This window comes from Haliotis rubra, unplaced genomic scaffold (assembly GCF_003918875.1).
Source record: "Haliotis rubra isolate DU_JTF1 unplaced genomic scaffold, ASM391887v1 Scf30, whole genome shotgun sequence".
Classification (NCBI taxonomy): Eukaryota; Metazoa; Mollusca; class Gastropoda; order Lepetellida; family Haliotidae; genus Haliotis; species Haliotis rubra.
Genome location: NW_025766969.1, coordinates 2,295,322 through 2,408,671, shown reverse-complemented (window position 1 = coordinate 2,408,671; position 113,350 = coordinate 2,295,322). Strand labels below are relative to the sequence as shown.

Here is a 113,350-nt window from a genome sequence, read left to right as displayed (position 1 = left end):
GTGGTTACAATGTGTGACCATGGGTGGTTACAATGTGTGACCATGGGTGGTTACAATGTGTGACCATGGGTGGTTTACAATGTGTGACCATGGGTTGTTACAATGTGTGACCATGGGTGGTTTACAATGTGTGACCATGGGTGGTTACAATGTGTGACCATGGGTGGTTACAATGTGTGACCATGGGTGGTTACAATGTGTGACCATGGATTACAATGTGTGACCATGGGTGGTTACAATGTGTGACCATGGGTGGTTTACAATGTGTGACCATGACCATGTGGTTACAATGTGACCATGGGTGGGTTTTACAATGTGTGACCATGGGTGGCTTACAATGTGTGACCATGGATCGTTATATGTGGTAACAATGTGTGACCATGGGTGGTTTACAATGTGTGACCATGGGTGGTTACAATGTGTGACCATGGGTGGTTTACAATGTGTGACCATGGATGGTTACAATGTGTGACCATGTGTGGTTACAATGTGTGACCATGGATGTTTACAATGTGTGACCATGTGTGGTTTACAATGTGTGACCATGGGTGGTTTACAATGTGTGACCATGGGTGGTTGTGTACAATGTGTGACCATGTGTGGTTACAATATGTGACCATAGTTTGTTACAATGTGTGACCATGTGTGGTTACAATGTGTGTGACCATATGGTACAATGTGTGTTACAATGTGTGACCATATGTGGTTACAATGTGTGACCATGGGTGGTTACAATGTGTGACCATGGGTGGTTACAATGTGTGACCATGTTACAATGTGTGTGGTTTTACAATGTGTGACCATGGGTGGTTACAATGTGTGACCATGTGTGGTTACAATGTGTGACCATGTGACCATGTGTGTGTTTACAATGTGTGACCATGGGTGGTTTACAATGTGTGACCATGGTTACAATGTGTGGTTTACAATGTGTGACCATGGGAAACGGTTTTACAATGATCATGACCATCGACGGGTTGGATGGACATTTTTACAATGTGTGACCATGTGTGGTTTCAAAATGATGTGACTTCACTAGCTGTGACAGTTGTCACGAAGATGTTGTGACCAGAATGTGGTTACAATGTGTGATATTACCTGATATTCCAACAGCTCCAGCCTTTGGTGTTTTGAGGTACAATTGAGCATGCAAGATTTCAAAGAGGTCATATGAGTCTTGCTCAGAAGTTGTCCGATCAAGGTTACAACAGTCAAGGCCTCAGTAAAGCTTTCAAATATTTTATGGTAGAGGAGGACACTTCCAAATTTGACGCATCAGTGATTAAAAATGATGTTCGATGCAATTCCCTGTTTTGACTTGTACCGTATGTTCCCAGGTGTGTTTTCAGGTGTACAAGTGATCAGCTTTTGCATTTGTTTATAACAGGTGCCACCACCAGGATATGCTCGCCTTCAGCTGATACCATCACTGTTCGATAGCGATTCATGAACGTATGTTAATTACATAGTCCAAATTGTACAATCGACTCAGCTTTTAGCAGAGATTTCCTACCGATGTGGAAGCGGTTTTGTCGCTTCGATTTCTCAACGACTTTAAGTAATTGTTGTGTTAAAGATGACATTGTCGACGAAGTTGGTTAGGTAATTGTTGAGGTAGAGATGACTGTCGACGCCGTTAACACCGGAATCAAAGCGCACAGGACTTCAGCCATCAAATCAGACAGTAAACCAAGCATCTCTGACCATATTAGCAACTGCCCCAATAACAACACCAATTGGGAGAACATCCAGATCCACCAACAACTCCCACTGCATAACTGAAAGCAGTACACAGGCCATCAAAGGATATCGTGGCCATGTAGTCCATCCATCTATTACATCAACAAGCAATAGCTGCGGTTTTCCAAACACACACACGCGCGCGCGCACACCGAGTGATTGAATCATTTTTAAATGATATAACAGTATAGTGAGTGAGTGGGTTTAGTTTGGGGCCGCACTCGGCAATATTCCAGCTATATGGTGGCAGTATGCAAATAAACGAGTCTGGACCAGACGACCCAGTGATCAACAGCATGAGCATCGATCTACGCAATTGGGATACGATGAAATGTGTCAACCAAATCAGCGAGCCTGACCACCCGATCCCGTTTGTCGCCTCTTACGACAAGCATGGGTTACTGAAGATCAATTCTAACCCGGATCTTCACGGGTCGGTATAACGGTATAGGTAGACAAGGGTATAAAGACCTATGCCAAAACGTCACTGGAACATAATGAAGTAAAACGAAAGAGTTGTTATCCATAATTATTTTGTTCATTATTTTTTATATTTTATCTTTTCACATATTACAGATACAAAAGCATACACACCGATAATCCTATTGTATTAGTAAGAAGCTCCATACGAATATATTGCATTAACATTGGGGATAGGGCAAAGCCATGTGTTTGTTCGTGTGCAGTACATTCAGAGCAATATAGAGATCCTTCATAAAGAGTCCGTTGTACGTATAGACAACACGTCCATCATTCTTCTAGAAGTATGTGACAATGGATTTACCTTTGCTTCAAGTCATATCACGAGACAACATATCATAAAATCGCTTCTCATTTTCTATCCATGCGGGAATCGAACCCGGCTGTTCAGCGTGACGAGCCAACGTCTTAACCACTAAGCTATACACCTCCCAAAATGTTGCTAGAGTGGAAGTGTGCGTTTATTAAATAAACGTACTGCATGTGATCAAAGGGGAGTTTAGTTTTACGCCGCTTTTAGCGATATTCTAGCAATATCACGGCGGGGGACACTAGAAATGAGCTTCACACATTGTACCCATGAGGGGAATCGAACCCGAGTTTTCGGCGTGACGAGCCAACGCTTTAACCGCTAGGCTACCCAACCGCCCCCTTAATGTGATCAAATGGATGCCTCTTATTGGACAAGAATCTTTATGGTTGTTTAACTGTTATACCTACAGGGGCGTTTGTCGAATGAGACATCTTTATTTGATCACATGGAGTAACGCGTTATCAAGATGTTTTGCTACACGCGTGTTACGGAACATCTAACATCTGCTCGTGAAAGAACACATGGCTGGAAAACACATGACAGTACTTATCGAGACGTAACGGTACTGTAGCTCGAACCAAATGCTCGATTTGCCTCCATAGTGTGTCGGTTGTGCAGTCAGTTTTCTATCTGATACTTTTTCCATGGATTTTGAGAACAGACGTCAACTGTCAGTCAAAGCCCTCAAATGGTTACATCAATACTTAGATCCAACTGGTGAAAATTTACGCTTCAGGGCTGTGCGTATTATGTGAGCCTGTTGACTTGTGAACTGTAGACCTCATTGAAATGGTGAATGAGGTGTTAGCTGTCACATGGCCAACACACTCTTCTATCGTGAAAACACAGTCAGTCGGCAGATAACGGTCATTACGTAGATAACAGCGATAACTGGTGGCCATCTTTAAACATAATTTTAGATGAACATTATTTGTGTATGACATGTAACAGTATAGAACTAGTCATTGTTGAGCATAGATCTTAATAAATATGAATTCCATAATTAGAGTCAATCCACTTAGCCACATTGTTAGGTGGAACAATTTAAATTCTTATTCATAATTGAGTCTCCAGCAGTAACACGTACATGGTACGCACATGCACAAGTACTGATGAACCATAACCGGTCCGACAGACGGTGCAAGGGAGATAACTGTCTTAAAACGTGCGCCGAACTATGCCATGTCAATATCAGTAATCTCATTGGTTTGTATACAAACCAATGAGAGGCCCGGGAACCAGGATGGATCCCAAACCAAACACACACACCTTGCTGCGCACCTTGCTGCAGTAACAGACATCCTGTTACTGCAGCAAGAGTTAACTCCCTTCTCGAAGCGTCAACCACGTTTAAAGTGAGTTTAGTTTTACGCCACACTCAGCAATATTCCAGCTAAATGGCGGCGGTCTGTAAATAATCGAGTCTGGACCAGACAATACAGTGATCAACAACATAAGCATCGATCTGCGCAATTGGGAACCGATGACATGTGTCAACCAATCGCTATTACTGGTTTGTATTACAAAGGGGTAAGCGCAGTAGTTGGAACAGTGAAACAAATGCACGTGCGGTACGTGATGAGCGTTAACTCGTTGTTTCTCGGTGTTTCATATAATGTGCATGCCCCCGTGTAATACAAACCAATAATAGCGATTTGAAACTATGATCGTTTGTTAAACAACTTTTATCCTAAGTTGAATGAAATTCTCAAATTAAAACGTTCAAATGGCAAGGTAAAATTATGAGGATTCGCAATCTTAATTTCACTTTATTTGATTTACATTTTTGTTTGAATTGAAATTCATCGGTACGTTTTCACTGCAAACAGACTATAGAGAGTCTTCCCCAAACACAATCTCCCAGCTCACATATTATTAATAGGTTGTCAAACTGTAGCCGGAGCTAGAGTACAGAAAGAACGAAATGGGTCGTCTGTTGTATCATATTTAATAATCAACATTTTACTTGTGTATTCTATACACAAAAAAATACAGAACAATCAACTGGAAAAGGAAATGACTTAACTTTTGCGTTTCAAAAGACATAACAATAATATAATTGTTATTGTTCTCTGATAAGTATGATAATCATCATCTCGGCCCATGGCAGGGAAATGATCGACTTTTTAAATGAAAAAAACGTAACATGTGGATGATGACGTGAATGCGTATACATTAGAGCATATGAATACATTCATTCAAGAAAAAGTTCTATTCTTCTCAACATTTATAAATTGCTACATGAAGATATTGCAAAGAATTTACACTTGCAACGCAAACAATCCGTTACATTATAAACACATTTTGTTAGTCGTGGACCACAATTCACAGCACCATCTTTCAATCATAATACTGTAGAAAACACTAGGTTTTTTACCCGCCAATCAGAAATTACTTTATCTTGAAAATTTAAACCATTCAGTAGAATTTTCCAAGTGAGTTGAATTCTGAAGATATCTTACATGCAGCGAATTCTCACAACATTTGGAAAGTTCAACGTATCTGACAAATTAGAATTAGAGACTGGTCGTAAGAAGAGATCAAATGGATCTGGTAGTGAGTCTCGCATAGTCAATGGCAGGTCAACATATACACTGAGGACACATGAATCACTGGATCGTCTGATCGGACTTGATTATTTACAGACTACGTCATATAGCTGGAATGTTGCTGAGTGCGGCAACTTAGGGTTTGGCAAGATCAACATCATTTCGGAACTATTTTCACAGACCTCATGCAAACTGTCAACCTACCACAACGGTGTCATGACAACACGAGCTCCCCACTGAGTGAATGAGTGTGGTATTACGCATGCTCTTGTCAATATTCCAGTAATATCACTACAGGCGGTATTACAGGCGCACCACCCACGTGGGAATCGAATCCGGGCCTTCAGTGGGTGGGGGGGGGGGGGGTGTTAGCCCCCCACTTTTTACAAGATGAAACCATATCTACCTTACCATAACTACAACTTCATATTGATTTTCAATACTTTTTATTAATTAGCCTCCCCACACACACTGAAAACCGTTCATACGCTCCTGGCCTTTGACGCAACGAGTAATTATTAAAGCTTTACAATTAGACTAGAGAGCGAGTATAGACTTATGCCGCTTTTAGCAATATTCCAGCAATATCACAGCGGGGAATACCAGAAATGGGCTTCACACATTGTACCCATGTGGGGAATCGAACCCGGGTCTTTTTCGGCGAGACGAGCGAACGCTTTAATCACTAGGCTACCCCACCACCCCCAAGTAGACTAAATGAGGTGAGGTGAGGTGGAATTGGGTTTAACGTTGCGCTGGAGAATATTTCGCTCATATGACGACGTGCATGCGTGTATATGTGTAGGTGCGGCTGCCTGTACTAGCCCAGACTGAAGCTGGTTTTATAGTGCTAGCCCACTGAGATACCAAGCCGCAGTGAAGCATGAATACCCTACTCAGACACATTATACTGACTACGAGCCGACCAGTCCTTGTTGTACCCATTAATGCCGAGCGACAGGCAGGGACCAACAAGTACCATATTTTAACGTCTTTTGGTATGACGTGGTCGGGGAATCGAACCCGCGACCTTCCGCTCTCCAGGCGGACGCTCTAACCACTACACCACGGAGGCGGTCCCCAAGTAGACTAAGAATGCGAATTGAATATACAGTGATCTGCAGACATGTAAGACAACATCAAGAATGTAATGCGGGTGATGACTATATGTCTTCAAGTTCAACATATCTGGAGTATTCACCAGTCCTGCGTATACTGAGTCCACCTTAAAGATGGACTCCAATGGATATCCCTTTGCACATCCAGTAATACATTAAGTTAGTGTCCGGAAGGAAGATACTCTTAGGACGCGATTTCTAGCCGGTCTTCTTTTCATTTTGAGCTAGATTAACGGAATACTGATGTCTTCCAGGGACAACATGTAGTGTCTTTGTGTACGATGTCTGACACTGTTCAAAACAGTCCTACATAAGGTTCATGGCTTCCAAATCGGTCTAGGATTTCCAAGCCCATTTCCGCTCCGTGTGCCCTGAGCTGTTTTTGGTCGAACCCTCACTCTGTAGCGCGTCTTTTTTACAGCTTCCGTGTTTTCGAGGTCATCGTACAGAGAAGGATCCGGGACCCAAAAGTATGGCCGAACCTTCGCCTTCTTTTCTCCCCAAGGAGCTTCAAAACTGGGCTCCTCTAGACGAGGACCAAACAGCGATTCGTCAACGAAAGTAGGCGTGTGTTTCCACAGCTTGTGCTTGCTCTGCGTTGAGATGGAATTTATATTTTTGGTTTTAATACCGCAGTGGTTTGATACTATGTTACCGTCTAGGCTCACTGACGGCTGCGGTGCCCACAAGAGTGGTCTCCCTTTAGGTTTCATCAGTTGTTCCTCCGGGGTCTTCTTTTTATATGACCAGGGAGGCTGGAAGTTGATTTCTTCTGACAGCCGACCAGGGTTATGTGATTTGAACAAAGTTTCATCCACATTGGATTTGATTCCTATTGTATGGTACCCATATTGACCACGGACGCTTGGAGCCGTGCGCGGCCGGAAGTCCTTCACGGATGGTGGCCTTGTACCAGTCAGAACGAGACCTTTGTTTGACATCATGCGGGCGATGACGTCACGTGGGTACAAAGATGGAAGTAAGATCCTGAAATCAAACCATTCATGAAAAAGTTAAATAAAATCAATTCAATAAACTTGACATACTGTAGCACTGACATTCACCTCACTGTCACTAATTAACTGAATAAACAACAAACACCATTTTTTCACATTATTTACTTTAATATGTTGTCTAAACATATCAGAAGAAATAACTGAAAAAGATTCAATAGTTTTTCTGTAGTATACGAATAAAGAAAATATTCCAGGGTAATTAGCCAAATCTAGTCAATTAGGGGGGGGGCTGTGGTATAGCTACTGTAACACACACACACACACACACACACACACACACACACACACACACACACACACACACATACATCAAGAACAGGTGGAGTAACCTTGAGATTATCGAGGATGGGGCAAATGATGTATTGTATGAATAACGTTTGTTTAATAAATTAAAGGCATATACATATACTATTTATGGTCATTCTGAAGTAATTTTCAAATATTTTGTTTATGACAAAAAGTTGTAAAATACGTTATTGCTGTGTGTCCCCTGACGGATTAGCAGTTATACAAAGCAAAATGTAGTGAAAACATGCCCTAATATTCTTCATCTAAACACAAAACACAACATCATTTCTTACTCATTCGAGTGGCATCTGGTGCGGACAAGGCAAGATCTTATGGGCAAACAAAAGCTCTCTAGTAGCCGTGAATGACAATTTATCGTTGTTTGGTATCATTTCCAGGAACGGTCATTTGTCATACTTTTCGTCTATGGAGCAAAATATGGAGTAATACATAGTGGGTGCTAATATTCTATATTTCATGGGTATTTGACTGTGGTGTAAAACGCTCGTTTTCAACACCGTATACTGAGTAATCTGAGTAAGTATGAAAATATGTTATCGGCATGTATGGTTGATGTTCGTCAGTTCAAACCTGGTCAGATTACTCCTTGTAAAGACGTAAATGTATAAACGAGTTTGCTCATTAAATTGCATGTATTCACAGTGGTTATCGTTTACATTTAGTGTGTCAAATGACAGCTGTAACTGATATACAATGTACCTTCATACTGACTCATAGACAACTGCTATCAAACAAGCAGAGACTCGATTCCCCTGCAAACGAAATTGCTTTTTGAGCTCCACGGAGATTACAAGCTGTTCAATAACCAATTAAGACATTGTTATACCTGAAATATACAGCAACAGAAGTCGGTATCGGTTATAATGTAAAGTGAAAAGAATCTTACCTGTAATTTATCAAAACATGGCTACGTCCAGGTATGTGTAAAACTGGGTCATGCCGACACGGCTGCGGTTTGTTTACAGATGTCGTGTCATTAGCAACGCGCATGTGTTGGGCGCTCAGTAGTATTTATAAGGTGTCTGTGCGTAGGAGAGAAGCAACGTTCGGATATGAAGAGTTTAATTTAAATACCCAATTATCCTCTTTTGTTTTGTTTTTCTAATTGTGGTATGTTTCAGACTGACGCACAGTTGTGATTGGCGGATTTGTGTGAACTGGGCGCTGTCTAGGTGTTCCTCCTATATCCAGGAAGCTGAGAGCATGCGCATAATTTTTAAAAAGTGCAGTCATCGAAGATGAATCATGCCCTAATTCCATTTTTATATATTGCATACATTTATTTTGATATTTATAAGAGCATGCTTTAATTTCTAATAAAATGTAGAAACTTAAACAAGAATAAAAAAGTACACAAAACAATTTACCCATAATGCATAATCAGGTGCGTGCTATTCAAGATGGCGTCGGCTTTTCTAATTGTTATTTCGAAGACGAAATAAATGCTAAAATCTCATGATGAGAAGTGACGTTATAGGGTATGAAAAATGTTCTTTTGATTATTATGAATCATGCACACACATTTCACAACAGACCAGTCGTATAAACATTAATTATTTGACTCAATTGTACGTTTCCGGGCACATGGTCTGCTTTGTTGTCCCCATTCTCGCGAGAAATCAGATTAAACGATCAGTTAACGCACCCAAAACGTATTTGTAACGAAACACTCCCACAACATTATGACAAGTATGTCCCAAGCATCAGCATGTGCGGCAAGATGGGCTATTGTAAACGATGCGGCGTGGTTTTATTCGTATGTATTTGAATGTGTTTTAGATCTGTAGATCAACATGCCTAAGAATTTGATATTTCCGCAGGGCAAGGATTGTCATTGGAACACGTTACATTTTTGTTTAAGTATACAGATTGACATATGTACAATGTATTCTATAACATGTATTTATATTTGTCTCATTTAACCACTGGTTAAGTGAGAATATATCAACATAATCTTCTCACCCAGTTGATTTATTGGAATTGTGGAGATTCAGAAGTGTTCGGGCATGTTGCCAAACCACAGTTTTTTAATTTTGACAGTAGTCTGAAGCCTGTGTCTCGTAATTCAAATTTTTGTGGTGTGTGCTACCGAATACCCGGTATCTATACATTTGCAAAGAGCTCCATTGAAATGAAACACATGTAATAAGATTAGGCTGATTCAAAAGTGTTTGGCATAGACTGTAAACATCATTGTGAAGTTATCTGTTTCAAAGTTATAAAATGATAGTCAGCCAATCTTGAAAAGGATGAAAAGGTATAATTACTGCTGATGTTATTAACACATGTCGCCTGTTAGAAATGCAGTAATTACTCTCTTATTCAAATGTATGAATGAGTGAAAGTAACATGCAGTTGCTACAAGACTATTATGAAAGAGAAAATTGTTATGTTTAATCAAACAGGAAATCTTTCCAGATGTTTTATCTACACTGACAATCTCTGAATATGTTAAATGTCTCATAACATTCATGACTGCTATTAATCTTTTGTGGGATTTGCACCCTACCCACAAAAGGTCCACAATAATCTTGACTATTTTGCAGGCGATATCAACTTTACAATGGACTTGGGTGAAAATGGTGAGCAGATAAAGAAAATAAATAATAATTTATTGGAGGTCCGTCCATTCGTCCATCCGTCTGTTTGTCCTGCTATTCCATTCCACACTGGCATCTGAGGGTAAGGGCTTTCAAGCCTTGTGTCCGTCTGGCTTGTCATAGCCTTACGAAGAAGAGAGCTTTTTTCATGGCATTGCCAAAGGCTACAAGCTGTGTAACTTCAGTGTTGTCACTTTCATGCACATGATAATCATGTGACTTCAGCTTGTGAAGGTTGATGTTCAATGACATATTCTTGATTGGGCTATTGAATTATGTCTTTTGTTTATCAGCAAATGTTTGGGATTCGATCATGGGATTCATTCATTACTATATACGCAATCAGCATGTGAAGTGTCAATACCAAATTTCAACCTGCCAGGATGAATGATGTGGACAACATTTCAAATTGGCCCCTTTGCGTGAAAGGAATGTAGCCACTGCTACATAAAAATAACAATTCTCTAATCAAAGTGATTTGAACATATTCTGTTGATACTTGTGGACTGAAAGATGAAGACGGGTTTATTTGGTCACTACTGGGAACATTGATAAATTACATATATATTCTTTTTATATATAATCCCCAATGAGCACGCAGGTTGAGCAGTAGCGATGATTCTGTGTGAGCTAGTTACCTTCTGTAAGTATTCCACTAACAGTGAGATGGTCATGGCATTTGTCTTCATATAGTATGGCCTCAGTTCTCAGAACTTTGGCCACAATCTTCAAAGCTTGGGCGCTATGATGATCTTACATTGTCATTCATGGGTCCAAAAGCTTTATTTATTTAGCCTTTTAGGCTAAAGACACATTAGTATTTACTATTAGGTTCTAGTCAAATATCCACATGACCATGAAAATAGTTCTGTTCCATCAATGATTTTTGTAGTGATATTACAATAGGCACTATCCCAACTTTCACATTATCATCAAAATTAGCATGACAGTAGAGATATCTTTACAGAAATCCATAGAGAATTTATCTGCAGGTGATACTGATCCTGTATTCTGTATTCACATATACATTTTATTTGTTGTACCATAATTCTTTTGGCATTTCATCATTTTTAATGAAAGTACTACTCTTTGGGGGAAAATGTCCATTAATGTCATAAATAGGTGTAGCAACATACTTGTTCAACAATATGTACAAGAGAAACACATTATGTCATTGAACATTTGCCTATATGCCTTACACTTAGTTAGTTTGTTTTCTAATTTTCCTATACATAAAAACTCTATAAAATTTAGATTACAGTTCAAATAATTCCTTATTAATGTAATTCTATGTGCATGTAAGTCGTGTGTTTTTTACACGAAAAATCATTCCCAAAATGTCTGAAAGGACTTAAATCTCATCCAAAGCATCACTAGCCAGCAACCAATGCTGGTCAGAAGAGGCATTGAATTGGATATGGTAGTCTGACTCAGTGACCAGGCCGATTGAATGGCATTGTACATGGATCTTTGCTTATAATATCAATCACTGCAATGTCTGGCTCAGATATGACTAATTCCAAACTGCCATGATACGACTGGAATATAGCTGAGTGTGGCATTAAACTACAACTAAAACACAAAAATATTGTTAACACCACCAATTTATGGCAACCTATGATTTGTCATATATGTCTGCATCAAATGGGATTCATGGATAAAACTAGATCCCAGTTGTGTCCGATGGCTAAGTTGTTATCATGGTTATGGAAAATGTGTAAAATGGGGATCTTGTGACCACAACTAGCTGCCCAAGGCCTGCCAAGAATAGGTTATGTGAAATATCTATCTGTAAAACAAATTTGCCTTGCAGATGCAGTATGTCATAGAATTTTAATGACAATATATGCTGTGGCTGAAATATTGCTACCATGCATTATCATTGAAGCTAAGAAACACAACACAATAATTAATGGTTTGTATGAGTAGATGTGATTATGTTTCATTTTTTCGAATGTGCCTTAGGTTTGTATCTAGTCATAGCTGAACTCAACATTTCTGTAAAAATATGTGTGCTATGTACTTATTAATTCTTTTGATTTTTTCAGATGCCTTTGGGCACCAAAAGGTTTTGCAAAATTTGTCACAGTCGGCTTAAGTTCTACCAGATCAACTTCAACGAAGCTATCCAGTTGTGTGAGAACAAGGCTGTAAGTATAACAACAAGTTGCATGTGGATAAAAAAAATATGTAACATCAGATTTGCTTATTCTGTTTAACATGTTTATTTGCCCATGTCCCTGTTGTGACTGGGTAGGATAGGTACCGACTAACCTATGCTTGTCAGTAAATGGTTACTAAATGGATCTGGTGATCAGTTTCTTTTACTATTTTGATTGCATGTCTTAAGTTTCCAATCGGGGGAAATTGGTCCCTAATATCCTAGGTTTGTTGTAATCCCACATTGATTGGTTTCTTACAATTTGTAACCTGTCTGATTGTGTACATTACTGATAATCCTGTTAGTGATGGTTTTGTGGCCTAGAATCACTTAAATATGTGCTGCTGTGATGTATAATCTTGGAACAACATTCACTTGTAAGAAGAATTTAAATCTTGCCAAGTAATTCCAGCTCCATTGATAATGTTATGATACAATACAACCTAAAACAACAGAAAATGTAGGTACAAATGTCCTTTTACTGTACCATAGACTTCAATTTGTTTAATTTTTTTTTTTTAAATATTTGTTTTTTTTATTCCCTTCAGTTGGATACAAGCATCAATTTTCTGAAACTTTAAGTGAGAGACAACATACATAGAAAGGCACACATACATATTCATTTACATCATGTGCTGGGAAAAGTACACTTAGTGCAAGATCACGGAATCACAATTATATATGTTTAATTGTTGTTATTTCTGTTGCAGTGTTGCTTTCCCCTGGAGTCCTCTACAGGAAGTATCAGTATACAGCCCCGAGACTTTTCCCATGTGCCAGTCCTGAAGAGGAAGTCCTCTTCAACCAGGAGTGTCAAGTCATCCTTCTCTACGCCCTTTGGGACTCCAACTGTTCTCTCTCCTACTTTCTCCCTGCCCACCTGTGGACCGTGGACATTGCCAGAATTGGGACCGGGGAGTGTTGAGTTTCCCTACGTTGATGCAACACGTGGAAGCAGTGCCACCCCTGTGAAAGCAGCAGCTTCCTGTTTAGATGGGAACAAAGAAGAACTTGACCTTGAAGGGTTGCTGAATAGTGGTGCTTTTGATGAACCTGTGAAATTTGATAACAGTTCGTGCATTGTGAAAGACTTCAAAGAACCTCTCCCATTAAAAACACAAAATCCTCCTACTGTAGCTGTGAACAATGGACTTAACTCAAACTGTAGTGATTTCACTGAAAAATATGTCTCCAGATCTTCAAAGTGTGTATCCAGGAATCCATTTGATGAACTCATAGTCGATTTTGATGAAAATACCAGTGTGTTTCCTCTTGACACTGAATTGACAGTTGGTTGGGCTACAGATGTCTCAAATGGATTTGGTTTGCAGGAGTTAACAAATGGTTTGAGCTTCCATCAGGAAAATGCTAATATATCAGATAAGCAGCTGAATTGTGCCAGTGACAACAAATTTAATAGTTTTCATGAATCCGAGAATTCACTGGATGCTGAAGTGAGAAGCATATTTGAATCTAGTAAATTGATATTTGAGAAAAACAATCTGTGGAGTTGTTTCTCAAAAGACAAAATGATGGCTCCCATTAAGGATGATGATACAGGTGTAAATGAGGCAAAGCAAGAGTCAGTTGGTGAAGACACTACAAATGAGGGTACAGTCCAAGAAGGTTCCTGTAATATTCCAGGTGAAAATGTGACCTGTGAACCTGGAATCCTGACTGGCAGTGCTGGTGCGTTAGAGAGCACATGTGAGTCGGGGAAGGAGGAACTCACTCCAGGCTGCGTTAGTAATGGTGAGAACAATCTACAAAGTAACATTGAGAGCCAGAATCCTGTTGAGGATGTAGATGAGATTATGGAACCTGCTCCAGCTCAGAGTGTGGACAGTCAGAGTGAAGTTCTAACAATGAACACTGTAGGGGAGGACACTCAGCCAGTGTCTGTGTCAGGGGTCCAGGTAACAGACCAACCACCAGCAGAGCTTATGGAATATCAGGACCAAGAAGACATTCCTGAGAATATACGCAATGACAATCTAGAACAGGGGTTTGTTCTGACAGAGAGCCAAGGTGAACAGCATTCTCCTGTAGCCCAGGAACTGACAAGCCAAGAGGCTTTGATGCATGTGGATAATTCAGAAGAAAACCCAGATATAGATGAGTTTGGCACATCAAGTGTTCAACAATTGGAGACTGTCCAAATCGTGCCTGAAGCATTTTCTGTACAAATGGACACAGTTATCCAAGATCATGAAGGTGGTCACTCTGTAACAGATTTTCATGGAGAGACAGAAATAGTTGCTGCTGCTTTGGATGATGCTAACAGTGCAGATGCCACAGGAGAAGGTATTCAGGTTGCTGGTGAACCATTCAGTGACAACTCGCAAGGTGCTTCTGAAGTCAAGGAGGACTCAAGAGATGACCAAATACAGGGTGAATCAACGGAGTCCCAAACAGTTGTTGCAGAAGCAGTGGACACAATTGTTAAGGAGACAACTGTGGATCAGTTTGAAATGCAAGTTGTTCCTGAAACAGAAGAGGGCATAGTTTTAGAGGAACCATGTCATGCAGCCGATAATTCTGATGTACTGTGTGAGCAGGTGGAGCTTTCATCTACAGTGATCAGTGAACAGGGTGGTGTAGATACAGCTGAGGAGGAAGTTACTGAAGCTGCTCTAGGGGATCATGATACAGCTGTGGCTACTGTTAACGCCACCAATGTGGAGTTTGAAACAGCAATAACAGATGTACCAAATCATTATGAAGAGGTAGAACCTGGACAAGATGATTGTGTCAGTGCACCTGTTGACGATGTTCAGAGAAGTGTTGAAACTGTACAACTCACCACCGCTATAGTCTCTGCAGCTGATACTGTTGAATGTGAGGGTGAAGTGACATCAGCCACACATACAGTTGTCAGTAATGTTGAGTTGTCTCAATCTGATGTTTGTGATGGAAGTCAGATTGTGGATGCTGGACAATTGGTGGGCATGATTCAGAATGAGACTGATTTGGTTGCAGGTGAAACTGTTGTTGGTACTGAGGAAAACATGTTGATACAAACATGTGAGACATTCATACCAGCTGGTGAAAATTTGGAATCTGAAAGAGACATTGAAGGCACAACAAATTCCGATATACCAACTGTGGGTGTTCAGACTGTAGAGATACCATGTGAACAAACCATAGTAGCTTGTGAAGAAGAAGTAGCTATTAATCACACAGTCATTGAGTCAGGCAGCACAGAAGCTATCCAGGATCACCATGCAGATATTCGGGATGGGGCTGGTGCTGTTTCACCCTCATCAGTTTCAGTGGCTCAAGGTATGAGTGTCATTACTGGGAACATGGAAGAGTCTGGTGTGACTGGGATAGCTCCTCAGACATTTGAATATTCAACAATTGGTCAGATTTCAGAAACTATTGTTGATGCTCAGCCCTTTCAAACGATAGAAAATGTGCCTATTTTAGAACATGAGGTGTCTGAGGCATCCAGATCACTTATAGCAACAGAAATGTTGGCTGCAGGTGAGATGCAGCAGCCTATTGAAAGCTTTATGGAAGAGACTGTGGAGAGTGTTCCAGGTCAGGAACCTGCCGAGGTGATGTCTGAAACGGCTCCTCTCTTGGAACATGATCAGATGACACAGGTTGTTGTGAACAATGCTGGCATGGAAGTTGCTCACCATCAAGATTTACAGCTTGAAGAATTTGTAGTTCCTGTGTCAGAACTTACAGGATCTGCAGGTGGAGTAGTTGAGAATCAGGTGGTGAGTGTTCCACTTGAGCTTGTATCATCAGAGATACAAGGTGCTGAGTCAGAGGTTCCTATTTCTTATACCGAGACATTGATGGGTGTCCACCATGTTGTTGTCGCTCAAAGTGAAGCATTATACTCTCAGGAGGGCTCTGAGGAGACCATGGATGTTCATCAAGTCGGCCTCCCTAGTCAAAGTCAAGGCATGTCTGAAGACATGATACTGATGAACAAACAACATTTAGTTGAAACAAGTGTCCACACTGTTCAGCCAAACACTATTATAAATATGCCAGTTTCCAACCAAAGTGGTATTTTTACACTAGCATCTCAGACAATGCCAAATGTTATTTCATGTCCAGTAATATCGACATCTGTTCAAGAACAGCCATCTTCCCATCAGAGCAGTGTATCTCAAGTGACGTCAACAGAAGCTCAGACATCACAGAAGATACCAATCTTAGTCAGTGAATCCTCCTTAACAACTTTGCCTGGCTCAATAGCTATGACTTCTCCATGTTCTGAAGGACAAGACTCTGTCTCAACTACAGCTGCCACTGTTACACAGCAGGACAACACTACCCAGGGAGTTGTCAGTCACTCCATTATTCCAACGTTAAATGTGCTGAAATATTTATCGAATGTTACATCAGCTGCACCAAAGCTACCAGGTGGACCTGGTGAAATTGCCGAGGAAGATACTGGACCAGTAACTCTCCTAGATAAGAAGTGTCTGAACTTATTCATTCAGTGGCAGAACAAGGACGCCATGTGTTGGCTTGATGTGGTAATGATAGTACTTTGTAACAGTGTGACTATCCAGAAACTTTTCACAGATGAGAAGTCGGCAGAGTCAGTAAAGGACAGTGTATTGACAACTCTGCTTAAGGCTTACTACCAAGCTCAAACTCTCATGCAAAAACTCACGGCAAAAGAACAGGAAGATCACAAGGAAGCAGTTGCAGAATGTTTGGCCAAAGAAGCACAAGCAGAATCGGCCAAGGCTGAAACTGTTCGAGTTGATGAAAGTGCCAGCTCCACATTTGTTCAGAATGGAGAGAGCCTCAAACTTGACAATACAGTGGAACCTAACACTGAAGCACCTACTGTCAAAAGTACACCCCCTGATGCTCAATTAACTGGTGAAGGTCAACAAACTCAATCTGAAACAACCACCCGAGTAAGCAGAATCTCAGTAAAGACTTTAACTGAATATTCCAAAGCCATGGATATATTGGACAACATAAGGGAGAAAATCTGGGACGTTCTGCAGCCCAGATTGCAGTGTGAAAGAGGCAAGAATGACAGTCCGCTTTTTGCCTTGCCTTTGCTTGTGAGAGAGCCAGCAGTGCTGAAGGAGAAGTTCAAGATCAAATTCAAGTACACCTTCACCTGTGATCAGTGCTCCTATCACCAAGATGATGACCATTCCAAGATACTGCCCTCCTTCCCACAGGTGCCTGCAGATTTCAACATGAAGGAACCATGCTTTGTGAGAAACTGCTTCCAGTGCAATGCCCCTGGGAAAAGGATGAAAATGACCTTCAAGAGGTAAGTTCTGTTTTAGTCATGTTGGCTTGCCAAGGATATTTGTACTTTTATCAACGAGTGTTGATATATTTGATGTCAGAAGACATGAGGGTGAGATTCTATATATCATCAAAAATAACTCTTCTTTAGTTTCAATGAAAAATGTACATCTCTGTACACGGTCTGCTATTAGACTTGCAGTGCAGCAATGTCATAGCATTGTGACGTGATCAAGTTCATGACGTCATAGCATTGTCAGGGCATTGTACAAAATATACTGTCAAAACGATATCTCATTGGAGATATCGTTTGATCTCACACAAGCAATATCTCCCGTGGAACACAGTTTTGGATGAGAAATGATAATCTTAATAATGGTATTGACTTTACAGGTAATGTTGTACAATATATTTTGTCTTTTTTAGCAAACCAAAGTAGTTCTGTAACCTATTAATAGTAATTTTTCCTTATCCTGACTCATGCTAATTATGCTTGTCTCCTTCCTCTTGCGAATGATAGTGGAACACTTGAAATCCCTTGAAGTTCTCTTCTAAAAAAGCGGACGTAAATTCACTCACCCACAAGTAGTGTCCCTTTCCTCCCTTTTGGCGCCCAAATGGTCACACGATCTGCCATATTTGTCACTCTCTCCTTTTTTTCGCCCTTGAGGACGGTTGTGAGAGCACCTGGATCCCTATACGGCACATATCCTTTTATATTTTTGGACCTTACATCAAAATTATTGCTGTATACGGTTTTTGGGGATTATATTCTACTTTACGGTTTGGAATTTAATCTAAATTTTCCGTTGTATGACATGTGTTTTCTTCATGTTTACATTTGATGAAAACTTGTATTCGTTGTAGGTACCGAGTGTCTGCGGCTGACCCTCATTTATTATGTCCTAACTGCACTGTTTCATGTTCTTTCAGCTCTTGCTGTAAGTTTTGTGTAAATTTAACTTCGGTTGAATTTAATAATTACCTTTTTTCCATCCATAGACGTGCTAAGGACTGGGTACGAAGGTATTCACAAGTCATGTCTAAATCAAGTGATTGCGCTGATAACCGTGTGTTAACCACTACAGCAGATATTCATAATTCCAGTGAATTGCTGAACGTTTCTCGGGAGCAGGTCGATGTACCAGTGGTGAACGCCGGAGGCCATAAGAGATCATCGTCTACTGAGCTGACCCCATCGCAGATGAAGAAGATAAATCATCATATTCGCAGAAGAAGAAGGCTACTACCATGAAGACTTCAGCGAAGTCTAAGATCAGCTCTACACAGAAGACGAGGTCTTTTTCAGCCGAGATTGTTCCTCCGGAAGAAGCAGATGTTTATGATGATCCACCCATCCTCATACCTGAAGTCACCATCGTCAGTAAGAAGACAAAGCCTGCTTCTACAGCTACATCGGCATTGTTATCAGCGCAGACATTGACAGAAGACCCTATCAACGCAGACATCGGGTACCAGAGATAGCAGCAGCGTCAACTCTTCACAAGTGCAGCGAGCCTTAGGTGACGTCTCTTCAGTATCAGATGCATCATCCCTGCAGCAGTCTCTTCAGACAACGCAGAACTTCAACTCGGGACTGTTCATGCAACAGTTTACAGACCAGATGATGTCGATGATGGAGCGTCGCTTCGCTCAGGAGAAGGCTGCTATGAAGACCGCTACAACGACTGCTAGCCTGCGTGAAGGCTCTACAGTCTCCCCACCACATCCATATGAAGAGGGAAGCCTCCGCGAAGGCTCACTGACACGACAATCTTCCCCATCTGAAGTGAGGAGTCTGGACTCTGCTACCAACATAGACGCTCCAGAGATTGCTGCTAAGAAGTCTCCACGCATGAAGGAATCGAGGCGTTCTCCCGAACCCTACAGACGTCGCAGATATGAGTCTTCATCTCCATTGGACTCTTGACGCCCATCGAGAGCCTGAGCGAAGGCACTCCTACAGAGGGGAAGCTACGTCCAGGAACCCACCTTCACGAAGACCTAGAGATTCATCTCTAGACGCCAGGAAGGATACACTATCGCATCGGGATAGCACGCCTGCACGAAGCTCTTCATACAGATCATCCTATAGAGAGAGGGGAGATTATGTCAATCAGCCTTCGTGAAGGCTTAGAGAGATATCTCAAGACTCCAGGAGGAATACACGGTCCCACCGGGACCGTTCACCTGCATGCAGCTCTGCATACAGATCTACATAAAGAAACTCACGGCATTATGGATCTTCAGATAGGGAAATGTCTAACTTCACTGTCTGAAGTTAGAAGTCTGGAGAACTCTACTAACGTCAGCTCAGCATAGCAGACCCCTCCGATGACAGTCGACCTGCGTGAAGGAATATTAGCTATATAAGCTCTCTCAGATGAAGGCCTGCACGAACGTTTACATTTGCGAAAATCTTTACTGTCAGAAGTATCAGCATTTAAAAGCCTGGAGGATTCAACGAACGTCAGCTTAGCGTTAGCAGTCCACGATGGAGCCTCCACGCAGTTTCAGTGTCTCAGCAGGAAGGATTCTAACAAAGAAGTAGATCCAGTCGTTCTCCAGGATTCTACAGTCTGCACAGATACGGATCTTCAAACTTGGACCTTCATCAACCTGCGCGCAGGCACTCACGGGGAAGATTATAATTAGAGTCAGCATGTCCCGCCGTTCAACGATAGCAGATTTTCCCTTCATCATACGGAGCCCTTCATGATACATCAGGGTTTGAGATTACAAGATCATCAGTGAATCCCGTAATAGATATTTATGATGGAAGATAAGAAGATAACACAACTGGACACTACAACTAGATGTTGGCTATGTTGGATCAACGTGTGGCTGAAGGAAGAGACGCACACCTGAAGTAATGATGTCAGTTAACATCCGATGAAATTTCATCACATGGGCTTACAAGATATCAGAGGGACAGTTAACAGCATTGTCGCAGTTCCTCAGCGAGGCATCGGTTACGGTCAACTTTACAGAACATATGTATAAGATGACGACTGCAGTAAAGATTATAAAGTTGAAGAATACAGGCACAACAGATAGGCGAACAGTTTGCTTACATAGGTACTACACAGTGAAGTTTTCGCGCGCTTCCACTCAGCCATCAAGACACGTGTTCACTCGTGTAACTCCGGCACAAGCTGAACAGAGAGGTTACGGACAAAGCCGAGTGTTGACGAAGAAATCAACGACTGCACAAGATTCTACGAGGATCATTTTCCTGCAACACCAGTGACGTCACAGTCACGTGCCAGGAAGTCGTCTACAGTTGTAAACAACTCTTTCAACGTGGGAAAATCTCCATTTACAGTCCAGTTAGCAGGGTACAGCGTGGTTCGACTATCTTCACGGGTCATAGAGGACTTCCCCTGTCAGCAGATTTAATATTGGTTGTCTGGGGACTTGCAGCGACAAGTGTGTGACGGTTTCTGCTCGCGGCAGCCGGTCAACTATAAATAGACTTCACATCGATGGCAGTCCCAGTACATGATAGATTTTTTTCTGACCTAGAGACGACGTATTATGCATCATCTCTGCACAATGTTCGGATTCTGGTGACAACATCTTCATTACATATTACCGGAAAATTGATGAGACAAGCTTCAAGCCATTATTCCAGAATCGATCATCTCTCCGCATCCATGTCGGACATGGCAAGGGCCCATAGATCCACGTACCTACAACGTAGGACATGATTGCAATAGATGGCTAGTAATCTCCTAATCAGAGTTGGAACCAAAACAGGATCTTCAATTGCTGGGAATATGGCTCATCACACCACAGAATCACACGGTCGTCCCAGAGGATCGTTGGGTCAAGATACAACGTATGATATCACAAGCAATGCTCTCTCCGTTGACACTACGTGCTTGGCAAAGCATGCTTGGTCTACTCACCTCAGCTGCAGAAATGACTCGCAGAGGGAGATTACAGCTGCGCCCACTACAATATTTGTGAACGCCCATCTCGACAGTTTGGATCCACTGATACTACCGGACAGTCTGAAACCATAACTTTATGGTGGACTCAGAAGTCGAATGTTTGCGGAGGAACCTTTTTGTCAGAGCCGGCTTGCAACACTCATCTCGACATGGATACATCACTACAAGGATGGGGTGCTCACCTTGACAATGAAGTGGCAGCAGGAAAGTGGTCGAGTCAAGATCAATTCTGCACATCAACCTGTTGGAGATGAAAGCAGTGATCAATGCTTTACAACACTGTTCCAGCGTACTAATGAACGCAAGGCTGACGGTCCACACGGACAACTCCACAGTAGCGTTCTACATCAACAAACAAGGATGAACAAAGTCAACAAGTCTGCTAAAACTCAGCTTTCTCCTGTTCAGCATCTTCGATGACCTGAACATCTACAGGAAGGCATGTCACATTCCAGGAGCAAAGAATGTCATAGCAGACGCCCTATCTGTCCACTACAACCATCCCTGACGGAATGGATGTTACATCCAGAAGTGTTCCGGTTCGTCGTACAGACAGTAGGATCTTCGCTGAAAGACCTGTTTGCAACAAAGTTCAACAAACAACTACCAACATTCGTCTCACCGATTCCTGACCCTCAGGCATGGGCAACAGATGCTTTAAGCATCTCATGAGAAGGACTAAACGAATACGCGTTTCCACCTCCAGCACTATTACCACAAATAATACAGAAAATCAAGCAGACGACAACATTGCAACTGATTTGGGTCACGCTCTATTGGCCAGCGAGGGTATGGCTTCCCGTCCTCATACAAAAACCGGAAGTCTAACCCTGAAACTACCAGAGTGGTCGAACCTGCTCATCCATCCACACACCAAGCAAGCTCACGGGAATCCGTCATTGTTCCAGCTACACGTGTGGAGCGTGTCTAAGCTTGCCTGAAGACTAGAGGGTACTCTGCCAGAGCAGCGAAAGCAGTGACACTAGCTCTACGCAGATCAACTCGCAACTTGTACGATGACAAGTGGCAGAGATTTGAATAGTATGCAACGAGGAAAGGCTTTACAGTGGTAAAAGCAACCCATCCTCAAGTAGCGGAATACCTGTGTCATTGGCGACAGACGAGACACGTCAACACTCTCAACGTACCTGGCTGCTTTTAGCACAGTTATCATCATGAAGACGGGTGTCAAGCTGACCAAAGTACCAGAGATACTGGCACTACTACGCTCATTCAAGTTGGAAGACAAACAAAAGAAATTCAAGGCTCCTACCTGGGATCTGAACGTAGTTTTACAACATCTCACCAGTGATGCTTACGAGCCTCTAGAATGGACATCCTTTGAACTACTGACACAGAAAACGCTGTTCCTGATTGCTCTAGCAACAGCAGCACGGATATCAGAAATACATGCTCTGGACTTTGAACGAACACGATTTGAAGCAAGACATCATGACATCATACATCTTGGACTGAGATGGGACTTTATTGCCAAGAACCAACTGCCCGGCCAGCCTGACAGACAGTTCCACATCCCAGCACTTTCTACAGTCCTTGGGCCACAGGATACACAGGATCTATCCTTATGCCTTGTCAGAGCATTGAAGTCTACCTACAAAGGACGACGAAAATTCAAGAGCCTATTCATCCCCTTATCCACTGAGACGCCCACGGAAGTCTCACGGACAACGATATCGATCTGGATGAGAGCCGTTATACTAAGGGCCTATAAAGCAGCGGGACTTGAGCCTCCACGAGCCTCCAATCCACATGAAGTCAGAGCCCTGGCGTCAACACTTGCTCTGCATGGAAACTGCTCGTTTACAACTATATGGAGGGCTGCTTTTGGAGATCGAACACGGTGTTTGCCAACCACTACCTCAGAGACATTGCCACCGAAGACGTCTCAGGCATTCACCAGTTTGGGCCACTTGTTGTAGCACAACTAACGGTTCCACAAAGGCGCTGAGTTATCTCACCCCTTTTTATCACGTGACTTGTGAAAACCAATGCTCTGGAGATGTAAGGTCCAAAAATATAAAAGGATATGTGCCGTATAGGGATCCAGGTGCTCTCACAACCGTCCTCGAGGGCGAAGAAGGAGAGAGTGACAAATATGGCAGGTCATGTGACCATATGGGTGCCAAAAGGGAGGAAAGGGACGTGGGTGAGTGATTTTACGTCCGCTTTTTTTTAGAAGGAATTTCAAGGGATTTCAAGTGTTCCACTATCATCCGCAAGAGGAAGGAGACAAGCATAATTAGCATGAGTCAGGATAAGTATAAAATATCAATTTTAGTCTGAAAATTTCATTTATCATGTATGTTTATTGTGTTAGTAACCTATTTATTTTGCTCACATATACAGATCTCAAGTCATATATAATTTCAAAGTCATAGCATGTTGAACCCAGCTTAAACCCATTTTGTATACATCCACTTCATACTAATAAGTATGTTAATGATTGTGTGTTTAAGCGTCCCAGATGTACTGCTGCTGCACTTCAAAGAAGGGCTGCCTCACAGTGGCTTTGACCAGCTGGGCTTTGTGTTTGGAACCGATGTTTACACAGTGACTGCTGTCATACAGTACAAGAACAACCCTGATCACTTTGTGGCCTGGATCCGGAATGGAACAGGTAAGACGGCATAAGCAGTAACATACAGATATCGTACAATAAAATGAATAACATACAATAGAATGAATTAGCTCACTAGGACCAGATGTCGATGTCAACTTAGTTTTGTCCATGGTCCATCTGAATTTGAAGTTTTTCCCCTAAATGGGATGAATCTGAAATATTTAGAAGCAGGTTAAGCACCCTAATTGGCATGTGTGTCAACATTGTAAATGGGTTTTAAAATAGAAATAAACTGTTATGTTGTTATAAATCCTCATGGATACATAGTTATGAAATAATTCTCAGCTCAGTGAGACATGTTGTAGCACTTATTATGAATAATATATGATTAATTAATGCAAGTGTCATTTTAAAGTCTCGAAAAAGTTAGAGATTACATGTTGTTGCTATGAACAATGATGACATTAGTCTTACCTTTCCCTACATGTTGCAGGCAATCAGTGGATGGAGTGCGATGACCTAAAGTCCACACTGTGCCAGTATACCACAGAGTTGCCAGCTATTCCACCCAATCAAGTCCACATCATTATGTGGGAGAAGAATGTTCCTTCTCACAATGCTGCCAGAGATCTGGTAGAGACCCCTATGGCCAATGTTCTGCAGTCATGTCTTCGTATCATACAGCCAGACTTTCTGTCATCAAGTAACGTGGTGCTGTCAGCAAAAGAACTATTAGCTCGTGGTTTGAAACGTAAGGCAGAGGTTGCAGGCCAAAATACTGTGAAGTATATCCTGTCCCAAAGCACAGGACGTAGTCTGCCAGGAATTCTGACTCTTCCCGCTGGTTCCAGTTCAGGTGGTGTGCAGACAATGAAGATAGTGTCCCTCCCACCTACTAGTTTAGCGCCAGGAGTTAATCCTAGTGTGGCTGGACTTAAGGCTGTTGCTACAACACCTTCACAGCTTCTGACTAGTGGCCAGATTTTACAAGCAGCTGCAACTTCAGTAAAACCAATAATCTTGCAAAGTAAAACCAGACCAACCATTCTGTCCAGCACATCCTCTGCGGTGTCTAATGCACCTGGGGTATACCAAATTCTGCAGAAGAGTCAACTGACATCCTCCCCTACTTCCAGTCAGACCTCACTGCCGACAATGATGAAGGTGGTACAGAGTGGAAATAAGCTTGTGTGCCTTCCAGCTGAGAAACATTCTGATATTCAAGGCACGACAGTTGTGAATGAAAAACAGTTGGCCCCAGGTTCAATCATTGTAGGGAACCAGCGATTAATTCTGCCTCAAACTCAGAATGTAACAGGAAAACAACCATCTCCACTGACTGCCAGTACCAGTACTCAACCCAACTTGCAATATATTCAGCTAGATAAGTCCCATTCACTTGTGCCAAGTTCAGCCAGTGGTGGCAGCATACATGGAACTTCTGCCCAGACTGGCAAGCTGCCAGTCATCTCGGCATTGAAAGATGGACAAGGTACTACTACCCTTCTTGCTCAACAGGTAGGTGGTATGGCCAAGACCTATACTGTAGGAGCAGATGGTATCCTTCAAGAGGTAGACAAGGATGCTGTTGGTAATGAATCCTCTCCGGTCAAGAAACAAAGAGTAACTGTACTTAAAGGATCTCTAGCATCAACTCCAAGCACTTCTGGGCCCAAAATCATAGTTAAAAAGAAGACTGAGAGTGGGGAAATAGTGGAAAGTATTGTGACTGATCTGGACCAGCAACAGAGTAGTGACTTCATGAAAGCAATAGAAGCATTGAAGAGTGGTGACACACAAGCTGGGACTCTCATCCAGCAGCTTATAAAGAGGAAGATGACCAACCAACCACAATCTTTTAGCCCAGTGGTATCTGATGAAAGCCAATCTTCAACAGACACTGGAACAATGAAGATAATCAATGTTAAACCAGCAACACAAGCCATAGGGCCACAGACTGTGCAGATTCCCGGAGGTAATATCATCAAGAAGTATGTTAAGGTTGGTGATAATACCATTCAGGTGAAGAGTCCAGACATGTTGCCTGTCATAGAGAGAGGAAGAGGACGTGGAAGAGGGAGAGGAGCCAGAAAACAGAAAGATCCTCCCCGACCTGGACCAACCATAAATAATCAGACTTCTGCTGAGTCACCAATAGACCTCACATCTTTACAAAGTAGTCCAGAGGCAATGAGAGCTGTATCATCAGAACCGCAACATATTGTCATTGCATCACCAGGACAGACTGTTCATTCAGGAATAAAATTAATAGGCAGCCCAACCTCCCAAGGAAATATAACTGCTTCTAAAGTGATCAAACTCTTGTCAGGGTCTTCAAAAGATAGTCAGCTTATTGGACAGTTGGCAGTGAACCCAGCTACAGTTAGCGCTGCTTCTTTGGTATCGGGAAGACCGATTCTGCCTCAAGGACAAACAGTAACCACTTATGCTGGCACGTCTTTGATGTCTGGACAAAAGTTAATACCTCAGTCAGTTGTCACATCCATGGGCTCAGTGGCTTCTTTGATATCTGGTCAGAAACTAATTCCCCAAGTGTCAACATTGGGTACAGCCTCTGGGTCAGTTTTAGTGTCTGGACAACAGGTTATACCTCAGGTACAGACAGTGACATCACCTGCTCCTGTTGCTTCTCTTGTGTCTGGCCAGAAACTATTATCCAAGTTACAGACAGTGACAGGTACTGCTGGAAAGAAGGTGACAACACTCTTGGCAAGTCATGTAAATCCTGAACACAAAGCTACCCCAGTGAAGAAGGGAGTGCAAGACAAAAGGAAACCTGTGCTGTCTCCAGAAAAGTCAAGTCCAGTGAAATTTTACTTTCCTTCTGGTAAACCTATACCTTCAAGCCAGTCACCTGTAGGTACCATATCACAAGCATCTCAGCCTATGGCCTCCAGTTCAGCCCCTCAGTGTATATCTCTAAGTACAACAGGGGCAATGCTTACACCACACAAAACTATATCAGTTGTTCCAAATACCCCGTCTTTGCAGCCAGTTACATCATTAATAAATCAGCGTCCACAACAGCGAACTGAATCTCAGATCTCCAAAGGCAGCCTGTCCTCTCCAACATCTCCTTCAGCAGGAGGAGCATCAAGCTTGTCCCCAAGATCAAGTGTTGATGCAGGTCAGTCCCCTGGAGGGTTTTCACCTGTTGCAGATGTTGAGCTGCTCTCAGACTCTGATGGGTCCCCATCTCCAACTAAAACTCCTACTCGTGGTCCTGTTATCTCAGTGCGGGGAGCACAAGGTGATGCTGCATTACTTGCCAAAGCTATTCAAGATTTAATGAAACAAGGCGTAACTATTCAACAAATACAAACACCAGGGTTTCTTTCAAAGCTGCTAACCACAATGAAATCTTCAGTTCATACTGCATCTGCTCCAGAGGGAACTACTGCAAAGAGTCTTATTCAAACATCACACGTAACAAAGAAACCAGTTCCAGCTGTTGCTAAGTCTCAGAAACCAAAGGCAGTTGTAAAATCCCCATCACATACAGTAACAAACAAGGCTGCAGATTCTCAGGAAGTGTTGCCAAAACTTGCCATGGGTAATATGCCTGCCACAGAGTTAAGAAGTCCAGGTTCATCATCAGTTGAAGCACTGTCACCACCTAAACCATTATCCTTTTCGGAAGAATCATCGAGTGATTCTGATTTAACTACTGCCAAGTCAGCAGTCATTGTGAAACCCGGACAATCATACCTAGCTGCAGTGAAACCATTCTTGAAACTGAAACCTACTGAACCCGTTAACCAGTCTGTATTTGATGGATACAAATTAAAGTCAGGGACAGTAATTAGTACACAATCAAAACCTGTGAGCGGGTTTACCACCATAGACATGCAGAGAGATCAAGTGCAAGGCAAGGATGGCAGTGCAGACACAAAGTCCACCCCTGTAATTACTCCTGTCCCAGTAGTTGCCTCTTCAGCTGCCAGTCAAATTATTTCAACATCTGCCACTAGTCAGGACTCTTTGAAGGCAGCAGAACCTTCACAGCCAAGTCAAACAGTCACATCTCCTGAATTTGACACAGGAAAAGCAGTGAAAACAGCAGCCAAATCCAGCAAAGTCATCAAGACTATTACCCCAATAAAAATGCAACCCATGCCATCTCCTGAAATAAAGGCAGCTGTAAAAAGGTCTATAGTCAAAACTGATGCTTTGCCTGCAAAGGTTACAAAAGGACCTTCAGAGTTGATGGTAGTTGAAATTCCTACACCTGGTAAGAGCAAGAAGTCTAATCCACTGGATCTGATTGCTGATGCTGCAATATCCAGACTAACTGTTCAGAAGGACTCTGATGTTGAACCACTCCCTGAGATTTCCATGCCACCAAAAGGACGAGGCAGAGGTCGTGGAAGACCACCCAAAAATGTTGCACGTAATGAGAGCATGGAGACAAGCTTGGATCTTGCTGCAAAAAATCCGGAACCAGAAACTAGCAAGAAGGTTCAAGAGCTTTCAGGACCAATAAAAAAGGCAGCAGGGCATAAAAGGAGCTTCATGGATGCTTTTGACCTTCCTGTTGTGACAGATGTTTTGGCTGATGCAATTCCGGTTTCTTCTGTATCCACAGCTGTCCAAGGAGCCATACTGGACGCTGTTGTGGGTGATGTACAATCTACTGCAGAAACACCTCCTCTAAACAATGGGAAACCCATAGGAAAACACAATCCAGGTTCAATTGATATTGTTGCACTTCCTGAAACACCCAGAAGTAGAGGTCGGCCACGCAAGCAAGCAACAGTGCCATACGACACAGTAACACCGAAGCCACCTGCAGGAAGAGGTAGATCTCCACAGCTGTCACCTTCTGCAGTAAAAGCTCCAAGACTGTCAACTGATACCTCAACTGCAACAGATGTTCCTAATCGGATGTCACGAAGACAGTCATCAGAGGAAGCAGTAAAATTGGACTCTCCAGAAACTAAACCTAGAAGACGTCCACGGAAACAGTCTGCAGAAACTCGTGATAAAACTCCTGCTGAGTCTCCGACAGAATCCAAAACTGTTGGCAAAATTAGAAGACAGTCATCTGAAGCAAGCAAAGAAGTGGTTCAAACACTCAAAGAGAGTCGAGGGAGAGGGAGGCGCACTAATACACCCCAAGCTAAAGGTAGTGCTAGGAAACAGTCTCTATCGCCATCTGCCAGAGCTGACAAAACAGCAGTAAAACCAGCAGCTGAAGATGGACACACAAACTTACCTGAAAATAACTCAAAATTGAAACCCACTGATGCCAAGCCCACCTCAGAGATACTTGTAGTTTCAGAGGTTAAGTACATTGGCAAGTACAAGATCCTTCCAATTGAGAGACCCAATACAAGGCGGTTTAGAAACCCTGTTAAGACAGAAGAACCAAACCAGACAGAGAAAGAGGATAACATTACACCTGCAAAGAAAGATTCTGAAAAGCCTATTAAACGACGAGGACGACCACCAAGCAATCCAGCAAAGAGAGCTAAGAAAGAATAGAAACAAGATCCGTCTGTCCCTGGTGAAATAATAGTTAATTCCACTAAAGAGATAGGACCAGATTGAAAGTCTGAAATGATTGGGGATGTCTTTTCAAGTGCTACAGACAATTTTGCACCGAAACAGATGTTTTCAAAATCTTGTGGATAGGAATCCTTTAGCATGTTCAGTGTCAAGCAATAGAGAGTGGTAGTGGAACTGGTGCAGCTGTACATGCTGCAAATAGTGTCGGTGGTGACATCCTATTATCTGTATCGTCTGATACTGTACATATGTATGTGAAACATGGAAGGTGTATCTTGTATTATATGTCATTCATCATGTAGTATGTCATCTGTACCACTGTGCATGTCGTTACAACTGGAGCATCTGGCATTGGTATTTTACAAAATGTCAATAATGACTCAAATTGAAATCACACAAGACAGTAATGTGAACATATTAACTGTGACAATAAGGTGATTGTTCATACTTTCATTCAGGATTATGGAATGGGAAAATCCTCAGACAATCCTGAAGATGTGAAGAATGTTTGTGTGATTGCATGAACAATTCAGTGCATACTGATCATTATGTAAAACTTTGCAGTTCATTGTTGCATGTTAGCATCTAATCATTCCAGGAAATGTATCAGTTGGCTTTAAATACATCTTGTAGTATGACATGGGTGTTGATATTGTCCAGAACCAGGAGAATGTTTAAAATGATGTGTTCTTGATGCACAAAATATAGCACGTCCTGAACATTAATAATTTTATTGATATGCAGTTTTATTTGTCGTTTTGTTTAGTATTTTCCTTTAGTACATGTTAATGTGTATAATCAGTTACAAGCTGACTCACTCTATTGTGCTGCATATGGTGCTTCAAGTGATTTTCAAGCAATTCTTAAGACACTGTAAAGATAGAGCTCGTGAATGTTTTACATACTGGAACATTGTACATCAAGAGTAAATACACACCTTCAGTCACAGCTCTTTATGTGCCGGAAAATACACGACATGCATGAGTAAGCTGTGTATAGTAGTTAAGTTGGAATGCTCCGTGGGAAGAGATTTTGTAAATACAACTTAACAGTGGCATTATGAATTTATATTTTTGTTCTGTTAAATGTTCAAAATGTTTATAAATATGATTTAAGAAAGAAACTTTGTGTTTGTTGTAATTTTGTGATCGTGTACGAACATGACATGCATATGATAGTGTTGTTTGAGAAGAGAACCCAGTGTGACTCTTTTCCTTGTGGCATTACTGGGGGCACATGTCCTTTGGTACCACAACTGGCAGTGAAGAACTGCATTGCCTAGATTCTCCAAATCCTAAATACCAAAATAGCTGTTATTTTTAAGTTAGTCACTTTGGCACAATTGTGCTGGCAGCTTTGCAAAAGTGGTAAATGTCCTCGACCTACATCGCTTTAAACTTATAGAGTGATTATAATAATAAAAATAAGGGTACTTATATTGCGCAATACTCCATACCACAAAGGGGCATGCTCAAAGTGCACACAAATGTTTAAATACAAACACATCAAAAAGTCATATGAATCAGTATTGTAGAAGATAGTCGTAAATATGAGCTTGGAGAGATTTACTGTTTGTATCGACTGAAAAGGTGTGTTTTGAGGTTACACTTGAACACTTGAAGGGATGGAGCTGTACGTAATTTAAGTGGAAGTGAGTTCCATAGTGCGTTTGCAACTGAACCAAAATAACGGGCACCAAATGTCTTGAGGTTGAATGATGGAGGGTGCAGCAGGATGTTAATACAACTTTGTGAGTTGGGTCTTACATTATTCCAGTCTTATCAAGGTAGTGGACACATTTGGGTGACTATCTTTTTGCAATATTGAACAAACTTTATGGATAACAACCTCTTTTTATTTCCTGAGTGCAACGTTTCAATACAGATCTTGTACCATTGTACAGGAAGGAATGCTTGACAAGAATCTGTATCGAAATGTCGCACACACGAAGTAAAGAGTTGTTGTCCATAAATTTTGATCACCACTGGCACAACTCATAGTTGTATCAGTTTAACCACAAAGATGGATTACTTTTTGTCAGTGTGTGAGAAACTGCTGTGAAACCTGCCTTGTTGAACGAGGAACCACCTGGACACTTGTCAACACAAACACAACTTTGGAATAGGTCCCAGGTGAAACAAGAGGATCAAGTGATTATGGCTTTGTGCCAAGATGCTATCAACTACTTGTTTGCCTTGACCTGGCCTAATTCAGGACTGACGTTCATGCTGGACAGTTGATGACAACATATGTTAATTACTCAATACCATGATAACACACAAATAAAAAGCATTTCATAGCAATAAAAAAAATCATTTATTTTCATAGCAAACAGGCACATATTGCTGTTTTCAGATGTCGGTACAGTGATGAGTTTTCTGGAAAATTTAAGACAAAACAAGCAGTCAAATGCCTGCCTGCCCGACTGCCTGAGATGGGTTATTTTTCAACACGAACTGCCAGATTCTCAAATTCACATGAAATTTAGACATGTATATGAAGATATTTTGTGGGCAGATAAGTTTTGGTCAGGGCTGGCAAGTTTTACATCTAACCAGCCCTGTGGTCAGGCTGAAATTTTTGGGAAGTTTCATACCCTGTCTTGAGTCTATCTTGGGATATGGGACTTCCAACCATTCCTGGGCAAAGGCAAGTTTGCTGCAGAAGGCCCTTCTCAGTAGCTAGATGGGGACCACGCCCAGGACTTGTGTCCATGTAACTGGTTAATATTTAATATCAAACTGGATGCAATATTTATAACATCAATGCCTCTAAATAAACATTCTTATGGAATTTGTACTGCACATAAACATGTTAACAAACCACAGCCACATTCTCTTATAAATATTTCCATTGTTAATTGAAGGAAAGACTTCTGCCAATAAACTCATCTTCAAATTTAGCCTCTAACCCTAACCCTGTTCTTTCATAAATAATGTTTGGAAACCTCAGGCAAGGATTGTTGTAAAGTTCCAGGCAGGGCTTACAGGTGGAAGTTTTAAAAACTGTGCTGTTACAAATTAATTTTAAATAAACATTACATTTTCTTAATCAGAAATTTTTATTTCAGAGACCCATCACTTGCCTGAAAACGACATTAGAATCTTTGTCTAAACGTCGCCTTGCACCGTCGCCTTTCACCAGGTCTCTGCTTTCACGGAATAGTGCTTTTCCTTTCAATCATCTTTTGGCTACACTTTGCATTTGATGTTCACTGTGCTCATGTTTCTAAATGAATTCTTGTAAATACATACATCTTACACAAACCTACAGACTGGCAGTTCTTGCAAGTTGGCAGTGACAATACTGCTACTTTAGCTCTTAAGAACACATTTGGCCCGACTATTACTAAAGCACAAGGTATAAGTGTAAATCCCTCAAATATGCTAACCAAATAAGAGGATAAAGCACAGTTAAATGGAACATTTAATTTGTAATTATTTTTGTTTAGCTATGAAATATATTCTGGTAACAATTGACCAGAAAATGGAGGTACTAACACACACAAAAAGTTATAAGTCCCATTTTGGACATGGCTTATACACCAACATTCATCATGGTAGTGTCTAATGTCCTCACTGGAATGCTGTGTGAATTGCCCCAATAGTTGACACACAAAGATTCTTTTTTCAACTGGAAAGACTAAACTTACATTGATCTTAAAATATCTTTCATTGATAAAGTTAGATATGATGAATACAGACCAGCTGACATCTAAAGAATGTGAAAACTATTGATAACTCTTTTTTCCATCTCCAGGATCTCGTTTAACATCATTTTTTCTTATTTGATACTTCTGTCAATATCCACCAGACCTTTCTTTTGTAATTAATCAGAAGACTGAAACGAGCTAAAATATCCAAAACAAAGTATGGCCATTTTAATCTCAATTCTGAACTGCCCATTTATGTTGATTGTCTAGCTATAGAAACAAAACACACACGGTTGAGAATTTAGAATTCAACACACTGATTGGCTGATCAGAAAATCCCCAGAAACAGAATAAAGGATCTCACGAGATTGCCATCTCGCAAATATGAAATGCATCCAGTTATTCTTCTATGCCAGAACTCCTGTTGGCTACAAGAACAAATGACACAATGAATGCTCTTCACAGGTAGCTGGGTGCCTGTAAGCAATAGATTGACTAAAATTGTTATCCATATGGAGAGATAATGATTATTTACATTCAGATGACATATAAAGCAACTTAAGACTTGTTCATGACCAGGAGCTGAGCTATGAACAGAATCTCATTCGTGTTGACAATCTTTGAGCTGCCTGTTGAATCCAACCCAGGGATTTGCCTTCAACAAAATCAGTTGTAACCCTGGTAGTATTTGATTTTGTCTTGCCGAATCTACTCCAACTGATCCATCTGCAATCAGATAAAACATGATTATAGTTGGTGTTGAACAATTTAGTCTGAAACTAGATGCATTTCAAATATCATCCCCTCTAACAGGATGACGCCACCTCATAACTGAAATATTCCTGAGTGTGGAGTGAAACTAAACTCACTCACTCACTCACTCTAACAGGATGTTCCACAGGGAGCTGAGAATGAAGGTGCCCACTGATCAAATGACCAGGGTATTAGTGGGGGAGTGACTGGTTTTACACCGCTTTTAGCAATATTCCAGCAATTATGGTGGGGGACACCAGCAATGGGCACTGCACAGAAGCCACATGAGAAATCAAACCTGCCTTGGTGTGATGAGCCAATGCTTAAACCACTAAGGCTACCCCACAATGCCAATCAGGCTAATGAAAATAATGTATTTTTATGATAAAATTAATATTTTATACTTATCCTGACTCATGCTTATTTGCTTTCTCATCCTCTCTTCCGAACGGTCAAGTGGAAACTTGAATCCCTTCAATTCCTTTGAAGCGAACGTACAATCACTCACCCTGAATTACCTCCCTTATTTCCCGCCAAAACAGGGCACGTGACCTCAGCATACCTCTGTCCTCACTGTCTCCGATATAAGCCCCACACAGATTTACAGGGAAACCTGTGCGGTGAGAGGGGACGGTTGGGAGGGCTTCATCTCGTGAGTCAGGATAAGTATAAAATATTAATTTTATCATAAAAATTACATATTGTTCCTTAGCCTGACTCATGCTTATTTGCTTACTGAAGCCGATGGAATCGGTGGTGGGTCAACCACCTAACGGGATTCCCTGCATGATTGTATTCATCAGCGTTTGCTTGATATATATACCCCCTGGGAATTTTCTTCTTCTGCATCTAACTTCAATAATTCTTGATGCTTGTCGGGGGACCACCTTCATATACATTCGTATTAGAAGTAAACTTTTCAAATTTTGTGGATTTAGTATACTAGACGCCTGGTTGTCTAGATATCTGCAACGACCCAATATGTTACGGTAAGATCTTTACCGAAACTGGAATCGCGACCCATCTGTTAAGGCAAGAACATTACCATAACTGAGTCTATGTATCACTCATGCGCTGACTTATCTCGTAAGTCAGGGGAACATGGACTCTCAGCCGGTGGCAATGGACAGTTGCCTGGCGTCAACGAATCTGCGTGACAAGGGTGAGATTAATTCAACGTCTGGCCGGTACAGTGAGTTGTTGCGCTACGACTAGAGGGCCGAACTGATGTATCCCTGATACGTCTTCTGTGGAGATGTCTCTCTGGTAGTGATTAGCGAAGACAGTGTCTGACTTCCAAAGCAGCCTTCCATTATAGATGATATAGAGCAGTTTCCATGTAGGGCGAGTGTCAAGGCCAATGCTCTAGCTTCATGTGGGTTTGATGCTCTCTGAGGCTCTAACCCTGCTGCTTTATAGACTCTTAGGATCACAGCTCTGATCCAGAAGGAGATCTTTGTACAGGATACTTCTACAGTCGTAGCGGTTGATAGCGGGATGAATAGATGCTTGAACTTCCTTCTTCTCGTAGCAGATTTCTGCAAGTAGATTCTCAGCGCTCTGACCGGGCATAAAGATAAATCTTGAGTGTCTTCTGGACCCAGGATTGTTGATAATGCCGGAACGTAGAACTGACGATCCGGTTGGCCCGGTAGCTGGTTCTTGGCTATAAAGTCCCATCTAAGGCCTAGATTGACTGCATCCCTTCTTCCCGTGTTGAATCTCGTACGGCTGAAGTCAAGGGCATGGATCTCTGACATCCGAGCAGCAGTAGCCCAGGCGAGGAGGAATATCTTCCTTTTGAGTTAATAACCCAAATGTTGTCTGCGTCAGCGGCTCATAAAGATCACTAATGAGATGCTGCAATACTGTTGATGTCCCATGCTGGTGCTCTGAACTTCTGTTGTTGATCTTCTAACTTGAAAGATCTCAGCAGGGCCACTAGTTCAGGCACCTTGGTCAACTTCACCCCGTCTTCATGGTGATGACCAAGCTGATTGCCACAGGGTATGTAGACAATGTAGAGCCCTTCAGATGTCTAGTGGACCTCAGATGACACAACTAGTCTGCTACTTGTGGGTGTGTTGCTTTTCTGGCCATGAACCCCTGTCAAACAGCATACTGGTCAAAGCTTCTTCACTTGTCATCATACAAGTACGTGTAGATCTATGTAGAGCCAAGGTCACTGCCTTGGCTGTTCTGGTGGAGAATCCTCGATTCTTGAAGCAGTACGTGACATGTTCGTACGTGTAACTGGAACGCTTCTGGGTTGTCGTGACACTGCTTGGTGTGAGGATGGACGAGTAGGTTCGGCCTTTCTGGAAGTCGTAGTACTGGTTTGCCGTGATGATCTATGAGGTGTGGGAACCATAGTCTCTCTGGCCAATAAGAAGCTACCAAAGTCAGTTGTAGGACCCTCGTCTGGCTGATCTTGCGTAGTATTTGTGGTAGCAGGATCGGTTGGGGGTCGGCCCAGTTGTGTTGTTACCCACTGGAACGCCTTCTGGATGTAACTTCAACTCTGTGGGAGATGGCCTGGTGACGTAGTAGTGTGATGCCCGCCGGCGTAGAGGCCAAGTGATCGGAGATAAACTCCTGATCCTTGCGCTGTGTAACTAGTGTAGACCGGATCATCTTCTCCGTCTTAGGATTCTTGAAAGCACACATCAGGGCTTCGTTGATGGCTCTGGACCTCACTAACCTGTAGAATGCCCTACAGTTTGTCGTATCAAGCTGCGCCAACTTCTTATCTTCCACCTTGTAGCTGCGAGTCTTCGAGTCTGAGACCAGGTAGAAATCTTCATCAATATCAGGATCCTTGTTGAAGAGGTCCATGTTGTGATGCTGGAAACATCATGTGTTGAACTGCAGAGTATGCTGCCCTTGTGTCTTCGAAGCCTTCTCAAAGGCTGCTTCACGGTTGTCTACTACCTGGGCAATGGGCTTCATCGGCAGTATGGTGATCGCTCGAAGTCATCTTCCTTCATGCAGTACGTCTCGGCCGGATTGGAGTCTCTGGACGGAGACGATAACAGGAGACCATCAGCCACCCATGCCAGCACCTCTGCATCAGTGAAGACGAAGTCATCATCTTCTGTAGGTTGACCCCGCTTAACTGCTAGACTCTGATGAGAGATGTCTACGTTGACTGCTGACGACGTAGTAAAAGGACCGGATTGCGATGTCTGGCGTCATCTCGCCCGCTATTAATAAGCACATTCACGACAGAATTTGTGCTATATATCCAAAACTTTGAAGTTATAGCCGTGAAGGGACCCTGAATGACCGCCCAACTGTCTGCTTGGGCGATAGAGGAGAGAGTGAGGACAGAGGTATGCTGAGGTCACGTGTCCGGTTTTGGCTGGAAATAAGGGAGGTAATTCAGGGTGAGTGATTGTACATTCACTTCAAGAGAATTGAAGGGATTCAAGTTTCCACTTGACTGTTCAGAATAGAGGATGAGAAAGCAAATGAGCATGAGTCAGGATAAGGAAAAATTACATTCTTTATGTAATAGTGTAATATAACAATACACATAATAATATACTTGTAAGTGGACTTATTTTGATTAATATCCACAGTGATGTTCCAACGGATGATCCTATTCAATGATTGATCAGTTACACTACAATATAAATGAGAACTGACCAGGTCGTCTGTTGTTTCTGCATCGGCGGCTGACGCCGGCTCCTCCTTCACCTCCTCCTCAACAAACTTGTGTGCTGCCTCCTTGGACACTCCACCATCTTCACACTCCAGCTTGGTGATCAGTGCCTGCTTATCTACACCCAAATACAAACAGACATTCAACACTGGTGCCAATACATTACACCTTGTCAACGCATCTTAAGGGCATACTGTCTTCTTCAGCTGATGAAAAGCAAATTCAATCTTTATAGTGACAGATACAAATATATAAATCATAAAACAATCCACTTAAAAACATAAGCATTTCAAGTAAACTGTCTATATGGAGAGCTGCTTTTGTAGCAACATCATCTGTACAAAAGCTACTATTTGGAGTTATGTCCCTTGGTCTTACAAACATCATAAAATGACTTATGGATGAGTAGATTTCATTTGGAATGGAGGCAGCACCCAGTGAAGTTGGAATTTGAATGAAATTCAGATCCGGTTAATGCTGAGAATGGATTGATATGAATGGTCCTGATACACTACAGTGATTTCCTTCAGCATGTAGAGATTTCTGTTGTAGCATTGAATGGATATTTCTCTTCAGTGACCTTTCATATACACATATCTCTCTGAAAGGATTTGTCATATGATGATGCTATCCCTATTTGACATTATTTTTAGAGACTGAGATTTCCCACAAATAGAGATGTGTAACTCTCAACACCCTTGACATTATAGAGATGTGTAACTCTCAACACCCTTGACATTATAGAGATGTGTAACTCTCAACACCCTTGACATTATAGAGATGTGTAACTCTCCACACCCTTGACATTATAGAGATTTGTAACTCTCAACACCCTTCTCAACACCCTTGACATTATAGAGATGTGTAACTCTCAACACCCTTGACATTATAGAGATGTGTAACTCTCAACACCCTTGACATTATAGAGATGTGTAACTGTCAACACCCTTGACATTATACAGATGACAAAACTTTATGGATGACAAACTTCTTTATTTTCACAGCAGAGACGTTTCGGTGTAGATTCTTGTACCGTTTTCAAGCATATGAATCTATACCGAAACAGCGTTATTGTGAAAATAAAGAAGTTAATCACCCATACGGTTTTGTCATCTCTATACCACCAACTTCTAGAATGCCAAAACCTTGACATTGTAATCACACAGCATAAAGTTCATTGGGAAATTGAGTTCATTGGGAAATTTATACAAACCTGTAGAGGTTATGAATTCTTTGAAGAAAGTCCTCCTTGGGGTACATATAAGCATTAAAATGTCCATTTTAAATCCTACGACAGTTGTAACTATATTTTTAATAAAATATTTACAAAACAAAAAACTCGTTTTGTCTTGTGAGACCACCCCTACAGGGCCCCACCGGACCAACACAGCCAAGAGCAGGTAACTCTCGCCGTCTACCTCGTACCTCACTTTTCATGCTGAACGTGTCAGACAGAATGAGGGAGGCGTGGTGGTTTACCCAAGGAGGACTTTCTTCAAAGAATTCATAACCTCTACAGGTTTGTATAATTCTTTTTCAGAAGAAGTCCTCCTTGGGGTACATATAAGCATATGACAGACTCCCAAAGATATTTGAGACGGGAGTGGCATTCTGTCTGGCAACAACTAAACCCGTGGTGGAGTGAAATCTACAACCGATACGGAAATAGAAAACACCGAGCCACCTGACCGCTGATGTCAATCAGACGGGCGGAACTAGAGAGCCCAAGCTTATATGTCAATTGGCTCAATATCAATGACATAAAACCCCGCCCCAACCATTACAATGGAAGGAATGTATGGGGACATGCCGAAACAACTCCCAACCCTAATATAGCCCCAGCCAGACAATCGTGGCGAGAGGTATAAGGGTAGGGAAAGCGTAAAAAATTTAAACGCTACAAAGCCAATAACCCAGGAGTCGAGCTAATAAGTACTGCAAACTAATGCTCGAATGCAGCCCCTGTTTGGAAGAGGGCTTGCCGGGACCTCGATAAAACCCAGAGAAATTATTAGCCTCGCTAAAACTTTCTGAGGAAATCGAACGAGTACAAACGCCATGCATTGTATGAAAGTGAAAACACCCCCACCAAACACTCTCGGCGTGAGGAGGGTAAGTGTAGGCCACCATCCCACAAAGCTGATCAACACAGACTCCCAAATACCGAAGGCTCGGGAAGAGGGAAAAACTGTAAGCGTACAAAAATCCCCTGAATAGCGAAAAGCGTAGCCGAACATATGTTGGCTCACCATTACACTAACCTGGTCACGCGTGACATGCGGCTCAAGAGAGGCATACCAAACAGTGCCCCCGTGGGGGTTCGCGACCCAATTCGCCGCAAGACGGGTTAATAGCATATGACTGGTTAAAGCGCTCTCAAACGGACCCGCCCTCTTGAAGGGACGAAGGGACGATGTACACCCAAACCCGACCCAACCCGAAAGGATGGTAAGGCTAATAATGATGTAGTGATATGAAATATATCGACATTGAACACAGAACCGATACCAATGACCAGTTACTAACTTGGTCAGGGTGGCAGGTCACTCTCCACTGGAGAGAACCGAAAGACCAACAGAGCACTCCATCCTTAGAATGCGTGTCAAGTTGGTAATGGCGAATGAAGGCGTTCTGCTGGCTCCAAAGAGCGACAGAACCGATCTCTTCATTGAGCAGTGCCGCTGTGTATTGTCAACAAAGCGGCATCTGCCCTACCCAGTCTGCCTTCAACCCTCGGGAGGTAAACCGTATCATTGTAACCATACAATTACGGAAACACGCTTAACGAGATAAAGTGCGCTTGTTAGCAGACTCCCCAGTCTTCCCGCCACCAAACAGCACACATGGGTACCCGTGACGGATCCCTTTTGTTCGCTCGTTCAGTGACAGGCACGGGTGAGCAATCGAAAAGATTGGTCCCCGCGCGGAAGGCTGGGTAAGGGTGGAAGTGCGATATGAGCAGTCACGTGGAAAGCAATATCGCACTGAGAGTGGTAGGTATCCGGAGTCGAATACGGACATGATCAGTATAAAATACTGTCAGTGTCGGGTCAGTGGGAATCGCGATGGATGTACCCGACCCTTCTACCAGAGTTCACCACAACAGTAAAGTCGCCTTCCACGCCAACAAGTGAAGTGAGAGAGACGATATACTTGAAAAATTAGGCCAGACAGCCAATTGTGAATAAGTGGCAATTTTAAGGTGGGCTGGGTCGCCGACGAAGGCGGTCGAACCCTGTTCATGCCAGCTACGACGCCGATGTATGAGAGGATGCTGCCTAGGCAGAGCACCATCGAACGAGGTGTGAAACGTGGAAATAGCCATGGAGTACCCGGCAATGGTGGAGGTCATAAGGCTCTCAACCAAAACGAGGTTATAGTAACTCCAATATCCGAACTAAGTCCGCAGAATAGGGATTATGAAATCCCCCTATCTGCACACCCTTGGCCCCACCTATCAACACACTGAACGGGTGTCGAATCCCAGGCAGAATTGTGTCTGCAACGGTTGCAGGAATTCGTGTGTTATACCCGACAGAGGCCAAGCCACCCAGTGAATCCGGAGGATTCGGTGTGGCGCCTCGCAGAGTGAGAATGTCTGGTCGAAGAGGTAATTCAATCCCGGCGCGCGGGATCGAAACACCAACCTGACTGCTGTCAATTCCAGCACATTGATGTGCAGGTTGTGACTTCGCCTCCAGAGGCTGCAGGTCACCCAGAACATCGCCTCTAACCGGTAGGGATGTATCTGGCTGGACCGAGCGACGGTGTCTCCAGGGTGGGGACCTCGAGAGACGCTTCGACGCCTGTCCATCTGACTCGCGTGAGGTTGACAATTCCGAACTGATCGCGGAGGTCCCCAGACTCAACAGTTATCTGAAACCACGATGAGTCAGTCGCCTATGTAACGGGTGACAACACCGCACTGCGATCTGGCTATCTGAGCTGTAATAAACCTCAATTTGGTGAACACCCTTGGCACCGTGAATGTAGCCTAAGGAGAGCACACGAAACTGGTAGCACGCCCCGCCAAACAAGAAACCGAAGGTAAATCTTGAAATCAGGGTGCAATGGAACAAGGAGGTATCGCCGACCTGAGGTCGCATTGACGCGGCGCCAATCCCCTGTCTCGGCAGATGAGATCACCGAGCGGTGTCTCCATCTTGAAGGACAGTACCTCTATAAACTTGTTCACTCTCAGATGAGAATGGGTCTGAACATTCCGTTCGTAATGACAACTATGAAATGTGGAGTCAAACCCCACATATTCCCCCCACATATTCCTGACCATTGGAAACCACCCCACTGGTTGCCTAGCCCAGCAAAGACTGGATCTGGGCACGGAGTATTGTCGCCGTCTCCCGGGAAGCCGACACAGGAGGTGTCGCCCGCCGGTGTTTGCGGCAGAATATAGTAACTCCCAGCAGTCGGCAACTTAATGTTTGCCGATGCCTGGGCACCTGAGGAAGTAACGAAGCTCAACAGACTTCCAGATTCCTCGAAACTGTCCCGGGCGTATATGCCCATAACCGCCCTCATCATTTGACTGGCACAGCTACAATGCAGTCCCTAGCCAGATGAGAGTTGCCCCCGTCAGATGCCGCCCAGAGTCGCCGAAGAAAAAAATCCACCGGCGCTCTCTCCCCTTTCCACCAGCTCCCTCAGCAGCGCTGAGAGATGCGCCGAGTGGAGCATACAGCGTTGAGCTGTGAAGGGGGAAAGAACGGCAGACTTAAGGGAGAGTGTGAGGCCTTGTCCCGGATGCCGTGCTGGAAGCAGGCTTCCCTTCGGGAGGCGAACTCCAACGGTTCGGGTAGTCGACCTCAGGGACGAACCTACTTAGTAGTAAGTTCAAAGTAGCGAAATGAGCCGAAGCTCAAATCGACTTGTCCACTGTACGAGCCTGAACCCCGATTCCGAGGCACATGTGAGAAGCCTGACAATCAAGGTTTCACAAGCACTCAGACAGACCTCGGAGCGGCGAGGTGACAGTCACACCCGGCACACTCGATGGCATCTAGGTCAATACGTCGATAGACATCAGGCCGAGACCTGAACTACCGGAGTCGGGAATCTGCGCCCTACCAGTGCCGAAGCCTGGGTCGGCGCTACCCACGGGGTTCAGAGAATCCGCAGAGCCGAAGCACAGCTGTTCTAGACCTAAACCCGATCCCGGAGACACGAGGGAGTAGCCTGATAAATCAGGTTTCCCCAAGTACTCTCCAAAGCGCACTGAGCTTATAGTCAAACATAGCCTATAGCTTATATAAATACCCATACATACACATGTATGTATCGCCAGTGCTCGGTCGGCGGTTCGAGTTCGAACCTCGATCCCCAACACATGGGAGCCGCCTGACAATGCAGGGCTCCCCTGGTGTAAGTGCACGGTAGACCTCGGCGCGCCGAGGTGATCGGCAGCTCGTCACACTCAACGCCGCTTTGGCCAGGGCATCGATAGACATCAGGCCGAGACCTGAGCTAACAGCCGGGGATCTGCTCGCATCGGGCCGAAGCCCAGGTCGGTGCTAGTCCGATCTGCAGTCCCGGAGACACAAGGGAGTAGCCTGGCAATGCAGGTTGCCCCTGGTGGACACAGGTAGACCTAGGAGCCGAGGTGATCGGCAGCTCAGTGGAACCCAGACCGGGCCGAGGAACCTGCCGATATACAGGTTTCCGGCAACCCCGACTGACCATCGGCGCCGAGGTGTCCTCGAGCTGGTCGGCGCCTAGGCGACCGCCAGTCAGGGCACCAGGGCAAAACCTGCAGGGCGAAACCTGCATCGCCGGCGCCAGGCGCTCGTGACGAACCTGAGCCCGAAGCTAGGTCGCCACAAGGTGCCGAAGGCGCCGAGGTGTCCCCGAGCTGGTCTGCGCCTAGGCGACCGCCAGTCAGGGCACCAGGCGAAGACAGGGCAAAACCTGCATCGCCGGCGCCAGGCGCCCGTGACGAACCTGAGCCCGAAGCTAGGTCGCCACAAGGTGCCGAAGGCACACCATCACCTGAGCCGAAGCCAGGATCAAGCTGCCTGGGAGGAGGCGGAACCCAGACAGCACCGTGTCAATCGGGGCCGGAATTTCACCACAGACGACACCTGGTGAACTTACCTTCGAGATCAACACTTTGCGAGCCGAGCTCCTTACGGAGCCTGGACATCGCGCTATCAATCATCGAATTGACATTATGTTGAAGAATATGTTGCTGCAATAGTGAAGCAAATTGAGTCATATTTAAGTCAGCAACATTGTTTGCGGGGGAAACGATAAAGGGATTTCCTTAGAAACCTTTTATCAAATATTATCCCCCGCCTGAAGCAGATTAGTGAAAACATAAAATCTGCGCGGTCGGAAAGAAATGCCGTGGAGGCTTAGAAACCCAGACAAAAACACAACCTCGCCTATGAGCCACGCTGTGTGTAAACGTATCATAATACAACATAATGGAACAGGAATATTGACGCAAAAGCGTTTATTATGAGCATCCTTGATCGTCGTGAGCGTCCTCGGCTAAACACCGGAGGCACACTTTATAACCATCCTGTGGCGGTAGTGTGCATGGCACAACGACAGGGCTTAAACTGCAACAAACAGAACCACGCCAGTGTTACTAGCAGGAACTGTGAAGCAGCAAACACATAAACACAAGTAATAGCAAGAATAATCCGCGACGGGCGATATATAAATGCTACAAGCTACAGCCATTTAAATACTAAGCATACAATGCAAAGCAGAAAAAGGCTAGCCACCCCCGCGTGTACTAGTGATAGAGTAAAGTTGAGTGATAATCTAAACTAACACTATCAAAATTACTCAACGACTTACCACAAATTCGCTGAAAAGAAAGAGAATTTAGGCAAGCCTACCATATAATATGCAAACATAATATATGAACTCCCTACTACAAGCTACCAAGAACATATAGCAAGGAAACCACGATCGCGCGGTCTGCCATTTTGCCTGCCGCATGGCTGGAAAACAGAGAACCCACGGCAAAGTTACAACAAAAGATGAATGAAAATATCCACATATGACGTCCATCTAACGCCCATGCGTAGAGAAAGGAACCATACATACAGATTGAGACTCTTTTACACTCATCGTATCGGTAGGAGAGCAAACTCGAAACGAACACCACGCACGTCTATTCAACAGAACGACAGCATGAAAAGTGAGGTACGAGGTAGACGGCGAGAGTTACCTGCTCTTGGCTGTGTTGGTCCGGTGGGGCCCTGTAGGGGTGGTCTCACAAGACAAAACGAGTTTTTTGTTTTGTAAATATTTTATTAAAAATATAGTTACAACTGTCGTAGGATTTAAAATGGACATTTTAATGCTTATATGTACCCCAAGGAGGACTTCTTCTGAAAAAGAATAGCTTGGTAGTGTTCATCTGGGCAACGTCAACCCCTGCTGTCAATATCATACCTTGAACAATTTGATCCCAGAAATCTCTTTTCCCTTTTCCAATTAGAGTGTCCTTGTACTTGGTCATGAAATCATTGTACACCTTTGCTTCTTGTTTCTGAAACAAATACGTCCAGCAGTTTAACCAATCAAATGGAGGATTAGATATATGCAGTGCAAAGCAATCTCTGATAACGTGTATTGAATCCATGCTAATATATCTCCGTCCTAACATGTACAATGACATTTCCTATTGATTAAAAATGGATTCTTTTATATCTTTAATTTGATATATTTCTCCCAAACACTATTTCGCAGTGTTGTGATGTTTTATTACATATTAATAGGATGATGTTAATGGTAAAGACTGATAACAAGATGACGTTTAACAAGCCTGAAGTGAGTGTCAGCAAAGCAAGGGCTTCACACTACAGTCTACTCATTTTGGGACTCAAACCTGGATTGTTGGCAACGCTTTAACCACTGAGCTACACCTTTGTCCTTGCACTCACCTTGATACACTCCTGTCTGAGCGCTTTGAGACACTCCATGGCCTTGCTGTAGAACTGGGTGCCAAAAGAATCAGACACTATCTGTTCCACTCTCTTCTGCATTTGTTGGCAAGCTGAACCAAAAAGAAAAAAACATTGTAATACATTTACTAGCCCAGAATTCTAAACGTTCAAATAACAACAAAAACAGAACTTCTTGTGCTGGAAAAAGCCTGGATTCCTTCAGTGCTGCTCACTCAAAGTGTATCGGTACAGCAGCTGCTCACCTTCTTCAAACATGTCCTCATCCTTCCTGCTGATGAGGGCCTGGAAGTCAGCTGTCGGGGTCACCGTCCCAACCTGGTGTATGACAAACATACAGTCTCAGAAAAACTCAGTGGGAAGGAAACCACAATACCAGAATCTTTTCAGCTGCAGGAAAACTTTCAATTTGCATTTGACCTTTTTCTATTGATCTCAAACAAGACATTATATTCACACATTATCACGGAATGGTGCATTAAGTCACTTTTGACTCTTTAACTCTGTATAAGTTTTGACCGTGACCCTACCTGAGTGACCTTTGCCCTTGTGATATCTTGCATCCCTCCTTCAAGGTTGTCATCCAGCTTTTGTCGTTTTGGAGCTGGTCCTGCCTCCGCCTCACTACAACATCAACAGGTATAGACATGTAGACATCTTTGTGTCATGCTGAGGTGTCAGCAACATGATGACAGAGTCAATCTCCCCTAGGGTGGGTAATCATTGATAGGAATACATGAAAAAAGTCAGTCAGTCAGTTTTTATGTTGCTTTGAGCAATATTCATGTTAGGCCATCAGGGATTGGGATAGAGAACTTTGACAGTGGGCCATTTTCAGGATTATTAGCCATTTTCTGAATTTACAATGGGGCCACTGTCCTTGTATCAGTAGTAAACTTCAACATTTTAATGGGCCATTTTTTATTCTAATGTGCAAAATGGCCCATGGCCCCTGCCTTTCCCAATCCCTGGGCCATATATAAAAATGTTCTTGTTTCTCATCACCACCTGACCCGAAAATTTGACCCGATGCTAAGATTGTTTCTATTATTTTACACTTGAGAAAATGCAACTTTGAATCTCAAAATATGCATGAATTTTTTACACTTCTAAGTGTTGATCTTCTATCGGAGAAAAGGTGTAGTTTTCCTCAGAAATCTAGAGGTTTGGGACATAAAAAATGAATTAAATTGTAAAAATTCAATCTGCCCGCTCGACACATACTTTTTTGAAAAAGTGATGAGAAATAAGAATATTTGTTTAAGGGGCCTTATATCATATCTGTTTATATTGGGAGAACAGTCTGAAGTGATGCAGATCTCAATTTTTTATCACCATATAGTTCTCACAAACCAAGAAACATAACTGGGGTGAAGTGAGATGCTAACCCACAGTCAGAAGTTCCTGGCACTCTCAAGGGATGTAACTCTACACAGTGAACTATGGTGCATAAGATGACAAGGCAACCAATGCCAACTTTTTAAGAAGGACAAACAATGGAATCAACTTACTTATCCTTAAACATTGCTTCTCCTGTTTTTTCATCTTTCTTCTTAGAAACCATTTCAAGTTTAAATACATTTTTCATTTTCTCCACATGTTCTTCACATCTTGTGAGAACTTCTTGTGGTGGTTTGAGATAGCTTGCAATAAGTGGGGATAACTCTGGCAATCCCTCGTCTGTGTTTTCAGCTCGGTGTTGTAGGCACTGCAACATATAAGAGTGAGTGAGTTTAGTTTTAACCCGCATTCAGCAATATTCCAGCTATACGGCAGCAGTCTGTAAATAATCGAGTCTGGACCAGACAATCCAGTGATGAACAGCATGAGCATCGATCTATGCAATTGTGTCAACCAAGTCAGCGAGCCTGACCACCCGATCCTGTTGGTCGCCTCTTACAACAAGCATGGGTTACGGAAGATCAATTCTAACCCGGACCTTCATGGGTATTAAAGGTCACATAAACCCTAGGGGGTACAAATACATAAATCACTAACTGGCATCGTTATAAATGAAACCCCGTCATTAAAACTACTCATTTCGACCTTTAATTGACTTAAATCGACCTTTTTGACAACAGTGCAAATTCTCACCCGCGAACGAAATTTCAACCAATCAGGCGCTACCTCTGACGTCATATGAGGAATAGCTTTGAGAGCCGATGCAGAATTCATCTACATTTTAGGGGGTAAATTATCGTGTTTACCAGCTTGTATAAACCTGTAATCGTGACAATTGTTGTGGAAAATGAAAACTATATGTTCTCACAATCTACTGTCATTTAATTTTGTCTCCTGCTTTGCCTAGTTTTCGAAGTTACAACTTGTTTTCATAGACGATTCTGTCAAAATCGATTGGTGTCGTTAGGCCCTATTTGTATAATGCCTGATCCAAATTGATCCCGTTTCTGTGTTGTTTTACCTCGATATTTAATCATGTCATGTAAAAATCTGTTTGTATTCTCAAAACAGTGTCGGCCCATAAGTTTTCACATGCAATACAGCAATTAATACTCCCTCGTTGTAACCCGTGTTAGGTGGTATAAACCTACACATGTTATTTGTCATCATTCACTTGATGGTCAGTTAATGAATTTATAACAGGTATAATTAGTGGTAACACACTTAGATTACCGACAAAGGTTCCCATTTGGCATTTCTTGTGTCTGGAGTAAATATTCAACATTATAAACATCGATCAAAGGATTAACCGATAACACGCTGATTGATTAATTACTTTTATCTTACACAGCCGGAATTGTCAAAAGGTAGTGTTTATGTATGTAGATTTACTAATCTATACTGAATACACTCTGTCGTAGCCGGTGTCTGCGTAAAACAACGTCCTTCTTTCAAAGGATTAACCGGCAATACATTGATTGATTGCCCATTATTGGCTAACTAAATTACTGTTTTTAAAGAAAGGCGGACATTATGCAATTAGTTGCCAGGTGTGCTATCTTGGGTGACCAATGAGACTACATGTATACACCAATACCTGAAAAGATTTATCACTTTTTCAGATATTAAACTGTTAAAAGACACATCATTTGGAACAGTTTTGTGGATATTGATGGATACATTCCTCGAACAAGGTAATGGCCTGATATTGTTCCTATAACTTTAATCTGTTTTAATTTTAATATTTGCATTTTGTTTTTATTCATTTGTCGTGAGCATTCAACAGAATCATTGTTTTCAGCCGTGTAGTGTAATGAGACAGACAACATGCACTAGGGTGTGTGTGCGAATTATGATTCACATTGGCAAACTATAAAATGTCTAGATATTACAGTTCTGTTATAAATTCACTATAAGTATCAGCAGATCTTCAGCTTTATTTAGTTTCAAAATGCATACAAGTGTGATAATAAACTAATTAGGATTATAAGACCAAATATAAAGACGCACATTGACTAGTATCTACATACTGGTGAGTGGACATTAACCATGTGAATGTAGCAAAGAAATTTATCGCGCAGTATTGTGATCTTTCGACCCCCACCTCGCTTCCGTGGAAGAAATCGTTATGTTATAAGTTGTGTCATGCAAAATCCGTTTGGTTATGATTCCAATACATATTTAACAACGAGTAGAAAGTAGTCTTGATTTTCTAACTTGAAGAAAACAAACTATAATTTCATTAATTCTAACAGATGTTTTAGTTTTAAAATGGAAGCCCTGTCGGAAACATCCGCCAGTCTGAGGATAAATGGTATTTAGGTTTGTTTTCACCGAAGTTACAAAATCAAAGCTACTTTCTACTGGTAGTAAAATATGTATTTTATTGATGGCCAATAGGATTTTGCATGACATAGCGTATATCATAACAATTTCTCTGGCAGCGAGGTGGGTGTCAATATAATACTACTTACAATATTATTGTTACCGACCACAACCTCACTTCCGAGGAAGAAATCGTTATGTTACAAGTTGTGTCATAGAAAATCTTTATGGTCATCAATCATATGCATATTTTACTACAACTAGTAAGTAGTTTTGATTCTTTAACTTCCGTGAAGCGATCTGAACACAAGTAATATATCGTTTCAGGCTTCCACAACGCTCGCCGCTCACAAACATAACCCATTTAGCACGAACTGCGGGTCCTGTGGAAATCTGTGCATGGGGACACCATCGCCCCGACCCTAGGAGCAACTGACGACAAAGCAACGATTCGGCATGTTGTCGTTGACGTCGAGAAATCATCAAAATGATGAGCGTGCTACACATTTTCTATACAACTAACTGAAAATCGTTCCTCATATGACGTCACTGCAGTGCTCTGGCGACAGAGTTACGTAACCTGTCTGTGGTTTCGTTGGCGGGCGAGAGGAAGCAGGCGACTTTTGGCCACTTTAATCGCGGCGGTATTAATTAACCACAAGTTTTTAAAGAATAAATTTGGTGTTCGCATAAGACTAACCACAAATCTTTCATATGTAATGGTTAAAAGAGTAACAAAAACAAAGTTTAGTGGTTCTTTAAATAAGAGTGTTATATCATATTTGACACAGTAGTTTTTAGAATGAGAATTTATTTTTTGACATTTTTGTAAACGATTACCAAAGATAAGGGCAGAAGATAATGCTAATCGAAATATGAAAAACCAAAAGATTATTATAAACATGAAGTTTCATGTCTATATGAGCTTTTAGGGTTACTTGAAGATAACATGATGATTATACAATTTTTTATTATACATTTAGAGTATACATATGGAGTAATAGTAAAATGTGAGCCATCTTTTCACTATCAGTCCAAGACAGACATGTAAAGAAATCAGCATAAATTTAAGGTCTGGAACAGACATGTTTGACATACATCATTTTATTGCCATCTCACCTGGTATAATCTCTGAAAGTATGGGTTGAAGGTCAGTTTTGGCTTCAGAAACTCAGACTTTTCTTCTTCTTCATCGTCATCATCCCTACAACCAACATATGCATGGTACAGGTGCACGGAGTGCTACCTACATGCTAACATCCACACAACTGAGTGGTAGCAGTAATAGCCCAGACGTTTATCCAGGATTTTTAACCAGTGCCTTTTGCAGGCAAAATGAGGAACACATTATTTTCATTTAAATGAAATTATTTTCAAAATTCAAATTTTCATAAATTTTGAGGTCCAAAATTGTAAACTAAGCATCAAATAGGGCTGGGATAGGTCCAAATTTTCTTACCGGGTACCCCAGAGGCCCAGATAAGCTGCGTATCCGGGTAAAATACGCATAGAAAATTTCCAATTACGCATTGAAAAAATAATTGTTGCGTACCAATTACACATTTAAAAAGTTAGATACGTAACAAGTTTAACACATGCGTACGGAATATATTTATAAAAATCGCTTGCGTAATGAAAAAGACATCGATTGCTATCAAGTTGTCCTATACTAACAATAGGACAAGTGTTGTACTGTCAGTATAGGATGAGTGATTTTTTATGAAATCATTTCCATTATATTTAAGTTGGTTTTGATGAGGTATGACATAAGGCAGAACATACCTGCTTAGTAAACTTACTCAATGACATATACTTAGAGTAAAATGACTGAAATACAGTACATATTTGAAAGCAGTGGGTAACGGAAAATGAAATTCCCACTCAACATTCATAATACCCACTCCCAAAAAATACAGTGGGTACAGTACCCACATGAGCTAAATCTTATCTGGAGCTCTGGTACCCCACCCGCTATTACCCTACCCTACACTGATCTCCGTTATGTTAATTCCTGAAATCAAATTTGTAAGAAATGGCAATATATTCTTCAGCTCGTAGGTTAAAAATTTGAGTTTTTTAATATTTTAATCATGTATTATATTCAAAACAGGTGACTGTATCTTACAAGACAATACAACTTTTTAATCATGAAAAACTAACATATTACATTGCTTAATCCATTAGTCACATGATCCCAACAGGTCCGGGTACTGAAACGGGTACATGGGTCCAACTCATTACCCACCCGATATCCGGGTTACCCGTCCCAGCCCTATCATCAAAGCCTCTTTGTCACTAGTGTTCCTCTTTTGAGACATAAAAGTTACCTTTGCAATGCCATCACATAATGTATAACTATATTAACATGAACCTACATTCAAATTTGATTAGATAGAGTCTTGACTGACAGTTGCAGCACAAATATGAATGAATATCAGCCTCAATGAAGGTCTAGATAGGTTCCTGTATTCATTAATTCCAACAAGATAGGAATATTGTATTAGTATGATGCCGCAAAATGAAAACCCTGTTTATTTGTACCATCTGGACTGGTTTATCAAGGACATGGACTCACCAACCAAAACTTTCACAAATGTGGAAATCAAAATACAGTTTAGAGGACAGTCCTTTTACCATACTCTGAATTCTTTATCCAGAGATGAACTATACATCTCTAGGCTACAGATTCAGAACTCAGCACCATTGGCAAGCAAATTGAAAAAATCATAATATTGTTCAAAACTTTATTTGTTTTAATGTTTTCATTGTTATAAATTCGGGGAAATTGGCAATTTTATGTTTCAAATAAGAAATCTTTATTGTCATTTGTTGCAGACTTGGGGTCAAATATCAGCCTCTGGTACAGGAATGTATACAAAGGGGGAGAGAGAAGAAGCTGTATATCTATGCAACGTATTGATTTTATTGGAGAACATACTTCTGTCAGTATGTGTTACTTACGCTGCTGCCTGGCTGAGGTCCATGGCTGTGATGAGGTCATCCACTGCACTGAGCTGCTCAGCTGTGGACACAATACTTGCATATGAAGCTGTCATTTCCATCACATGAAGAAGACAATGGGGCCTCAGTACCGTAACTCACCTGGCTATGAAGGGAACAGTTTTAACGACAAACATGACTTTCAGTCCGATGAGTTAAAAATGGACATAAAACTAAACATTAAACCATTCTGTTATGTGCATGAATGTTTGTCTTCCAATACATACCTGTGGGTTGTCTTCCAATACATACCTGTGGGTTGTCTATCAATACATACCTGTGGGTTGTCTATCAATACATACCTGTGGGTTGTCTATCAATACATACCTGTGGGTTGTCTTTCAATACATACCTGTGGGTTGTCTATCAATACATACCTGTGGGTTGTCTATCAATACATACCTGTGGGTTGCAATACATACCTGTGGGTTGTCTATCAATACATACCTGTGGGTTGTCTATCAATACATACCTGTGGGTTGTCTATCAATACATACCTGTGGGTTGTCTATCAATACATACCTGTGGGTTGTCTATCAATACATACCTGTGGGTTGTCTATCAATACATACCTGTGGGTTGTCTATCAATACATACCTGTGGGTTGTCTATCAATACATACATGCAGGTTGTCTAACAATACATACCTGTGGGTTGTCAATCAATACATACCTGTGGGTTGTCTATCAATACATACCTGTGGGTTGTCTATCAATACATACCTGTGGGTTGTCTATCAATACATACCTGTGGGTTGTCTTCCAATACATACCTGTGGGTTGTCTATCAATACATACCTGTGGGTTGTCTATCAATACATACCTGTGGGTTGTCTATCAATACATACCTGTGGGTTGTCTATCAATACATACCTGTGGGTTGTCTATCAATAAATATATGTGGGTTGTCTATCAATACATACATGCAGGTTGTCTAACAATACATACCTGTGGGTTGTCAATCAATACATACCTGTAGGTTTGTATTTCTTGTTTGTTTCAACATCATCCATGATTGGCAGTGATCCAAAGGTGAACTGACGTAGATCCTCGGCAAAAGGGATTTCTGCCCAATACAAACACTGCACAAAAAGATACAAAGCTTATTTTACAAATTTCAGAAAGCATTCTTTCATAACTGCTATCACTGCCATGCTGAAAATTAGATTCAAACCAATGGCGAATAATATGGAAACATGCTTGTGAAGCTTCAGCCCCACGGATTCAGTAGTTTCTGAGATATTTACTGTGCAAAGAGGTGAGTGAGTATGGTTTTACACCACTTTCAGCAATATACGAGCAATATCATGGCGGAGGACACCAGAAACGAGCTTCACGCATTGTATCCATGTGGGGAATCAAACCCGCGTCAAATAGATTTCAAAACTTAAAATATCACCAGAAACGTGCACAGAAGACAAACAGGCTATGACATAGCTCACTTTACATTTTGTCAGCGGAGCCAAATATGCCACAAGTTTTATCTAATAAAATTCTTACAATCTCTGTCAATTAAATGAGTACCTACCTCATAATTGGCCTTGATTGAGGGCCAGAGAATTCCAAGTTTAGGTCCTGAAGCACTGGAGTAGACCCTGCGAGCAATAATCACCATGTTTGTCTCATAGAGGGCGTTGATCATGGCAGAAAGGGCAACTCCAGCAGCCTGTGGGTGAGGAATTCATTATGAACAGGGGCTCTATGTAGAGGTGATAAGCTTCAGAATAGATTCAGCTGAACACAAACTGTACAATACTTGGCTATAAACGCATCAACAAAGTGCCAGGTATGTTTATAGAGGTGCTAAACTTCAGGTTTGTCATCAGCCGATTTTTAATTTCACGGATACAATTTGGGAACAGCACAGAGCACAGCACTGACCAAAACCTCTCAAATACATGTAGGTGTTTCACAAGTGATGCATGATGGGAAACAAGGGACATAACTTTGTACCTACCTCATCTCCTTTCTCAGCAAAAACAACATTTGTCCCATCTCCCAAGAAATGATGGCGTTTTACCTGAAAATGTGCAGTGGTAGACATGATATTCATATGGTGAGTCATTAACTTATAGATAAATAACCTCAAACTTTCTTCAAAGTGAAATACATGTTGTTTCAATTTTCACATTATATTTACAACGGAACATATTTTCATACTTTTGATATGTGGAGTAGACTTTTTGAAACATACTTACATTATCACTTTTTGTAAAGCCAAGAACCTTCAGACATTTCTCTGCTTTATACTTCATGTTTTCTTTGTCATCCTCAGACATCGGCACTAACGTGTTACCATAGCGATAACCTGCAACATTTGAAGATATTCAATGATTCAGGAAACAGGTTTCTTCAACTATTTTGCAATTAATTTAAAAATAATTGTTTAGCAGTGTGTCTTAATACATATGTATTTTCTTGTTACATACAATTTCTTCTGCATGTTCTGTAAGAATTTCTTAAATTTAGGAAAATATTCCTACTGGCAACAAAATCAATAAGAGCAATAAGAGGGAAATATCGCATATGATTTCAATGGAATTCTTTTATTGAGGCATTTCACTACTGACATGTTTTAGAACTTTCTTGAAGTCGCTCTCCAACTCATCCCTACATACCCTGTACAATGTCCTCTCTCTCAACCTCACCCTACATACCCTGTACAATGTCCTCTCTCTCCACCTCACCCTACATACCCTGTACAATGTCCTCTCTCTCCACCTCACCCCTACATGTCCTCTCTCTCCCCTACATACCCTGTACAATGTCCTCTCTCTCCACCTCACCCTACATACCCTGTACAATGTCCTCTCTCTCCACCTCCTCCCTACATACCCTGTACAATGTCCTCTCTCTCCACCTTGCCCCTACATACCCTGTACAATTTCCTCTCTCTCCACCTTCTCCCTACATACCCTGTACAATGTCCTCTCTCTCCACATCACCCCTACATACCCTGTACAATGTCCTCTCTCTCCACCCTACCTCCCTACAATGTCCTCTCTCCCTGTACAATGTCCTCTCTCTCCACCTCGACCCCACATACCCCGTACAATGTCCTCCCTCTCCACCTCATCCCTACATACCCAGTACAATGTCCTCTCTCTCCACCTCATCCCTACATACCCTGAACAATGTCCTCTCTCTTCACATCACCCCTACATACCCTGTACAATGTCCTCTCTCTCGACCTCCTCCCTACATACCCTGTACAATGTCCTCTCTCTCCACCTCACCCTACATACCCTGTACAATGTCCTCTCTCTCCACCTCTGTCTCCTCCTCGTCATTCATGTGCTGTGTCCGCAAGTTGCCCACCGTTTGGTCAGGATCCTTTGCATAAACCTTTTTCCAGCTCTGCTTCAACTTGAAGTCTTTTATCTGTATTATTTAAGCCAAACATTCATTAGGATGACAGTCACTTTAGTTCAAACATGCAAATTACATTTTCATTCTTTCATTAGTGCCACACTCAGCAATTTTCCAACTGTATAACTAGGGGCTGGAAATAAATGAATCTGAGCAAGTCATATTAGTGATTGATGTCATGAGCAATGCTACATGTAATCAATATATGCGGACATGCAATCAACCAGGGTGTCATTGTACAAAACAACATTAGCGCTAAGACGGTTGAAGTTTGGCCGCTACGATCACCTTACTGCTAAGATTACATTGCACAATGGCACTAGGCCAAACCACCAAATCCATTATGTAACACCAAGCAACCAGCATTCTTCTAACCAGCAATCCCCTACAGGGTGTCATTTCTTCAATGATACAGCCACACTCATTAAACCTGCACATCGTAAATTGACCCAGTCATACAAGATCCATATTTTTAGTAATAGTCGAAAGGTAAAAATACTGAAATCAGATTCATTATGTGTCCATACATTTGTTGAATTCTTTTTCAACCTGCTTGTTATAACTAGCATCGATAATCATATATCCATGATGGCTAATAAATGTTTGATGGCTTTGACAGAGATCAATGGATTTATCACAAGTCAGTGGTACAATAGAAATAAACACTTACTTTTCCATAAAAGTTTATTGGTATACGGAGATCGGGACCAATATCCATTGTGCATTTCCATGCTGTAGGGCGGACCTGACGAGCTGTGAAGTAACTAAGGGCAGGTAACGCTTCACTGCAAAGATAAACAGCACACAATAACTGTTGGACACTGACTTCATACAGCTGTCTTTTTCCACCAATAAGCAAATGGAGATTATTGTGATGTGTATTTTGTTTTATCAACATATGACAAACTTAACACATTTGACAGATGCATCAATGTACTTTAACATCCCTATGAACTAATGTAGTATACATTATGACAAAAGTAACATTAGGGAGCCCCAGTACAAATGCCCACTTTTCCCAGATACAAATAGTGTCATTTCTCTTTGCTGTGTAGTTGCCATCACATACAGCTACACAGGGGTGGAAATAACCCATTGCCTGATGCCCGAGTCCAGTGTTTTCTTCTGTTGGGCAAGCAAATTTGTATATCCTACTGTACCGGTGTCCAGATGACTTTCCAATATTAATTATGTTGTTTATTTAAAAAATCAACAAGAAAACGTCGGTATAGTGGAAAAATTATCAGGGCAAGTGATTTTACATGTGCCACTGTACCGGAGTACACTAGCAATTTTAAAGTTATTTCCACCCCTGCTACATACAAATAGTCATTGCACTTGTACACTGAAAACCTCAATTGTTGAGTGTAGTGACATGTCCACGAACCTGAATGAATAGCATTCCCCCTCAACTTGGTCCAGAATATGTTTAATCAAAGCTTCCCCTGCTCGCTGCTGAGGGGTCTTGTCCTTGCGGTGACCGTTGACCGATGCCCCCCCTGCATCGCCTCCCCCTCCTTCCTCATCCTCATCATCGTCAATGTTGGGGCCACTGGAATAGGATGAAATGGATGGCATTAAAATATTGTGTATCAACCTAACTTACAGTCATATGTTGGTGATTTTTGTGGATCTTTTTATTTTTTTTGTTAAGGCCAGACATGGCACCTTAAATTGACATTTTTGCTTCAATACGTCAAAATCGAGATTTTGATTTGTTTCGTATAAGTAACACATGTACTTCACGATACATGATATTACATTTCTGTGTCCCTGTTGCAAAAGACATGATGCAGAGAATAGAGCCTTGTACAAATAAGAAAAGATATACACACAACTCCAAAATGCATGACATGTTGTTAATAGGGTTTCTGAAGCAATTGCTATGTTTGGTATTATTATATACAGTTATAAGGACATTAGAGGTGAGTGAGTGAGTGAGTTTAGTTTTACGCCGCACTCAGCAATATTCCAGCTACTGTAAACGTACTTATTTTCGCGTGGTGCAATTTTCGTGGAATTGACAGTTTAGACGACATCGCGCGGTCAATTATTCAGCAAGAATCAGTAATTGCGGAACTGCCAGCTGTCGCTTTGGCCGCCACTAATAGCAGTGAAAACAAACAGAGTGGCTGAACCTGTCAGGCGGCGTTTATTACTTACTCACAGGAAATCCCTATCTGTGCGATATACTAGTACACAGTAATCCGTTTACTCACGGAAGTGATGAAAAACACATCAGTATTATGTTCCGAATTCTGACGATCTGACTAATTAACTTATACTGTATATGAAGCTCTTTGTGATTTCAAACAAGCCGGGTTGTTGCGAATGAGATGATTGAGTGTTAGTGACTATTCGCTTCATGATGATACGTTTGTATCTAAATGAATAAATAAAATACTGCTGTATTATTTCTTTCCGAGTCGTTTCATGGTAATCTGTTTTGTATCAAACCATCTGTCATGAGACCAATTTCCATGGCGGCCACAACACACATTGCTGTTTTCGCTAATTCGGCGATGCGATTTGGCTCATTATTTAATTATGTTTTGGGAAATCCATTACAGCGACAGTTAAGTTTGATTCTGTATGCTACTATCAGTCGTCATTTTAAGATTCCCGTAGATTTCTGTCTTCAAACGTGATGTGTTATGGTAACAACTCAGGGGCGACCGTGGCTAGACTGAATGAATGACAGGTTTATTCGCGGTGTATAATTTTTCGCGCTAAAATGTTTTGCGCAAAAAGCGCGAAAATAAAACCTGCGCGAAATATACTACGTTTACAGTATATGGCAGCGGTCTGTAAATAATCGAGTCTGGACCAGACAATCCAATGATCAACAGCATGAGCATCGATCTGCGCAATTGGGAACCGATGACATCTGTCAACCAAGTCAGCGAGCCTGACCACCCAATCCTGTTGCCTCTTACGACAAGCATGGGTTACTGATGATCTTCACGAGTCAAAACTGAAAGTACTTACATGACGTCAATATTTGTCCCCGAGTTGTGGAGTGCACCAATGATGGTGTCCAGCTGATCGTCTCCAAACTCGCCCCCCAGGTCTGACAGCAGGATGATACGCTTCGATGCAAACCCTCTCTTACCCCTGAAACATCACATGGAACATCAATATTGAATGGGTCTTTCCACACACAAATGCTTATACACAGAAAACTTACACCTCTTTTAACAATACTCCAGAAATATCACAATGGGGGAACACCAGAAATGGGCTTGGGCTTCACACATTGTATCCATATAGAGAATCAAACCTGGTTCTTTGGCAGGGTCGGTGGGGTATCCTTGTGGTTAAAGCATTCACCTGTCACATCGAAAGTCCGGATTCATTTTCCAACATGGGCACAATGTGTGAAGCCCATTCCTAGTGTCCCACTCCGTGATATTGCTGGAAGTTAGCTAAAAGCGGCATAAAACCCAACTCACTCACTCTTTGGCATGACTGACTGACTGACTGAGTTTGGTTTTACGCCGCTTTTAGCAATATTCCAGCAACATCACGGCGGGGGACACCAGAAATGGGCTTCACGCATTGTGCCCATGTGGGGATTCTAATGGGTCTTCGGCGTGATGTGCCAACGCTTTAACTGTTTACTACAAGACTGCTCCACTGCCACACATGGTCTTTAGGTGCCAGCCTCCAATAATACCAAGTTATCCCCTGATCAGTTTCAAACTTATGCATATCGGTGAATGTAAACTTCATTGGGTAATCACTATGTTTGATTGTGGGTCATCCTATCAAGAAGTTTCAATACAATAAGTTCAAATTGTGGAAGTAGCAGTGGCTGAGTGGGTTCGGCTGCTGACTTTGTGTGCTGGCGATTAGGTGGCTGACTCTGAGGGTATGGGTTTGAATCCCGGATGGGACTCAACCCAAAAGTACTAGAATTTGTACTTTACTAAGAAAGTGTAATCCCAAATTTAACCAATGTTAAGTTCAAATTGGTTTGGATACAGTATTGTTGCTATTTACTGAAGTAGACAGAACATGTAAAGTGTACTCACTGTATTCCCTGGACAAGGTGATCCATGGCAACAACCACTGCATCTAGGACTGTAGATGCTAAGGAAGATAACTCCAAATGACTCAATTAGCATGGCTGCAACTGGGCTTTCAGAGGCCAAACAGCCATAACATTTTCTGCTGCTGCCACTACACCTAAACCATTCATTATTACTTGATTTGTTACAAACAGTTACATTCATTTTTATCCTTTATACTAGCTCTAACAAAAATAAACACCTTTTCTTACAGTTGTGAACTAAAACAATTACTGTACATTAAAGCTGAAGCATAATTTCTGGATCAGTATGTTTGCTTACTGCAGCAAGTTTTTGTTGAATTTGGAAAAAAAATCCAACAAAGGACCATTCCAGCAGGACTTGTAACAAGCCAACCAATGTTTAACCTGTATAAATATATGGTAGTGATACAAACAAGTAACTATATTTAAGTTGAAAAAAAAAGACCAACTGAGAAGGGAGATTCAGAGACCAGTGTAGTCTCTGACATGGACATATTTTACAGATAAAACAGTTCATAAACAAAAAAGATAAAACAAAAATTAAAAGGAGCCCTGAGAAAGTTGAAATCTAGACTTGCCACATATTCTAAAAATTGCACGGGTTTTCTTGGATATATTTCATTCAGGGTCTGTACGACAGACTAAGACTAGTGGAATATATAGATTTGCTTATTTAGATTTAAGGGCTTACAGTAATGGCTGGGTGGAAGGGAAAATATCAAGGTGCAGTGACTGCGAGACAGGCTAACTTAACCTATAACTATATTTATCCACCGACCATTTGAAATAAATGAAAGATTTAAGTTTCATCAACAGACTAAAATATTTTCTTTCCCATAATCATCCACAAAGCAAACACACCAGTCCTCAATTATTTCATTTAAGAGGACGGCATGGGTGGACCTGTCGGTTTAAGTGCTGCAATGTGCTTTGCAGAGTTGTATCCCTTTGGCAAGCCAGAAACCTATGACTGAGGATTTGAAACCCTGATGAAGTTGGATGCCATATCTACTTCAAGACCTACATCACTTCAAGCTGTTCTCTCACATTTGTTTAACATGCCTGAAAAAAAAAGGAAAACTGTTCAGTGGGTATTATTCTGAACTCGGTCATTCATTCAAAAAATGGCTTGACTGTACAAGGGATACAGTCAGCTGCTGTGTCTGAAGGCTGAATCTCATCCTTCACCTGCTGGAGCAGGTCAAAGTCCGCGACCCCAAGAGGTCGGGCAATGGTGATGTTTTGGTAGCTGTCTCCATCAGCCAGAGGGTTGTCTGTGCCATCAGTACCAAACAGAACCAGAGATACCTCATCCTTAGACTCAGAGAACATCTGGAACAACATAAAACATGTGATTTGTTTGTTTGTTGCTTATCTCAGCAATATTCAAGCCATATGATGGTGGTCTGTAAATAATCGAGTCTAGACCAGACAACGATGTGATGACCACGAGCATCGTCCTATTCAATTAGGATACAATGACATGCACATGTCAGTGAACCTGACCACCTGATCCCAGTAGTTGCCTCTTACAATAGGATCAAGTCTACAAAGGATAACCCGTGAAGATCTGGGTGAGAATTGATCTTCAGTAACCCATGCTGGTCGTAGGAGGCGACTAATGTAATCAGGTGGTCAGGCTCACTGATTTGGTTGACACATGACATCGTATCCCAATTGCATAGATCGATGCTCATGCTGATGAGTACTGGATTGTCTGGTCCAGACTCGATAATTAACATATAGCTAGAATGCTATATAGCTAGCATATTGCTGAGTTAGGTGTAAAACTAAACTGACTCACTCACTCACTACAAAGGATCTTCACTGGTACAAAGGATATGAAATAAAAAAGTAGTATTTCTGCTTGTAAACAACAAAAGTAGATTTCCATGTTTCACTAATCCATTTTGACCGACAGTGTCCCAGTTTAATCAGATAAAAGGGTTGTTATGAGTCATAATGACCATACTGGCTGGTCTGCTTGGACTGGTCTCTGTCTTAACGCACAATGTTGCGTGTACACTGGACACGTATTTGATCATACGCAGTTTAATATGTAGGATCCTGAAGTCCAATACCTTCCTCTGGAGAATCATAGTGATGGCATCAATAGCTGTCTGTAGTGAGGACACCTCCCCCGGCGGTGCCTGGTTCATGGAGGGACCCACATCCAGCACAATAGCTATGGCTTCCTGAAAGTAGTATATATACATTTCACTTCTAGAGGTGAACTTCAATGTGGTCTTAAGTCATTTTCAAAAGTGGGGTTCAAACCGCCTGAAACCCCCACCCACCCCTTAAGTGAAGGCAATAACTGCATCATGTCACATCATGTGTGGTGTGCAGTGTATGAATTAATTTTGAAAAGTCACTGGGCAGGAGGGCTAGTTAAACAAAAATGTTGCTAGCCCACATCATACTTCACTGGCCCTGCAAAATATCAATTTCAAAATGCACATCGGTCAGAATTGCTATGATGTTGGTAATTGAAGATGTTATGCGTTACATTTGTATTGTAATGGTTCTAACCTCTTTTGCGCAATGCTATTAACATTTTTTATATAGCGATCCTCTTGTGACAAGAGATGATAAATATTATGAAACTTTTGTGGATGGACTTTTAACACTTCAATAACTGACATCATAATATTCATGTACATTAAATAAAGAACAAATTATCTGAGATTTTCAGCTAGCCAGTCGGGATAGATTTACCAATGTATCACTGGCCCAATTCACAATCAGCTAGCATTTGGCGAGCGGGCCAGTAGCTATTTCGAACACTAGTGGTGTGATCCAAATTAGGCTAGCCCAATATTTGTAAGCTGAGTAAAAATAGTTTCAAACATATTAGCATAAAACTGCTTGAATATAACAAGAAAAATGTCTAATAAGACATTGCATCTCATAGCTGTATTTCCCTACCCATGCATTCGTTAATTTTCAGCCAAGTCAATAAATTAAACAAAGGTTGGTGTGATAATAGAATGCGTTCACAAACTAAAAATTTGTACAGTATACCTTAAGAAATAAATAGACGTCAAGACGTTTGTTTTTTGGGGGGAGTGTTACGTTTCTTAGCGTCACTTCACTTATCTCTGGCGCCTCCTCGATCCTTAGGATTAGTTTTAAATGGTCAAGATATGTTATCCCTGATCCTTTGTGCTTGGATATTTGTATTAAAAATGTTGGCCAACGTACTCAGTAGCTGTTTCCAAAGTTTATCCTGACACTGCAGATGTAAACACAGGAAAACCCGATATTGTACGGATGTTTGTTAACGCAAGGCAACTTATCAGTGGAAACAAAAAATACCACAAATCAAAGTTCCATTGTAATTTGATTTGGGTTAAAATACGCTATGACTAATCAACATTAAACGAACTTGCATCGTAATATAACGAAATTATAAGAACGTGTATTGAAACACGAAACACAAGACGAAAGCAAGCTAATGTTGATACCAATGGCAACGATGTCTATGCCTAAAATAAATATAAATGTTACACAATTGATCAAAGTGAATGTCATTTGCAGCTATGATGTATGTTACACTACATCGGCATGTTTAAGTTCACTATACTATAGTGTAGCACCTTATTTGCCGCCATCTCTAAACACGATCAAGGGGAGATAATTGTGTTGTATCAGCATTTATAAGTTTTTCGACTGTCATGTCACAATCCCACGTTCGAATTGCGCAATTTCTTTCAAGGATTGTTTCTTTGGAAGAATTACAGTTATTCAATGCTGATTTGTTTAGAAAATGTTAGCAATAGTGAAATAGAAGTTTCACAGTTTGTGCTGTGTCGAAACAGACATTCCTGCAAATTGGTCTCGAATTCTTCATCGAATGGCCAATTTAACACGTTACACTGATTATAGTTAGTAGAACAGAACAAGATGACGTGCTGTGCACTGATGATATGAAATGATTATAAGTTTACATTTCGTGAGAAAACTTTCCAAGAATGTTTGTTTTGTTTTCTTGTAAATCAACATTGTTTTTTGGAGTAATGAAGAATGATTAATTCATAACACAAATTAAAGAACACTTTCAGAATAGAAAAAGTCTCACAACCGCAAAACACATATCTGGGTTCATTAAAAACTCAAGTGTATTACGAGCAAGTGAAAGGTGGTCTACACAAAAATCCCAGACATTTAAGGTCGCGATGCACTCCTAGTATACTATTAAAAAAAAGAAACTATACATGTTGTTTTGGAGTTTACTTACTGAGTGCCTATAACTGATTCAAACATGACATCATTGCTCAATTACACTAAAATCATCACTTACAAATTTCCAAAACATGATTATCCAGAAAGTGTTTGGTAAAACCACAGAGGGCTATTAAAATCACTTGGTCAGAGTAAAATGTCAGTATCTGGTGTGACCACCATAAGCATCGATAACAGCTTGGCAGCGGTGACCCATAGAAGAAAAGGGATGCCGAATGCTGTCTTGAGGAATGTTTGGATACTCTTGCTGAAGTGTTGTGTGCAGTTCTTGTAGTGTCAGAGGTGGCGGATTACGCTGGTGCAAGCGTCGATCAAGAATATCCCATGGATGTTCAATGGAGGACAAATTGGGTGATCGAGAAGGTCAGATAACACCTGAACATTGGTTTGCTGGAGGAAGTCCTGTCAACCACGTGCAACATGTTGTCGAGCACTTATGTCATTTCTCCAAAGATCAACCGTTGTGAGCGTTGATGCTCCAAAAAGGAACGTTGACGATGAACGAACGTTGAACTGGTCTTCTGGCAAAAAGTCTAGCTTCCCAAAGCCAATTGCGCACTGTCTGGTCGGAAATTCGGAGCAGTCCAGGGATTTGGATTGTTGTGGATGATGCGGCCGTGGTGTTTGAAGATGTCTCATCCGGATGTAGCGATCCTGGTCGGCGGTGGTAACACTAGGTCGACCTGACATGGTTCTGTCATAGGTTTGAGATGGTCTGTCTAGACACGCTGAAGTGCCTTGCCACTTCATGGTGCGATGCCCGTCCTTGTAAACGGCCGATGGCGTTTTGTCGTTGAGCTTCTGTCAGTCGTTTCATTCTCTTTTCGTCTATAGTGGCTTAAAGCAATGCATGTGGAGTACCATTGATGTGGCTTTTTAAAGCCTACAGTCATAGGCATCAGCTCAAGGTGATACACAATTCACGATGCACGTGCATTTCCATCCTCGATAATCTCCAGGGTATACGTTCTGATAAATCTCCAATACATCCTGGATGCATCTACGGCTCAGCCCGATGATTTTATTACCTCCCTTGGTTGGCTTTTTATCCAATCAGGTGTCTACGCTGGGAAGTTGAGCGTACCAATCACAACTCACTTTCGCTTTTAAATTATCTAACCGATTAAACTTGGCAACACAATAATATATTGTTGCAGGGGTACTCTGAAAGAGGTAGAAAGAGTTCTTGCATGTATTTTTTTAAGATTTCAGACCTGTCAATTTGTCTGTATGTTTTCCCCCCAAAATTTCGCCCCAAAAAATCTGACAGGCAATAATATTCATGTGAGAATGCGGAGCCAGCAAAGGGAGGCAATAATATCATCGGCTCGAGCCGTAGATGCATCCAGGGTATAGTGGAGATTTATCGGAACGTATACCATGGAGATTATCGAGGATGGTGCATTTCATGTCCGGTGCGTTTTAGCGATTCACTACAGACGCGTGTGCGCTATGCGCGTGTCATATATTTGTTCAAAAATTCAAATTTTTCCTATGTATAGTTTCTTTTCTTTCTTATTTTTCTTTTGAAGAGTATAGTAACAAGATAATTCAGTACCAGCTACAGAAAAGAGCTTCAGGTATTGCACCCAGGTGTGGAATCGAACCCGGGTCTTCGGTGTGATGAATCACTAGGCTATCACACCCCCGCTCGCCTTTCAAGGAGCTCACACCACAAGGGCAACTGGGTTAAGCACAAGCTAGAAATAGGCTAGAGATGGTTAGAGATTTTTGGCATCAGTTTATGTTTTGAATGAACCAAAAGTGTCAGCATGACATGGATATGAATCTCAGTGCCTAGTTTACTTTATTAGGTTTTAAACAGGATATTTTCTCTGATATTTTTTGTCTCCTCATCGTAGTTTTTTATTTAAAAATGCAACTCTTTTAAAAATAAAGATTCATTTCAGACACAACAAATAGATCACATATAAAAATAGATCAAGATTCTCACAAGGCTGGTAACAAATCAGCAGTTTTCATGAGAAAAAGGATGATGCATCATTCACCCTTTTCAATGGTTTGTAAAATGAAGTTATCTACGCCTAGCATTACATACAACATAAATTAATTATTATCGATATTTGACCCTTTACTGCCTTTTGTAGCAGTGTTTCAGCAATAAAATATCAATTACAAAGCCCATATGATGCGTCCCAGTGACCCTCCCAGTCACAAGGCACGGATTCTCAATTATCAGCTGGTAGGGTTGGAATAAACACTGTCCTCAGGTTGTGAAAAAGGCATGACAGCAGGTATCTGCCGGATGAGGATTGAACGACTTGCTCTAACTGTATGGATGTCCAGTGTTTAACAGCCAATACTGAACAGTTCATAGTGTACTTTTCACACTTTGCTAAGGATCACAAAAATTCACAACTTTACAACTGAAACGTAGATTTATAAATTGAAACTGTATCCATTTAAAACTGGATAAATAATAATATGGTAACACCTCTTTAGGCAAACATCCACTTTAATCTAACCTTATGCACTTGATACATGAGTAACTATAAAATGGTTTTCATGGCACCAATCGTCCATTTTGCAAATCAGGGAACATGTCATTCACAAACAAACAACACATGTCAATAGCAGGTATGGGATCCACAAGATGCAATGACATACTGAAACCTAGGATCCATGCTTACAACAAGCTTAGATATTTAAACCAAAATTGATCCCACATCGTAGTTTTCTGTTGAATCTATGATTTGATCATTAGCCAAGTGTGAATAGTATATTTCCACTGTTCTCTGTATGTTGAAATCTTCCCAACCTTGCCCTGCTGTAAGAACCATCTTTCATGGCGACAACAAACCAGTCAGTCAGACAGATCACTGGACTCAAGCAGTTTAGGTCACTTGGCGTATACAATCTCTGTGAAACCTGTGACAACGTGATTGGTGTGGCGTGTGGTATTGTACATAGTGTGCAGGGCCCCGTTCCTCAAAGCGATCGTAGCGCTACGACAGTCGTAACTCCCATACTTTAACATAGACTTACGACTGTCGTAGCGCTACGATCTCTTTGAGGAACGGGCCCTGGTCACAAATCAGGTGAAGTTAAGCAACGTCAAGGAGACCTCTTGGATGGATGACCATGTTTGGCAGCTTGACTGCTGAGAGATTCTAGGACTTCTGTCCTGCCCCCCAACGAAGAACCTATGTGGTCACACCTACAGCAAGTGAGTTTGTTCAAAGTTGCCTCTGTTCACCCATCAGAAAAAGAGTATCTGGTGGTATAAGTCATATGACTATTAACATTCCTAGTGCCTCAAAGGCAGCTTGGGTTAACAAGGGTAATAATGACCTCATGTTGTATGCCCTGCAGCGTGGAGTTCAGCACTATATAAATGGCCAATTATTATTATCGGCACCATAAGCATTGCTCCACACTGATGGGGTACTGCGACACGCCAATGAACAAGTCTCTGAGCCTAACCCATCCATTTAGTTGTCCCTCTAACATGCATAAGAAACCAATGTCCTTACCCAGAATCCACAATGAATAATCGCAAAATCATTTCTCCATAACACAACAATGTCGGTTTGTATAAAATCCATTTATTACAATATGGCTACTACAAACATAAATGCAGTGCTGTATCATGATTGTGTAATCAGGATAACAGAAAGGATAAACAACTGTTAAAAATATTAAAACCTATGACAAGATGACCAGTGGTAAATATTTACAGCGATGGTGTGGTGATTATCATGATACTAATCTGTATGGAACATTACCATTTAATCTTAATATGAGATGTTGCTTCACCAGGGCCTAGATTTTCAAAGCTCTCTTAGAGCTAAGATAGTCGTTAACATTAGCATTAACTTACGACGATCTTAGCGCTAAGAGAGCTTCGAAAATGTAGGCCCAGGGGTGTAACAATATAAAGCTTGAGCTGCAGTGAAGTGTCAATCATAGCTTCCAAAGCATTACAGCACTGACAAGACTGTTGTAAAGCATACAAGTTACACCAGTTTTTGTACTATCTTGTACTAAGTTTGACAGTTTGTTTTCAAATATATGGTATTTAGATAAACAAGATCCCCTCACATATACCATTTTTGAACAGTCGACTCCTTACTGATTCAAGAAAACCATGTTGATTCTTATATTTTTTCATCACATAGACTTAAGAATATCATATTTGATTATTTATTTGCCAATATTGATAAAACTATTGCATCGTGACTTGTGGACTTGTGTGACCTGGCCTATCAATGAAACATTAGTGTATCTGTTTGTGGTGTCTACCATGTTTATTTCATGTTGTGTTCCATGGTAAAGATTATGGTGTGTCTCATGGCGTTTAATCACGGTGAATTTACAAGTCCATCTCTTCGGGTGCATCAAGATCTCGGTATTCAATGATGGAACGAGGATCCGATCGCCTGGAACAAAACCAACATACAAAATATTACAATGAATAAACAGTATAAATACCAATCGATTTCATTCAATATAGCACTATACTTAGAAATTGACAGATTCATTAAGAAGCATGTTGTGTCTCTTTATTTCGAACATCTCTTCAACCATGTAAAAATGTTCTCAGGGAAGTTTTTATGATATTTCCTCCAAAAGTTTAAAACATTCTTGCAAGAGAAAATATCACCTCCCAATCGATTCCTGATCTTAATCATGTTATATACTATGTTCACCTGGAATCAATAAATTAAGAAATGATTTAACCATTAGACACCATTATGGCATGACATCTAATGACAAAAGCAGAAAGATAAAAGAATGCGAGGGAAAATCTTTCAGTTTCAATTTCAGCCAGATTAAACACTGTTTTTTCTTCAATATGGAAGATACAGACCACTTCAAGTGAAGACAGACAGGCTGTCACTGTTAGTTGTGTGTGTCAGTATTACTTCTTTAATATTGCATTCTGCAATATTTCAGCAATAGGTTCAGAGGCCCAGATAAGCTGCGTATCCGGGTAAAATACGCATAGAAAATTTCCAATTACGCATTGAAAAATAAATGTAGCGTACCAATTACGCATTTAAAATGTTAGATACACAAAAAGTTTAAAACAAATGCGTACGGAATATATTTATAAAAATCGCTTGCGTAATGAAAAAGACATCGATCGCTATCAAGTTGTACTGTTAGTATAGGACTAGTGTTGTACTGTCAGTATTGGATGAGTGATTTTTTTATGAAATCATTCCATTATATTTAAGTTGGTTTTGATTAGGTATGATATAAGGCAGGACATACCTGCTTAGTAAACTTACTCAATGACATAATACTTAGGTGAGTAAAAACACTGCAATACGCACATATGTGAAAGCAGTGGTTAACGGAAAATGAAATACCCACTCAACATTCATAATACCCACTCCAAAAAATTACAGTGGGTACAGTACCCACATGAGCTAAATCTTATCTGGAGCTCTGAGGTTGGTGGCCTGTAAATAATTGGGTCTGGATCACACAATCCAGTGACTGATACAGTAAGCAAACATCTACAAAGTCAAGTACGACTGAATGCCACAAACCAAGTCACAAAGGAGGATCACACGATCCATTCACTCGACTCTTACGGCCAGCATATGTTGCTGGGGACCTATTCTATCCAGGATGAATACAGTCCGGTTCAGGTATCTGAGTTTCGACAACTGTGTACTTTAGTTCAACAGCCGACTTTCAATGAGGCAAAAAGAGGCATTTCATATCTTATCAAAATATCAGAAACCCAAAAGGTTAAGTAATCCAAACATAACCATTATTGTATTGACCAGGTACATAATTTTTAAAAAGTCTCAGTGATGTAAATTAAATTCTGTATGATTGTTTCATGAGCATAATCATATGTCTTGTTTGAAGTCAAAGAACTAATCAATGTCCTTTTAGTGTGTACAAAAACATATAGTAATCTTGAATACTGAAGAGAGTCCAAAACATTAATGGATCTACTGTAAATTATTCAATGCTTGGATCACTGACACATCAAATTATTCCACAGTACTAATGGTAGTGGTGACGATGAGCTTGTGTTTCCCTACAGCTAATGGAGACATTTTGGCAGTCTAAATATATGTTCACTGAAAGATGATGCATTTGTCCTGGCTAAACATCTGAACTAAAGAAAAGCATAGGTAGAATTTTTCTAAAACTGTCAAAAGTCTGAAAGGAGAAAATTAAATCAGTGGTTCCTGAAAACCATTATAAGAAAAGAAGGCACATGAAACAGAACCTTATTTTCAGTAAAATACAATCTCAATCCTTTTCATGCTTTTGATATGATATTTTCTCTGCATTTTGTCTTGTTTGAATTGTTTTTGAATGTCAAGTCCTCAAAACACACTGATCAGAAACAGAGTATCGCCAAACCTGTATCTTGGCGATCGAGAAGAGCTGAGAAAATCTTCTCTATCTTTGTTTCTGCAAGGTCAAGGACTTGTGTCAAACTTAAACACAGTAGAAATCTGTCCATATGCAATTTAACTTTGTTTTTCCTTTCACAATCTGTATATATGCTTGCTACATTTCAATAGAATACCTATTGTGGCTAAACCATGATGAACATTTCCAACTGTTTGACCAGGAACCAACTTTCCATTTTTCTTAAGCAAAAACTAGGTATGTAAGTCCAAATTTCACCCACAGTGTCCATTTAACAAGTCATAACAGCTAATATGAAATTAAAGTTATCACACAATGTCATCGTTTTTCAGTTTCAGCATTAATTTCTCCACATCAGGTTGGCAAAGTCTATCTGAATTTCTAGTTCATTTTCAAAAAGGCCACACTCATACCCTCCAAAAGTTAGCCTGTACAAGTTGATGTGAAAAGTAACATGTTTTGCCAAACTACAATAAAATTGAAGTCATCGCCAAACCTGAATCTTGGCGATCTAGAGGACCCGAAACTGTCATCTCTTTGACCTCCAGCTCTGCAAGGTCAAATATCTTATATCAAAACCAATTTGAAGATTTACACATTCAACGTGACAGTGACCTAATTGATACAGTATTTCAACCATCAAAAGGACTCCAAAAGTTGCCAACACAATAGCAAAATATTGTTAAACAGAGACAAAAAAATATTTTTAACTGAGACAAATAAGTTCATACCCCAACTTACACCTAGTCATCCATCTTACACATTCAAACCAGTCTACACTATTCACCCTACAAAACTACCCATCCTACAACACATAGCTACTCATCCTACACCAACTACTCATACAGCAACTACCCATCCCACAATACACAGCTACCCATACTACAACATGCAGGTATCCATCCTATAACATACAGCTACCCATCCTACATCACACAGCTGCCTATCCTACAATACACAACTACCCATCCTACAACATACAGCTACCAATCCCATAACATACAGCTACCCCATCCTACAACATACAGCTACCCATCCCATAACATACAGCTACACCATCCTGCAACATGCAGCTGCCTATCCTACAACAAGCAGCTGCCTATCTTACGATACACAGCTACCCATCCTACAACTCACAGCTACCCCATCTACAACATGCAGCTGCCTATCTTACAATACACAGCTACCCATCCTACAACACACAGCTACCCCATCCTACAACATGCAGCTGCCTATCCCACAATACACAGCTGCCTATCCTACAATACACAACTACCCATCCTACAATACACAGCTACCCCATCCCACAATACACAGCTGCCTATCCTACAATACACAGCTACCCATCCTACAACAAACAGCTACCCATCCTACAACATGCAGTTGCCTATCCCACAATACACAGCTACCCATACTACAACATGCAGGTATCCATCTTATAACATACAGCTACCCATCCTACATCACACAGCTGCCTATCCTACAATACACAACTACCCATCCTACAACATACAGCTACCCATCCCATAACATACAGCTACCCCATCCTACAACATACAGCTACCCATCCCATAACATACAGCTACCCCATCCTACAACATGCAGCTGCCTATCCTACAACAAGCAGCTGCCTATCTTACGATACACAGCTACACCATCCTACAACTCACAGCTACCCCATCCTATAACATGCAGCTGCCTATCTTACAATACACAGCTACCCATCCTACAACACACAGCTACCCCATCCTACAACATGCAGCTGCCAATTCCACAATACACAGTTGCCTATCCTACAATACACAACTACCCATCCTACAATACACAGCTACCCCATCCCACAATACACAGCTGCCTATCCCACAATACACAGCTGCCTATCCTACAATACACAACTACCCATCCTACAATACACAGCTACCCATCCTACAATACACAACTACCCATCCTACAACATACAGCTGCCCATCCTACAATACACAACTACCCATCATGCAATACACAATTACCCATCCTACAATACACAACTACCCATCCTACAATATACAGCTACCCATCCTACAATACACAACTACCCCTCATGCAATACACAATTACCCATCCTACAATACACAACTACCCATCCTACAATACACAACTACCCATCCTATAACATACAGCTACCCATCCTACAACATGCAGCTGCCTATCTTACAATACACAGCTACCCACCCTACAACACACAGCTACCCCATCCTACAACATGCAGCTGCCTATCCCACAATACACAGCTGCCTATCCTACAATACACAACTACCCATCCTACAACACACAACTACCCATCCTACAACACACAGCTACCCCATCCCACAATACACAGCTGCCTATCCTACAACACACAGCTACCCATCCTACAACATGCAGCTGCCTATCCTACAATACACAGCTACCTATCCTACAATACACAACTACCCATCATACAACATACAGCTGCCCATCCTACAATACACAGCTGCCTATCCTACAATACACAACTACCCATCATACAACATACAGCTACCCATCCTACAACATACAGCTACCCATCATACAACATGCATCTGCCCATCCTACAATACACATCTACCCATCCTACAATACACAACCACCCATCCTACAACACACAGCTACCCATCCTACAACACACAATTACCCATCCTACAATACACAACTACCCATCCTACAATTACCCATCCTACAATACACAATTACCCATCCTACAATACACAGCTACCCATCCTACAATACAGAATTACCCATCCTACAATACTCAATTACCCATCCTACAATACACAGCTACCCATCCTACAATACACAGCTACCCATCCTACAATACAGAATTACCCATCCTACAACACACAACTACCCATCCTTCAATACAGAATTACCCATCCTACAATACACAATTACCCATCCTAGACCAACATCCCCCTGCCCATAAATTACACCAACCATCCATCCCACACCCTACTCTATTGTCAACCCAATCATCAAGTCCTATAAATAGCAATAGCTCCTTAATGTTACAAGTCAATATAAACAACACACTTCAATCAAACAGATAGAAAACCAACTGCCAATTGATATGTACATAATTTGGGAAGGGGGGCATCATAAAGATTTCCTGAAAGGATGTTGCATACTAGTATTCCACATGGTGTCAATTCGATCTAACCAGACAAACATGAGGAAGTTCATGCTGTTTTCACCTCAACCAGTAACACAATTAGACGTTACAAGGTTGGTTGTCCTAATAACCATTCACAGCCTTTTCAAGGCAATCATAGTTATATGTATTTGGTAGGACATTCTCAATTCAAACAATCATCATGCAAGTGAAGCATGCAAAATCAGGTATGAAGTATAATTTACTTGTTATAACGCAGCATTTTTGCATTAGTTCATGGAAATTCACAAACATGTCTGCACATACACACACACACACACATACATTAAACAGAAATCAATGCATAATTAGAGTGGAATTCAAAATCTTTTAAAGTCAAGTCGTTTATGCCTTGCAAAGCAAATGCTAATTCAAGGCCTCTTCAAAACAAAGCCTAAAATTCAACTCACCTATATCTGTAGGGCCGACGGTAGTCACCCCTGTACAGATCTCTCTGTTGGAAGTTGTGTGTAAACTGGGGACCATTGCCTGGGATAAATCAACCACATAATGAAAACTACAGTCATCCTGTCTCCAGTTCAACATATACACTGCTACATACATACAAGAATGTATCTTGAGAATCAAAACAAAATATGACACCAACAAACTCTTTCACCAGTATGAAGGATTTACTTAGGATGATGAAGGTGTGGTAAAATGAGGGCAAACTGAGAAGTGTTTTCACTTCTTTATAAAGTGATATAATATGTAAAAATATGTAAGAATTGAGGAATCCTTAACTTTTTGTATATAGAAATATCTAGTGGTGGTCTGATTAATTGAAATAATCGAAGATTGGTCGCAGTCACTAAAGACCAAGCAATCGATCATGTTTTCTCATAATTGAACACAAACAATTCTGGAACACTTGTTTGCATTAACAACATTTTTCACAAGGTTGGTTTTGTCTGTTACATTTCATGACCACTACAAGCTCGTTCCAAGTCATGATTGAATTTATCTTAAAGACTCCAAGAAATTAATGATCCTAACCTACCAGTCATCCTTTAAGATGTGAAATTTCCAAATGCCTTTTGTGCAATTTGCAAAAACACCAAAGAAGTACATGGTTTTTTCTTTATTTTTATTGTCCATTAACAAAAATAATCAGGAAAATTTCATAAATGATGCTAACCAATTATTTTCGATGATTGATCGGTTGTAATGAACCAATCATCAGTTATGAGATTTTAACCAATTCCCAGCACTAGAAATATCAGACAACCTCAACTGGGATATCATTAATTTAAATCTGGGAATTTTACCAACAAAAAATCAGCTTGATATATTACTGTCTGTGTAATAAACCTACCATACATCATAGGAGGTCCTTGCTGGTTATATCCCCCTTCCATCATGCCTTGCTGTGGGGGGCCCTGGAAACTGTTCCCCTGCCCAGAGCCACCACCACTACCACGGCTGTCATTCTGTTTGTTGCCTGGGTGCTCTGGTAATGCTGGACGTTTTGGATCATGAAGATAATTGTTGAAAAACGATACCTGCATAAACAAAAGCAAGCATGCAACATTATTTCCACATCTTGACACCCACAAATTATGCAGTTTCAAAATGTGAAACATTAAAGCACACCAATCCAAGATTTACTTGTGTTTTAAGTCCAGTTACAACAAGACTGACTGACTGACTGACTGACTGACTGACTTTGTTTTACGCCGCTTTTAGCAATATTCCAGCAACATCACGGCAGGGGACACCAGAAATGGGCTTCACACATTGTACCCATGTGGGGATTCGAACCCGTGTCGTCGGCGTGACGAGCCAACGCTTTAACCACTAGGCTACCCCACCGCCCCAGTTACAACAAGAAGACAAAGTCATCAATATCCCCCGCAATGGCAAAATACTCTTCATGATTATGTCTACGAGTTATGATTATGTCAAATATTTTAGGTGTGTATATAGAAAAGTGGAAGGAGAATATTGAAAGGTTTTTAAAGTTCTGCTCCAGAAAGGAGCACTATCACCAAATTCAGTCTAAGTCCAACTTGTTGCCATTGAAACGCCAAAAATATTTTATTCAGAATTCCAAAACTACCAAAAGGCACCAGTACACCACCAGATCTATCTATGTGCCAAGTTTGGTGAAGAAATATTGAATGGTTTTAGAAAATGGACTCCATCCGTCCATCCCTCCGTCCGTGCACATTTGTCTTTTCCTCCGGAGAACTCTAAAAATAATAGCCTGGTGACATTCACTGTGTTTTGAGCTTGATTTGATGGACAAAGTCAAAAATAGCAGAATCACAAAATGAATAAGTCCATTGGTATTTTGTGTATGATATATTTGATAACCTTCCAGTAATAACATTCATGTCAATTTTGTGCGTACCTCTTTTCTCACTTCTTCTACTTTCTCTCCATGTTTGTTGAAGACGTGTTTGCGGACAAACTCTGGTCCCTTAAATTTCTTGCCACTGAGAGGACACAGCCATTTATCCTTGGCCAACTCCTGCGTGTTAGCCTGGACAAACTTCTCGACCTCAGTACCAGGTTAAGGAGTGTAACCGCACTTCTTGCATATAATTTCAGAGATTAGATTGCTGTATCAAACTCAACAAGAACCGATCATAGTGAGTGAGTTTAGTTTTACGCCGCACTCAGCAATATTCCAGCTATATGGTGGTGGTCTGTAAACAATCCAGTCTGGACCAGACAATCTAGTGATCAACAGCATGAGCATCGATATGCGTAATTGGGAACTGATGACATGTGTCAACCAAGTCAGCAAGCCTGACCACTTGATCCCGTTAGTTAACTCTTACGACAAGCATGGGTTCTACCAGAACATTGCACATAAGCCCATGCACCTATCTAATTGTAAAACATTTCGATATGCACTAATACCAATGAGTAACCAAGTCTCTGTCATCCAAAAAGCATAAAGTCAAGACAACTACTACATCAACCAGTAATCAATGACATTGCAAATTACACGACACCTTGATTAAATCTTTCAAAATAGTTTGTTTCAAAATAAAATTTTCAAACAAGATGACATTTATCCATTTCTGTTTGCCTTCCATGTTAGAAACAATAACGCTGTTTCAGAATTTCACTTAGTCCTACTACTCATCATAAAGCAGATAACAGTCTTACTGGTTTCAATTTGAAAATATAATTATGACTGTCATAAAAAAAATGTACATGATTTACAAATGCAAACTCCTGAGGCACTCAAGACAAATGTGGTAGATGATAATCACTGGAATGTAAAGGATATGCCTCAGGGTCTTTCTTCCCCAGTTTGGTGGCCTCCTCATTGCTGATCTTCTCGGCACTTTCTGTAAACTGTTTCGTCTTGTTCTCAAAGTTGGCAATCCAGTCATTCACTGTCAACACAAACACATAAACACATTATAACACTATATACATCAACTGTGAAGACATTAAAACCTCATACAATAAGTGCATGTTAATCTTGATGGAACCTTCCAAGTCAACTTTTTTCACTAAGTTCTTGATTAGTTGTCCATGGGAAACCCACCATGACAGTTGTTTATACTATGACATGTCTCTGCACATCAATTTGGCCAAGGTTAAGGCTATGAGTAAATGAACTTTAAACAGTATGTCAGATTAATGTGGGAATAAGGTTGAAGAAATGCAGGTCTCAGACACAATAGTGAAACCTACAAGCATGGGTACCGCTCTGACAAACCCAGAAAGATAATCTAGCAAAACCAACTTCCTACCACTATTAGATAGCTGGTCAGCCCAAAGGATGCAACTCTGCAAAGCTAATTGTGGTACCTCAGATGAAAGAGCTAATTGTTACCCTAATTAGACAATGAAGAGTTACAGAAATCTTTGGCTCACAAATATTTTTGGCCATTTGTTTGCGATAAACAACTTTTAACTGAAACTCCAAACTTTATCATTAAAAACAGTTCATGCCAATCATATCGCAATACATATTAACCAGTAAACCAGTAATACCATGCACCGTACGACCTTGTGTACCCCTTCCCCCTCCTCCTAAATCAACTTACAGTCACTCTGAGTGATCTTTGAACCTGGCGGCATGCCTCGACAATGCATGATCCCACACCTGTGGGGCATCTCATCCTCATTAGGATATTCATTTGCACTATAGTAATCAATGGAGTGGACGATGCGCAGATAGAATATCAGTTTGTCCAAAACCTGAAAACACAATGTAAGAGAAATCTGAGTATCAACTGCGGGATCACTGATCAAATGTTTTCAAGAACAAATAACACCTTGGTACATACAGGGAAATGATAAACAAACAACAATATTTACTCAGCAATATTCCAGATGTATATTGGCAGCCTGTACAATACAATTCAGTGAGTGACATCATGAGCCTCTTACAAGAAGCATAGTTGCCTCTTATGACAAACATGGGTTGTAATCTGGATCTTCCTAGTGTAAGCAAAATTGAGTAGCATCCATTTGATAACACAAAACACAATTAACTTCACACATCTTCAGACAAGTAAAAGCAACTAGTAAACAAAACTACCGGAAGAAAGATGAATAAGGATCAACCAATTCTTTCCGATATCTGAATAATTTGTAATGCAGCAAACAGATAACTATAGTACTATGAAAGAATCTGATGGTCCTTAACTACTTTCTATTAGTATTCCAGCTTTACACAGGTAAAGGACACGTGAACAATCATTGACAAACATTCCTGATCACCACCATGTAGCATTTCTGATAAACAAATTCATACTCTACCTTCATCAAACTTTCATCTCTCTCTATCGACACTTCAGGATTAGCTTCTTTCTCTTTATCCTCAAGACTTTCACCTAGAAAATACATTACACTGTTACAACCATCAGTTGACCAGCTGTGTTGAAAGGAATCATATTCTGAGCACATGGCTTAAGACATGCCAGTAAAACTGAAAATTGCAAAGGAATTTAAATCCTTTGAGTATTGTTCAGCAACATCTTCCATACATTGTTTTTAAAGGAAACGTGACAAGTTAAAAGTGAATGGCTTCTAGACGATATATTAAGTCCACATGGGCTTTCAAGTATTGTGGTTTGAAATGAAAACACTTAGCCATTATGATATATCTGACAGCAACATGCTGTTTCAGGATAACTAAATGCTGTCATTCAGGATTATATCAGAGCTGGAGTGAGTGAGTTTAGTTTTACGCCGCACTCAGCAATATTCCAGCTATATGGCAGAGGTCTGTAAATAATCGAGTCTCGACCAGACAATCCAGTGATCAACAGCATGAACATCGATGTGAGCAATTGGGACACGTGTCAACCCAGTCAGCGAGCCTGACCACCCGATCCTGTTAGTCGCCTCTTACGACAAGCATGGCTTACTGAAGATCAATTCTAACCTGGACCTTCACAGGTATATCAAAGCTGGAGCACCTCACTACCAAACAAAAGTCATCAGAAGATGACAAATCCCCCTTGCCCCTACATATTTGAAAGAACAAGTCATCTGACAGTTATTGAAAGTCCAACTTGATCTTTATTAGACTAAGCCCAAATCATTTCCATGGAAATCATGAAAAATATAAATGCAACAAATCTGTAAATACAGGGTGGAAATAAAAGGCACCACTTCGAGGGGCAAGCAAGATCTGTTTATGCCAAGTGTTGTAGAAAGATATTGAAAGGTTTTCAAGCCACTGTGAGTACACTAGCAATTTTAAAGTTATTTCCACCCTGAAGTCCATCCCTCTGTTTTTGACTCTAAGTCGAATTGTTTCCATGGAAGCGAAGCCCATTCCTCCTTTTGACTCTAAAGTCAGAATTGTTTCCATGGAAACCGTTAAAAATATATATGCCAAAAATCTGTAAATAGCAAAAGGCACCATTTTAGGTTCTGTTTGATATATCTACCAGTTTTTGTTGAAAAATATTGAATGTTTTTTTAGCTCCGGAAACAAAATGATTACGGACGGAGGGACAGACAGACGAGGCATCAACTATATCCCCCCTGCAAAAGTTAATACCTATCATAGGTTTAATGTGAGTCAGTGTTGTTTATCGCTGCTGTCAGCAAAATTCTAGCTATATTACACTTTCCAGTCAAATGGTGAATATCATGAGCAATCTTCATATGACAATTCATCACCATGTTGTCAAAAAATCATCAAGTCTGACCACCTAATTCACTTCAGACACCTGCTCAAGTTACAACTATTCATGAATCCCCACAGGGTTGATTGATCATAAGTGTACAGTATATACAATGGGACACTACCTAGTAGTTCCTCCTCCTCAAAGCTGCCCTCATCTACCAGGTAGTCTGTGATATTCTTCAACACTGGGTTCTTGGACATCTTGAAGATCTGAAATATGCCCATCATAACACCTGACATAAATACTAGCCTATCAATAAACATGCAAACACATTCATTCACTGACCAGTGACGAGCCTTGTTTGAATAGTAGTCACAAACAAGTCATATGTTTTGTAACTTTTTCTTTTGGACGGAGTTGTGACTAACACTTTGAAAGTCAAAATATCAGCTTTATGTGAAGGAAACCTCAAAGGGCCACAATATCTAGAAGATTACAACCCAGGGAAGAGGTATGATGATCACTGGTATGATGATGACAGCAAATATACAAGCAAATACTGGATTAAAACCAATGATCAACACTGATTATATTACCCCCTTTTCTTCATCTTTCTTCTCCTCCTCGTCCTCCCACAGTCGCCACTTGTCATCTAGATTCTGGATAATTTTGGCTGCTATCTTGATGTCATGTTTCACCACCTGTTTGTGTGCTGTCAGTCCTGTCACTGGACGAACACGTTGTTTCAACTCACGGTTCAAGGTGGCTCCCAGTTCACAGTCACGTAACTAGAACATTGTCCATGATATTATCAGTTTTCATAAATAAAGATGATATATGTTCAAAATAACAATAGCTATCAAATAAATGTTTGCATGCCAAAGGGACACAGCCCTCCACAGCAAACTTCCGTGACTTAGATGACAGGGCCAATTGTGCTCCCCAAGTAAATGATTGTTTAATAGGCCAGTGTATTTATTTTGTTTGGCTTCAGAGTGTGTGTTATATGACACTTACAAATTTCACACAAATGTTATTGTTTCAAACATGACATTACCATAAACATAGTTGCCTTATTCACAAACTTAAACTTATACAAAACTGTAGAGGTTATGAATTCTTTGAAGAAAGTCCTCCTTGGGGTACATATAAGCATTAAAATGTCCATGTTAAATCCTACAACAGTTGTAACTATATTTTTTAATAAAATATTTACAAAACAAAAAACTCGTTTTGTCTTGTGAGACCACGCCTACAGGGCCCCACTACAGCCAAGAGCAGGTAACTCTCGCCGTCTACCTCGTACCTCACTTTTCATGCTGAACGTATCAGACAGAATGAGGGGAGGCGGGTGGCCGTACCCCAAGGAGGACTTTCTTCAAAGAATTCATAACCTCTACAGCTTTGCATAATTCTTTTTCAGAAGAAGTCCTCCTTGGGGTACATATAAGCATAAGACAGACTCCCAAAGATATTTGAGCAGCGAGTGGCATTCTGTCTGGTAACAACTAAACCCGTGGTGGAGTAAAATCTACAACCGATACGGAAATAGAAAAAACACACTTACCGAGCCACCTGACCGCTGATGTCAATCAGGCAGGGCGTGGCTAGGTTGGGAAATAGAGAGTCCAAGTTTATACATCAATTGGCTCAAATCAATTATGACATAAAACCCCACCCCCAACCATTACAATGGAAAGGAATGTATGGGGACATGCCGAAACAACTCCCAACCCTAATATAGCCCAAACCTGCGTAGCGTGGCGAGAGGTATAAGGGTAGGGAAAGCGTAAAAAACGCTTAAAAGCCAATAACCCAGGAGTAGAGCTAATAAGTACTGCAAACTAACGCTCGAATGCACTCCACCTGTTTGTAAGAGGGCTTTGCTGGGACCTCGATAAACCCCAGAGAAATTATTAGCCTCACTAAAAACTGTCTGAGGAAATCGAACGAGTACAAACGCCATTGTACGAGTTAAAAGCAGGAGAAAACACCCCCACCAAACGCTCTCGGCGTGAGGAGGGTAGGTGTAAACCACCATCACCCAAAGTGCTGATTAACACAGACTCCCAATTACCGAAGTCTCGGGAGGAGGAAAAAAACTGTTAGCGTACTAAAGTCCCCTGAATAGCGAAAGGCATAACCGAACATGTGTTGGCTCACTATTACACTAACCTGGTCACGTGACATTTGGCTCGAAGAGAGGCATACCAAACAGTGACCCGTGGGGGGTTCGTACCCAATTCTGCCGAAAGACGGGTTAATAGCATATGACCGGTTATAGCGTTCAATACCGGACCCGCCCTCTCTTGCCTTTAGGTGAAGAGGACGTAAGGGACGTATGTACACCCAAACTCGACCCAACCCGAAAAGGGTGGTAAGGCTTGTATGATGTAGTGATATGAACCATATCGACATTGAACACAGAACCAATACCAATGACCAGTTACTAACTTGGTCAGGGTGGCAGGACACTCTCCACTGGAGAGAACCGAAAGAACGAACCAAGCACGATTCTTAGAATGCGTGTCAAGTCGGTAATGGCTAATGAAGGCGTTCTGCCGGCTCCAAAGAGTGACAGAACCGATCTCTTCATTGAGCAGTGCTGCTATGTATTGCCAACAAAGCAGCATCTGCCCTACCCAGTCTGCCTTCAACCCCTCGGGGGAAGGTAAACCTTAGCATTGTAACCGAACAATTATGGAAACAAGCCAACGAGATAAAGTCTGCTTGCTAGCAGACACCCCAGTCTTCCTGCCACCAAACAGAACACATGGGTACCCGTACGGATCCCTTTCGTTCGCTTGTTATAGTCACTCCCAACGGGGTGAGCAATCGAAAGATCAGTCGCCGGTGTGGAAGGTTGGGTAAGGGGTGGAAGTTCGATATGAGCAGTCATGTGGAAAGCAATATCGATCTGAGAGTGGTAGTTATCCGGGAGGCGAATACGGACATGATCAGTATAAAATACTGTCAGTGTTGGGTCAGTGGGTATCGCATGGATGTACCCGACCCTTCTACCAGAGCTCACCACCACAAGTAAAGCCGTCTTCCAGTCAGGGCCAGACAGCCAATTGAGAATTTCAAGGTGGGCTGGGTCGCCCGCTGAGGCGGTCGAACCCTGTTCATGCCAGCTATGAAGTGCTGTAGGCAGAGCACCATCGAACGAGGTGTGAAACGTGGAAATAGCCATGGAGTACCCGGGAATGGTGGAGGTCATAAGGCTCTCAACCAAAACGAGGTTATAGTAACTCTAATATCCGAACAAAATCCTCTGAATGGGGATTCTGAAATCCCCCTATCTGCACACCAGCGCTCCCCACCTATGAACACACTGAACGGGTGTCGAATCCCGCCTCGAAGCCAGAATTGTGTCTGCAACGGCTGCTTGAATTCCGAGTGTCTGGAGGTAAGACCTGACAGAGGCAAAGCCACCCAGCGAATCTGAGGATTCGGGTGTGGTGCCCCGTTCAAAGTGAGAATGTCTGGCCGAAAAGGTAATTCGAATCCTGGCGTGCGGGATTGAACACCAACCTGACTGCTGTTAATTCCAGCACAATGATGTGCAGGTTGTGACATCGTCCCAACCCGGGAGGGGTGTTACTGGCTGGACTGAGAGTGACAGCGTCTCCAGGGGGAGCCCCTCGGAGAGACGACTGACGTCTGTCCATCTGACTTCGTAAGAGTGACCAACACTGATCGTGAGGTTCCCAGACTCAACTGTTCTTCTAGGTACGGGTGAGAACACCGGCACTGCGATCTGGCTATCTGGGCTGTTATAAACCTGAATTTGGTAAACACCCTTGGCCCCGTAATGTAGCCGAAGGGGAGCACACGAAACTAGTAGCACGTCCCGTCGAAGAACCGAAGGTAAATCTTGAAATCAGGGTGCAATGGAACAAGGAGGTACGCGACCTCCGAGGTCGATTGACATGCGCCAATCCCCTGTCTCGATAGATGAGATCACCAAGCTTGGTGTCTCCATCTTGAAGGACAGTACCTCTATTAACTTTAGCTCTCAGATGAGAATGGGTCTGAACATTCTGTTCTTTATGGTAACGAGGAATAAATGGAGTCAAACCCCACATATTCCTGACCATTGGAAACCACCTCGATGGTTGCCTTGCCCAGCAGAGACTGGATCTCGGCACAGAGTATTTTCGCCGTCTCCCAGGAAGCCGACACTGGCGTGCGCCACACTCCGACCAGGGTTTACGGCAGAATACAGTAACCACCTGCAGTCGGCAACATAACATTAGGGATGAGGGATTAACGAGAAGCTCGACAGACTTCTGTGTTCCTCGAAACAGTCCCGGGCGCCATAGGCCCATAACTGCACTCATCATTTGGCTGGCACAGCTACAATGCAGTCCCTAGCCAGATGAGAGTTGACCTCCGTCAGATGCCGCCGCAATTCTATCTCGCACTTGCCTCGGGGACGAACCTACTCAGTGTTAAGTTCAAAGTAGCGAAAAGAGCCGAAGCTGAAATCAACTTGACCACTGTGCGAGCCTGAACCCCGGTTCCGAGGCACATGGGAGAAGCCTGATAAATCAAAGTACCCCAAGCACTCAGACAGACCTCGGAGCGTCGAGGTGACCGACACACCAGCCACACTTGATAGCTTCTTGGTCAAGGCGTCGATAGGGAATCTGCGCCCTACCAGTGCCGAAGCCTGGGTCGGTGCTACTCACAGGGTTCAGAGCATCCGCGGAGCCGAAGCTCGGCGGTTCTAGATCGAACCCTGATCCCGAGACACGTAGGAGTAGCCTGATAAATCAGCGTTCCCCTAGTACTGTCTCCAAAAGCGCACTGAGCATATAGTCAAATGTAGCCTATAGCGCTATATAAATACCCATACATATATATATAAGTGCTCGGGTAGGCAGTTCAAGTTTGAACCCTGATCCCGAAACACCTGGGAGTAGCCTGACAATGCAGGATTCCCCTGGTGTACACGGGTAGACCTCAGTGCATCGAGGTGATCGGTAGCTCCGTCACTGAGACCTGAGCTAACAGCGCTGGGGATCTGCTCCGTACCGGGGCTGAAGCCCAGGTTGGTGCTAGTCTGAGCCCCAGTCCCAAGACACATGGGAGTAGCCTGGCAATGCAGGGTTCCCCTGGTATAGACGGGTATACCTCGGAGAGTCGAGGTGATCGGCAGCTCGGTAGCTCCGTCACACTCAACAGCCTCCTGGCCTGGGTGTTGATAGACATCAGGGCGAGACCTGAGCTACCGGCGCTGGGGATCTGCGCCGTACTTGGGCACACCTTATGATCATCCTGTGGCGGTAGTGTGGCACTACACGACACACAGGGCTTAAACTGCAACAAACCACGCCAGTGTTACTAGCAGGAACTGTGAAGCAGCAAACATATAAACACAAGTAAATAGCAATAAATAAAACGCATGGGCGATTTTTAAATGCTACAAGCTACAGCCATTTAAATACTTAAACATACAATGCAAAGCAGAAAAAAAGGCTAGCCGCAGCTGCGTGTACATACCAGTGAGTAAAGTTGAGTGATATGAAACGAACACGCTTTCAAAATTACTCAACGACAACTTACCACAAATTCGCTGAAATGAGAGAATTTAGGCTAGCCTACCATATAATATGCAAACATAATATATGAACTCCCTACTACAAGCTACCAAGAACATGTAGCAAGGAAACCAAGAACGGGCAGTTCGCCATTTTGCCTGCCACAAGGCTGGAAATCATCTAACGCCTGTGCGTAAGGAAAGGAACCATACATACAGATTGAGACTCTTTTACACTCATCGTATCGGTAGGAGAGCAAACTCGAAACGAACAGCACGCATGTCTATTCAACAGAATGACAGCATGAAAAGTGAGGTACGAGGTAGACGGCAAGAGTTACCTGCTCTTGGCTGTAAGCGGCCCGGTGGGGCCCTGTAGGGGTGGTCTCACAAGACAAAACGAGTTTTTTGTTTTGTAAATAATTTATTAAAAAATATAGTTACAACTGTTGTAGGATATTAAATGAACATTTTAATGCTTATATGTACCCCAAGGAGGACTTCTTCTGAAAAAGAATTGTCTGGACTTACTCTGATGTTATTGAGATTCCAACATATCTCCTTGATGTTGACATTCTTCTTAAAGGTGACCCAGCCCCGTCTGAAGAAGCGACGCTCAGGTTGCGGATCCTGTAGCGCCACTCTGACAAAGCCAGGATATCTCTTACACACCTGTGAAAAAGGTCACAACCCACTTGAAAGAACATAAGGAACATAACATTTAGTTTTATCTGTAAATGAATTCATCAGAATTATGAAATTTTCACCTGAACATCATCAACTATCATTAACCAAATGCAAACATTCATTACAAGATCCCTTGGCGGAAGAAACATTTACGTATGTTACATGCAGCCTACTTACAGCTTCGACTTCCTGCTTGGTGATGGTGGGTGCCAGGTTTCGGAGGAAGACTGACACAGTTTTGTGAAGTGGTTTTGGTCGAGTGTCCTCCTCCTCCATCTTGTTGCTGTCAATGTCTCGACATTCCTTGGTATCATCATCCTTGATTTCACCATCTTTAGAAAGAATCCATGTGTTTTTATAGGGAACGGTGAGGGTAACCTAATGGTTAAAGCGTCTGCTCATCACACCAAAGACCTGGGTTCGATTCCCCCCATGGGTACAATGTGTGAAGCCCATTTCTGGTGTCCCCTGACATATTGCTGGAATATTGCTAATAGCAGCGTAAAACCCAACTCACTCACTCACTGTTTCTATAGCAGTCTGAGCCAACATCCTTGGAGTGAGTAGGTGAGAATGGTTTTATGCGGCTTTCAGCAATATTCCACCAATATCACAGCAGAGAAGACCAGAAAAGGGCTCCATGCACTGTGCCCAAGTTTGGAATCAGACCTGAGCTTTACAGTGATATACTAATGTTATTCCACACAGAACATCCTCGAGACCGATTTAGCTAACTGGAACAAAGACTGCTCTTAAAATCATATTCAGTAAAGTTTAGTGCTGTATCTGATTTGGGTTTAGCACTAGCAATTTAAGTCTTAAAACATTACATATAACATGGTTTTACACTCAAAATAAGAATCATTTGAAAAGACTGTTATCTCAAGGGTCACCGTAGTAATATCTATCCAAACAGACATGCACAAACAACAACCTTATCCAGGAATTCCACAAGAGTGACTATTTATATAAGGACATGAGTAAATAGAGCTTAATGCTGCTCTTAGCAATAATCCAGGGCCTAGATAATTGAAGCTCTCATAGCGCTAAGATAGTTGTAAGTGCCATACATTAACATTAACTTACGACTATCTTAGCGCTAAGAGAGCTTTGAAAATCAAGGCTCAGAACTATAACATCATTGACATGAAGAAAACATTCTGCCAAAGTGGGAATCAAACTCAGTTCTGCAGTATGTGTAGAACTCCCTAACCACCGAGTAACAGAATGAGCACCTGCCTTACTTATACAGCAACATCCCACACTCACCATCTTCCTTGACCTTCTTCACTTGTTTTTCCTCATCCAGACTGTAGATGTCTGCTTCCCCAGCAGGGAGGGGCTCCCCATCATTATCAACCCCCGGAGGTAGAGGCTCATTGTCATCTGATTCTGATTCTGATGAGCTTATTGATCCACTTGAGGAACCACTCTCATAATTATAATCACTCTTTGTCTCTATGATGCTTCTTACTGGCTTTCTTTAGTTCCTGAAAAGATTACCAATTGAGATTGGTGATGATGGATGTTGCTAACAACAATTATATAACTGTTAAGATTCAAATAGTAGTTACTAGCTTGCCACACCATAAATGGGATAGAAAGTTTTGTGAGGGTTGAATATTAGGCATCTGTGCTGCTACGCTCTACTATGTATATTAAAATGCACAAGACCCACACAGAAAACACTCATTTTCTTTCAGTTGTAAGACAGCTTCAAATTAATCAAATGGAACCTAACAAACAGAAAACTGGTCAGTGCATCTGGGGTTGGCTGAGCCAATAAAACACCAAATCTAAACCAAACCCATGTAGATAACTTGCTGGAACAACTACAGACTAACAATACGTTCCCTGTAATTAAGAGTCTTCAGTTTGGGGAGTTCCATGTACCTTATCTTGTTTCTCCTTCTCTTTCAGCTGCTGGAACTCTTTCGCTTTCTTCTGTAACTCCCGTTGTTCTGCTGTTATGGTCATCTGCAATGGTTTCTGAAAAGCAATTATGCCTAAAAGACTGTCATCTCCCAAGCCCCTGTCGACTTATCCCAATGTAGTCCATCTTTTATGAATAATGTTCTATGCTGCAGTGACCAACAATACGGCTACATCACAATGTGGATAATTATAAATTATCAACTCCATACGAGACTTCTGTATTTTAAAAGATTTTTTGAGGTACAGAAGCTAAAGGTTACCTGATACAAACTAAATTGCAAAGAACTTGCTCTTTTGTTACAAATGTTTTGTCTGTACAATCCTACTCGTACTACACAACCCTTGGATACAATGAATTTCTAAAACAAATATTCAAGGTCAGAGATGAACAGTGTCTACAAATAAACAGTTGAAAACAGCCATTATCAGCATAAATGAGCATTGTAATAAATAATCATGAAAAAATGCAAAAAGAGTATTAAAGGTTAATAAATAGCACATTGTTTTGAGATAAACAAAGAGGCAACAGAAAAAGACACATGACAAACTGAAACAAAAGTTGACCGAATGAAACAGTGAAATAATATTTAAGATATATGATAACAGCCTGTACAGAATATGGTCTATCTAGAGATATGACAGCATCAGCATCAATCTATGCAACTGGGATACATGCTTCACAGGTTGAAGAAAACTATGCACAGCATTGAATCTGAAGTGTCCGTAGACTTACCCTAGTCTGAGGTGAAAGGTTTAACATTGTGTTGAAGGCCTTTTTACTCATGTAGTCCTGCGCATGAACATATGCAACTGGTTGTACCAGTCCACACTAATGTCAGTGTGAGCCCACTTTAATACCTCGCCACAACTTAACATGAAGACCTAAGTCTGACACATAGTCTTTTGCATGATGGTGATGTTCAAACTTCCTCCTGAAACATTATAAACTGACGTACAAAAGAAAGAACACACCTGGTGCTTTTGGATTACTTTCCAAAAAACGATGTAAATGTTTTGAAAGGAGTTTTTACAGTGATATATAAGTCACAGACTTTCCTAATATGTTGTCAAAACACCACAGATATCGTGCCCAATTGCAAAGTTGCCAGTCAAAATCACAACACTTTTCAAATAATCCCAAAACACTAGGTGTGTACTTTCTTTTGTACGTCGGTTTACATAAAATACAACCATCCACTGCCCCAATTACTCTACTCACCTCTTTCCCAGGCTCTGCTGATGACTCCTCTTTTTTCACTTCTTCCTCAATCTTCTCTGGAGGTGGTGCCGCCTTCTTCTTCTTTTCCTCTTCAGGACTACTACAATTACAAACAGGTTTCATGTAGCTGCACATCCACAAAAGCAGTCACTGTGCCTCAAGATATGAATAACAGTAATGAATTCCACTGGGACACCCAACCAGTTTTTCCTCATAGGTTGCACCCTACATAATCATATATAATGTCACAATGCTTAATTTGTTTTCAAATCTACTTAGCTTTTCTTAACATTTCTGTAACAAATGCACCCTTATCAAGTTCCAAAAAGAAATTTACATCCAGTATTATCTCCCCTTGTCATGCATATGCAACACATTCATTATATTCCGATTATTATCTCCCAGAAGCTGGCTTCTATTAACACCAAAATCATGACAATAAGGACAACACTCAAGTTTTCTAAAAGACGTCTTCATAGTTCAGTCAGATTTGTTCTTTTAGATTAAAAAGTGTTACCTTTTCTCTGGAGGATGTGATTCTGAGCTATTTCTGCTGCGAGGAACCTCATCCTCTTTCTCTGGTTGGTCAAGAATGGTCAAGTCAAAATCAGATCCTCCCTCCATCTTGATGACAGCTGATAACAAAAGTAAATTTTCACATAATTCTTCTACACTTTCTCAAGGAAAAGAACAGATTGTCATATCAAACATAACATTCAGTTACCAACAAAGGTAATATGTACTCTTGTAAATCTTACTTGACCCAGATTTTGACTTGGGTTGCAAAAAGACAAAAAGACTGAAAAGGTTATGATTATGTTTTGTTCTATCCAAATCACACACAATGACATAGTCATTTGTCATCCAAGCATAGACAGCCTCTTTCACGCTAAAGAAATTCGGTCAGGTAAAATACTTTCCAATAAGCACCCAAACTTAAATTCATCATCATATGTATTCAATTAGATTTTCAACAGTTGCAGAAATAGTAAATCCCAACACTCTGTAATACAGTTCAAGGGGAGAATCAAAATGCAGTACAAATCCCAGAGTAAATCTGTGCCTTCTCAACAATGCAGGCATATCTTAAAATTAGATTAATTTCACCAACTATGAAACACTGTAAGATTACTAAAATATACATCAAGATGTCACTTGAAGCAACAACCCAGAAGTAGTTATCCATAAAGGTCTGTTTCCTTATTAGCAAACCAACTTCTAGAATGCCAATCAAACAGTCTCCTTTTGTCAATGTCTGTGTCAATGTCAATGCCCATGTCAAAATATACAGTGGAAGCTGACTAAGCCGGCACACGTCAGGACTGAAGAAACAATCCGGTTTAGACAGCATGCCGGATTGTAGAGCTGACACGGTTACCTACGACAAGAATTGGACCAGTTTTGTCACTCTCATTTACATTGTGGTATCACGTGGTTCTCTCAATTTCTCTCTCAACTCACATATATTCGGATGGCTCATTTCATGCTGAGATCCGGAATTGACAGCTGCCGGATTGTAGAGCTTTTAAATGATGATAAATGTACTAGCCACGGATGGGACTGACATTTTATGCCGGTGTTAACAACTTGCCTGATTGGACAGCTTCCGGTTTTGACAGCTTCCACTGTAACTTACTCAATGTAAGTATGAACCATTACAAACAGCTCACCTGCATCTAGCACTTTGATGATGTCTTCTGTGTTATCAATGTCAAGCATGAGGCCTTCTAAACGGTCTTGCTGCATGAGATCAGTGAAAACCTTCAACCTTTTCAACAAAGCCATTCTCACTTCCTCTTGACGCTTTTCACATTCTTCTGGATGGTATTTCAGTTTAAACCTATCAAGTAAAACAAATAAAAAATAAGACACTGTACAAAATAACAGCATTTTTACATTTCTTGTGTTTGAACAAAGCCTACCATTAAATAACCCATCGTGGAATATTTTTCTAAAATTGTAACGGTAATACTAAGTTAGTAACACAACGAAATTTGTATCATTGAAACTATCCTTTAAAAATCACATGTAAGTAATTAATTATATTTCAAAATAACATCCGTTTCTATGCTTGCCTAGTGATTTATTCAAGTATCTTTTTGCATTTGCTTATTAGTTCAGAACCATTTTTTTGTCTTCAATAACAGGAAGCTAAACTAGTAATATTTCAAAATCTTCAAAACATGTTCAGTTGAAATGCAATCATTGTAAAACAACTAATGTTCCTTTAGAAACTTGATTCTCATTCAATATAGATGGAAAACAAGACTAATGAACATAATCTGAAAAAGAATATTAGCGTAAAATAAAGCACTATGCCTTTACAGATGAACAATCTCAAAATTTTCATACTTAGTAGAGCACATTTTTATACAGATATAACATGGTTTAAGCAAATTAAATATCGGTGATTCACCTGCAACAGAATTCATCGTATTTACCAAAATTTACCTGCTTGCAACGTGGACACAACCATACACTGGTGATTCCCGGGAATGTAATATTTCGGTCACAATATTTCCGATGACATATTTTCACGAACCTTACACTATGCCTAACACTTTCATCAACTAAAGACTGCATTGTGCGCAGTACCCTAAGCTAAATCCATGCTCCGGTGAAAGGGTTCTTGTGATTGGCTATCTCATTTTCATAGCAGGCCAGTGATTGGTCATTGCATTATTCACCATAGCAACCCAGCTCCTTAATAAGGGGTGAAAAAGTAAGTTAATATAATAAGTAAAGGGAATCAGGTAGCATACATATGGGTTTGACTGAATTCTCGAACATGGACAATACAAAGCAACCCAAATTTTGAATGTACATGAAATACGAGACAGTGATCATGCACTCATTTACAAAAATAAACCTGATCCCCTTTACAAACACAAAATAAAAGAGATTCTTAAAAATCAAACAATCTTCGAAGTGATGTTTCAAAGAGATTACACAATATATTCACAGTATTACAATTTGCTTTGATATGCATCAATGTTCATTACAGAATACAACTTCAAGAGATTTAAACTGTTATCAAGAACAGAAATATGGTAACATAATCCATGTTTGTGGGTTGGTGTTATATCCCTGGATTGTCACCATAATTTTTATATACTTCATCAGGGCTCCAGATAATTTTTCAACATCAGGAGTACGTACTCCTTATTTTTTCAATATAAGAGTACTGGAAAACTTTAAGAGTACATTTAGAGTACTGAATGGAATTTAATGGAGTACCAGTAATCTTGTGTTTCGTTTCATGTATGCACCACAACATTGCTACTCTTGTGTAAAGAGGTCAATGAACAATAAAACAATACTTTTTTCGGATAAATACGACTGTAAATGATTCTAAGACCGTACACCATTGCTGTGGTGCGTATCTGCTACTTTTTCCAAAATATGTCCTTCCGTATTGTGCATATTTTTTTATCCGTACATACGCCGATACGGCCCTTATCTGGAGCCCTGCTTCATAACAGATTAAATTAACAATTTTGAAAAATTTGATAATTCATCTGAAACCGTTACTCAAAAGAATTTTTTTTAATGACCTCAAAATTCATCTTGAACAGTCAAAGAATCAATCTCATTATTCATATAATAGATAAAGCAATGCAAGGAGTCATATTTTGTTACAGTCAAAGGCTGACCATAGATCCAAAGCTACATACCATTCCTCTTCTTTGTGGGCAAGAAAGAACTCATTAATCTGAATTTTCTTGAAATCCTGTTTGTATTCATTATATTTCTTGATAGCATCTTGGTCATTAATGTTATCATCTTGCTGTGTGAGGTACTGCTTGAACGTCATCATCGAAGGCTGGGTCGGGTAATCCACATCCATTCTGCAAAACAGCAAAACATCAACAATTTTGTTTGCTTGTTGTTTAATCCCACACTCACGTTATATTCCAGCATTATGAACTTGGTCAATAAATAATAAAGTCTGGACCAATTTCCTGTGAAATAAAGAAATGGTCTATCTAATCGCTATATACTGCAAGACATCAATTGCTTTCCTTACATTAGTACCTTTACATTTTACACAGGTGGTCAGGGTCGCTGACTTGGTTGACAAGTCATTGTATCTTGATGCTCATGCTGTTTATCACTGGATTGTCTTGTCCAGACTCAACCAGCATATTTACAGACCTTCACCATATAACTGGAATACTGCTGACTGCAGCGTTAATCAACAACCAACCTTTACATTACTTTCAATTTTGTGCAATGAATATTATAGTAGGTTCCTTGGGACACAATTTATATTCTTTCTCTGGGTCCACTCTATACATCTGCAAATACTGGACACACATTTCTGCATTGCGTGATTCTAATAATATTCTACTTGTTCTTTTTACTGACCTTCCCTGGTTCGGCACATTTCCGAAGCCTCCCTGCTGCTGCGGTGGACCTTGGATGTTTGTCATGTCCGGGCCAGGTCCCCAGTTGCCTTCATGATGTGGGTGGCCCCCTCCAGCATGCATTGGCCCTCCTCCATAAGGCATGTCATAGTGGCTTCCATACCCTCCTCCCCCACCCCCTCCTCCACCGCCACCGCCTCCTCCCCCACCACCACCTCCGCCTCCTCCATCCCTGACAATGTAGACATAGTTATAAACAGGAAGGGAAAACATTTCAGGTTTCACCTAGGGATAGATGATAAGATATTAACTGGTATTCTGAGACTGATAACCTCAAACAATGTCCAAACATTTATGGCAGCATTAAAATATAAGTTCCTTGAATCCACGTGGTCCTATCGAATTTGAACCTACTAACCCCATAATCTGCATATATTAACATCAGAGAATCTGCATATATTAATATCAGATTAAGGACAAAACCCATGACTTTCATAATTTCATACAATTGATAGTGTACTCCGGTACAGTGGCACATATAAAGTCACTTGCCCTGATAATTTTTCCACTATAACCAACCGTTTTCTTGCTGATTTTTTAAATAAACAACATAGTTAACATTCAAAAGTCTACTGGACACCGGTACAGTGTGATATACAAATTTGCTTGCCCGACAGAAAAAAACCACTGGACTCGGACGTCTGGCAATGGGTTATTTCCACCCCTGACAATGTAAGGACAGAAAACAAATACATTCTGACATTCTGAAGTGGTCAGACTATTTGCCAAATTTACTCATAAACAAGTTTATTTACCAGTCTCTCCGCATACGCTTAGCATGGGGAGGGCTCATGTCATGACGTGTTGGGCTGAACCTTTCTCTTCGACGAGGCTCATAATCTCGCCCATATGGATCACGTCTGTTGTCACGATTACTTCTGCTGCTCCATGCATCCCTTGATCGGCCACCAGAACCTCGTCTATGTTGAAATTAACAATTATTTTATGATTGCTGAACTAGTCAAATCTCGGAAACCAGAGGATTAAGTATTGGTATGGTAAAACATAAGCAGAAAATTCACAACTGAGACATATTAATTGATTCTGGAACCCTCTAATAATTAATGGCAAAAAGTGAAAAGTGTGAAAGACAGACATATCAGTCAAAATGGTCACACTTAGACTGACTGACTGACTGAGCTTGGTTTTTACGCCACTTTTAGCAATATTCCAGCAACATCACGGCGGGGGTGTACCCATGTGGGGATTCGAACCCGGGTCTTCGGCGTTACGAGCCAACGCTTTAACCACTAGGCCACCCCTAAGCCCGTCACACTTAGAAGATAAAAGGGCAATATGAAACAGTAAAAATATAAGGCATAAATAAACAACTTGTCTGGTTTATTTATTTCCTCAATACAAAGGAATTCCAACAAACTTTCATCAACAGCGAAACCTGTGTGTGTTATTTGAATTAAGACTTTGTCGCAATTTTGAAGTGTCCCTTTCAAACAAAACCCACAATCAAAAAGAATGGTCATATTCTAGCTGGAGGCATAAAATCCTGAAGTATAACTGGTTTCTGAGAATTGTTTCTACTTTGAATTCCACACTGATTAAGTCAGAACAATGTAAATATTTGTTTGTTGAACAAGCGTAATGATAATGATCATTGGTCCGACCTGTCATGGTCCCAGTTCTCTCTTCGTCTATCATCTCGACGATCATAATCATTTCTCTCACGTCGGAATTTGTCTCTTCCTTTCCTCCTTGTATCGTATTCATCCTCACTGTCGCCCATCTTATACCCTAGAAGAAGAAACGTCTGATTTCAAAGGCGATTCGAGCTAATTAAAAATGTCCATTTCTGAGTCGAAGGCAAACCTTCGTGCATAACCACGCTGGCTACAGTGGATAGAATTATGTTATGCTTCTGAAGAACAGTGTCATTTAAAGCGCCATCGATGTATCTTCAGACATAGGCTGGCAGGAGGAAATGGGATCGATCAAGAACAAAAGTATTTCTGCCAGAACAGAATGGGAAGGGGCTTCAGTGTCTGACCTGTGAATGGTATTTTATGCACAGTGGCAAACAACTTGACTATTCACGTTAACATTGTTGTCAGTCGATAACTGATGATTTAATCGTATTGTTGTGTACAATTTACCGGACAGTGTTTTGAAATGATATGATTAAAACTGGCCCCGGAGTTCACGAAAAATATCTCATATCCGCCAGGATGACGCCAAACCTTTCCGTAAGAGGGCGCTCCGATCTATAGTCTGTTCCCGGCTAAACTGGATACTAGTAACTGGGCACAACTTCGTTTCACTTCGAGACGGGAATTTGTGTGAGACTCAAAGGGAATGACACGTTTCTATCTGGTAATTTATTTTGAAAAGGTTAAGGTGTTTGAAAATGTATAAGGTATTCCGAACATTCAGTTGCGCACATCAGTACAACTGGGGCGTACTTTACATTAGTTTGAAAGACTCCACAAGCCCATATTTAGTCTGTCTCACCGTCTCTGAACCACAATATTTTCCCTAAGTAGAAAAGAGCTCTCCCTACAATGCTAAAGAACTAATTGAAGCAAGTCTAGATTTTATCAGGTCCTGAATCTCCCATCTCACTGGGGCTCCTTTTCAGTTTAAATGGGTTTATTTGTTACTATCAAATTTATATATATTCAGAGACTAATCGTTAGTCTAGCCCATATTGGTTATTTTATTATAACATTGTGAAGGTACTATACTACCAAAAGAAGTAAGGGGCCGATCATAATTTATAGCAAGGGGATGGGGGGGGTGGGGTGGGGTGATGATTTGTATTCAGAAGCATGTACAATGTGAATGACCCCTAAAATTTACGTATTACAAAAGTAAGTGACCCCCTTGCATATCATGTACAAAATCAATGACCCCTCCCCATTCCCATATTTTTTAAGCAGAATGTTGTATTTTTATGTACAAAATTGCTGACTCACCCTAGTACATGTGTACAAAATTGCTGAACAAAATGGGTGCCCCCCCCCCTCCTAAAATCATCATCACCCCCCTTAACCATAAATTATGAACGATCCCTAATACTACGTGTCTTTGTGTATCAAGAACACCAGTGGATATATATGTAAATGTGGCATAACTGGTTATAAATGGCAAATCGATGGAACGACGCTAATTATGTGTGTGCTGATTTAATTTATTTGTACATTGATACATTACTGAACATCGCCCGTGAAATATTTGCATCTGGAATAGCAAACAAGTGTTATGTTAATTATTCCTTCATGTTTCAGCATTGATCATTTGTTACAACAAATATTATTATGGCATCTGTTTTAATCTGGTGTTGGTTTTGCCTGATACCTCTTCTGTCAACCCTTTGATTTCGTTGTAAAGACAGGATTGGTTGCTTTTTCGATTAATGCAGGTTTATAGATCTATGGATACACAATGACATTTAGAAAGCGGTCAAATGTAACAGACACATCCTATACTGGGGGATTACACTTTCTCAGTCAAGTACAGATTTTAGTACTTTCGTTGGGTTGAGTCCCATCCGGGATTCGAACCCACACCCTCAGAGTCAGGCACCTAGCTAATCGCCAGCAGACAAAGTCAGCCACCTACCCCGCTCATTCACCGCGACTGAGAAAGTGTAATCCCAAATATATAACATATGTTACATTTGACCACTTTCTAAATGGCATTTATATGTATTCATAATTTAAATGTATTCATAGCTTTCGGCCGTGAGAGCCGTGCCAGTTTACACTTATAAGAGGGGTACACAAAGCCCGTGGTCTAGACAGTAGTTGTCCGACTTCCATGTGTATAGCTGAGCGGGTTAGGCGGCTGACTTTGTGTGCTGGCGATTAGCTGCTTGACTCTGAGGGTGTGGGTTCGAATCCCGCATGGGACTCAACCTAACAAAAGTACTAGATTCTGTACTTGACTGAGAAAGTGTAGTCCCAAATATAACATATGTTACAGGTGTATCTAGATATTCTGCCGAGACTGACAATTTGTATGAAGTCCGATATACCTTGCGCAGGACAGGGTAAGAATGTCATGGCATGAAATAATATTTGAATGCATATAGATTTAAGAGAGCGGATATGTGAATAACGGTTGTGTGGGCGCTGTCGCGTTTACAACCGTATACTGAAAGACGTTTTAGGCCGTTCTTTTACTTCTGTCTGTCTGACTTCATAAAGTGATTATTATATATATAATACCCATAACGATAGCCTACCTGTCTTTCATACCTCGATACATGACTATATACACACATTAGATGCAGATTTCATCTAAACGATCTACAAATCAGTAACACGTGTTTTAAGTTGCTTCTGATTGAACCAAATATTAGGTGTTCGTGATAGTTTTCAATAGCGGTACTCAAAGACTCCAAAATTCCACGTCACAACCTTGAAATAGAAGAATAATGACAATTATTATGAATATACACCTTCTTTTATTCTGTGGAGGCGACGTTTCGACATAGCTCTAATGTCGTTGTCAAGCAAGTGATACATGAGTAACAAATTGAGAGAACATATACAGGAGTTGTTGTTACAGTAGATAGGGAATGAGTTGTTTATACAATAGATGAGGTTGATGTACAACGTTTGTATGAGAGATTAAGTAAATTGATAGGAAGACAGTAGGGTGACATACAAGGACTGAATTAGAGCTTATACAACTGATAGGAAGCCAGGTGGATGTTTATACAATGGATCGGGTAGATGTACATAGTTGGAATGAAACAGGTAATGTACACAAGAAATATTATTGATTACTTTATCAAGTGATGGTAGGCATTGGAAATGTAGTATCCTTCATCTCTGTTGAGGGCGAAGTCCTATCTTCTTGATGTGTACTGCTTCCAAAGGTTTACGAATTTTGTAGTCAGACTGGTTCTTCACTATGGTTTTGGTCTTGTCCCATTTGATGGTGTGGTTAGGATGGGCTTTGATGTGGTCGGCAATGGCTGATTTAGAATCATTTTTCCTAAACTGAAGCCTGGTGTTCCTCAGGGTGAGTGGCCTTGGTGTTTCTCCAACATAGGAGTCACCGCAGTCACATTCTATGTGGTAAACCACACCTGAGGGGTCTTGCTTCTGGGACGACCTAGGTCTTCCTGTGGCCTGCAAGAGGTTCTGGATGCTGTTGCCTCTTTGGAAGGTGAAGTCTATGTCAGCTTGCTGCTTCAATGGTCGTCGGATGTGATCAACTCAACTTCTAAAATGCCCATCGAAGAAGACAACTTTGAAATAGTCTATAATGCCGCAGGTTCCCGGAAGTGAGATGCGCATGTCCTAACATACAAACTTCCGGTTTGGAAAGAAGCGTGATACTGTCGCTTCTAAAGTAAATAGTAAACATGGATCACAAGCGAAAGGCAATGGACGGAGCTTTGGTACCTGTGAAAAGAGCACGGGGAAATGAAGTTGTGTTAGCAGACGGCGAAACGAACGGTGCTTTACTGCAGAGTCAGAGTGTAAGTTGATCGTGTAAATCGGCTTGATCATACTCATGCTTTCGCGGATTGTCTCCCTTCTCCTCCCGTGTATAGTGTTTTATTATTGTTGACTTATTTAATTGGTTACGAAAGGGAGCAATTAGATGGAGGAAAAGGGTGTATTAGTTATTTTTCTTAGAGGTCTGACGTGATGTCAGAGTTTCTTTTGGGGAATTCTGACTTGAATTACAGCATTTAAGTGTAATAGGCTTAAGAAATGGGAAAAGCTATTTTTGCCAGCATCAGAAAAGTAATAAAATACTGGTTTGAAACTGCAAATTGAAATATGTTCCTAGGTTTCTTCTGCAAATTTTGTGGTAAAAACATATTTCATGATTTTAATATTATTTTCTCTTTGTTGAATCCGACAGGGTCCACCTCGGACATCTAGTCTTGATGGACCAATCATGCTGCTTACAGGCCATGAGGGAGAAATATTTACTGCCAAATTCTCTCCAGACGGGCAGTTAATTGCTTCATCAGGGTTTGACCGTCTCATATGTGAGTAATCTGAGAACTGAGTTATTGTTTTGTGCAACATTATTTTTGAAATATTTACTCAAATTAGAAGTTATCATCAATTAAAAGGCACTCCATCAAAATGTTCTGCAAATCAATGTTATTACTGTTAATAGTATTCCAGAAACATTCAGGTGAACGATAAATTTTGTGGATGCATTTGTCTAGCCATCGATTTAACCTTGCTGCAATGCATTAGTAACCTTTTGGCAGCTTTTTATGGAATTAAAGTACTCTAAAAAGACGTTCCATGTTAGCTGTGAAAATGGCTGACAAACCATCTTCTCCAGCAGACACTTTTCTGTTACAGTGCATTTCGATATATCCTGTTAATCCATAATGTGATTGCTAAGGCTTTATATATTAGTTCAAAATGATTATCAAGAACTGTATTATATTTGTGCGTCTTCATTCTGTTTTGGTTTTTAGATTTTTGGACAGTATATGGAGAATGTGAGAACTTTACAGTACTGAAAGGGCACACAGGAGCTGTGATGGATTTAGAATTCTCCACAGATGGAGGGTAATATCTGAACTGAAACTGTTTGTGTCAAAGTCTTGCAAGTCTAGGAATATTTACTTGCGATTGGTTTATATTTTTATATATTTCTTCGCACAGTCTTCAAACTGGTGGTTAATTTGGTTTATCTTTAAAAACTAAATGATACAGACTGAGCTACAGTAGGGGTTAATGTGTGGAAGTATGACCTGCACTTATGAGGATATCATAAACTATTAGTGTTTTTGTTTGGACTTAGTCAGGTTTTGATAAGAGCAAGTGAAACAGTTATGTACCAGGTTCATCTGGATTCCAAAAGGTGTGGTAATGGTAGTCGTTTATATGTTTAAGTATTAATCCAGTTAAGGCTTTTACCTCTTTACTGGTCCTGTTGTATATAAAGTGCATGTCATTTTCACAAAGCAATAAAGTAAAAGATAGTCCAATTTTGGAATTTGTACGAAATTCACTGTAGACTTGAGGTCATATATTAGCCTCTTTGAACACCTCGATCAATCCATGCTCATGCATATTGCTGCATAGTAATTCAAATTCTGTTGCAGATGCTGTCCCATTCTGCCAATATTTAACTTTATGAACACATTCACTCCTTCATGTCTTTCCAGAATGTTGTTCACTGTATCAACTGACAAGACAGGTGCAGTGTGGGATGTTGATTCAGGAACACGAATACGCAAGTTGAAAGGTCACCAGACGTTTGTAAATTCATGTAATCCTGCGAGAAGGGGTCCACAGCTGGTGTGCACAGGAAGTGATGATGGAACAGTCAAAGTAAGCATGTGTGGAGTGTATTAAAATGTCTCATATCCATTCCATTATCAGAAGTACTTTGTGCCCTCCATCCTCATTATGCAAGGGAGTTGACTCAGAGTCCATTATCCACCCATGCCAAACTAGACTGGAATTTCTGTGTTTTGTATTGGTAAGGCTTAATGCGTCTTTGCATAGTCCTTTCATCAATGGTGTAACCAAATTGACATCCACCTCATAAATAATGTGGCGACTGCTGTGCAATTTGCGGAATTTGCAAAATATGTTAGTATGCTGCCGGCAGGGTGTTGACAGATATTTGCCATATATCTTAATGTTTTTAATCATCGCATGTAAGTGACTCTTGACTGGGCTCTTCCTTCTTGTTTGAGGCAGAGGTACAAGAAGTCAAATCTGATCTGAATCTCAACAGCAGGTACATAAAAGGGACTTAACTCATAATAGCCACTGCTGGCACTTTGAACGAAGATGAATTTCCAGCTGAGTTTGCCAAGGGTGGAAACTGGACTGTTATAGTCAGGTTATTCTCTTGCATCAGGAAGATGTACTTGTATATCCTACCACTACTGGTGTTGTTAGGTTTTATGAATGAGTTTGGTTACAGCCTGGCGTTCAGCAGTAAAGGAATGAAACAAGAACTGCTCAGCTCGTAGTTGGTACACATTATGTGTCTGTGGTGGATATGCACCATGATTAACTTTGGCATGGCATCTCACTGGGCAAGCACTAAACCTGCACAAGTTTAGACTAGTGCAAGACCACAAGTCACCTCACCTTGTTGAAAGGCATTGTGAAAAGGCATTCACTAGATGATCATTATTCCGCTTTGGAGAGTTGTGTGTACAGTGCTGTTGTTTCGTTCCAGTTGTGGGATGCCAGAAAGAAGGGTGTTATACAGACATTCCAGAACACATACCAAGTAACAGCCGTCAGTTTCAACGATACAGCAGAACAGATCTTCTCTGGTGGGATTGACAATGACATCAAGGTGAGATTGAGTGTTTATGTCATGATTGTGTATACTGACACACATGGTCGTTTATGCTAACTTATACTGACACACATGGTTGTTTATACTGACACATATGGTTTATACTGACACACATGATTGTTTATACTGACACACTGATTGTTTATACTAACACACATGATTGTTTATACTAACACACATGATTGTTTATACTGACACACATGATTGTTTATACTGACACACTGATTGTTTATACTGACACATGATTGTTTATACTAACACACTGATTGTTTATACTGACACACTGATTGTTTATACTAACACACTGATTGTTTATACTGACACACATGATTGTTTATACTAACACTGATTGTTTATACTGACACACTGATTGTTTATACTGACACACATGGTTGTTTATACTGACACACTGATTGTTTATACTGGCACATGATTGTGTATACTAACACACGGATTGTTTATACTGACACACTGATTGTTTATACTGACACACACGGTTGTTTATACTGACACACTGATTGCTTACACTGACACGTATGGTTGTTTATACTGACACACTGATTGTTTATCACTGACACACTGATTGTTTATACTGACACACTGATTGTTTATACTGACACGCATGGTTGTTTATACTGACACACTGATTGTTTAAACTGACACACATGGTTGTTTATACTGACACACTGATTGTTTATACTGACACACTGATTGTTTATTCTGACATACTGATTGTTTATACTGACACACATGGTTGTTTATACTGACACACTGATTGTTTATACTGACACACATGGTTGTTTATACTGACACACTGATTGTTTATACTGACACACTGATTGTTTATTCTGACATACTGATTGTTTGTTTATACTGACACACATTGTTGTTAATGCTGACACATATGGTTTATACTGACACACTGATTGTTTATACTGACACACTGATTGTTTATTCTGACATACTGATTGTTATTCCGACACACATGATTGTTTATACTGACACACTGATTGTTTATACTGACAAACATGATGGTATATACTGACAGACATGGTTGTTTATACTGATTCACATGATTGTGTATACTGATACAAATAATTGTCTATGCTGTTATATTTGATTGTGTATATTAATAAACACGATTATTTATACTGATACTTTAGCATAAGTCTTCTTCATCCCATGCTTGTCAAAAGAGATGCCTAATGTGATTGGGTGATCATTTTCCCTGTCATAGTAGATGCATAGCATTGCCTCCCAACTGTATGGACTGATGCATGTGGTGTCAATCTGTTGATTGTCTGATTTAGTGGTACAAGTTTATAGATCTTTGTCATATAGTCAGGATATTAATGAGTGTGGGGTTAAACAACAAGCAGACTAACCAAACTTTAAACATTCACCCAGCAATGTTTATATTATCACCATGGTTGTTTGTGTTAATACACATAAACCAGTTATGGTGAAGTAGCTATATTGCATTTTTTATGAATTGTGGTGACAGAAAGATAGAAGACAGGTTTTGTCTGTTTTGTACTGTCAAGAGTGACTTAATATATATGTCAGTATGTCAACATTTACCCTGTCACATTCTTGGTTTATTGGTATAATTAGCATTAATGAATTGCAGTCAATTTAAAAATTCATCAAATCAAATCTGTCATCTGTGGCAGTTATTATGCACTGACAATCATATTATGTTACAAATTCTGATTTACTTGTGACTTGCTATCAGTTCTTGGTGAATTATTTCCAAGAATTTAATGTTTCAAGGGGTTTAAGACATTGTTTTGCTTGTTTTCCCAGGTATGGGACTTAAGAAAGAACGATGTCCTGTATCGAATGAGAGGCCACTCTGACACCGTTACAGGGATTGAAGTCAGCCCAGATGGCTCCTATCTCCTCTCTAATGCCATGGATAATACATGTAAGGCCATAGGAGCATCAGTATATTAACATGTACAGTATTGACGTAACCTCTGATTGGGGGTCCCAAGTATCCAACCCATGCTTGTTGTTAGGGGTGGGTATTGCAGAGAATATTCATATTACGATATATTGCGATGCGAAAGCATGTATTGCGATATGTATTGCAATATATTGCATGAAGTATTTTTAAACAAAAAACTACATATAATCGAGTTACTGCTTGATTTATAGAGCAAAAACACAACAAAATCACTATGCTTGATTAAGCTTTAATAACAAATTTTAATCATGATAGAATAAAAATGTGAATAATATTTGGCACAAATAAAACAAGGAAATATCCGAAGATTTCCATGTGTTACGACGTTTTCCGAATACATGTCAAAATACCGGTTTTCGATCAGCGTATCGCAATACGTATCGTTTTCATGTCTGAACCGGTAAATACCGGTAAACCGGTTATATTGCGCAGCCCTACTTGTTGTAGTAGCCAACCAATCATCAGATGGTACAGTGGAAGCCTGGCAGATTATGTCACTATATCCTCTGAGTGGGGATCACAAGGCAGAATATAACCCCAGTATCCCATGCTTGTTGTAGTATCCAGCCAATCATTAGATTGTCCAGTGGAAGCCTGGCAGAATATGTCACTATACCCTCAAAGTGGGGATTACAAGGCGGAATATAGGAACACAGGAAAATTCAAGCGTTCCTTTATTATTTTCGAGTTTTCATCACCAGCGTTGAATAGTGCTGTGGGAGGAAATAAATAAAGGAACACTGCCATGAAGTGGTGTTCCCATATTTGTTTCCTTCAGTATATATCCCCTGTATCCCATGCTTCTTGTTGTAGCCAACCAATCATCAGATGGTTCAGTGGAAGCCTGGCAGATTGTGTAACTATATCCTCTGACTGGAATATTGCTAATTTTAGTGTAAACTTCCATTCACATGCTTGCTTGTTGCCTAGAAAAGATATACTGTAAACGTACTTATTTTCGCGTGGTGCAATTTTCGCGGAATTGACAGTTTGGACTACATCGCGCGGTCAATTATTCACGCAATCAGTAATTGCCGGAACTGCCAGCTGTCTCTTTGGCCGCCACTAATAGCAGTGAAAACAATCAGAGTGGCTTAACCTGTCAGGCGGCGTTTATTGCATACTCACAGGAAATCCCTATCTGTGCGATATACTAGTACACAGTAATCCGTTTACTCATGGAAGAGATGAAAAACACATCAGTCTTATGTTCCCGAATTCTGACGATCTGACGAATTAACTTCTACTGTATATGAAGCTCTTTGTGATTTCAAACAAGCCGGGTTGTTGTGAATGAGATGATTGAGTGTTAAGTGACTATTCGCTTCATGATGTACTGGTAAATAAAATCTTAATGAATAAATAAAATACTGCTGTATTATTTCTTTCCGAGTCGTTTCATGGTAATCTGTTTTTATCAAACCATCTGTCATGTGACCAATTTCCATGGCGGCCACAACACACATTGCTGTTTTCGCTAATTCGGCGATGGGATTTGGCTCATTATTTAATTATGTTTTGGGAAATACATTACAGCGACAGTTAAGTATGATTCTTTATGCTACTATCAGTCGCCTTTATAAGAATCCCGTAGATTTCTGTCTTCAAACTTGATGTGTTATGGTAACAACTCAGGGGCGAGCGTGGCTAGACTGAATGAATGACAGGTTTATTCGCGGTGTATAAATTTTCGCGCTAAAATGTTTTGCGCGAAAAGCGTGAAAATGAAACCTGCACGAAATATAATACGTTTACAGTACCACTGTTACCCTCTGTCTGGATGGATGGTCATACTATCAACCACTGGTTTGTATATTAAGGGCCTGATGTCTCCACAGGTTGCTGGGATACAGCTGAAACATTGCAGACCATGTTTACTCCTTTCATAAAGCATTTTTGGAGGGGACTTGGCACATGTGGTCAAGAGCCACTCTGAACTGTTATGTTCTGTTTCAGTGAGAGTGTGGGATATCCGACCCTTTGCACCCCAGGAACGATGTGTAAAGATATTTCAAGGTCATCAACATACATTTGAAAAGGTACAGTTATTGGGGGTCAGCAGTGTTTTACTGCATTGTCAGCTTTACTACCTTCAAAGGGGGCAGGTAGCCAAGTTGTCTTAGATGCAGAAGCTGGGCATACCAGAAAACTTTCATATAAGTTTGAATCCCAGTCGATGCCCATACCAGTACTTACCAATATGGTAAATGTCTGAGACCAGATCACTTTGGACTTTCCTCTCTCATTACCTCCCACATGAAGCTAACTTGCTATGATATCACTGGAATATTGTTCAAAGTTGAGATAAACCCAACTCGTCCTGTCACTAAGAACGGGCAATATGATGTCAACCGAATCTTAGGGATGAGGTCAAAACAAAGCATTAAGTAAACTTTCTCTTGCAGTTACAGTTGTTCACATATTTGGTACTTACAGACATCTATGGTTTTCCTAAAGGTTGTGTGAATGTACACACTCTTCGACTTTTCAGTTTCGGATCAATTAAAGCATTTTTATACTGAACAAATATAGTTAGGAATAATGAATATTTTAGGGGAATACTGAGCACACAGTTTTATAAAAGTATATCGAAAATATTTTCGTATTCCCTATCCTTTTTTATTAAAAAAACATGTCTGGAAAAGATGTAATAATATTTATCCCATACCATCATTCAGTTTGTGGTTAAATTTAACCTATTTGTGCTGAAAATGCTTAAAAAATAAGCCATAAGATATGAAACAGAATTTGGCCTAATCAAGAGCCATAGCAGACAGTGGATATAGCAATACTTAATGTGCATGCTTTCCAGTTTACCATTCATAACCTTCTTACTGCATTCCTTCTTTTTCATGTTAGGGCGGTGGGGTAGCCTAGTGGTTAAAGCATCTGCTTGTCACGCCAAAGGCCTGGGTTTGATTCCCCACATAGGTACAATGTGTGAAGCCCATTTCTGGTATCCCCTGCCGTGATATTGCTTGAATATTGCTAAAAGCGGCTTAAATCATACTCGGTCAGTCAGTTAGTCTTTTCATGTTAAGTCACATATCCAAGATGAACAGTTTGAAAACTTAATACCAGAAAGTCTCTTTGCAAGTGTATTTTATACAAAGTTATCCAAGTTCTTGTTTTATGCGTAGTTTTTCATTTCAGAATCTGTTGCACTGTTCGTGGTCAGCAGATGGCAGCAAGGTGACGGCAGGTTCTGGTGACCGCTTTGTCTACGTGTGGGACACGACATCACGAAGGATCTTATACAAACTTCCTGGTCATGCAGGCTCCGTCAATGAAGTGGACTTCCACCCTCATGAACCAATAGGTAATGCTTAAGTTCTGTAAAGTTTCATTTGTCAGTAGAGCATAATATTCTGGATAACAAATAGAATGAGGTAGTTCTGGTATGTGACTGAACATTTTGAGTTATTGCCTAGTTTGGGTGATAAGTATACATAAGAAACAGGTTGTTCAGATATGTGACTGAATATTTTGAGTTTATTGCTTTTGTTGGGTGATGAGTATACAGTATTGTCTCTGTGCCATGTTCACTAGAAAAATAAGTGTTTTTATATGTTTTGCAATGTAGTTTCCATGCTGTGTAATATACACACAATCTAATGTCTATGCTACATGCATATATGTTGTGGAGGTTTGAAGACTGTTTGTTTCTTTCCAGTGCTCTCCTGTTCCAGTGATAAGAAGATGTTCCTCGGAGAAATAGAGTGACCTCATACCTACAGCAGATGTGTATTGACTCGGTGACAAAAAGAGAACTATGACAGACGCAACAGTGTATGTCTGAGTGCGTACTGGGTGCATGTGCATTGTGTACTTTGTCTGTGGGACAGCCTAATGAACAGTATAGTGTCACACTGAAGAAGAACAGTTTGCAATGTTTAAAGGAAGTTATAATTTTGAAAACAATGAATTTTATTTCCAAAAAATCAATTAATCTTAAATCTACAGCAGTTATTGTGGGTAATAAGGATGGGACGGGACGGGTTTAGCTTTTGTGAATGTGTGGCAGACAAGAGTGTTTGGGCTAAGATTGCTTTGTGGAACAGGGTCCTTGACCTTCACACTGTAACCTATGTAAGTCAATGCTAGCGCTTCAGAGTTATACCTGTCACAGCTCATAGACTGTTATTTTTGGACACATGTAAGGTTTCTTTGATCTGTGAAGTATTTTCCAATGAAAGACATTTTCCCAGGTTATTTCTTCTCATTATGTACTTACCACAGACTTCAGTATGTCCTTGTACAGTAGGGTTACTTCCCCAGCAGTCCAATGACGGTTGCCCAGTTCCACGCTGCAGACTAGGTACCTCTTTCAGGTCTCAAGAATGAATTGGAGGGTGCATTCATCATTTTGTAAATAAACTCATTTCATTGTATGATAAAATAAATATTTACAAGAGACATTGGTGTTGAATGTTTATGTTGGTAAGGAGATGTCATTCTTTTCATACTTTACATTGATGCTTCCTGAAGAGGGGCGGTGGGGTAGCCTAGTGGTTAAAGCATTCACTTGTCCAGGGTTTTACATGACGCATGATTCCTGCGTATTTGATGCAACATTTTGTAAACGACTCTCAAAATATTATCATACGAGTCAAGCTTGATGCAAGTTTTAGGGGTGTGTGTGTGTGTGCTCACAATTAAGTTCAATAAAATCGATTTGATAAGCTAAAACTTATATTGCTCAATGATAGTTTGACTTTACAAAGCTGTCAGATTGTTCCAGAGAACTCAGAGGAGACAGTAATCCTGGCTGTTTGAACTGAACAATGCCGTAGTTTCATTTGGTGGTGTGACATACACAGTTACATACTGAGAATGGTTAACACAAAGAAATACTAAAATTTTCATGACTCCCAAATATTGAAAATGACACCCAAAAATAAATATTTTTAAAAGTCTGTGTAAAACCCTGCTTGTCATGCTGAAGACCCGGGTTTGATTCCCCACATGGGTACAATGTGTGAAGCCCAATTTCTGGTGTCCCCTGCCGTGATGCTGCTGGAATATTGCTAAAAACGGCGTAAAACCATACTCACTCACTCATCAAGATTGAGATTAAGATTGAAGCAGGCACTTTGTCTTTCATTCATACTAATAATTCAAGAGATAAGTTAGTTTGAGTCAATGTGTTATGTGTGCATAAATAACACACTGCACTTTGCAATATTCAAATTCAAGTGAGTGAGTGAGTTTAGTTTTATGCCGCTTTTAGCAATATTCCTGCAATATAACGGCAGGGGACACCAGAAATGAGCTTCACACATTGTGCCCATCTGGGGAATCGAACCCAGATCTTCAGCGTGACGAGCAAACGCCTTAACCACTAGGCTACCCCACCACCCCTTCAAACTCAAGTCTGGCCCTGACAATTCTGTCATTGATACAGTGAGCAACGATCTTTTCCAAAGGGTTTACAATGACATGCCATCATGTGCGTTAGTGACCTTTTACATCTAGCATAGGTTGCACACATCACAAAGTTTCATAAGAAACATCTCACCACAAGAAACAATTTATTGTTAATCCCCGCAACACGTTTTGCAGGGGGTATTAAAATGGACTGTCCGTGCGTCCGTGCACATCTTTTCCGGAGCATAACTCTAAAACCGTACAATATTTCTTCACCAAACTTGGCACATATATATATCTGGTGGCCTACTGGTGCCTTTTGGTAGTTTGGGACTTCTGAATAAAATATTATTTGTGTTTCCATGGCAACAAGTTTGACTTAGACTGAAATTGGTGGTAGTACTCTTTTCTGGAGCAGAACTCTAAAACCGTGGAATGTTTCTTCACCAAACTTGGCACATAGATAGATCTGGTGGTCTACTGGATGCCTTTTGGTATTTTGGGGTTTCTGAATAAAATGTTTGTTGCGTTTCCATGGCAACAAGTTTGACAGACTGAAATTGGTTGTAGTGCTCTTTTCTGGAGCAGAACTTTAAAACCGTTCACTTTCTTCACCAAGCGTGGTAAATAGATAGGTCTGGTGGGGTACTGGTGCCTTTTGGTAGTTTTGGATTTCTGAATAAAGTGTTTTTGGCGTTTCCATGGCAACAAGTTTCACTTTGACTGAAATTGGTGGTAGTACTCTTTTCTGGAGCAGAGCTTAAAAACTGTTCACTGTTTCATCATGAAATTTCATGCATAGGTAGGTCTAGTGGTAAACTGGTGCCGTTTGCTAGTTTTGGATTTCTGAATAAAATGGGTTTGTTTTTTTTGCATTTCCATTGCAACAATTTTGGCTTCAACTGAATTTGGTGGTAGTGCTCCTTTCTAATGAAGTTGATGAAAATGAAATTCTTGTTTAGTTTGCGTCATTGTGACCCCTTCTCCACCCCCCACCCCCTTGTTATACAATGCTCATTTTATCAATCTTTGGTTTGCTTGTCCAAAATCTGATTATAGACAGGCTAACATGAATGCCTTCTGAATGCCTTCAACAGGTGTGTTTACAAATAACAAATATTTCAACACAGTTTGGCAATGTTTATTCAATACTGACTTCATAAAACATGTATCACTAGTCATTCATACAAACAGCTTTTGAGCAAATATTACAATGTAAAAAACATAACACACAAAGTCCCACAAGGATACAATATACACATTAAATCTCTGGTTAATGGCATATGATTGTGTTATCCAAAGATGTCAACTCCACAAGAATCAATGCAGAAGTCGAGTATGCTACTGCTCTGAAGTGCTTTCGGAAGAACTGATAAGAACATGAATCTCTCAGCATGAAATACTAGTAAGTTCAACAAAAGCCAACAAGATATGTCCAGCCATACCTACTTACAGCCTGGAAAATGATTCAGATCTTTACTGAATTGTATGTACTGTCTGGAGAAGTGAAAAGACTGTGATAACAGTTGTTTCTTTTAAAGGGTATATTTTTATATTTCATTTTTCAAATTTTAACAAAATCTGTATATTCCTTGCTCACAACATAATATTCTCCATAATATCACATAGTTTTGTCCTAGCTCCTGAGACAGTTGTATTACTAGATCTTACTTGTCATCAACATCTATAATGAAAAATAGCACTCAGCTTTTCAGTTCTAGTGGATGAATTTAAACTCCAGTTCTTAATTCCGCCAAGTTTAAAGATATATCTCTATAAAAACAATATCACAACAATGAAATAGTTTGTCAATTTGAATTACCTTTAACTATAATATATCTTAGGACAATGTGGGAAAAAATCAAACAATTTTGATTCTATTTTGACACTGCGTACAAGAAAATATTACAAGTAAGAAGCTATGTGGAAATAAATCTCTTCTTACACAACAAGTATTGCATTTGCAAAATACTGAAAATGTCTTCCAATATTTTAATAGCACTGTAGAAGCACCATATGTTATCTTATGTCTCCCATCCCCTCCCATTTCCCCTTTAAGGATAGAATTATGTAGGTAAGCCCTATCGCAGCATTTCATTCAGTGAAGAGATCTAATATGAAATTAACATAAGATGACTACTTTTATTTCAATTTTACAGAAATCATTTAAAAATGAATAACTTAGATATTTTCACACAAGTAAACAAATTCAAATGCACAATGCAAAGCTGATTTACAAATGCCAAATACATGTACCTAACAATCACACTATTACCGGTCCATATTGGTACAACATCTTACAAGATGCAAGTCACTAATACTAGATTCTTACAGTTTGTTAAGAACCACACACACCGATATGGAATAGTACAAGACCTCATTGGTCTACCTCTTCTGGAATATCTGTGATAACAGGTCTCAAAACACACTGATATGGAATAGTAAATGACCTCATCTGTCTACCCCATCTGAAATATCAGTGATAACAGGTCTCAGTACACACAGATATGGAATATTATTACCCACGTGGTCAACGTATGGGTAGATGCATACTAATCTCGTACGTCACACGAGTGTCGTATCGCGTTGACCTGTGTCGTAACGACTTGACCTGAGATTCTAACGATTTGATTGGATAACCGATGACCTCTCAGTTAGGTCACGTTGTGACGGAACTACTTGTTCATTCATAACAAACACGTGAAGTCCTTCATTCTACAACTTAGATGCATTGTGGGAATGTAAACATTGCGAACGTTGTCGTGTCGCTGTTTAATTGTGAGTCGAACTGAGACGTTATATCCGTCGAAAAACATAAGCGCAATGTTTCCACCAGTGATGTTAGCCGAAAGTGAAGCAGTTGCAAACCAAGAAACGGGTGCTACTGAGTAGTTTACTGAAGGAGGCTGTATGCGAGGCGATGACAACTGACATGCATCGTGGCGCCGGTTACCAAGGGGACAGGCGAGTGGCGTCAATACAGTGTGACGTCGTCATGCAAAAGTGTACGTCAGAACAAAATTCTTCCAATAACCTCTTTATGAAACCGGTTTCGGTTTGAACCCTAACAATACCAAAACTACGCTATTTTGTCAATTTAATGCATGTAAGACATGGGTAATAAATAAAATACCACACTTTCGGTCTCATTACATATGAATTATAATGAAGCTTCGTGAGCTTCCTATGGTTTCTGACCTCGCTTTCGTTCGGTCAGATACCATAGGAAGGACACTCGTTTCGTATAATTCGTATGTAATGAGACCTCGTGTAGTATTCTCTATGTACAAGACCTCATCTCCCTCCATACACACTTATGTGGAATAGTAAAAGACCTCATCGGTCTACCCCTTCTGGAATACCAGTGACGACACATCTCCATACACACTGATATGGAATAGTACAAGACCTCATCGGTCTTAATACACACTGATATGGAATAGTACAAGACCTCATCTCCCTCCATACACACTTATGTGGAATAGTAAAAGACCTCATTGGTCTTAATACACACTGATATGGAATAGTACAAGACCTCATCGGTCTTAATACACACTGATATGGAATAGTACAAGACCTGATTTATTTGTAGCCACCATGATGAAGTGTACTGGGTGTATGCAACTATGTGATCTGGTTAGCTATGTACCTGTTCTATGGTATTCTGTGATGTGAGAATGAGATCAGGTTGGTCAGCCCACTTCACTCATCCAATCATCACTAGAGGCAGGTCACTGGATGAATGGTTCATCACTGTAATTTATCTAAGCATGAGCGGCGGAACTAAAATGTGTAGAAAACAGTCAATTAATTATTAATATTAATCACTAATTACTATACTGTCTGCGATTTTAAACCTCGGGCGGTTTTAAACTTAACAATCACTGATCACTGGCAGCGACCTCCATGAAAAGACTTGTCAAAATGCATTGAAACAATAGTGCAGTCCTCTTTAGCTATGTGCACATACAGAGTTTGGCTGAATTCTACCCTGGGAAAGTGAGTGAGTTGGGTGTAACACGACTTCGAACGGTAGTTTTGATATATCATGGCATGTCGGCTAACCCCAAAGTGATGCAGGTCTCCCACGTTTACCACTCTGGCAAATCTAGGAACTGAACTGGGGTGAACCAGAATTCAAACCCATGATCATATTTCTGGCGTGCCAAAGGGACATAACTCCAAACAGCAAATTGTAGCACTTTAAGATGCCTGGTGTATCTGTACCCCTACGGATTGGGATAGAAACAACAATGCAGTGTCACTGGTATGGCAGGATTCAACCCTGCAGATATTGGTTGAATGCTCTGAAACTTATTTCAGTTTATGCCATGT

General features: G+C 40.8%; 5 protein-coding genes and 2 long non-coding RNA genes across 11 annotated transcripts; 2 read left to right on the top strand and 5 right to left on the bottom strand.

Moving 5' to 3' along the window:
- Positions 1 to 4,464: 4,464 nt before the first annotated feature.
- LOC124282592 (RBPJ-interacting and tubulin-associated protein 1-like) lies at positions 4,465 to 8,530 on the bottom strand. Its single transcript, XM_046718600.1, has 3 exons — positions 8,412 to 8,530; positions 6,056 to 7,187; positions 4,465 to 5,540 (listed from the first exon to the last, which is right to left on the bottom strand). Exons 1-2 carry the CDS (start codon positions 8,513 to 8,515, stop codon positions 6,518 to 6,520), a joined length of 774 nt encoding a protein of 257 aa, XP_046574556.1. The 5' UTR covers positions 8,516 to 8,530; the 3' UTR covers positions 4,465 to 5,540; positions 6,056 to 6,517.
- A 384-nt stretch (positions 8,531 to 8,914) lies between these two features.
- On the top strand, positions 8,915 to 30,719 carry LOC124282589. Of its 3 annotated transcripts, XM_046718595.1 has the most exons (6): positions 8,915 to 9,003; positions 10,072 to 10,107; positions 12,174 to 12,275; positions 12,997 to 17,552; positions 23,964 to 24,124; positions 24,561 to 30,719. In XM_046718595.1, the coding sequence occupies exons 2-6, from the start codon at positions 10,105 to 10,107 to the stop codon at positions 29,570 to 29,572; spliced, it is 9,834 nt and encodes a 3,277-aa protein (XP_046574551.1). In that variant the 5' UTR covers positions 8,915 to 9,003; positions 10,072 to 10,104; the 3' UTR covers positions 29,573 to 30,719. The 3 variants fall into 3 exon arrangements, with proteins under 3 accessions (XP_046574551.1, XP_046574552.1, XP_046574554.1); XM_046718596.1 differs by lacking the exon at positions 10,072 to 10,107; XM_046718598.1 differs by lacking the exons at positions 8,915 to 9,003; positions 10,072 to 10,107 and adding an exon at positions 10,129 to 10,207.
- LOC124282590 (X-ray repair cross-complementing protein 5-like) lies at positions 18,019 to 63,386 on the bottom strand. 2 transcript variants are annotated; one of them, XR_006900197.1, is made up of 22 exons: positions 63,350 to 63,386; positions 61,832 to 61,945; positions 60,899 to 61,082; positions 59,731 to 59,779; positions 58,685 to 58,810; positions 57,084 to 57,248; positions 56,367 to 56,481; positions 55,573 to 55,708; positions 54,526 to 54,635; positions 54,285 to 54,347; positions 53,856 to 53,993; positions 53,301 to 53,409; positions 52,290 to 52,350; positions 50,448 to 50,532; positions 47,114 to 47,310; positions 46,133 to 46,226; positions 45,848 to 45,920; positions 45,582 to 45,694; positions 45,091 to 45,187; positions 37,650 to 37,783; positions 33,534 to 33,974; positions 18,019 to 18,030 (listed from the first exon to the last, which is right to left on the bottom strand). XR_006900197.1 is itself a non-coding variant. In XM_046718599.1 (21 exons), the coding sequence occupies exons 1-21, from the start codon at positions 63,362 to 63,364 to the stop codon at positions 33,957 to 33,959; spliced, it is 2,196 nt and encodes a 731-aa protein (XP_046574555.1). In that variant the 5' UTR covers positions 63,365 to 63,386; the 3' UTR covers positions 31,894 to 33,956. The 2 variants fall into 2 exon arrangements, 1 of the variants encoding a protein (XP_046574555.1); XM_046718599.1 differs by lacking the exon at positions 18,019 to 18,030 and having other exon boundaries at positions 31,894 to 33,974.
- On the bottom strand, positions 52,359 to 53,228 carry LOC124282591. 2 transcript variants are annotated; one of them, XR_006900198.1, is made up of 3 exons: positions 53,001 to 53,228; positions 52,776 to 52,925; positions 52,359 to 52,730 (listed from the first exon to the last, which is right to left on the bottom strand). It is a non-coding gene; the product is annotated as an uncharacterized LOC124282591 (long non-coding RNA). The 2 variants fall into 2 exon arrangements; XR_006900199.1 differs by having other exon boundaries at positions 52,678 to 52,705; positions 52,751 to 52,925.
- A 4,158-nt stretch (positions 63,387 to 67,544) lies between the features above and the next one.
- On the bottom strand, positions 67,545 to 95,615 carry LOC124282588 (serrate RNA effector molecule homolog). The gene is given in 24 exon segments (XM_046718594.1): positions 67,545 to 68,395; positions 70,350 to 70,400; positions 70,858 to 70,911; positions 73,956 to 74,034; positions 74,861 to 75,047; positions 75,899 to 76,052; positions 76,790 to 76,898; positions 77,559 to 77,712; positions 78,277 to 78,350; positions 79,780 to 79,867; positions 80,195 to 80,386; positions 85,675 to 85,815; positions 86,008 to 86,162; positions 87,100 to 87,283; positions 87,285 to 87,320; positions 87,724 to 87,819; positions 88,985 to 89,084; positions 89,502 to 89,619; positions 90,655 to 90,824; positions 92,659 to 92,832; positions 93,353 to 93,583; positions 94,167 to 94,331; positions 95,034 to 95,160; positions 95,520 to 95,615. Coding segments are annotated over 23 exon segments (2,898 nt in total). The 5' UTR covers positions 95,153 to 95,160; positions 95,520 to 95,615; the 3' UTR covers positions 67,545 to 68,328.
- A 3,063-nt stretch (positions 95,616 to 98,678) lies between these two features.
- Positions 98,679 to 108,064, top strand: LOC124282587 (U5 small nuclear ribonucleoprotein 40 kDa protein-like). Its single transcript, XM_046718593.1, has 9 exons — positions 98,679 to 98,857; positions 99,250 to 99,379; positions 99,827 to 99,920; positions 100,523 to 100,688; positions 101,554 to 101,676; positions 103,486 to 103,606; positions 105,605 to 105,687; positions 106,802 to 106,967; positions 107,322 to 108,064. Exons 1-9 carry the CDS (start codon positions 98,741 to 98,743, stop codon positions 107,369 to 107,371), a joined length of 1,050 nt encoding a protein of 349 aa, XP_046574549.1. The 5' UTR covers positions 98,679 to 98,740; the 3' UTR covers positions 107,372 to 108,064.
- A 2,076-nt stretch (positions 108,065 to 110,140) lies between these two features.
- LOC124282585 lies at positions 110,141 to 112,768 on the bottom strand. Its single transcript, XR_006900196.1, has 3 exons — positions 112,593 to 112,768; positions 112,309 to 112,466; positions 110,141 to 111,391 (listed from the first exon to the last, which is right to left on the bottom strand). It is a non-coding gene; the product is annotated as an uncharacterized LOC124282585 (long non-coding RNA).
- Positions 112,769 to 113,350: the final 582 nt, after the last annotated feature.

What these genes read in the sequence shown, in the direction of transcription:
- LOC124282587 (XM_046718593.1), top strand. Translation starts at nt 98,741, where the DNA reads ATGGATCACAAGCGAAAGGCAATGGACGGAGCTTTGGTACCTGTGAAA. An exon ending in GTGATGATGGAACAGTCAAA is followed by an intron (nt 100,689 to 101,553) that starts GTAAGCATGTGT and finishes GTTTCGTTCCAG; the next exon opens with TTGTGGGATGCCAGAAAGAA. An exon ending in CCACCCTCATGAACCAATAG is followed by an intron (nt 106,968 to 107,321) that starts GTAATGCTTAAG and finishes GTTTCTTTCCAG; the next exon opens with TGCTCTCCTGTTCCAGTGAT.
- LOC124282589 (XM_046718595.1), top strand. An exon ending in AGTTGTGTGAGAACAAGGCT is followed by an intron (nt 12,276 to 12,996) that starts GTAAGTATAACA and finishes TTTCTGTTGCAG; the next exon opens with TGTTGCTTTCCCCTGGAGTC. An exon ending in CTGGATCCGGAATGGAACAG is followed by an intron (nt 24,125 to 24,560) that starts GTAAGACGGCAT and finishes TACATGTTGCAG; the next exon opens with GCAATCAGTGGATGGAGTGC.
- LOC124282592 (XM_046718600.1), bottom strand. Translation starts at nt 8,515, where the DNA reads ATGCGCGTTGCTAATGACACGACATCTGTAAACAAACCGCAGCCGTGT. An exon ending in CATGTTTTGATAAATTACAG is followed by an intron (nt 7,188 to 8,411) that starts GTAAGATTCTTT and finishes GTTTGATTTCAG; the next exon opens with GATCTTACTTCCATCTTTGT.
- LOC124282590 (XM_046718599.1), bottom strand. An exon ending in GCTTTACAAAAAGTGATAAT is followed by an intron (nt 54,348 to 54,525) that starts GTAAGTATGTTT and finishes GCACATTTTCAG; the next exon opens with GTAAAACGCCATCATTTCTT. An exon ending in TTGCTGAGAAAGGAGATGAG is followed by an intron (nt 53,994 to 54,284) that starts GTAGGTACAAAG and finishes CCTCACCCACAG; the next exon opens with GCTGCTGGAGTTGCCCTTTC.